The following is a 122,329-nucleotide window of genomic DNA, read 5'->3' on the forward strand; positions in this document are numbered from 1 at the left end:
CTAAGGATGGTTCTGCTGGTTCCTGCAGTCTGCCTGCAGTCACAGCTGACAGCACAAGGCAGAGGAGAGGGCAGATCTGCACCAGTGCAGCTCAGGCACCGCCTCAGAGCTGTGCCAGCGCACAGTGCAAGCACTCGCAGTGACAAAGGTGCCGCTTAAGAGTTCTGGTCTTTGTGAATATAGCTAATCTTGTTCTTTTTCTTTTTTCCTCTCTTATTTCTTCACACACACGCACCCCCCCAACACCCTCCCTTAGCCAAGTAACATTGTGGTACCCAAAACATCCTGTGGCAATTAGTTTCCCTGGTCCCTGTGATTAAGTACCTGATTTGATTTCTCCTATTTGAAACCCTCCATTAGTCGTGCTTGCCTCCTTTACACTAACTACAACTTTACTACCTATGTTTTTATACAATAACCGCCCCTCTGAAGATTCCTTCTTCAGTATTTCCTTCCGCTGAAGCTAGTTCTTATCCTCGCTGCTGATTTTCTCTGCCCCATTTTAACCCCACCTGATCTGTTCTGGCGTGGGGATCAGAACTGCACAGGTCTGGGGGGTTTTAGGGCAAATGTGACACAATTCCCGATTTGTTCCGCGTTCCTCTGCGCTCCTTACAAATTTGCTTTTCCTTTTGTGAACTGCCAGAGGTTTTTAAGCCGACACTTTGCAACACCTGCTCTGCCGGCAGCATTCCTCCCGGCGGGGTACGCAGCAGCCCGGGGTGCCCCCGGCACATGGAGCACCTCCCCAGCCCCCGCCGCCCGCGCCCCGCTCTGTCCCCTCCGTCCCCGCCGCCCGCACCCCGCGGCAGCCGCGGCGGCCCGGGCAGGTCCGGCTGCTCAGCAGAACCCGCCCCCGCCCCGCCCCTCCCGAGACCGCCCCGCCCCTCCCGAGATCGCCCCGCCCCTCCCGAGATCGCCCCGCCCCTCCCGAGATCACCCCTCCCCTCCCGAGATCGCCCCGCCCCTCCCGAGATCGCCCCTCCCCTCCCGAGACCGCCCCTCCCCTCCCGAGATCGCCCCTCCCCTCCCGAGACCGCCCCTCCCTGGGATTCGATTTGTGTCACGTGGCCATGCGGCCCCGCCCCCTTTCCGCGCGCGGTCCCGGTGCGGCGGGCAGCCATGGCGGGGCGCGGGGCTGCGGAACGCGTGCTCCCCGCTCTGCCCCGCCTGCAGCCGCTTTCCACGGCCCGGCGTGGAAACTCACGGAAACTACGGGGGATGCTGGTGGCAGCGGAGCTGAGGGGTCGGCGAGGTGAGGGGACCGGCGGGGCGGAGGGGGTGGCCGAGGGGACCGGCGGGGCGGAGGGGGTGGCCGAGGGGACCGGCGGGGAGACATGGCCCGGCTGAGGGGACTTGGGGAGCTGAATGGACGGGGGGAGTGAGGGGGATGGCGGGGCTGAGGGGGGGCTGAGGGCACCGGGGAGCTGAGGGGGGCGGCGGGGCTGAGGGCACCGGGGAGCTGAGGGCACCGGCGGGGCTGAGGGCACCGGCGAGCTGAGGGGGGCGGCGGGGCTGAGGCGGGGGTGGCCGGGGGCGGCCGTGCCGTGCCGAGGGACCGGGGCGCTGCGCGGACCAGCGCCGCGGCGGGGCTGAGGGCCGGGGGCCGCGGGGGGAGCGGAGGAGCGGGGCGGCGGTTGAGCGCGGCGTTGGTGCCACCTACCGACACGGACGCGTCGCAGCAGCCCGGCCCCGTCAGTGCCGACACCTTCCCCGCCAGGCTGCGGCGGCTGGTCAGCAGCCCGCGCTGCCGCTCCGTTCGCTGGGATGCCTCCGGCCGGGGGCTGGTCATCAACCAGCCGCGCTGTGAGTGCGAGCTGCTGGGCGCCGGCATGGGATTTGAAAATCAGCACTCCCCTGAGGGAGAAGGGTTACCTGTCCTTGCCGGTGGCATCTCAGTTCACCTGGTGTAGGGAAGCTGTTGTCGTTTATGCAGGTAGATCTGCTGCCAGTAAGCATGAGTAGCATGGTTCACGTGTATTTCAGGCTGCCTGTAGACTATAGTACAGTCTCCATTGCGTACTACACTAAGAACACCCTTGCCCGATCTCTGTGGAGCTGGCACAGCTCTACCAGGTGAACGTTACTGCTTCTTGCCCGTCGGTAAGGATGCCCATCAGTAGGGGTGCTTAATAAGCTGTCATTAAATGTGTGCGAGACAGTGAGTCATGTGAAGTGATAACTAGAGCATCCTGTTAGTTTTGTGCAAAGGAGGCAAGGCCTGGTAGTAAGATTTTTGTCAGTTGTCTCCTGAAAGAGAATTCACAAGCTACATAGCTTTTAAAACGGATTGCATGAGTAGGTGAGAGCTAATTAGAAAATAATACTGCTGAAAAGCCCTACAACGTGTTTTCTTTCTTTCTAACGCTCTTTGAGAGGATCTGAGTTTTCCCAAGACAAGTCTGAGCCCTCAGGATTATTCCACACGTTTTGTATCGGCCCGAAAGCTTTGTAGCTGGCGCTGTGTAAGGCAGATGTGAATATCTCGCTTTGCAGTGCTCTTGGGCTGCTCTAACTGTGGGCTGCTGCCAGAAGAGCACTCCTGCTTCCCATTCCTTTGGTGGCGTGTTAACTGTCATCTTCCTTGCAGCTGATAATGTTGGTTCAGCTCAACGATCGGAGAAGACTTTAACAGCCTTTTTGTGGCTGGCTCTTGGACCCGGGTGATGCACCCCATGGGTGCAGAGCTGTAAGGCGCGGTGTAGGAGGAGCGGCAGGACTGTGCGACCAGGAGAAGGGGAGAAGCAGCTGACGGTACTGCTCTCTGCAGCACCGGCTGGCATTTAGAGCAGAGTAGGGTATCACCATGCTCGTGGTTACTGTGTCAGGGTAGGAACTGTCACCTAATTCAAGTGGTGTTTTCCGTGATGTGTGTGGAACTGCACGTGCAATACCAAGAAAACAAAATGAAGCATCGGAGAAGGGATGGAACTTACTTCGGTAGGGAGGCTAGGAAGCATTTAAATTAATGATTTGATGTGAACGTTGTTAAGGCTAAGATGAGTCATTGCAGACTTCAATGACATGTGGTTTGTCTGATGTAATGCAGACCACTGGTAAAGGAAATTATTAGAAAGAGATGACTTTTTCATTTTTTGTCCTCTGTTTTGATGGCTGCAGTTTCAGAGTTTTTGCTCTAGGAGTCTCATTTTCTAGAAAGACAGAACAAGGAAAACATTGGGGTTTCTATGCGGTCAAGTTCTGACAGGCTGACAATGCACTGTTGCGCTCTGTACTGACTATTTAGGGACACGTCTTTGCTGTAAATGTGAGGTGATTTGATAGATAAGAGATACTTGTGTTTGCAAAGCGTCAGTCTGTTCCCAGTGTCTTGCAGCATGTAACGCTGTGTTAAACATTCAGGAGCAATTCCTGTACGGCAACGGGAGGTGGGTAACTTGGCATCCTGTGGTGTCTTGTTTACGTGTTAGAACTAGATAGTCTTCATGTCCCTATCCAAAGGTAAAATATAAACAAAAGGATTTTCATACCCCTGTTCCTTCTCTGTTTATAAATGGTGAAAGTACTGAACAGGGAATAAACAGTCCTATACGTTAAGTCTTAGCAAATCTTCAGGGTCAGCTGGTATTTATTTAGTGATTCTTAACGGTTAAATGTGAACTTGCAGAATAATGACTGTATGTTACTGATTTCTTGAATTAGCTTCCGTCAGAGGAGTGCCAGAGGTAAATGTGAGGCTATTTTTAAAAAAAAATCCTTTTGAGCGAGAATTGGAAACTACAGGTCTGAGAAAGCCTGGCTTCTAGATCAACCCTATTGACGTGAACCATCCTGAAACTTGTAATTCTCATGGCTAAATGCAATCCTGCAGGGGAGTCACAAATGCAGTAGTTCTTAGAGAAATCAATGAGCACAGGCGTTCGGGGTGTTACTGTCAGTGTTTCAAGAAAGGCACCAAAACAGAAATTGGGCTGGTCATGGTATAAAAGCAAATACCATTTCATGAAACAGTAACTGTCTGAGAGAGGAAACTGTAAAATAATAGAGAAGAATGAAAGGACTATCTAGGAAATAACAAAATGGCAAAGTCTGGGATATTTTAGTCTGCACTGAACTAGTTGAGCTGACTGAGGAAAAACTGGCTTTGAATTTTTTTTCTTGACCAAATAAATGACTTGTCATAAAGTACTTGCAAAGTCCTTTGGAGGATTTTGACATTGCCCTTCCCTTAGCTGTTTGTGAGCTGTCAGTAGAGGAGTTTGGTAAAATCTTGCTTTATGATGTCCCTTTTTTAAAATGTATTGTCTGATTTAACACACAGTACTTTCAAAATTGCTTTTGTTTGCTTTAGTAAGTTACTACACTTTCCGATGTATGGCCCATTTCTAAATATGGGTAACTCGTTACTGCCAGTTGAAGGAGATTGAATGCTACGCAGACACCTCTGTGTTGGCGCTTCACTCGTGTGCCACACAGCAGTTCCTGCATGCTCGGGTCTAAGAGTACAGTCTCCTTTCTGGGTTAAGTATGCTGGAGCAAAGGCAGTCTTCCCAAATCACGTTGTAGAGCCTTGGCTCCTCATATTGCCTTTCTTTGCCTGTGAAAACTCCTTTCCTTAACACTTGTTTCGCTTTATTTTGTACCCACTGCAGGACTGCTGACTGGAGGACAGTTTCATCAACTTTACGGTCAAGGTGTTTTCCCTCCTTACTCCTACACGGCAACCTCGTGCCGAGCCCCCAGCACTTCACCGGCACAAAGATTAGATCCGACTCCAGTCCCTTCCACTTGGATCCAGCAGGGGCCACTTGGGTTGCTGCCAGGGCAAGGGGCTTCCCCAGCTTTTCCAGATAAAGGGGCTGCCTTTCCGGTACTCCAGACGCTTCCAACGGGAGCCACGTACACACTCCAGCCTGTGGCTTCTCTTCCGCCACTTCAGCAAGGGACTCAAAGCGTTGCCGCATCCATTGCAAATTGTAGCAGCTCTGCATCTTCAGTGCCGTACTCACAAGCCTGCTATCCAACAGGTATGGAAAAAAAGTTCTGCATTTGCTTTTCAAAAATAGATTTTAAAGTGAGACTTTCAAATATTTTTCTACAATACTCTGCCATGTGCATATCTCAAGTGAGAATTAGAAAGTGTCCAGCCTAAAAGGAAGATGGACCTTTAAAGCAAAAGGAGTTTCTGTTTGCTATTCGTGTCCTTCCTCCAGATTTTGCGTGTCCCCTGGTGATTTTCTGGATAGCCTTTCTGTTGAGGTGAAAGGGCGAGGAGAAAAACATTTGTCCAGAACCAGTCGGTGTGAGGCTAACTTTCATTTTTGTTTTTTCAATTAAGCAAAACTTGGATAATGATATTAAAGCGCTGAGACCTTGTTAAGTAGTAGTATCCTAGGCCTTGGTCTCATGTTTTTCCAGGTTAAGGTTTTAAACCTTAAAGATCAGTCAAACGTATTGCGCAGAACAGGGGTCCTCAAACTTTCTAAACAGGGGGCCGGTGCGCGGATTAGGTGGCCGGAAGTCATCTGCGGCTGCTTGGTTTCCCCCTCCCAACCCCCGGCGGGGTGGTGGTGGTGTGGGGCTTCTGTAAATACAGGGGGGGCGGATTGAGGACCCTGGGGGGCCATATCTGGCCCACGGGTCGTAGTTTGAGGACTCCTGGTGTAGAATATTTCATTCTGCTCGTACTATTTTTGTATCTAAATTTTTTTTTCTTGCTTAGATTCTTTATGTTGTATTTTTTTATGCACTGAAGACTAGAAAGTACAAAAAGTCTTGGCTCCTTTCTTTTTTCGAAATTATTTCTGCCACAATTGTCAGTCTCACTTAATCACTTGATTACAAAATAAATCAGTCTCACTTCAGTGTTTTTATTCCTCAGAAGAGGAGTTGAAGCAAATTACTGTTCTTTTCCTTGCCCTTACCTTGAATTGGAAAAATCCCATGATGGGTTATTTTCTGGGGAGTGGTGGTCTGTTTGTTGTTGTTTTGTGGTGTTTTTTGTTCAATTTCCCTAAAACTTCTGAAATTCAGAACAATGACCCTTTCCTTGAACAAACTAAAGCTCAGTTACTATTCTCTCCTTCTGCCTGCTCCTCCTTTGGCAGCCGCACCTTCACAGAGACAGCTAGCTATCCCTGTTTAGAAATCCTACACAGTGAAATCATTACATCTTTTGTGCATCTCTTCTGAGACCTCTGCTGAGAACATTTCAGACAATAATCAACAGTTTCCATAACGTCATTTTTGTCAAGGAAGGGTTCTGAGGAGCTGCGCGTTTCTTGTAGACACACTTAAATGTTTAAGAGACAGGCAACTTCTGCCTTGTGCCCCTTATGCAGAGATTACTGTGGTGGCCAGAGTGTGGAGCCTGCCTCACCAGCTGCTAACTATCAAGTCTTCTCCCAGGAGCAGGTGTCCTGAGAGTCATAGAATGGTTTGGGTTGGAAGGGACCTTAAAGATCAGCAAGTTCCCCCCCCCCTGCCGTGGGCAGGGACACCTTCTATTAGTCCAGGTTGCTCCAAGCCTCATCCAGAATACTTGCTTCATTAAGGTGGCAGGTGGGAGGTGGTCCCCGCTTTGCGTTTCTATTGGTTACAGAGCATAGGCTGAAACTCATCATGATGAATTGTAGTTGTCTCTATCTCAGCTAAGGCCCCAGCCCTCTCCCGTAGTCAAGGGAAGAAAAGGGGCGTCTTGGGCGCGATTCACGTTGCTCGGTTTAGAGTTTGTCTTGGGGTGAGATTACTGGTGTCCTGGAAGTGCCTGTTTTGAAGTACTGCCTGTAGGGGAGCTGAGGGAGACCAGCGTAGATTTAGACATGAATATGGAGATCTCTCTCACTGGATGACGCTCGTTGCTTTAAGTTTAAAGGATAACTTGGCTATGTTGCTCAGGTAGAATCTTCTGGGGTGGGAGGTGGGTGTGAGAACGCGGTGAAAACATACCAAATTTTGCAAGGTGTAATCAAAACTAAAATATAGAAACTTAGGGAATCTGAGGCGTTTGAAACCTCCAGTGAATTAATTAGCGTTTCTGAGAGTGTAAGTGACATTTCACTGGAGTATGCTAAATCTTTTAATTTTCACTCTCACTCTAGGACTGTCTCAGTGGTTTTACTTCTGTGCCTGTGTATCTCTTAATCTCTCCGCTATCCTTTCTTCTGTCTATTATAACATACAGAATTCTGTCTATTATAACATACAGAATGCTGAAAGCGTGTTTCTTCAGATGTCCACATGAAAAAGTCTGGTTTCCTTCATCATGAGAGCACAGCAGTAAGATTAGTTTGTTTGGAAAGTGATAGTTAATTTTAAGATACGTATTTAATAAGTGAGAGAACTGAAGAATGTATGTTCAATCTTATTCTTGACTCTTTTCATTTCACTTTTGAAGTCCCATTAAATGAAATCAAAGTAGAACTTTCTGAAAAGATTTCTTTTTATGTGTATTCAAACTTGTTTGTTAACTTCCGTGACAAAAAGATTTCCCTGGTTTTTCATTATGATACTTATTGAAAAGTCAGTAAAATAAAATATGCTCGTCTAAGTCTTTTTTTCCCCACTAGCCTTAGACCATAATTAGTTTAAGGATTTAGTTCTGTTTACTTTCGGCTATCTGCAAAACCTTTGACAGTAGTAGAATCGGGTGAAAGAAATGCGTTGAAGCTTCATCATCTGAGAGTGTCTAATAATGAAAAATCAGTCATGGAGACCATGTGAGACATTATTAGTTATTGGTGCCACCTGGCAGTGCAAGTCCAATCGCACCTTTGGCATACATCTGTGCCTGTAGGGTTCATTTACATATGAAAACCTTTCTGGTGAGTGGTAGTTTAGGGGTAGTCATTATATTCTTCTGAATGATACACTCTCGGTCAAGATAATCTATTTTCTTTGTAAGTCTTAAAATTCACATGGTCACAAGTGTGTATGTGTGTATGAACACCTAGGCTCAGCTATGTGAATACACTTTGTGGTGTATTGTGACAAGAAACTCAAGCAGCCAAATCAAAAAGGTGATATTAAGACAGAAAAGACTGATGATGAAGTTTCTGCATGTATGTGTGTGTTTTATCAATTTTACAATATATATTTTTAATATATCTATACTATCTTAAAATAAGTATTTTTAAGATTAAGAAATTGGTCTTAAAATCACTTGGAAGGTAACAATAAATTTCTGGAATTGCGCTTACTGTGTGATTATTGAAATGTTTAATCAAAGTAAGCAATAGAACTGCACAGCAGACACAGGTTCCGGCAGTCTGATAGCTGTGTTTGAATTCTTGCAGCCACACCGCAGAGCTGTTCAGCAGCAGCCCACACAGATCCTCTGGCTGGCTGTGCTGGTCCTGCTGCTTCAGCGTGCACCCACGACAGCTTTGTCCAGGTGAGCGTAGCCTACTGAAAGGAGGTGAAAGCGAAGGAGACTGTATGAATGAACTGCAGGTTTGTACGCTTGTGAAATTAAGGATATAAATTTGAAAATTGATCTGCTTGATAAAGTGAAAGTGATGTGGTTTACAAATACCTATTTCAAAGAACCACTGAATGTTAAACGGGTAGTTTTGTAATTCAGGTTAGGTTTCAGGGTAGCAGCATAGTGGGTGTCCTCATCAGTGGAGTGTTTTTTTGCTTGACTTCACCAGAATCACTTTTAGTTAATGAGCCTGCATTTGTATTGGAAGAATGCTCTTGCCTGGACAAAAAGAGATTCTTTAATATTATGAAAATACTGAGAAGCAGCTCCACTTCTTTGTCCCGGACAGCTTCCTGCAGTCCTGAGTTTCATTTGTTGAACGAGAAAAACTAAGGTGACTTTTTGGAATGGGCCCCGCCTCAGAGATCTCTTATTAAAGATAACTCCAGTACTTCCTGTAAATGCGTTATGCAATTCTAGTGGAAACTGCACCTTATTTGGAGGGCCTGGCTTACCAGATATCAGAAGATCTTTAATTTAGTAAGAGTGCAAGGGCTTCCTTTTCTATTACAGCATGACACATATACTTTTTTCCCCCCTCCCAGAGGACAAGCGAAGCAAGTTATGCTTATGTGTGTTGAAAAAGGGTTGACCTACCCAAGCTTGATCATCCAGTTTCCTGTCTTGCAAATTTCAACCTTTGTCTTTTATTCATGAGTTTTTTAAAAAAATAAGCTTATCCAAGATGGGCAGGTTATGGCCAGGATAACACATTAGTGTAAGGCTATAAATAGCCAACAGCCAGTCATGCCGTCGATATTGTAGTATTTATTTTTCACACCGTGCATCTTTGTCCTCTCACTTTGATCGTGAGCTGCTTTTTTCATCCAGGACGCGAGGATCCGTCTGAGCGATGGGAAGTCACAACTAAATAGCTTATCTCGGAAGGCCGAGATCCATGGGGTAGTAAATCATTCCAAAGGAGTTGTCAAAGGTGGTGTTGTGGCTAGATTGAAGGATAATATACAGTGTCCAAAGGGTCTAGTAAAACTCAGTTGTTTGGAGAAGCAAGTCCGTGGGCAGTGTGTGGAGTCAGAAGAGCTTTAGGCCACTTGCTAGTGGTTGCTTTGTTTCCTGGAAACCCCCAGCAAAAAGCTGCCGAGCATCTGGGCAGAGACTGCGGGAAGGCGATCCCCTGCGTGAGAAGGCCAAAGGCGAGCAGTGCCCTGTATCAGTTCCACCAGGTCAGTAACCGGCTGTCTCTGAGCAGGGTAACACAGCTATCGTACCGCGTGGATCAACGGGACTTCTAGAGATTTCTGAGTCTTAGCATAGCATAGGTCATTTCTCCTGGAACGTGGTGACAGGCTGTGCAGGTGGTACAGAAGACAGCAGTTTGCCTGCGGTTCTTGCTGAGCTGTGGGGAATAATCAGTTTGCCTTTTGTGTGTTCTGGGGCATATACTTCCCCAAACGTCTGCTGGGGGATGTGGCAAGCTGCAGTATTGAGCATCCTGCCCTGCTGGTGTATTGATCATCCATCAGTAACCACTTGCACAAATCCTCAAAAGCGGTAAAATTCATCAGCCCTGGCTCGCTAAGCATTTTTATTGTTCCTCACAAAAAATAGAACTATTGCATGGTGTATTTCCTATCGTTCCACTCAATACCTTCCACCAGTTGCAGGAATTCAGTGCGATGCTGTTGAAGCGTGGTTTGCGGGGCGTTTTAGGCTGTTTGGTCCCGCTGTGTGCTGCTAGATAGGAGTGGCAGAGCCTATACGAAACTGCTGGACCAGTCCCGAAGACAGCGAACCGTATCGGCGCACTAGCAGTCAGCAAGCTGGTTACCAGCCCCGTTTCGTTGGATCCAGACGGTGCTTTGTGGTCTCAGAAGGAAAAGCTGGCACTCTCGGACAAGGAAGCTTAAACCTTGTGCTGTTCCTTACTGGGTCTTGCAGAGAGCATCGCTTTTAAGTTTAGGAGAGATTAAGACAGGTGGAGTTTCTGGGTCTTGGAGGCCAGCTGCTGGGCTTGTACAGTACGCACCTGAGCTGCTGAAAGTGTTAGGTGCCCCTGCCTGGAACACGGGCAGACCAGGCCGGTAACTAACTGGTTGGTTGGCTGCAGTTTGCTCTCCAGGAAAAGCTGCAGAGAATTACTGCGTGGAATGGCAAGGGGGCATAGGTGGTTATACCCAGACATGGTGGCTGATGATGGTGTATCTCACCAGGTTTCTGAAATCGGGGTTTCAGAGGTTTGTATTACACTCTCATCACAGTTGGTTACAAAACAGGGAGCTCGGGTACAACTTCTTACCCATTTTTCATTAGGGTTCTCTTAAGTGGGGTTTGGATTAGTGTGATGAATCAGTATCCTTGGGTAGGAACGAGTCTTTTGAGAGACCTCCTGCTATCTTCTGCAACAGCAGTGCTGGCAGCTCACAACCATTAGCTCAATACTTCCCCGCTGCTTTATCATAGATGTGAACTGAGGCTACATGTTGGATTTCAGCGATTTTTTTTTTTTTCCTGCCCTCACCTCATTTTGTTTTGTTTTTTTTTTAATAGCAGCCCTGCTGTTTGATTATTGCTATTACCATGGTTATTAAGCTGTCAGTATTTCCTTGTGGAACTGAAGCAAGAGGTAACAGGAAATGGAGGAAATAAACGTGCAAGAAAAAAGAAGAAAAACTTTCTGACCTTTAAAGCAAACTACTTAGGACTGCTTTTATTTGTAATAAGGAATGATAATCAGCCGTGTTATTTCAAAAAGAAATCAAGTCTGAACTAATTCCGATTGCCCAAGCACTCAAGCCAGTTTTGTGTAGTGCTAGCAGTCCCTGAAAGTCCTATGTAACTCTGTTAAACATTCAGGAACAATTCCTGCACAGCTTCACTTCACCCGCTTCAGCACTTCCTGGACCACGGTCTCAGCCATCTCTTGAAGCTCCTGGTCTTCTGCCACCATAGTTCAGCAGCCTAGGCGGTGTGCTCTTAGATGCTTTTTGTCCGGCAGGCTTGGAACGCTAAAATGGGGAACAGCTGATGAGTCAGTGGTGTTCCTTCACCTCGGTTTGCTTTCCGCTTCCTCCCAAGACCCACGTCCAGACAAGTCCCTAGCAGTCAAGCTTGAAAAAATCTGGTTTCCCTGCATGCCGCCTGGCACACGCAGGTTTTGAGAGCACAGAAGGAAATGATCCTTTTCCTTGCATGACCTGGCTGTAAGCTGCCAGCCCAAGGAAGTGTTCTTGGGACAGGAGGAGCTCTGAAAGTCCACCGCAGGCTGCCAGCCTCACGCAAAGTGGGGAAGAAGTCACGAGTCGAGAACAGAGCCTGGCAGCAGCCCAAAGTTGTCCTCTCCCATCAAATGCTCTTTTGCAGCTTGACAGCTTGACTGCCATGGCAGAAGGAGCCGAAGCCTTCACCCTGGCACAGATACCACCCCACACTATGCAGAAACGCTTCCAGAGAGGCTCTTGCAGGGCATGGAGCCAGGCAGCTTTTAACGGGCACCCTGCTAAGGAGAACCGGGCAACAGCAGGCTCTCCACTAAGCTGATCAAAGACCTCCTTGAAGAGCAAACCAACTCACAAATGTCCCATCACCGGCACTGTCAGGTTCAGGGGTGCTGCACCTTTGGATGCAGAAGTCTTTGGATGAAAACCAGAGTTTTCACCCGCATGTGAAACCAGCACCATGGACGCTAAGCCCATTGAGTGCAGCTCACAGGTTCATGCTAAATGTGAGTCTGTGCACAGACGGGACCACTCAGAGTGCCCAGGCACACTTTTGCATCACAAAGGGCTAGTGCCTCATATCCAAGACGCACAGGGGAAAAGAAATAATAGAAGGAGGGAGACGAGCTAGTCCCCGGCGAGGCAAGGAACGGGTTACAACCCAGTGGGCTGGCAGAGCAGACCCAGGATCTGACAGCCACCCTCAGGTGAGGACACATGGCACACCAGCCAGTTGCCACCTCCTCAGCAGCCAAGCACTGCTTGCAAGCCCCGAGCACCTGTGTGCGTGGCAGCACCTTCTCCCAAGGCCCGGCTACCAACGCACTGCTGCACAGCAGAGGCAGCCCCCGGCATCCAACCGGCTCCTACTCACTGGCCTCCCTTTGCTGGCAGGCTTTTTGGAGCTGCTCTGGCTGCCTGGTTGTCTCCTCTTTCCCTGCTGCTGCTGTTCTTGGCCCTCAAGCTGCTGGAGGCGGCGTCGCTCTTTCTCAAGAGCCTCCAGTCCTTCAATCCGCTTCTCGATCACGGTGAGATGCCTGTCAAGAGAAAGGCAGGCATCTGAGAAGGAGCCGCTCTGTCCGTCTTGCACAGGCCATTTTCTGCTCAGCCACTCCTGTCATCCTGCTACGTGTTGCGCTGCTCCAGCAGTCCCTGCAGCAGCTTACAGCTGCCTGTCCAAGGCTCCAAACACAGACCCCGCCGATGGGTTCGCAGCCAGCACAGGCTCCTTCCACCGCTGGGCTTCGTGCGTTTACTGGAACGTGAGGCTCCAGGACTTTGATCGGGGATCACGGGCCCCCTTCAAGAGCAAGCGTTACTTGGCCTTTTCTTACCTCTGCCTCTTCTTTGCAGCTGGCAAACTCCTTCTTTGCTCCTGCAGCAACCACTCTCGCAGGCAAGAAACATCAGTCCGTCCTGGCGGTTTGGAGGTACCCTCTAATTTGGCCAGGTCTTCCCAAAGCTTTTTCTGAAAGGTGACACCAAGTTGTGGCTTGCTGTTGCCTGGATGAGCACTCCTGCCCGCATGTGCTAAGGCATCCCACAGGCCCAGGGCAGCGCTCTGCTCCAGCCACGCAAGGAGGGCAGAAGAGAAACGCGGCCCTCGGGGCTCTGCATGCTTACATGTGACTTTCCTGCCTGCGCCCTGCACTAGCTCAGCCGCTGCAGAGCCCAGCCCGGCAGCACAGCCCTCACCTCTCCTGCACTGACCGCCTCCCCAAGGTGCCACAAGTAAAGCCCCAGCCCTCGGCACCGTGCCGCTGAGCGGCATCCACGAACACTCCGCTTTGCTCTACCTCCTCTCGGATGAACATCTTCTCTGCCTCCAGCTTGAGTGTGGTCAGATACTGCCTGTAATCGTTGAACTCCTTCAGAGTGCAAACCACCTATGGAGAGATGAGGGGAGACATCCCTCAAGAATTTGCCAGCCAGCTACGCAGACTGCCTTCCCCAAAACAGCCCAAACCCAGCAGGAGGGGAGATGCTCCTCTGCTCGCCCTCCCCTCCCCTTCCCGGCGGCAGGGCCCCTGACTCTTCCACCACGCCATGGCTGAGCGGTGCTCCTAGCCGCAGCGCCAGGCCTCGCACCGGCTGCCTCCTCAACACTCAGGCAGTGCAAGGCGGCCTGAGAAGAGCCGGAGTGGGACTTGCCAGAGGGATGCTGGCGCTGCTTCTGCTCCCAGGGAAACGAGCCCCACAGCCCTGTGCTCCCCACCAGCAACAGGCAGCTGCAGCAAGCACTCTGGGAAGCCTGCTTGAGGGGGGCTGCTTTTATCAGCCCCATGTCCAGACCTACTTTGTTGTCACTGGTGATGTAACCCTCTCTCTTCAGCCTCTGCAGGTTGTCCTGGCGCTGGTGGTAGGCCCGCAGGTGCGGGTCATGCAGGCTCTTGTATTCTGTGCTCAGTAGGCGGCAGTACGGATCTCCCAGATTGAAATAACCAGAGGGCTGGTGAAGCTGTAGGAGAGATTTTCCAGAGTGTAAAGGAGGCAGGAGAGTACAGCTGAAAGGTGCCAGGCGGTGCTTGTGAAAAGGTAAAGGTCACTTGAAGACCAGCGCTCTGCTCCATCCTTCTGAATGCACGGAGAGCACCACAGCCAGACTGTGGGGGCCAGGCTGGGCTGGGCTGGGCTGGGGGAAAGACCTGGACACACTGCAGACAGGGCCCGGGCCACACACTTTCACAGTGCCGGAAACCGGTCCAGAAAACCCACAAGTCCTCCTCTTGATCACCACACCAGGGAGTCAGGAGCTTCCCTCTACTCTCCAGTGCTGCCACGTGGAAGGGCTACAGCGCTCGCTGTCGAGTAGGTGGCCACAAGGACTTCTTGGAATGGTGGGGACACCATCAAAGCAGAGAGCTTTTCTACCCCTTTCTACTTACTTTACCTTTTCCCCCAGCCTTGTCCTGTAGAAGACAGGCCTGGAGCTAGGCGACACGGGGATCTTGACCCCAAGTGGGAGGTTCAGCAGCCTAGTAGCTCCTTCTGCCAGTGGCTGTCTCCTGTTGCCGAGCTAGAAAGAGGGAGACGTGGGCACTGAGGCACTATCTCCGTAAGCCTGCTGCACAGCGCTCGCAAGGTTCTTGGAAGACTCCAACCACGGGGAGTGCCAAGAGCAGCCCAGTCAAAAGCTGCTCTCTGCTTCCTTGCCCCCCTCCCCACAACTCCCATCCCTTCTGCAACCCATGTCTGTGTCCTTTTGCAGCAACCCCTCCCGCCTGCTTAGCCGTAAGCCACGCTGGGCAGAGAGGCAAGGCTGCCTGCAGACCCTCCCTGCTTCCGCCCAGCTTTCCATCCTTGTCAGCTCCCCAGGCACTTCCTGAGCCCCTGGGGCAGGCCTGCATGTTCCAGGCTCCCAGGCTGAGCCCTCCCCATCGGCTGGTTGCTCACCTCTCCCCTCTTCCTCAGTGCACTCAGCTGTGCATCTACATTTCGCGCACCACCAGAGAGACGGTGCTCCATGGCTCCTTCCAAGAGCTCTCCTGGAGCTCTGATCCTGCGCTGGCACCCCTTGCTCCAGAGGCACCCAACTGTGGCCACCACGGCCGGTCTCCCAGCAAGATGCTATATAGAACAAGCGCACATTGTTGCATCATCACGTTGTCATGACACCACATTCTGTACACCTGCATCCTGGGAGGACCCCACGCCAGAGCAGGATGCCTGAAGGAGGCTGTGACCCCACAGGAAGTCCACGCTGGAGCAGGCTTCCGACAAGACCTGCATACCCGTGGAGAGGGGAGCCCACGCTGGAGCAGGTTTGCTGGCAGGACTTGTGACCCCACAAGGGACCCCCACTGGAGCTGGGGAAGGGTGTGAGGGGTCCTCCCCCTGAGAAAGAAGCGGCAGCATAAACAACATGTGATGAACTGACCGCAGCTGCCCTTCTCCCTCCCCCGGCGGGAGGAGACAGGGAAATTGGGAGTAAAGTTAAGCCCAAGAGAAGTGAGGGCTGGCAGGAAGGTGTTTCAGATTTGGGTTTATTTCTCATTATCCTGCTCTGATTTGAGTGGTAGTAAACTGAACTAATTTCCCCAAGCAGAGTCTGTTTTGCCCGCGATAGTACCTGCTGCGTGATCGCTCCATCCTTATCTCGACTCATGAGCCACGGAGCACCTCCAGCCCAGAATGCGGCCCCAACAGCGTCCCCTTCCACAGGCTTCCTCCTGTGTCTTCTGTGGCCCCTCCTGCATCTGCCTCCCCATGGGTACCCCCTGCCGTGCACCCCCACACGTCTCCCCCCGCCTCCTGCCCCAGCAGCTCCACACAGGCCAGAGCAGCAGAGCCGGGCGCTCCTCTGACTGGTCACAGCACCCATGCCACGAGCTCTCTGTTTTGCTGATTGACTGCATACCAAGCACAAATGAATTCCAAGTCAACTATAAGAATGAAGGCCATTTATTAGATCGCAGTGTAATACAGGAAAATGGCATGCAGTATGATAAAAGGAAACAGTACTGGTTCCAATGCACAATATGATAGAAGAGCAACAGGAGCGAAGCATCAAATCGTTACTGCAAAGCATGACAGAGTCTAAGAGAAGGATACATCACCAATTAACACCTGAACGTCATCCAGGCCCGCCCTTCGGCTGGGAGCCCCCTTGCAGCCGGTGCCACGAGTCTCTCGGGAACTGGGACAATTTCTACATGGTGTGTCCGCGCATCCGTGAGGCTTCTCGCCCGGGCCCGCAGCTTGCCTGCGTTTATACTCGGCAAAAACCAAAAATACCTTACATGTCTGGCGTATGTATGTCAATTTCTAAGTTTAGGCTAAGTGCAGGCGCGCGCTATCTCATTCTGCATAAGGTTCACACACGCCGGGGCATCGCTCAGACGCCCGAGCACGGTGGAGTGACCACCATGACACAGCTGCGCACAGTATCAATTGTCCGGATGGCGCTGCTCACATCTCGCTTGTTCAGGGGCTCAGGACAAACACCACCTGCTCCTTACAGTAGTCCTGGAGCTCCCCGAGTTCACTGCCCAAGTGAAGCCGTGCCTAGTTAAAGACTTTTTCATAAATATATTTTACAGTATTTATTAGTGTAATAATATCATCTTAAACCTCAGCTTTTAAAAAGTTTTTTTTTTTAATTAAAAGAAAAAAAAGATCCTGCCACAAAAATAGAGAATTCTAACATGTTTTATGGCAACAGTTTTAAATTAAACTGTGTCAGCATTAAAATTCCATTAGAAGTGGGACAAAACCTCCCAGCATAAAGACAACTATCTAGGGATTCAATTACTGAAACTGCTTGCAATCAACTTATTTCAGTGGAATATCCTTTTTTCAAGCTTACAAGAAAAAAAAAATATTGAAATAAATCAGAGAAGTCAACACCAAAGTTTCTCTATGTCACAAAGCAATAAGGCAATTTAATATGGTATTAACACATGAAACAGAAGTTAACTATGCTTTTCAAAGATCACTTAGAACTGAGAAAAATGGGCTGATGATATGTTCTTAGGCTTCCGTTCTAAAATTGTCATGTTTCATAGTTTCAGATGAGTCAGCTGAGTAGGAAAGTTGGTTGTCCTGTACTATGCTCGTGCTTCCAGACCTAATCCCATCCATAATTAAAAATAGAGATTATTTGTCAAAATTTGTCAAACCTGAAAACAGTTTTGAGTTTCGCCTTATCTGACTTGTTAGCAAAGCATCTAGGTCCTTCTTTCCTTCCGAACTAAGATGACATGGATAGAAATACTCAACGTTTACTTATGTTGACTCAGAACAAATTAAAATGTAGCAGTATGAGACTCTGCCTTAGCTGTGTTACAAGAGGTCTGGAGCTCAAAGGTTTGTACTGCTATACATCAATAAGAAAATAATATCCATCCTTCTGTACTAGCTGATTATTTCTTTAGCTAGAAAAAAAAAGTAAGAAAAATCACTTTTCTTCCAAAATGTTAATTCTCTAGGGAATGTTTTTCAACGGTTCTTTGTTATCTTCCTAACAAAACTGAAACTAATTACAGCAACACTTCTTACCACTCACAAATCTAACATGCATATAATCATGGTAAGAGCAGTTATTTTCCAGCTTTATAGTATATATGTACATTCCTCTTATGCATTTAGAGGTGGACTTTTTCAGCCCAGGAAGGGTGACTGTACGTAGCGTGTCTGGCCTTCTTCAAATTACAGGCTTGATAATGTAAACTGGTCGCTTCCTCAACTAACTGGTAGCTGAACAAAAGCACACATGGATTTAAATTTTCCAGGTGATGAAAAATCCTCCACTTAACCTGGTAAGACCTTCCAGGGATTAAGTGCTGCCTTTACTAACAGTAGTATGTCCTTGGATGGTAGTCAGGGTCAGCACACCGCATGGAAATGCAGCTGTCCTTGCCCTGACATACAGTAGACAAGCTAACAATACCATTTTTGTTCAGCTCTGCAGAATCAGTTTGCAAAATGTGTAATTTACATCGTTCAGTTGGTAGGGGTTTTTACTATATATATATGTATAAGCAAGGGAAACACAGAAAACTAGGAGGTTATTACAAAAGGTTGGAATGGAGGTTAAGCACTGGCAGGAGAAGAGGATTATGAATTTCTGGCAAAGGCCCACCTTCTCGTCTGTACAATGGACACATCTCTGGTGTCCCGCAGCAGGGAAGGAGGAAGAAAGCTAGCTGCAGAGAAAGGCACAGCTGTGAGAGAGGCACACACCAGAGAGTAACTGCCATGGTACATGGCAAACAGGGGCGTGCGGGCTAACAGCAATTTGAGTTCACATGGGTGAAAAAGAAGGAAAGCACTGAGTTCATATGTCAATGACACAAATTAGTAATAAGCTATTTCTTCTTGCAGCTCCCATCACCTTTGGCTAATAACAATCTTTGACAGCAAAGTAACGATTAAAGTCCTCAGGACCAAATTTAACCCACTGACCATGAAGTGGCAAATGAATCCGCTCTTGTGGCTGAAGTCAAGAATGGCCAGTGGTACCAAAGGGACCGATGTTTCTGTGTGTTGGTTCTAGGGAATCATGCTCTGCATTTCACTTATGGACTACGTATTGCTGGCTCTGCCCTGAGTTACGGATGATACACTAAAAACCTCACCTGTCCCACCATCAGGTAGTCATGGTCTTCTGGCACTCTCGCTGCACAGGGGGAGAGAAACCCAGATTCATTTCACTGAAGTAATGCAAAAGACAACCTCAGGAATGCCGAGAAGAATTTTTTGTGAAGTGGACATTTTTCTGGATTTTTCAGATTTGCGTTCAGTATGCTTTACTTAAGTTTTAGCTGTTTACACTGAGCAACATAATTCTTAATAAATTATTACCGAGGGGAAAAAAATTGCAAAGCCTCTTGGGAAGATGACAGCATGAGCTTACTAGAATCGCAGGCCATTAATTCCTTGGGTAAAGCAGCATCCTTCTGTGGTGCTGGATTTTAGCTTTGATGACAACATTGACAAAATTTCTGCTTCTGGTTTAATTTGAAGTGTGAAACTCTGTTAAGCAACCCCGCCCAAACATCATTTTCCTCACTTCAGCTATGCGGAAGAGCAGAGGGATATTACTTTCAGTTTAAAAATAGGAACAGTTTCCCATCAGTTTATTCAATTTTGCCCCCTTTCTGGAACTTACTGCGCTTTTACTTGCCTTGGTGGTTAGGGGCTGTGCTGTAAACCAAAGCAATAAGGACGACTTTAGTTAAAGAAGAGGTTTGGGTTTGTACCTTCTTGCTAAGAAATCTTACGACAACTCCAAGATAATGTATTTGAGGTCACGAAACACACAGGTGCTCAGTCTTCTCACTCCTGCCTTGCTTTGAGGGCAGCCAAGACAGAGGAATGTCATTTTCTTCCGCCACTGCTGGTGAGCTGTGGGCAAGATGCAAGCAGAGAGAGAGATCACCGCACTCTTCCTTCCCCGGCTCCCTGCTCTTCTTTGCCTGTTGGTTCATAGCAGATTCCTGTTCTGCAGCGGTAAGGATGGTTCTGCTGGTTCCTGCAGTCTGCCTGCAGTCACAGCTGACAGCACAAGGCAGAGGAGAGGGCAGATCTGCACCAGTGCAGCTCAGGCACCGCCTCAGAGCTGTGCCAGCGCACAGTGCAAGCACTCGCAGTGACAAAGGTGCCGCTTAAGAGTTCTGGTCTTTGTGAATATAGCTAATCTCGTTCTTTTTCTTTTTTCCTCTCTTATTTCTTCACACACACGCACACCCCCCATCCTCCCTTAGCCAAGTAACATTGTGGTACCCAAAACAACCTGTGGCAATTAGTTCCCCGGTTTCCCTGTGATTAAGTACCTGATTTGATTTCTCCTATTTGAAACCCTCCAGTAGTCGTGCTTGCCTCCTTTACACTAACTACAACTTTACTACCTATGTTTTTATACAATAACCGCCCCTCTGAAGATTCCTTCTTCAGTATTTCCTTCAGCTGAAGCTAGTTCTTACCCTCGCTGCTGATTTTCTCTGCCCCATTTTAACCCCACCTGATCTGTTCTGGCGTGGGGATCAGAACTGCACAGGTCTGGGGGGTTTTAGGGCAAATGTGACACAATTCCCGATTTGTTCCGCGTTCCTCTGCGCTCCTTAGAAATTTGCTTTTCCTTTTGTGAACTGCCAGTGGTTTTTAAGCCGACACTTTGCAACACCTGCTCTGCCGGCAGCATTCCTCCCGGCGGGGTAAGCACCAGCCCGGTGCACCCCCGGCACATGGAGCAGCTCCCCAGCCCCCCGCCGCCCGCGCCCCGCTCTGTCCCCTCCGTCCCCGCCCCCCTCCGTCCCCGCCACCCGCACCCCGCGACAGCGCAGCGGCCCGGGCAGGTCCGGCTGCTCAGCAGAACCCGCCCCCGCCCCGCCCCTCCCTGGGATGCGATGTGTCACGTGGCCCTGCGGCCCCGCCCCCTTTCCCGCGCGCGGTCCCGGTGCGGCGGGCAGCCATGGCGGGGCGCGGGGCTGCGGAACGCGTGCTCCCCGCTCTGCCCCGCCTGCAGCCGCTTTCCACGGCCCGGCGCCCGCCCGCGCCGTGGTTCAAGGACCTCCAGGCTGCCCCTGGGACGGCTCCGGGCTGGCGGCGGGGCCGCCCCGAGCTTCAGCCGCCCGGTAGCTCACGGAAACTACGGGGGATGCTGGTGGCAGCGGAGCTGAAGGGCCGGCGGGGTGAGGGGACCGGCGGGGCGGAGGGGGTGGCCGAGGGGACCGGCGGGGCGGAGGGGGATGGGGGGACTGAGGGACATGGCCCGGGGGGCTGAATGGCCGGGGGGGGCGGGAGCTGGGGGGGGCCTGAGGGCACCGGGGAGCTGAGGATGGCGGGGCTGAGGCGGATGGCGGGGCTGCGGCCGTGCCGTGCGAGGGACGTCGCCGGGTGGTGACGGGGCAGCGGCAGCCGCCGGTTTCTTCAAGACCACGAACTTCAGCAGCTTCATGCGACAGCTCAGTCTCTATGGCTTCCGCAAGGTGGGGATGTTGCCGGGGAGCGGTGTGGTGGGGCCCGGGCCTGGGCCGGGCCCAGAGGGTGGACAAGGCAACGGTGGCAACTGCACCGGGCCCCTGCATCGCTTCCGCAGCCCCCACTTTTACCGCGACCACCCCGCCCTCCTCGTCCACCTGAAGCGCCTGGCAAAAGGCAACAAGGCGAAGATGGCAGCGGGCCTGGATGTGACCAGCCGCCCACCCAACCGCTTCCAGCGCTTGCTTGGCATGCCACTGGCTGGGCAACCGCTGCTTCCGCCCTCGACGCTCAGCAATGCCAACAGGCCTGGTGAGTCGGAGTGGGCCGTGTGGGGCCTTGGTGGGTTTTTGAGAAGCGCTGGGTGGCATGGCTTTTGAAAATCGGCACTCCCCTGAGGGAGAAGGGTTACCTGTCCTTGCCGGTGGCATCTCAGTTCACCTGGTGTAGGGAAGCTGTTGTTGTTTATGCAGGTAGATGTATTTCAGGCTGCCTGTAGACTATAGTACAGTCTCCATTGCGTACTACACTAAGAACACCCTTGCCCGATCTCTGTGGAGCTGGCACAGCTCTACCAGGTGAACGTTACTGCTTCTTGCCCGTCGGTAAGGATGCCCATCAGTAGGGGTGCTTAATAAGCTGTCATTAAATGTGTGCGAAACAGTGAGTCATGTGAAGTGATAACTAGAGCATCCTGTTAGTTTTGTGCAAAGGAGGCAAGGCCTGGTAGTAAGATTTTTGTCGGTTGTCTCCTGAAAAAGAATTCACAAGCTATGCAGTTTTTAAAACGGATTGCATGAGTAGGTGAGAGCTAATTAGAAAATAATACTGCTGAAAAGCCCTACAACGTGTTTTCTTTCTTTCTAACGCTCTTTGAGAGGATCTGAGTTTTCCCAAGACAAGTCTGAGCCCTCAGGATTATTCCACACGTTTTGTATCGGCCCGAAAGCTTTGTAGCTGGCGCTGTGTAAGGCAGATGTGAATATCTCGCTTTGCAGTGCTCTTGGGCTGCTCTAACTGTGGGCTGCTGCCAGAAGAGCACTCCGGCTTCCCATTCCCTTGGTGGCGTGTTAACTGTCATCTTCCTTGCAGCTGATACAGCAACGTGTTGGTTCAGCGCAACGATCGGAGAAGACTTTAACAGCCTTTTTGTGGCTGGCTCTTGGACCCGGGTGATGCACCCCATGGGTGCAGAGCTGTAAGGCGCGGTGTAGGAGGAGCGGCAGGACTGTGCGACCAGGAGAAGGGGAGAAGCAGCTGACGGTACTGCTCTCTGCAGCACCGGCTGGCATTTAGAGCAGAGTAGGGTATCACCATGCTCTTGGTTACTGTGTCAGGGTAGGAACTGTCATCTAATTCAAGTGGTGTTTTCCGTGATGTGTGTGGAACTGCACGTGCAATACCAAGACAACAAAATGAAGCATCGGAGAAGGGATGGAACTTATTTCGGTAGGGAGGCTAGGAAGCATTTAAATTAATGATTTGATGTGAACGTTGTTAAGGCTAAGATGAGTCATTGCAGACTTCAATGACATGTGGTTTGTCTGATGTAATGCAGACCACTGGTAAAGGAAATTATTAGAAAGAGATGACCTGTTCATTTTTTGTCCTCTGTTTTGATGGCTGCAGTTTCAGAGTTTTTGCTCTAGGAGTCTCATTTTCTAGAAAGACAGAACAAGGAAAACATTGGGGTTTCTATGCGGTCAAGTTCTGACAGGCTGACGATGCACTGTTGCGCTCTGTACTGACTATTTAGGGACACGTCTTTGCTGTAAATGTGAGGTGATTTGATAGATAAGAGATACTTGTGTTTGCAAAGCGTCAGTCTGTTCCCAGTGTCTTGCAGCATGTAACGCTGTGTTAAACATTCAGGAGCAATTCCTGTACGGCAACGGGAGGTGGGTAACTTGGCATCCTGTGGTGTCTTGTTTACGTGTTAGAACTAGATAGTCTTCATGTCCCTATCCAAAGGTAAAATATAAACAAAAGGATTTTCATACCCCTGTTCCTTCTCTGTTTATAAATGGTGAAAGTACTGAACAGGGAATAAACAGTCCTATACGTTAAGTCTTAGCAAATCTTCAGGGTCAGCTGGTATTTATTTAGTGATTCTTAACGGTTAAATGTGAACTTGCAGAATAATGACTGTATGTTACTGATTTCTTGAATTAGCTTCCGTCAGAGGAGTGCCAGAGGTAAATGTGAGGCTATTTTTAAAAAAAAATCCTTTTGAGCGAGAATTGGAAACTACAGGTCTGAGAAAGCCTGGCTTCTAGATCAACCCTATTGACGTGAACCATCCTGAAACTTGTAATTCTCATGGCTAAATGCAATCCTGCAGGGGAGTCACAAATGCAGTAGTTCTTAGAGAAATCAATGAGCACAGGCGTTCGGGGTGTTACTGTCAGTGTTTCAAGAAAGCCACCAAAACAGAAATTGGGCTGGTCATGGTATAAAAGCAAATACCATTTCATGAAACAGTAACTGTCTGAGAGAGGAAACTGTAAAATAATAGAGAAGAATGAAAGGACTATCTAGGAAATAACAAAATGGCAAAGTCTGGGATATTTTAGTCTGCACTGAACTAGTTGAGCTGACTGAGGAAAAACTGGCTTTGAATTTTTTTTCTTGACCAAATAAATGACTTGTCATAAAGTACTTGCAAAGTCCTTTGGAGGATTTTGACATTGCCCTTCCCTTAGCTGTTTGTGAGCTGTCAGTAGAGGAGTTTGGTAAAATCTTGCTTTATGATGTCCCTTTTTTAAAATGTATTGTCTGATTTAACACACAGTACTTTCAAAATTGCTTTTGTTTGCTTTAGTAAGTTACTACACTTTCCGATGTATGGCCCATTTCTAAATATGGGTAACTCGTTACTGCCAGTTGAAGGAGATTGAATGCTACGCAGACACCTCTGTGTTGGCGCTTCACTCGTGTGCCACACAGCAGTTACTGCATGCTCGGGTCTAAGAGTACAGTCTCCTTTCTGGGTTAAGTATGCTGGAGCAAAGGCAGTCTTCCCAAATCATGTTGTAGAGCCTTGGCTCCTCATATTGCCTTTCTTTGCCTGTGAAAACTCCTTTCCTTAACACTTGTTTCGCTTTATTTTGTACCCACTGCAGGACTGCTGACTGGAGGACAGTTTCATCAACTTTACGGTCAAGGTGTTTTCCCTCCTTACTCCTACACGGCAACCTCGTGCCGAGCCCCCAGCACTTCACCGGCACAAAGATTAGATCCGACTCCAGTCCCTTCCACTTGGATCCAGCAGGGGCCACTTGGGTTGCTGCCAGGGCAAGGGGCTTCCCCAGCTTTTCCAGATAAAGGGGCTGCCTTTCCGGTACTCCAGACGCTTCCAACGGGAGCCACGTACACACTCCAGCCTGTGGCTTCTCTTCCGCCACTTCAGCAAGGGACTCAAAGCGTTGCTGCATCCATTGCAAATTGTAGCAGCTCTGCATCTTCAGTGCCGTACTCACAAGCCTGCTATCCAACAGGTATGAAAAAAAAGTTCTGCATTTGCTTTTCAAAAATGGATTTTAAAGTGAGACTTTCAAATATTTTTCTACAATACTCTGCCATGTGCATATCTCAAGTGAGAATTAGAAAGTGTCCAGTCTAAAAGGAAGATGGACCTTTAAAGCAAAAGGAGTTTCTGTTTGCTATTCGTGTCCTTCCTCCAGATTTTGCGTGTCCCCTGGTGATTTTCTGGATAGCCTTTCTGTTGAGGTGAAAGGGCGAGGAGAAAAACATTTGTCCAATACTAGTCGGTGTGAGGCTAAGTTTCATTTTTGTTTTTTTAATTAAGCAAAACTTGTACAATGGTATTAAAGCACTGAGACCTTGTTAAGAAGTAGTATCCTAGGCCTTGGTCTCATGTTTTTCCAGGTTAAGGTTTTAAACCTTAAAGATCAGTCAAACGTATTGCGCAGAACAGGGGTCCTCAAACTTTCTAAACAGGGGGCCGGTGCGTGGATTAGGTGGCCGGAAGTCATCTGCGGCTGCTTGGTTTCCCCCCCCAACCCCCGGCGGGGTGGTGGTGGTGTGGGGCTTCTGTAAATACAGGGGGGGCGGATTGAGGACCCTGGGGGGCCATATCTGGCCCACGGGTCGTAGTTTGAGGACTCCTGGTGTAGAATATTTCATTCTGCTCGTACTATTTTTGTATCTAAATTTTTTTTCTTGCTTAGCTTCTTTATGTTGTATTTTTTTATGCACTGAAAACTAGAAAGTACAAAAGTCTTGGCTCCTTTCTTTTTTCGAAATTATTTCTGCCACAATTGTCAGTCTCACTTTATCACTTGATTACAAAATAAACCAGTCTCACTGGTTTACCAGATTCAGTATGGGTGGGTGGGTGGGTTGGTTGGTTGGTTGGTTGGTTTTTGGCAGGGATGATCTTATTCCTGGACGGTTTGGTAACCCAGATCTTAAAATCCTGACTACTTACGACAGTAAACAAGCAGTGCAACAGAAATGAAACACCTTGTTAACATTTTAAAAAAATAGAACTGAAAAAAAAATCAAATGAGAGGAATAGTGTTTGAACCTATCTCATAAAAACATAAAGGTGGCTTAGCCTTTAATGAAAAGATTTAGCTTAACCGAAATTTCTCAAATTCCAGGTTTTATTTCCCCCTCCGTTTCGCCCCACCCTCCACAGTTTGTGGCTATCTACAAACTGGCACATCTACACGAATCCACACTAGGACTTGACTTCACACACCCAGAAGACGGGATCTCATCTCTTTGTGGTATCTCCATCAGGGAGAGGCCAAGTCCTTCACTGGCATTTGATCTGATACGGCTTTCCTAGTAGGTGATCCTGTAGCTTCCTCTTCTCTAATTTACTTGTCTCTGGAAGTAGCTTTTCATTAACCATGACCTCAGCTAGAAGGTCTAAGGATAGTCAGGCACTAAGGACTAATCCTTCATACTGGATCTCTTCCAAAAGAAGGCTGTATTTTAAATAGACCTGAGTTTCTGTTCAACATCATTGTATGACTTGTATTTGTCAGAAGAAATGACCCTTCTAGTGTCCTTTGACAGAGTCACCTCCGGAAGAAGTAGCAGTACAGACACTGGCTGTTAAAATGTCATCTATCATTTCACTTGGGTGGGACTTGCTGCTTTTGAAAAACTCTTTCATTGTCTTTGTTCTGTTTTAAAGGTTATTTGATATATATGAATGCTACTAAAAAAATCATCACTGGATTGCTGATTGTGTCCTGTCATCCTGTGATGTCATTACAGTGAAAAATTGTAGTAGTGTTCAGACCTGATCTGTGATGGCAAAGGCAGTCTCTGTAGGTTCTACAAGAAGGGTTTCTGACCTGAAATTCTGTCAGGTTTTTATGCAGATTGATGCAGACTTTGGGTTGTGCCTTTGTGGGACCCTGTCATGACAGGAGAGTCCAGATGTGAGGCTGTGACAGGCAGGGCAGTTTTGCAGTATTTGCTGTCATCGGTATTTGAACTCCCACTCCTCCTGGGACTGGGGCATCCCTGGGGGGCACCCCTTGTGTAGATGTGCCTATATAGGGACAATCACTTGAGGAGGAAAATGGTATTACTGGTTAAGAAGCGGTGAGTTCCTCAAGTTGTGTTGTCCATATGCACATTTACAGCACGTGGACCTTTTTCTTTTGCTTAAAAATGTTGTGGTTTATACTGATTTATTTATACTACAACAACAGGAATGCTTGAGTTTCAGAAGGAGCTGAAGGCAGGTGGATTTTCTCTCTCATTTTCTATTACGTATGTGGCACGTGAAGAGGGTGGTTCTAATGTACCCCCACAGGTCCTACTAAGACCAGAAGTCTCTGATTTGAATGCTTGGGTATATTTAACACCTGCGGTGCAAAGGGTGTGCAGACAATGCATCTGCAGGCATACACCAGCTCCTGGTAAGTAACCTTCTCTCCAGGATAGACCATGAATAGAAGAAAGGAAGCGTGCTAAGAGTAAGGTGGTTAATGAAAACCAAGACAAAGTAGCAGTTGTTTTTTTTTTCTTCTGGTTAAACTTGCTATTTTAACTGAGAATAACAGACAATCTTTCAAGCTTTTGGATAAATGGATAAACAGAATCAATACACATCCTGTCATGGTAATTTTTTATACAAAAGTTCACTGTATTTTGTTTTTTCCAGAATCCTCCAATGCAGTCATCTTATGAAGCTGAACTGATGCCGTCTGACTGGCTATGTAATACATCTGAAGAAAACAAGAAGGCAGAAGTCAGTCTTGAAGCCATGTTTCAGGTTGCCGCTGAGGTGCATTCATCATGCAAAGCTGAAAAGGTGGGAGTGGCACCTGTAGAGAGCCAGAATTCAATCCTGGAGCTTAATGGAAATCAGGCACTGCCTGTTAATAGTTACACACCTTCTTCAACTGAGGAAAGCCAGCTGGAATGTCTCGCTCCTGTAACTTCAGACACGTCATTTCTGGTGGCAGCAGATGGAGCACTGGATTTGTCTCCGTTACAGCCTTCTGACATTCTTTGTGCTGCCGATACCACTCTGTCTATAGAAACTGCTGCTGCTGCTAAAATACTACAAGAACTTCTGACCACACAGGAAGCAGATGAAGAACGGAGCAAAGAACCACATCACCGCGCAGCTGAGTTCTCCCTCATGATTTTTCAGGAAGAATTGTTCAGTCCAGAGCAGGTAAGGGGTAAAGGGAGGTAAACCAACATCTTTCTTGAGCTAACTATATTTGATAGTAATGCTAGGGTCTGGACCGATAGCTTTTCAATATTGTTGCCTGCTTAAGAACCGAAGGCTTCTTTAATTAAGCTTTTAATGGACAGTGAAGGGTTTGCTTGGTAAAGCAAGATATAAAAAAGAAGACGGAATGAAAAAGTATCCCATGTTAATGAGCATGACATGTGTCAGCCTGTTGGCCAAGTTAGGGTGTTCATTTGCATGGGAAACATGCGTAGTGCAGGTGTATTCGTGGTGATGAAGTGGATGCTTTTTTAGGTTGTAACATACCATCTTTAATCTCCAACAAAGAAGAGTATTTTGAGAATTGCCACTGGAGGCAGATTTTTGCTTAAATTTAGATAAACGCTTAGATTGTTTCTGGTAAATAGTTGTTAAGCTCTGTTTTCTGTGGAAAGTATAGTTTATTGACATTTGACTGGTATAAAGCATCTTCATTGGCTTATACCTTGTGGTGTACAACAAGTTGTAATTGTACTTCAGTCTACCTGTAGCTGGTCTTCCCGGTATGTAAAGTTGTAAGTCTCATGAGGAGTGAGGGGCATTCTAGATGTTACTCTGTTAAGGCAGCAAATGCATGCTCTGCTTTTTTTTGGTCTTATTTTGAAAACAAAGTAAGCTCAGGAGATTGACTGCATCTGTTTCTGCTGCATGAGACCTACCTTGCATGTAGGCACTCAAAATCTCATTTTTGTGTATGCATTGAGGCTACTGTTTTATTGCTCTATCGGTAGCTTGACGCCTTCACTGAAGTTTCTAGATCGGAAATCATCAGCTGGTGCAAACCTCCCATTGTTGCTTTCAGCCAGCGTTATAAAGATTAGTCATCTTCCTCTTGGGTATCTTTCTAGAAAGGGATGTGTATTCTGATCAAGCCTCTGCATAGCTCAAGCCTAGACTAGACTGTTCTGCTCCGTACTGTGTAGGGAAGAGCACATCCCTGTGCTAGTGCATAGAGTTGGCAGCACTCCTTAATTGGTGCCCACTCATATTAAGTGTTGACCGCACTTTAAATGTTGTCAGTTTCGAGAATTTTTGAATTGCATTTTTAGAATGATAGGTTGTCCCTTGTTGAAGGCCTTTGGAGTCCGTGACCCGAACCTCCTTGTCAAGAACTGGGGGAATTAAGCGCATGAACCACGTAGTTGTTTGGGAGGGAGGTTTTGTATATTTGTGAGAATCCTGATGTTGGTCCTGGACTGTAACTGGTTAAATAACTGGCCTCGTTTTTTGAGCAATTGAAGAGCAATTCAGGGACTGTTGAGCGTTTTGTTTGACAGATTCCCTCTTTCTGTTAGAACTACTCTTTAACTAGTCTCCTCCTCCCAAACTCGGGAGAGGGAAGGTTAACTTAACCCCTTGCTTGTCCAGAACCTGGGGTCATGCTATGGTGCAGAACTCTCCAGAGGAGGCTTCTGTGCCTGTACTCCTCACATCAGGCTCCAGCACAGTTTTCTTCCTCATCCCTGAATCTGGAAGCACTCAGGCTTTCAGTGGCTGTTGGTACCATGTGTTTTAGAGCAAGCTTGTGACAGAATAGTGGGCGTGCGCAGAGACCGCTCTGTTCCTCTCTATAGGAGCAGAGGGGGAGCAAATTCCTCCAGTGTTCGTACAAGAGCATCAAAACAGCTCTGCTGGGTCAGATCAAAGGTTTGTCTTACCCAGCGTCAAGTGGAATGAAAAGAAAAGCCGCCTTTGTTCCCAGTTACAACACGGAGAAACACCCGTGTCTCGTGCACGTGCCTGCACCTTTTCTGACAGAAAATGGCTTTGGGGCACAATGGAAACTCCTGGGGAGAAAAAAAAACCCAAACCATTAAAACAAACGCTGCTCAGCTGATGTTGGAGACCTTGGTATTAGACACCCAGACCTGTTCTCCTCCACGCAGCTGTCACTCCTGCACCAGGAACTGCTTGCTAGTGGGTGAATCTGTCGGCAGCAGCTCCCAGGCAGAGCTGGGAGCAGCCCCTGGGGACACCTTTAGGCTTTACAGCAGTGTTTGCTGCCCCAGCACGGGTCCCCTGCCCCCTGCAGGGACCAGGCAGGAGGCCGGAGGGAAGAGTCCCACCAACAGCTTTGGCCTCCAGGCTGGAGAACCCTGTCCCAGGCTCAGGCACCGCTGCCTCCGGGCTCCCCTACCCCATCCTGGGGCAATAAGGCAACTCTCTTCCTTCTACAGAACAACACTCAAAGCTTAAGGGGAGTTTCCTCTTAAGGCATTTCCTCCCTAATGCAGGTTTCCCCCAGGCCTAGAGGTTGCCACAGGGCTCTATGGTCAGTGTTCAAAGGTGTCTCAAATGCCAAAAGGAAAGTGGCTTTTCGCAGGCAACAATGCAGTGAGATTTCTGAAGCTGTGTAAAATAACGTGTTCACCTTGCCCATCAAGTGCGTTATCGTGAGGACCTGGCAAGGGCCCTGCTTTTGTACAGCAGCAGAGATGCTGTTGTAGCCACAGGACTCCAAGTTCTGGGGGCGTGAAAGGAACAAACTCAAACATCTCAGAGCTCGCCATGACATCAAAATAGCTGGCCGGGAGACCCTTCTTCGAAGCTGCTAGATGAAATGACAGGGCAGAAACGTAGAGGGAGCAAGTTTTCTCAGGAAGGGAAAGAGAAACCCCACTTTTTTTGAAACACAGATTTAGCCCCCTTAATATTTTTTCTTGTTAGATTGTGTCAGCAGTCAGACTGCAAGGACGTGATTAAACTGTTAAAACACCCAGATACTTGAGGATTATTTCCTGTATTAAATCCTCTTACAAGCAGGGCGGTCTGTTGCCCTGCGGGTAGGGTAGTACAGTGGTATGACTGGCATGACAGGCGATTTTCCTTTCCTAGTACAAGGATGCATTTATGAAGGCAACTCTGGGGTGTAAGCGGTGCCGCACAACAAAGCAGCCTGTGAAACCCAGACGTTAGCCGTTAGAAACAGGAAGAAGAGGCAATGGGCCTTTGCTTCAGACTCGGCAAAAGATTTACCAAACCCGAGGCAGGTGACAAAAAGGGAAGAGTTTCCGTGGCGTAACTTTGGTGTGGCAGGTGAGGTTTCCATCCATGTTCCTCATGCCTCCGCCTCGTTTTGTTTGCAGATGCAGCGTTGGATCAAACTGCAAGACCAGTTTTCTTTACTGCACATGCTACTGTAGTGCAAATACCCTGTGGTTTCTCAGGACGCACCCCTAGTGCCTGATGGCTGAGATCCCCACTGGCTCCAGTAGCTGCACTCGGACCCCCCCTCACTCCACTGGCTGCACTGGGACGCACACCAGTAGCTGGCACCACAAGCCAGAGCTGCCTACGGCCTCGCCTTGACTCCAGTAGCTGGCACTCAGTCCACCCCCGCCACGTCCCCCATAGCAGGCACAGAGTCCCTTCAGCTCTCAGACAAACAGGACAGGGAGTGAGATTACACAGAGAGGTCATTAAAAGAGGTTTAATGAGAAGCTCTATGAGAAGACAGGACAGACGTCATCTATGCCCTGCCACCAATCACTTGTCTCTGGGGAGACTGTGGTGTCATCAGGTCGCCCGTCACCTGGAACTTCCTCAACGAGATTAGAGGGGATCAATCCCCTTGTGCCGTCGGTCAGCTCTCCCACGTACCAACCGTCTCCATCCGCGTCTCCAAAGATGTAAACGTATTGTCCAGCAACTAGCGGAAGCTCCAGCTCAGGCCGCTCGTTGGGACCGTCGAAAGGATCATAGCTGTAACGAGCGATGAATGCTCGAAGCTCTGCCGGTTGTTTTCTCATAGCCTCCAGCAGGACGGACTCCTTGTCTGCTCCCAGGTTAGCCTGCTGCGGCTCGGAAACGGTGCTGTTGGATCTTTCTCCTCCCAGCCATTCCAGTTCCTGAAACAGCTGCTGGCAGCATTTCTTTAGCTTCTCAAACCGATCACTCAGTTCCTTCAGCGGGGCTGGAAACGCTCGCAGGGGTTCTCTGTGCTCCCTGTGGGCCAGCTTTGTCTCCTCATGTTCCCTCTCCAGCTGTTGACTCCTTTCTGCCCTGTCCCTCATGGCTGTCAGCTCGCGCTTGGCCGCTTCCAGTTGGGTAAAAAGACAGATGGTTGCTTGGATGGCAGAGTCTCGCTCCTCTGCCAGTCGCGCTAGCTGCCCTTTCAGGTTGGCATTTTCAGCCTGAACCTGTTCTGTCAAAGCCATCTGCCCACGCAGGCGAGCGTTTTCTTCAGCCAGGTGGGTGTTTTCATTTGTCACCTTGGCGAGCTGCACCTGCAACTCCTCACAAGCTTGCCCAGGGGTGCTCACATCAGAGGATCCCTCTTCATCTGCGGCTGCTCGGGCCTCCAGCCCCTCAGCTGCCTTCTGTGCCAAGTCGTGCCGCTTGTCCCGTGCCAGCAGAGCTCTGCTGGGCTCTCCCATTTCTCCACCCCTGGGCTGAGGAAGCAATGGCGGGCACAGTTGCTCAGCGGAGCGCTGGATGGGCAGTGGCCCGCGAGCATTGACCAGGCGATGGATGGTCACCTGCAGCTGCCTGGCTCGCTCTCCCAGCCGCAAGGTGAGGGCAGCTAGTTGAGCATTCTTCTGCTGCAGTCTCCCTGCCTCCTTGCACGCTCTTGGAGAACCGTCCTTTCCCAGGAGGCGGCTCTCCATCTCAAGGGCACTCTGTTGCCTCTCCAGGTCTTTCAGAAGACGCTGCAGGCGTCTGCTCTGCTGCAGGAGATGGCTGTATGCGCTGCCAGGCAGCATCAAGTCCTCCCGCTCCATCACCCGGAGCTGAGCACCTCTCACAGCCTGGCACGTGGCTTGTGGCCCAGCACTGTGGCTTTCTGTTGGTCTTTCCTGCAGGGCCGCCAAGGTGTGGGGCCTGTTTCTGCCAGAGGAGCAGGAGCTCTGCGTCCCCTGATGGCCCTGGTGGCCAGGAGAGCCCTCGGGCTGGGCCGTGCAGGGGGAGGCAGGCAGCTCGCGCTTGAACCGCTGCAGGATGGGTTGGGTGGACAGTGCCATCTCCTGCTGCAGCTGGTTCTGGAGGCAGCGGGTGCGGGTGGGCTGGGAGACAGCTGTGGCATTGGCTGCAGGGCTGCGTGGGGCATGGCTCCTGCTCTGCCCACTGGGGGCTTTCCCCTGCTCACCAGGGATGCCCCGAGTAGATGAGTCAAGCTGTTGGTGTCTGCTGGCTGTGGTGATGGTGGCCATCTGATCCTCCGTCTTCACTGACGGCATGGCCACATGCTCCTTAAGAGCCTCTTGGTGCTCCCGCAGCGACTTGCCTTTGCACTTGGTCTTTATGAGAGACAGCTGTGTTTTGGGGTGGCGCTCTTCCACTTGTCCCTGCTGCCCTGAAGCCACATCCCGCCTGCCCAGGGAAACTGGCACAGAAACCCTGCCAGCAGCACCGGTGCTTTTACGTGCGTCACGCACGTGCTGACCTGCAGAGGCCTTGCCACTCTGGGCCGCCCGGACCTCCTCTGTTCTTGCCATCTTCGCCGCACCCAGCCTGTGTTCCCGATGCCACTGTGCCGCTGTCTGCTGGCTGGGTCGGTGGCTCCCAGTGCAAACCTTGTCCGGGTCCTTCCTCAAAAGGCACCTCTTTGTCTCCTTCCCAGCTGCGGCATTGGCTGCAGGGCTGTGTGGGGCATGCCTCCTGCTCTGCGCACTGGTGGCTTTCCCCTGCTCACCAGGGATGCCCCGAGTAGATGGGACAAGCTGTCGCTGTCTGCTGGTTGCAGTGCTGCTGGCCTTTCCCCTGCCCTGGGCAGAAGCTGCAGAGGCTGCTGCTGGCAGAGGCGGGAGCTTGCAGCAAGTGCTGGCAGCTCCTGGTGCCCGAGCTGCGTGCACCTTCTGTGGTGCTGCTGCCTGCCTTGCTGGCAGACGGGCTGTCTCCTCCCGCCTCACCCTGATGGAGGGCATTGCCACCCTGCACGCCGGGCTGTCCATCTGCAAGAGAAGGCGAGGAGAGAGGCTGCGTGACTGTGGCCCTTCGCCCGTGCCCCCGTGTCCCAGCTGGAAGAGCCCCTGTGCCGGCTCCCCTGCCAGCCCCCAGGGCAGCACTCGGCCCCACAGGGAGTTGCCGCTCGGCTCCCAGAGCTGGCTGGGGAGCGCACTGCTCCGGCCATGGCCCACAGTGACTCCTGGGAGCATCCCCAGCATGCCCGGGCAGCCTGCAGGCATGGCTTGGGGGGCTCAGCTTGCTAGGTGACCGGGCCCTCCCGTCCCCTCCTGCAGCTCCCGCCTGCCTGTCGGCAGCGCCTGGACTCGGGAAGACGTTTGTCCCGGGCTCCCTCGGGCTCCCTACCTGTGCGCGTCGGCTCCCAGCGGCCTGCGAGCTCTGTGGGCAGGGGAGCCGTCGCAGCCTGTTCCCATGGGGGGACGAAGCCTGTCCCTGGCTGTCCTGCGGCGCTGCCAGCGGCCGCCTGTGGCCCATCTGCGGGCAGGAGGAGGAGAAGTCAAGGACTGGAGGCGGCTGCCTTGGCACAGCGGCCCCCACAGTGGCGGCAAGCCCGGCCCTGGCACTAAGGCAGCTCCGCGTGGCCCCGTCCCACCACCGGCCTCCCCCTCCTGCCCCGTCCCTCACCTGGCGCCGGTTCTGCAGGCCCGGCAGCCTGCTGTTGGGCTGGGGGGGGGCGTTTGCCTCCTCATGCGTGGGCATCTTCGGCGGCGCCTGCCGACGACCGGCCATGGTCACCCAGGGGAGATGCTGCCTCCTGAGGGAGTGGCTCTCCTGGGAGTGGGCACCCCAGGGCTCTGGCTCCTTAAATACCCGCGGGGTCACCGTGGGGACCCGCATCACAATGACCTCTGGGCACGCTGCGCCGCCTGCATCACAAAGCCCTGGCTGTGGATGCTGTGGAGCCTGGCGGGGACTGGCTGTGCCCGGCTGTGCCCGGCGTGGGGCAGCCCCTGCTTGCCCCTCACAGAGGCCCCAGCAGGCCCGAGCCCGCACCTCCCACATCCCCCCGGTGCCAGCAGCCTCTGCAGAGCTCAGTCCTGTGTGCGTGCAGCAGCTCCGGCTGCCACCGCCCGGGGCCTTGTCCCCACGCATGGCTCCCACACAGGGCGCCCAGGCCTGGGGACGCTCCGGTGCCCGCCTACAGAACGCAGGGGAGGCCCGCAGGCCCGTGCCCAGAGGCCACTGGCCACGCCGAGCTGCTCCCGGCCGTCGCCATGGGCCGCGGGGTGACCAGCCCTCTCCCCAGCCGGCTCTGGGAGGTCCCTCCCAGGCTGCTCTTCTTCAGTGCCTTTCCTCCAGAGGTGGAGCGTGCACGGGCTCACACCCACAGCCAGGACGAGGGAGCAGGGCTGCCTCCCTGGGGCTGACGCTCTGTGCTCCCCTTCCAGCTGGAACGAAAAGAAAAGCCGCCTTTGCTCCCAGTTACAACACAGAGAAACACCCGTGTCTCGTGCACGTGCCTGCACCTTTTCTGACAGAAAATGGCTTTGGGGTACTATGGAAACTCCTGGGGAGAAAAAAAAACCCAAACCATTAAAATAAACGCTGCTCAGCTGATGTTGGAGACCTTGGTATTAGACACCCAGACCTGTTCTCCTCCACGCAGCTGTCACTCCTGCACCAGGAACTGCTTGCTAGTGGGTGAATCTGACGGCAGCAGCTCCCAGGCAGAGCTGGGAGCAGCCCCTGGGGACACCTTTAGGCTTTACAGCAGTGTTTGCTGCCCCAGCACGGGTCCCCTGCCCCCTGCAGGGACCAGGCAGGAGGCCGGAGGGAAGAGTCCCACCAACAGCTTTGGCCTCCAGGCTGGAGAACCCTGTCCCAGGCTCAGGCACCGCTGCCTCCGGGCTCCCCTACCCCATCCTGGGGCAATAAGGCAACTCTCTTCCTTCTACAGAACAACACTCAAAGCTTAAGGGGAGGAGGAAAAGCCTACTTCCTCCCTCATGCAGGTTTCCCCCAGGCCTAGAGGTTGCTGCTGTCTTCTGCTCTGCTGGGAGAGGGGTTGGAGCCTTTCTCCACCTCTCCTTGACTGCCTCTCTCCTGGGCTGGGCTGGAGGGTGGGGAGTCCAAGCGCCTCCAGTGCCGAGGGCCTGCCAAGGAGCAGACGCTCTCAGCAAAGCAGACGGCATCCACAGGTGCTGTTTCCCAGAGGACCTCTTGAAAGCAGCCTGCAGCAGGACCTGGCAGCCGGGAGACCCAGCACTGCGTGCCTCTTATCACGGCCGATTTTGTCGCTTGCATCCTGCTGCCACTCTCTCCCTCACCAGCATGAGCAGGCAAACCCCTGCCCTGCAGCTGGGTGTCTGTCCTGCTCCCCCGCTCTGGAGACCTGCCGCCCTGGGTGCCCCGAAGGAGAGGGTGGCTGCTGCTCTCAGCGGTGTCAATCGCTGCCCGTACCTGGGGTTGCTGTCGGTCCTTCCCCGCAGACCAGGCTCCCCACGCCGCCCACTCTGCCTTTGCTTGCTCGAGCTGCTCTTGCCACTTGGGCCTCACTTGCTCCCACTCTGCAGGCAGCTGCCAGACCTCCTGGAGGGGACGGCAAGGCAGCAGAAGGCAGGATTAGTCTCAGCGCCTGGAACGGGTGTCCTTCGGGTCTGACCCGTGTTGCCGCCCCTTGCCTCAGCTGGTCGGTTGGCAGGGCTTTGCCCCTAACACATCGGGGGCTCGGGGGTCATTCTAGGCTCCTGGCAAACACAGCTGCGACCAAAGCCCTGCACTGTGAACAGCCGAGAAAGGACTTGGGCATCTCCCATAGCCCCTGGGCCAGGAGAAAGTGTTTTGTGACAACCCAGGGGGCAAGGAAGATCTGAAGGAGGTGACAGACAGCCGACAAGGAGCGCACGTCCAGGGCTCCTTTCAGGCTGGCTCTCTGCACAAAGAGGCTTCTGCCGAGTCCCCAGCAGCACGGCAGCTACAGCAAGGCACGCACCTGCAGCGCTTTCTGGCAGTCGTCTGAGGATGGGAGTGTAGAGGTGGGTTTGGCTGGAGAAGCCGGCTCCTGCCTGCCTGCCTCCTTCATCCTGGGGGAGCTGCCTGGACGTGGGGGGAGCGCACTGCAAAGAGGCACCGGGAGCAGTCGGCATGAGCACGGGGCAGTTTGCTCTCCCACTTTCGCCTGGCACCAAAGCTCCCCAGGCTGGCAGAAGCAGCACGCGAGGTGGGGCCATTTCTGCTGGCAGCGGGGAGCCTTTCCTGAGCCCCCTCAGATGGACGGGGGAGGTCTGCACCTCAGCTCTTGCGTGAGGGAACCACAGGGACGTGGGGTGCACTCAGCATCCACCACCTTCCCCAGGGAGGGGCCCACAACAGGGGAAACAAGCACATAAGAGCCATGCGGCACGTGTCAGGGACCTTGCCGCGTCCCTGCAGCCGGAGTGTCCGGAGGGGAGGTCTCTCCTCCACGGGTGCAGGATCCCTTTCATCCCTTCCCACCAGGGTCTCACCTCTCAGAAGTCTTCTTGCCCAAGTCTTTCTGTCTTGTGCCTGGCCCCTGACTTGGCAGTGCAGCAAGGGAAAGCTTCGTCCGTCTCTGCAGCAGCTTGCCAGGATGCGCCTCTGCACCTGGCAAAGGAGGAAACTCAGCAGAGCAGCCCCCTGGGGAGTGCCTTTTGACGGAGCTGTGGTCACCCAGCGCGGGGCAGGGCCTCAGCTGGGCAGCGGAGACCTGTTCCCACACCTTGTCTGAGCCTGGACTTTGCTGCAGCCTTCTTGGCCCAGGCGGACAAAGCCTTGGCCACTGCTCTGCTGACCACCGTAAAGCGAAACCTGGGCAGGAAACGATGACACGGGCTTGAAGGGTGACCCCTACCCTCTGCAGCTTCCCAGCACTAATCCTCACGACTCTCGTGTGAGGCACGGCACCCCTCTTCCTCGTGGCCATGCAGCCATGCATGGGTTTTATTAGCAATCTATCTCCCCCCAACACCAGACAGGTGGAACATCGTCACTGGCAGAGCGGGCTGAATTTCTATGTAAAATTAGAAACGGAATGCCAGAGAAAAGGTCGTTCATGGAAACGGCTCTTGGGGAGTGGTTATTTTGGGAGGAGCTCAAGCTGTCTGCCTAACTTTGGAGGGAATTCTCTCCAGAGAAATTCTGAAATCCCAGCTTCTCTGTGCCCTTTCTGAAGGGCAGAGAGCATGCACCCCAGTCCCAAACAGGGCGCGGGAAAGTGGAGGGCGGCCGTTGTCTTCTCACCAGGGATAACCTCTGTGAGGAACGCGAGCTCCCGCAGAGTTAACTCACCAATGTCTAGCTGGGAGACGGGTCTTCAAACCGCGTACACCTCTTCCTCACCTTGGAATCGCTCTTGGACCGTAGCAAAGGTCCCGAGTCCTGTGACCAGGACCCCCTGCCCAGGAAAACGGCACAAAGGCTGACCACAGGGAAGAGCAAAACTCTATCACGTGCCAAAAGCTTTCTCAGACTAGATCTGGGCACGCTTTCGCTCCTTGTTGACCACGAAACAAGAGCAGGAGAGCTGCTGAGGGACTCCCTGAGAGAGGCCCGCTGTGAATCCTCCGCGGGAGGAGCAGCAGCGCTCCACCTTTCTCGGCCCTGGCCGTCGGGCTGGGTGAGGGTGAGCTTTTCAGCGGCTGCAGGTCTCGGTCGCAGAGTGCAGCGAGGGTGAGGGCAGGCAGAGATCAGGCAGGAGAGGCTGTGCTCACCGAGGACATCCCCAGGGAAACAGGAACTCTGCAGTGACACACTGGGGACACCAGCACACAGGCAGGGACAATATTATGATGTTAGGGACTTCCGGGGGGACACCAGGACTCCCAAAGGGATGTCACTGGGACATTAAAGACACCCACCGGGACACACTGGGACACAAGAACACACGGGGAGACACCACGGCGATATATAGAATGGCCTGGTAATATCCGGACCCCTCCAGGGACACCACTGTGACATTTAGGAATTTCCCAGGGACGCCCCCTGGGACATCAGGGACCACCCCCTCACCTTCCCCGGGGACACCAGGACCCCTACCAGGGACAGCACTGGGACATTAAGGACCCCCCTTTAACACAAGCCCTACCCCAGGGACAATGGAGGGGCATTAAGGACTCCTCCCGGGACACCAGGACCCCCACAGGACCAGAAGTGCACAAGGGACATACTGGGGACACAAGGACATTCCTGGGGACATCACTGGGACATCAGGGACACCAGGACCGCCCCAGTGACACCACAAGGACATTAAGGACCCCCACAGGGATACCTTGCCACACAAGGACATCCTGGGAGACACCACTGGGACATCATTAGAATAGCTTTTAGGACATCAGGACCCCTCCAGGGACACCACTGTAAAATTATGAATTTCCCAGGAACCCCATCCTGGGGACATAACGGACTACCCACTCCCCTCCATGGGGACACCAGGACCACGCCCAGGGACACCCCAGAATGTCCCAGGGACACACTGGGACACCAGGACCGCCCCCCACCCCCACCCACGACCCCCCCCAGGGACACCATTAGGACATCAGGGACTCCCCCGAGGACACCGCTAGAACGTTAAGGACCCCCAGAAGGACACATTAGGTCACATGCACCCACTGACAGACACCACTGGGACATCTAGAATGGCCTGGGGACATCAGGACCCCTCCAGGGACACCACTGTGACATTAATGACCCCCACCAGGGACACATTGTGATACACAAGGACCCATTGAGACACACCACTGGGACATCTAGAATGGCCTGGGGATGCCAGGACCACCTCAGTGACAACACTGGAACATTTAGGACCCCCCTGGAAACACACGACCTGCATCCAGGGAAACTGTAGGGGCATTAGGAACTCCCCCTGGGACACCAGGACCCCCCCAAGACACACTGGGACACCCAAATGCCTATAGGGACACCTGAGAACACTAGGACATCCCTGGAGACATCCCTGGGACACCAGGGACACTCCCGGGGACATTAGGACCTTCCCAGGGACACCCTAGTGACATTAGGGACAGCTTAGAAGCAGAAGGACCCCCCACAGAGCACTCCTGGGACATCAGGACCCCCCAAGGGGACCCTCCAGCAGGTCACTCTCATGCAGTTGTCACGCAGAAGCTCCCCCTCGATGGAAGTCCTTAGCAGCAGGGCAGCCCTCAGATCTGCACTGTCAAGGAAACGGAGCCCAAAAAACAGACCCCTCCCCATCCCAAAATGGGAGGACCCCCTCCCCACATGACACTTGATAGTTTAACATTATGCTAGGGGCCAACCAATGCCCTCCTTTATCTTCTAGTGCCGTGACGACCACGGGTGGTACATGGATGGTCACCTCCTGCCCCATGGTGAACTTAGGGGCCTCCTGCATCAGTAGCACAGGTGCTGCTCCTGCTTTAGGGCATCCAGGCCATCCTGAGCTCACCCCATCCAGCTCTTTGCAGGAGCAAGCTACAGCCCGCCCCTGAGGCCCTAAACAATGTGCCAGAACTCCGAAGGCAATACCTTTTCCCTCACGCTTAAGAAGTGCACAGGTCTTTGTCACATCAGGTAATCCCCACGTGGGGGCCTCCACCAGAGCTCACTTCAGACGCTTGAAAGTGGCTTTACCCTCCTCTGTCCCGCCAATAGACCCATGGCAGGAGGTTTTCAGTAGCTCATGCTGAGCTTTCACACATAAAACACAATTGCCTCCCCAAAGCCGACACCATCCGACCACCCCGAGAAATCCTCGTAGTTCCTTGAGAGTCTGAGGCTCCGCGAGGCAGCGAATAGCCTCCTTCTGTTGGGATCCCAACTGTCTCTGGCCTTCCAGCACTTCAAACCCCAAACGTGGAAGTGACTCCTGGATAATTCCATATCCACTAATTCCCAAGACATTTAGAAGGCTTATCGTCAGGGAAAGACACAGCTCCCAAGTCCCTGCTGAAACCAGAATATCATCCTACGATCGCAGAACTCTTCCCTGATCATTTTCTGTTCTCCAAATGTCAAACTGCTTTGCCAATTGATTCCCAAAGATTGTTGGGGTATTTTGAAAGCCTTGTGGTATAACCGCCCAAGTGTATTGCCTTTTCCTTCCTCTTTCTGGGTTTGTGCATTCAAAAGCAAAAGGCTTCTGACTGTCAGTGCCCAGGGGAACACAGAAAAAGGCATCCTTCACATCAAAACCTGTACACCATCCCTGTTCCCCTGTAAGGGTGGTTTAGTATCCATATGGATGTGCTACTACAGGATAAATACCTTGAGGTATGTGATTTATTGCTCTTAAATCCTGCACCAAACAGCAATCTTAACCCTTGGCCTTTTTCACTGGCAACACAGGGGTGTTGGATTTCGATACACACCCCACCAGCAGGCTGTACTTCAAGAATTTCTGAATTATCGCTACCGACCCACTCCTAGCTTCCAGCTTCGGGCAACACTGTTTCATTCTCAGCGGGGATGATCCAGGCTTTAAGTCAGTCCTTACAGGTTTTGACCTGTGGGATTTTCGAGGAACCTCTCCGGCTCGTACAATAGGAATCACAGCATCTCTGACCTCCAGGCGTATCTTTCTCCTTTCAAGGCAGCATAGCCTGTAATAACAAAGCTGCTGCCTCGACACAAAAAGTTTCTGGAATTCAGATTTCTATTTCCTCGTTTTAAAATCAGATTTCTGCTTCCAATTTTTTGGAGTAGATCTCTCCCTAAACAACGCTTCTGGAGAATTTGGCTAGTATAAAAACTGATGAGTAACCCACTGTTTTCCCAGCTTCATTGTTAAAGGTTTCAAAAATGGCCAAGTTTCATGGGTCTCTGTCGTACCAGCAATGCTTATATTCTTATTGCTTAGTTCCCCTCTAAAGTCTTCTGAACAGAGGAAGTAGCCCCAGGATCTACCCAAAGCTCAACTTCTTCACTTCCCAGCTCCACTTTAACCAGAGGCTGCTCTGGGGAGAGACTCCTCTGCGGCGAATGAAGAGACGGGACGCGGCTTGATGCAAGCAAATGTCGATTTAGTGTACACAATCACGAGTTTATATATGTTTTCAGAAGCTGCGTGCTTTAAACAGATTGGTTCTTTAAGCTAAGAATTACATACTAGGCAATCCCTGATTGGTGGTTAACTACAAAGGACACTTCCACCAATTAACAGCAAGGTGTTACCTTTCCTTGGCGCCACCCTTGGCGCCATCCGTCTCCCACTCCCCTGTGCTCTGCAAACATGCCTCATCATGTTAATTGCTGTCTAGACAAGCTCGAGCACATTCCCCTCAGCTAACCGATTGCCGCGCATGGTCCTAGTTTGCAGACCGCTCCTGCACTCCTCCGCTCCCCCTCATTCCTCGCTTACTGGGAGCAAGGGGGCAGAGGGACTCCAATCCTTAAGCAGATGGTCTTCTTCCGAACGCCCATCCCTTTTGCACTGTGCACACTGATTATCACCCAACCGAGGGCTGGGCCGCAGTCCCCCTCTGGGGGCTCTGCCCTGTCCTCAGGACCTTCCCCTCACCCTACCATTTTACTCTGATACCGCCAACAAGCGACAATTTACTCTTTCCTTTTGACTCTCTCTGTGTCAATATGCAATCCAAGCAACACCCAACAGCTTTCCCCTATCTCGAGCAATCACTTCCTTGTAGCTTTTGTAATTTTCTTCCAATACCATCCCAGGATTGGTTTTGCCATTCAGAACGGGTCTTTACAGTGGAAGAAAGATCAGCGTATCAAACTCTGTCCCTTTTCCTTTCCTGCCTTCAAAACAACATCAGCGGTAACATCATACAATAATGCAAACTGCCATTTTCCCCCGTCGCCCAGTTTATACAGAGACCACCCCTGAGTACACTATTGCACTAGGGTGCTTTTAGTTACATTTCCCTCAGAACTACCCCTTGATTCTTCCCAGTGTCCCAAAACACATCCCAGGGGAGACTGCTGTAAAATACCACGGCCGTGTACACTGACCAGGGCCCGTTTCCTTTTAGTGTCCTGAACATTTTATCATACACATGTATAGAAGTATTTTCAGATGTTCAGAGCGCACTCTACTAGACACACACGCACACACACACACCCATTAATATACTTGAGTATGCCAGGCAGAAATTTCACCAGACACATTGTTTGCAGGAGAGCCCTCAATAACCCAACCCAGCAGGGCTTTTGCCTCTGCTTAGGGGCAGGTATCCCAGACCACCAGGAATGCCTGACATCTTACCGGGGGAACGTTGCTTTGGAGTCGTTGGTCCGGGAATCAGAGGTCTTCCCCAAGAGTCCCTCAGTGCCGGCTGGAATTGCTGCGATCCGCAGCTCCACCGACGCTCAACAGCAGAGTCTCACCTGGGTCACCAGAAAATGATCCCGTAAAGGCGGTCACGGTGAAAAACCCTCTCAGACCTGATGTGAAGTTTCAGAAGGCGGGCATTCTTTATGACAGCGCTGGGAGCACGGGGGAGTGCTCACCAAGTTACTCGAGGGTACACATTACATACAGCAGAGTACTTGCACGCTCACAGTGCATCACACATGCACACTCCACCAAGTTGTCTCCTCTTGCGGCCAGAACTTCCCCACTCAGAACTTGCCTGCACACGTCTTTCTCCCAGGATGGACCAGGCACAGACAACCACTGGGGGAGTGTGCTCAGCTTTTATTGACCTCAGAAAGTGCCCAGGGTGGAGAGGAGTCTGGCAGCACAATGTCCTCATGGCAGCTGAAGGTGTTGGGCGCCGTCCATGCACCCATGCCTCGCGTGCCTCCCTGTGCCACACCCTCTGGGTACCGCACAGGATCAGGGCCAGCTGCCATCTCTGGGGACCCTTCTGCCAGCACGGCGCTGCTGCTCTCGCTGTGGCCTGATGCAAGTAGGGCAGAAAGCCTTGCGCAGAGCCCTGAGCGCCCTGCGGAAGAGGGAGGGCCGTCGCCGTCGAGCTGGGGCATGCGGGAGGGCAGCCATGCCTGTGGAAGGAAGAGATGTGTAGGCAGGGGGCTGGGCAGGTACCGGGCAAGATCCTGCCTGCTCCCCGCCACCGAGAGCTTTCCCCAGGGAGTGGTGGCCAGGGAACGGCCAGCCCCCATGCACGCAGTCCTTCTGCTTTGGCCTGGGTGCACATTGCCGGGACGGCTGGGCTAAGCCTTCCCTTGCCGGGCCAGCGCTACACGCAAGGATGTACCTGGCTCATCCTCGGGCTCATCCCTGGGCTCGGAGCAGGGCCACGTGTTATCTGGCTGCCTCTCCTGAAAACCACCACGGGGCTCCTGGCAGAACTCCAGGAATGACGGGTTGACCCAGATGCTGTAGATGATGATTCCCGCTCGGCACAGCTCTATATCATCATGTTCCCAGTTTTCCTCCTCAGACAAGAACCTTGGCGCGCCCTATAAAAACATTAAGGGCAAAAGGAGACCTAAGCATCTGTAACTGGGTGCCGGGGGAAACACAGGCGCTTAGGGATATGGATTAGTGGTAGAATATGCAGTGCTATGTGTCGGGTTGGTTAGGATTATGGTCTCTGCAGCCAGAGGAGGGCTGTGCGTCACCTCTGTGCTGGGAGGCCACTTACACGGGGAGAAGAAGAGCACAGGCAGGGGATGGAGGGGCTGTCAGCGGGATGACACGGACAGTACAAGCCATCTCCCTGCTGCACACATGCCCTGGACACTGTGCCTGACTGCAGTACCTCGTGATGCAGCCTGCTGTTGGGCTGGGGGGGGGCGTTTGCCTCCTCATGCGTGGGCATCTTCGGCGGCGCCTGCCGACGACCGGCCATGGTCACCCAGGGGAGATGCTGCCTCCTGAGGGAGTGGCTCTCCTGGGAGTGGGCACCCCAGGGCTCTGGCTCCTTAAATACCCGCGGGGTCACCGTGGGGACCCGCATCACAATGACCTCTGGGCACGCTGCGCCGCCTGCATCACAAAGCCCTGGCTGTGGATGCTGTGGAGCCTGGCGGGGACTGGCTGTGCCCGGCTGTGCCCGGCGTGGGGCAGCCCCTGCTTGCCCCTCACAGAGGCCCCAGCAGGCCCGAGCCCGCACCTCCCACATCCCCCCGGTGCCAGCAGCCTCTGCAGAGCTCAGTCCTGTGTGCGTGCAGCAGCTCTGGCTGCCACCGCCCGGGGCCTTGTCCCCACGCATGGCTCCCACACAGGGCGCCCAGGCCTGGGGACGCTCCGGTGCCCGCCTACAGCAACGCAGGGGAGGCCCGCAGGCCCGTGCCCAGAGGCCACTGGCCACGCCGAGCTGCTCCCGGCAGTCGCCATGGGCCGCGGGGTGACCAGCCCTCTCCCCAGCCGGCTCTGGGAGGTCCCTCCCAGGCTGCTCTTCTTCAGTGCCTTTCCTCCAGAGGTGGAGCGTGCACGGGCTCACACCCACAGCCAGGACGAGGGAGCAGGGCTGCCTCCCTGGGGCTGACACTCTGTGCTCCCCTTCCAGCTGGAACGAAAAGAAAAGCCGCCTTTGCTCCCAGTTACAACACAGAGAAACACCCGTGTCTCGTGCACGTGCCTGCACCTTTTCTGACAGAAAATGGCTTTGGGGTACTATGGAAACTCCTGGGGAGAAAAAAAAACCCAAACCATTAAAACAAACGCTGCTCAGCTGATGTTGGAGACCTTGGTATTAGACACCCAGACCTGTTCTCCTCCACGCAGCTGTCACTCCTGCACCAGGAACTGCTTGCTAGTGGGTGAATCTGACGGCAGCAGCTCCCAGGCAGAGCTGGGAGCAGCCCCTGGGGACACCTTTAGGCTTTACAGCAGTGTTTGCTGCCCCAGCACGGGTCCCCTGCCCCCTGCAGGGACCAGGCAGGAGGCCGGAGGGAAGAGTCCCACCAACAGCTTTGGCCTCCAGGCTGGAGAACCCTGTCCCAGGCTCAGGCACCGCTGCCTCCGGGCTCCCCTACCCCATCCTGGGGCAATAAGGCAACTCTCTTCCTTCTACAGAACAACACTCAAAGCTTAAGGGGAGTTTCCTCTTAAGGCATTTCCTCCCTAATGCAGGTTTCCCCCAGGCCTAGAGGTTGCCACAGGGCTCTATGGTCAGTGTTCAAAGGTGTCTCAAATGCCAAAAGGAAAGTGGCTTTTCGCAGGCAACAATGCAGTGAGATTTCTGAAGCTGTGTAAAATAACGTGTTCACCTTGCCAATCAAGTGCGTTATCGTGAGGACCTGGCAAGGGCCCTGCTTTTGTACAGCAGCAGAGATGCTGTTGTAGCCACAGGACTCCAAGTTCTGGGGGCGTGAAAGGAACAAACTCAAACATCTCAGAGCTCGCCATGACATCAAAATAGCTGGCCGGGAGACCCTTCTTCGAAGCTGCTAGATGAAATGACAGGGCAGAAACGTAGAGGGAGCAAGTTTTCTCAGGAAGGGAAAGAGAAACCCCACTTTTTTTGAAACACAGATTTAGCCCCCTTAATATTTTTTCTTGTTAGATTGTGTCAGCAGTCAGACTGCAAGGACGTGATTAAACTGTTAAAACACCCAGATACTTGAGGATTATTTCCTGTATTAAATCCTCTTACAAGCAGGGCGGTCTGTTGCCCTGCGGGTAGGGTAGTACAGTGGTATGACTGGCATGACAGGCGATTTTCCTTTCCTAGTACAAGGATGCATTTATGAAGGCAACTCTGGGGTGTAAGCGGTGCCGCACAACAAAGCAGCCTGTGAAACCCAGACGTTAGCCGTTAGAAACAGGAAGAAGAGGCAATGGGCCTTTGCTTCAGACTCGGCAAAAGATTTACCAAACCCGAGGCAGGTGACAAAAAGGGAAGAGTTTCCGTGGCGTAACTTTGGTGTGGCAGGTGAGGTTTCCATCCATGTTCCTCATGCCTCCGCCTCGTTTTGTTTGCAGATGCAGCGTTGGATCAAACTGCAAGACCAGTTTTCTTTACTGCACATGCTACTGTAGTGCAAATACCCTGTGGTTTCTCAGGACGCACCCCTAGTGCCTGATGGCTGAGATCCCCACTGGCTCCAGTAGCTGCACTCGGACCCCCCCTCACTCCACTGGCTGCACTGGGACGCACACCAGTAGCTGGCACCACAAGCCAGAGCTGCCTACGGCCTCGCCTTGACTCCAGTAGCTGGCACTCAGTCCACCCCCGCCACGTCCCCCATAGCAGGCACAGAGTCCCTTCAGCTCTCAGACAAACAGGACAGGGAGTGAGATTACACAGAGAGGTCATTAAAAGAGGTTTAATGAGAAGCTCTATGAGAAGACAGGACAGACGTCATCTATGCCCTGCCACCAATCACTTGTCTCTGGGGAGACTGTGGTGTCATCAGGTCGCCCGTCACCTGGAACTTCCTCAACGAGATTAGAGGGGATCAATCCCCTTGTGCCGTCGGTCAGCTCTCCCACGTACCAACCGTCTCCATCCGCGTCTCCAAAGATGTAAACGTATTGTCCAGCAACTAGCGGAAGCTCCAGCTCAGGCCGCTCGTTGGGACCGTCGAAAGGATCATAGCTGTAACGAGCGATGAATGCTCGAAGCTCTGCCGGTTGTTTTCTCATAGCCTCCAGCAGGACGGACTCCTTGTCTGCTCCCAGGTTAGCCTGCTGCGGCTCGGAAACGGTGCTGTTGGATCTTTCTCCTCCCAGCCATTCCAGTTCCTGAAACAGCTGCTGGCAGCATTTCTTTAGCTTCTCAAACCGATCACTCAGTTCCTTCAGCGGGGCTGGAAACGCTCGCAGGGGTTCTCTGTGCTCCCTGTGGGCCAGCTTTGTCTCCTCATGTTCCCTCTCCAGCTGTTGACTCCTTTCTGCCCTGTCCCTCATGGCTGTCAGCTCGCGCTTGGCCGCTTCCAGTTGGGTAAAAAGACAGATGGTTGCTTGGATGGCAGAGTCTCGCTCCTCTGCCAGTCGCGCTAGCTGCCCTTTCAGGTTGGCATTTTCAGCCTGAACCTGTTCTGTCAAAGCCATCTGCCCACGCAGGCGAGCGTTTTCTTCAGCCAGGTGGGTGTTTTCATTTGTCACCTTGGCGAGCTGCACCTGCAACTCCTCACAAGCTTGCCCAGGGGTGCTCACATCAGAGGATCCCTCTTCATCTGCGGCTGCTCGGGCCTCCAGCCCCTCAGCTGCCTTCTGTGCCAAGTCGTGCCGCTTGTCCCGTGCCAGCAGAGCTCTGCTGGGCTCTCCCATTTCTCCACCCCTGGGCTGAGGAAGCAATGGCGGGCACAGTTGCTCAGCGGAGCGCTGGATGGGCAGTGGCCCGCGAGCATTGACCAGGCGATGGATGGTCACCTGCAGCTGCCTGGCTCGCTCTCCCAGCCGCAAGGTGAGGGCAGCTAGTTGAGCATTCTTCTGCTGCAGTCTCCCTGCCTCCTTGCACGCTCTTGGAGAACCGTCCTTTCCCAGGAGGCGGCTCTCCATCTCAAGGGCACTCTGTTGCCTCTCCAGGTCTTTCAGAAGACGCTGCAGGCGTCTGCTCTGCTGCAGGAGATGGCTGTATGCGCTGCCAGGCAGCATCAAGTCCTCCCGCTCCATCACCCGGAGCTGAGCACCTCTCACAGCCTGGCACGTGGCTTGTGGCCCAGCACTGTGGCTTTCTGTTGGTCTTTCCTGCAGGGCCGCCAAGGTGTGGGGCCTGTTTCTGCCAGAGGAGCAGGAGCTCTGCGTCCCCTGATGGCCCTGGTGGCCAGGAGAGCCCTCGGGCTGGGCCGTGCAGGGGGAGGCAGGCAGCTCGCGCTTGAACCGCTGCAGGATGGGTTGGGTGGACAGTGCCATCTCCTGCTGCAGCTGGTTCTGGAGGCAGCGGGTGCGGGTGGGCTGGGAGACAGCTGTGGCATTGGCTGCAGGGCTGCGTGGGGCATGGCTCCTGCTCTGCCCACTGGGGGCTTTCCCCTGCTCACCAGGGATGCCCCGAGTAGATGAGTCAAGCTGTTGGTGTCTGCTGGCTGTGGTGATGGTGGCCATCTGATCCTCCGTCTTCACTGACGGCATGGCCACATGCTCCTTAAGAGCCTCTTGGTGCTCCCGCAGCGACTTGCCTTTGCACTTGGTCTTTATGAGAGACAGCTGTGTTTTGGGGTGGCGCTCTTCCACTTGTCCCTGCTGCCCTGAAGCCACATCCCGCCTGCCCAGGGAAACTGGCACAGAAACCCTGCCAGCAGCACCGGTGCTTTTACGTGCGTCACGCACGTGCTGACCTGCAGAGGCCTTGCCACTCTGGGCCGCCCGGACCTCCTCTGTTCTTGCCATCTTCGCCGCACCCAGCCTGTGTTCCCGATGCCACTGTGCCGCTGTCTGCTGGCTGGGTCGGTGGCTCCCAGTGCAAACCTTGTCCGGGTCCTTCCTCAAAAGGCACCTCTTTTTCTCCTTCCCAGCTGCGGCATTGGCTGCAGGGCTGTGTGGGGCATGCCTCCTGCTCTGCGCACTGGTGGCTTTCCCCTGCTCACCAGGGATGCCCCGAGTAGATGGGACAAGCTGTCGCTGTCTGCTGGTTGCAGTGCTGCTGGCCTTTCCCCTGCCCTGGGCAGAAGCTGCAGAGGCTGCTGCTGGCAGAGGCGGGAGCTTGCAGCAAGTGCTGGCAGCTCCTGGTGCCCGAGCTGCGTGCACCTTCTGTGGTGCTGCTGCCTGCCTTGCTGGCAGACGGGCTGTCTCCTCCCGCCTCACCCTGATGGAGGGCATTGCCACCCTGCACGCCGGGCTGTCCGTCTGCAAGAGAAGGCGAGGAGAGAGGCTGCGTGACTGTGGCCCTTCGCCCGTGCCCCCGTGTCCCAGCTGGAAGAGCCCCTGTGCCGGCTCCCCTGCCAGCCCCCAGGGCAGCACTCGGCCCCACAGGGAGTTGCCGCTCGGCTCCCAGAGCTGGCTGGGGAGCGCACTGCTCCGGCCATGGCCCACAGTGACTCCTGGGAGCATCCCCAGCATGCCCGGGCAGCCTGCAGGCACGGCTTGGGGGGCTCAGCTTGCTAGGTGACCGGGCCCTCCCGTCCCCTCCTGCAGCTCCCGCCTGCCTGTCGGCAGCGCCTGGACTCGGGAAGACGTTTGTCCCGGGCTCCCTCGGGCTCCCTACCTGTGCGCGTCGGCTCCCAGCGGCCTGCGAGCTCTGTGGGCAGGGGAGCCGTCGCAGCCTGTTCCCATGGGGGGACGAAGCCTGTCCCTGGCTGTCCTGCGGCGCTGCCAGCGGCCGCCTGTGGCCCATCTGCGGGCAGGAGGAGGAGAAGTCAAGGACTGGAGGCGGCTGCCTTGGCACAGCGGCCCCCACAGTGGCGGCAAGCCCGGCCCTGGCACTAAGGCAGCTCCGCGTGGCCCCGTCCCACCACCGGCCTCCCCCTCCTGCCCCGTCCCTCACCTGGCGCCGGTTCTGCAGGCCCGGCAGCCTGCTGTTGGGCTGGGGGGGGGCGTTTGCCTCCTCATGCGTGGGCATCTTCGGCGGCGCCTGCCGACGACCGGCCATGGTCACCCAGGGGAGATGCTGCCTCCTGAGGGAGTGGCTCTCCTGGGAGTGGGCACCCCAGGGCTCTGGCTCCTTAAATACCCGCGGGGTCACCGTGGGGACCCGCATCACAATGACCTCTGGGCACGCTGCGCCGCCTGCATCACAAAGCCCTGGCTGTGGATGCTGTGGAGCCTGGCGGGGACTGGCTGTGCCCGGCTGTGCCCGGCGTGGGGCAGCCCCTGCTTGCCCCTCACAGAGGCCCCAGCAGGCCCGAGCCCGCACCTCCCACATCCCCCCGGTGCCAGCAGCCTCTGCAGAGCTCAGTCCTGTGTGCGTGCAGCAGCTCCGGCTGCCACCGCCCGGGGCCTTGTCCCCACGCATGGCTCCCACACAGGGCGCCCAGGCCTGGGGACGCTCCGGTGCCCGCCTACAGAACGCAGGGGAGGCCCGCAGGCCCGTGCCCAGAGGCCACTGGCCACGCCGAGCTGCTCCCGGCAGTCGCCATGGGCCGCGGGGTGACCAGCCCTCTCCCCAGCCGGCTCTGGGACGTCCCTCCCAGGCTGCTCTTCTTCAGTGCCTTTCCTCCAGAGGTGGAGCGTGCACGGGCTCACACCCACAGCCAGGACGAGGGAGCAGGGCTGCCTCCCTGGGGCTGACGCTCTGTGCTCCCCTTCCAGCTGGAACGAAAAGAAAAGCCGCCTTTGCTCCCAGTTACAACACAGAGAAACACCCGTGTCTCGTGCACGTGCCTGCACCTTTTCTGACAGAAAATGGCTTTGGGGTACTATGGAAACTCCTGGGGAGAAAAAAAAACCCAAACCATTAAAATAAACGCTGCTCAGCTGATGTTGGAGACCTTGGTATTAGACACCCAGACCTGTTCTCCTCCACGCAGCTGTCACTCCTGCACCAGGAACTGCTTGCTAGTGGGTGAATCTGTCGGCAGCAGCTCCCAGGCAGAGCTGGGAGCAGCCCCTGGGGACACCTTTAGGCTTTACAGCAGTGTTTGCTGCCCCAGCACGGGTCCCCTGCCCCCTGCAGGGACCAGGCAGGAGGCTGGAGGGAAGAGTCCCACCAACAGCTTTGGCCTCCAGGCTGGAGAACCCTGTCCCAGGCTCAGGCACCGCTGCCTCCGGGCTCCCCTACCCCATCCTGGGGCAATGAGGCAACTCTCTTCCTTCTACAGAACAACACTCAAAGCTTAAGGGGAGGAGGAAAAGCCTACTTCCTCCCTCATGCAGGTTTCCCCCAGGCCTAGAGGTTGCTGCTGTCTTCTGCTCGGCTGGGAGAGGGGTTGGAGCCTTTCTCCACCTCTCCTCGACCGCCTCTCTCCTGGGCTGGGCTGGAGGGTGGGGAGTCCAAGTGCCTCCAGTGCCGAGGGCCTGCCAAGGAGCAGACGCTCTCAGCAAAGCAGACGGCATCCACAGGTGCTGTTTCCCAGAGGACCTCTTGAAAGCAGCCTGCAGCAGGACCTGGCAGCCGGGAGACCCAGCACTGCGTGCCTCTTATCACGGCCGATTTTGTCGCTTGCATCCTGCTGCCACTCTCTCCCTCACCAGCATGAGCAGGCAAACCCCTGCCCTGCAGCTGGGTGTCTGTCCTGCTCCCCCGCTCTGGAGACCTGCCGCCCTGGGTGCCCCGAAGGAGAGGGTGGCTGCTGCTCTCAGCGGTGTCAATCGCTGCCCGTACCTGGGGTTGCTGTCGGTCCTTCCCCGCAGACCAGGCTCCCCACGCCGCCCACTCTGCCTTTGCTTGCTCGAGCTGCTCTTGCCACTTGGGCCTCACTTGCTCCCACTCTGCAGGCAGCTGCCAGACCTCCTGGAGGGGACGGCAAGGCAGCAGAAGGCAGGATTAGTCTCAGCGCCTGGAACGGGTGTCCTTCGGGTCTGACCCGTGTTGCCGCCCCTTGCCTCAGCTGGTCGGTTGGCAGGGCTTTGCCCCTAACACATCGGGGGCTCGGGGGTCATTCTAGGCTCCTGGCAAACACAGCTGCGACCAAAGCCCTGCACTGTGAACAGCCGAGAAAGGACTTGGGCATCTCCCATAGCCCCTGGGCCAGGAGAAAGTGTTTTGTGACAACCCAGGGGGCAAGGAAGATCTGAAGGAGGTGACAGACAGCCGACAAGGAGCGCACGTCCAGGGCTCCTTTCAGGCTGGCTCTCTGCACAAAGAGGCTTCTGCCGAGTCCCCAGCAGCACGGCAGCTACAGCAAGGCACGCACCTGCAGCGCTTTCTGGCAGTCGTCTGAGGATGGGAGTGTAGAGGTGGGTTTGGCTGGAGAAGCCGGCTCCTGCCTGCCTGCCTCCTTCATCCTGGGGGAGCTGCCTGGACGTGGGGGGAGCGCACTGCAAAGAGGCACCGGGAGCAGTCGGCATGAGCACGGGGCAGTTTGCTCTCCCACTTTCGCCTGGCACCAAAGCTCCCCAGGCTGGCAGAAGCAGCGCGCGAGGTGGGGCCATTTCTGCTGGCAGCGGGGAGCCTTTCCTGAGCCCCCTCAGATGGACGGGGGAGGTCTGCACCTCAGCTCTTGCGTGAGGGAACCACAGGGACGTGGGGTGCACTCAGCATCCGCCACCTTCCCCAGGGAGGGGCCCACAACAGGGGAAACAAGCACATAAGAGCCATGCGGCACGTGTCAGGGACCTTGCCGCGTCCCTGCAGCCGGAGTGTCCGGAGGGGAGGTCTCTCCTCCACGGGTGCAGGATCCCTTTCATCCCTTCCCACCAGGGTCTCACCTCTCAGAAGTCTTCTTGCCCAAGTCTTTCTCTCTTGTGCCTGGCCCCTGACTTGGCAGTGCAGCAAGGGAAAGCTTCCTCCGTCTCTGCAGCAGCTTGCCAGGATGCGCCTCTGCACCTGGCAAAGGAGGAAACTCAGCAGAGCAGCCCCCTGGGGAGTGCCTTTTGACGGAGCTGTGGTCACCCAGCGCGGGGCAGGGCCTCAGCTGGGCAGCGGAGACCTGTTCCCACACCTTGTCTGAGCCTGGACTTTGCTGCAGCCTTCTTGGCCCAGGCGGACAAAGCCTTGGCCACTGCTCTGCTGACCACCGTAAAGCGAAACCTGGGCAGTAAATGATGACACGGGCTTGAAGAAGGGTGACCCCTACCCTCTGCAGCTTCCCAGCACTAATCCTCACGACTCTCGTGTGAGGCACGGCACCCCTCTTCCTCGTGGCCATGCAGCCATGCATGGGTTTTATTAGCAATCTATCTCCCCCCAACACCAGGCGGCGTAGCTTAAAGCCCTCCCTGTGTGCAGCTGGCTCTCTCTGACGGGAGTGACGGGCAGGCTGGGCATGAGAAACGCAGTGACGCTGCCCGGCCACTCCAGGAGAACACACGTGTAACCCCAACTCATCGTAAGTTAACCAGAAACCAGCCCCTTCAGGTCAGGCCCCCTCCCAGACTCAACGTGCAACGCCGAGCCCCGGCAAGGCGCACTCCTGATCAGGAGCTGGGAATCCGCCCGCTCGGTCAGTCGAGGGCTGCAGAGGAAACGCACTCACCTGGGGAAGGCGTGGGCAGGAGCAGCCTGCATCCCCCGAGTGCTGGTCGCTCCACCGGAGACAGCTGCACCGGGCATCCTCAGCCTCTGTAAAGTGACACAGAGCTGCTAGAAGGTTTCCAAGGCACTTTGCTCTTGGCTCCCAAAGGAAGCAGACCTGTCTCCTGCTCCAAAAGGAAGCCACTTTTCCAAACCCCTCCTCCAAATCCTCCGCCGTGAACAGGAGCCCTTGCTCTGCTCTGGAGAAGCTGCACAGCAAACACTGAGACTGCGCAGTAACGCTGCCAGCCTTTCTGTAGGGCAAGAACTCAGAAGCTCAGAATAAAACTTCTTTTCCAATGGAGAATTCAGCGTGGGCGAGCACGTGGAAAGGTGTCGGACTGGCCTGCCACGTGCAGGCTGCCCAACGACCATCGGGTTGCTCACCCTTCAAGAGGCTTCCCAAAGTCACTGCATCACCCTCAAAGCCTGAGCAGCTCGCAGTGCTGAGCAGCGCAATCCAGCTGGCCTTGCTCTCCAGCCCTGTGACGCAGTCGCAATAGAATCGCATGCACAGGACGTTGTCGGTGAAGGACAGAACGCCAATGTCCTTGAAGGTGAAGGCGAGGCGCTGCCTGTTCCTCAGTTGGAAAGAGTGCAAGAGTATGGTCTCTTGCACACAGCTCTGCACCACGTGCCATGGGAAGGAAGTGGCTCGTGACAGCCACCTGTGGTTCAGCGGCTCGTTCTTGACATCCTCTGCAAGCAGGAGGAACATCGTCACTGGCAGAGCGGGCTGAATTTCTATGTAAAATTAGAAACGGAATGCCAGAGAAAAGGTCGTTCATGGAAACGGCTCTTGGGGAGTGGTTATTTTGGGAGGAGCTCAAGCTGTCTGCCTAACTTTGGAGGGAATTCTCTCCAGAGAAATTCTGAAATCCCAGCTTCTCTGTGCCCTTTCTGAAGGGCAGAGAGCATGCACCCCAGTCCCAAACAGGGCGCGGGAAAGTGGATGGTGTCCGTTGCCTTCTCACCAGGGATAACCTCTGTGAGGAACGCGAGCTCCCGCAGAGTTAACTCACCAATGTCCAGCTGGGAGACGGGTCTTCAAACCGCGTACACCTCTTCCTCACCTTGGAATCGCTCTTGGACCGTAGCAAAGGTCCCGAGTCCTGTGACCAGGACCCCCTGCCCAGGAAAACGACGCAAAGGCTGACCACAGGGAAGAGCAAAATCTATCATGTGCCAAAAGCTTTCTCAGACTAGATCTGGGCACGCTTTCGCCCCTGGTTGACCACGAAGCAAGAGCAGGAGAGCTGCTGAGGGACTCCCTGAGAGAGGCCCGCTGTGAATCCTCCGCGGGAGGAGCAGCAGCGCTTCACCTTTCTCGGCCCTGGCCGTCGGGCTGGGTGAGGGTGAGCTTTTCAGCGGCTGCAGGTCTCGGTCGCAGAGTGCAGCGAGGGTGAGGGCAGGCAGAGATCAGGCAGGAGAGGCTGTGCTCACTGAGGACATCCCCAGGGAAACAGGAACTCTCCAGGGACACACTGGGGACACCAGCACACAGGCAGGGACAATATTATGATGTTAGGGACTTCCGGGGGGACACCAGGACTCCCAAAGGGATGTCACTGGGACATTAAAGACACCCACCGAGACACACTGGGACACAAGAACACACGGGGAGACACCACGGTGATATATAGAATGGCCTGGTAATATCTGGACCCCTCCAGGGACACCACTGTGACATTAGGAATTTCCCAGGGATGCCCCCTGGGACATCAGGGACCACCCCCTCACCTTCCCCGGGGACACCAGGACCCCTCCAGGGACAGCACTGGGACATTAAGGACCCCCCTTTAACACAGCCCTACCCCAGGGACAATGTAGGGGCATTAAGGACTCCTCCCAGGACACCAGGACCCCCACAGGACCAGAAACGCACAAGGGACATACTGGGAACACAAGGACAAACCTGGGGACATCCCTGGGACATCAGGGACACCACGACTGCCCCAGTGACACCACAAGGACATTAAGGACCCCCACAGGGACACCTTGCAACACAAGGACATCCTGGGAGACACCACTGGGACATCATTAGAATAGCCTTTAGGACATCAGGACCCCTCCAGGGACACCCCCGTGACATTAGGAATTCCCCAGGAACCCCGCCCCGGGACATAACAGCCTACCCACTCACCTCCCTGGGGACACCAGGACCACCCCCAGGGACACCCCACAACGCCCCAGGGACACACTGGGACACCAGGACACCACCACCACCACCCCGCCCAAGACACCATTAGGACATCAGGGACATCCCTAGAACCTTAACCACTAGAGCGTTAAGGACTCCCAGAAGGACATATTAGGTCACATGCACCCCCTGACAGACACCACTGGGACATCTAGAATGGACTGGGGACATCAGGATGCCTCCAGGGACACCGCTGTGACATTAATGACCCCCACCAGGGACACATTGTGATACACAAGGACCCACTGACACACCACTGGGACATCTAGAATGGCCTGGGGATACCAGGACCACCCCAGCGACATTCAGGACCCCCCTGGAAACACACGACCTGCATCCAGGGAAACTGCAGGGGCATTAGGAACTCCCCCTGGGACACCAGGACCCCCACAGGACACACTGGGACACCCGAATGCCTATAGGGCCACCTGAGAACACTAGGACATCTCTGGAGACATCCCTGGGACACCAGGGACACTCCCGGGGACATTAGGACCCCCCCAGGGACACCCTAGTGACATTGGGGACATTTTGGAAGCAGAAGGACCCTCCACAGAGCACTCCTGGGACATCAGGATCCCCCCAAGGGGACCCTCCAGCAGGTCATTCTCAGTTGTCACGCAGAAGCTCCCCCTCGATGGAAGTCCTTAGCAGCAGGGCAGCCCTCAGATCTGCACTGTCAAGGAAACGGAGCCCCAGAAACAGACCCCCCACCCCAAAATGGGAGGACCCCCTCCCCACATGACACTTGTTAGTTTAACATTATGCTAGGGGCCAACCAATGTCCTCCTTTTTCTTCTAGTGCCGTGACGACCACGGGTGGTACATGGATGGTCACCTCCTGCCCCATGGGGAACTTAGGGGCCTCCTGCATCAGTAGCACAGGTGCTGCTCCTGCTTTAGGGCATCCAGGCCATCCTGAGCTCACCTCATCCAGCTCTTTGCAGGAGCAAGATACAGCCCGCCCCTGAGGCCCTAAACAATGTGCCAGAACTCCAAAGGCAATACCTTTTCCCTCACGCTTAAGAAGTGCACAGGTCTTTGTCACATCAGGTAATCCCCACGTGGGGGCCTCCACCAGAGCTCACTTTTTTTCAGATGCTTGAAAGTGGCTTTACCCTCCTCTGTCCCGCCGATAGACCCATGGCAGGAGGTTTTCAGTAGCTCGTACTGAGCTTTCACAAATAAAACACAATTGCCTCCCCAAAGCCGACACCATCCGACCACCCCGAGAAATCCTCGTAGTTCCTTGAGAGTCTGAGGCTCCGCGAGGCAGCGAATAGCCTCCTTCTGTTGGGATCCCAACTGTCTCTGGCCTTCCAGCACTTCAAACCCCAAACGTGGAAGTGACTCCTCGATAATTCCATATCCACTAATTCCCAAGACATTTAGAAGGCTTATCGTCAGGGAAAGACATAGCTCCCAAGTCCCTGCCGCAACCAGAATATCATCCTATGATCGCAGAACTCTTCCCTGATCATTTTCTGTTCTCCAAATGTCAAACTGCTTTGCCAACTGATTCCCAAAGATTGTCGGGATATTTTGAAAGCTTTGTGGTACAACCGCCTAAGTGTATTGCATTTTCCTTCCCGTTTCTGGGTTTGCGCATTCAAAAGCAAAAGGCTTCTGACTGACAGTGCCCCGGGGAACACAGAAAAAGGCATCCTTCACATCAAAACCTGTACACGATCCCTGTTCCCCTGTAAGGGTGGTTTCATATCTGTATGGATGTGCTACTGCAGGATAAATACCTTGAGGTATGTGATTTGTTGCTCTTAAATCCTGCACCGATCGGCAATCTTGACCCTTGGTCTTTTTCACTGGCAACACTGACGTGCGGAATTAGACTCTATAACTCGAAAGTTATAAAGTAGGTATGTTTATTGCACGCAGATGCACGGGGGATCGCTCCTCCACAAGCGTGCATACCCGAAGTGACGAACCATCTCACATTTATACAATGAACAAATGAATATTCAATTAACGCCTATACATATTCGTTACCTAAACCCCGCTTCGTATGTTAATTAGCTTATCAGTCCGTTTCCTGGAATGTGGTGGTCTTGCAGGTTTGTAGGTGATTCATGTTCTTGTGACCATCCGATCTTCTTCAGGTGATTCATGTCCTTGTGACCACCCGATCTTCTTCAGGTGATTGTGACCACCCAATCTTTTCCAGCAAGGAGACTTAGCACTCCCTCCCTCTAGATAGCATTTGAATGTCTCTCATCTTTTCTTATTCTCTTTTAAATAGCCCCTTTGTTAGAGGAAGAGGGGCAGGCGTCTCCCCTTTGTTAGAGGAAGAGGGGCAGGCGTCTCCCCTTTGTTAGAGGAAGAGGGGCAGGCGTCTCCTCAAAACTGTGGTTGTCACCGCACGCATGACTAGTCACCATACCCACATTCCTTAAGCAGACACATACAATCACAATCCATGTCCATTATCCCCATTTCACATTATTTCTCCATATCAACACAGGGGTGTTGGATTTCGATACACACCCCACCAGCAGGCTGTACTTCAAGAATTTCTGAATTATCGCTACCGACCCACTCCTAGCTTCCAGCTTCAGGTGACACTGTTTCATTCTCAGCGGGGATGATCCAGGCTTTAAGTCAGTCCTTACAGGTTTTGACCTGTTGGATTTTCCAGGAACCTCTCCGGCTCGTACAATAGGAATCACAGCATCTCTGACCTCCGGGCGTATCTTTCTCCTTTCAAGGCAGCATAGCCTTTAATAACAAAGCTGCTGCCTCTCGACACAAACAGTTTCTGGAATTCAGATTTCTATTTCCTCGTTTTAAAATCAGATTTCTGCTTCCAATTTTTTGGAGTAGATCTCTCCCCAAACAATGCTTCTGGAGAATTTGGCTAGTATAAAAACTGATGAGTAACCCACTGTTTTCCCAGCTTCATTGTTAAAGGTTTCAAAAATGGCCAAGTTTCATGGGTCCCTGCCATACCAGCAATGCTTATATCCTTACTGCTTAGTTCCCCTCTAAAGTCTTCTGAACAGAGGAAGTAGCCCCAGGATCTACCCAAAGCTCAACTTCTTCACTTCCCAGCTCCACTTTAACCAGAGGCTGCTCTGGGGAGAGACTCCTCCGCTCCCCCTCATTCCTCGCTTACTGGGAGCAAGGGGGCAGAGGGGCTCCAATCCTTAAGCAGACGGTCTTCTTCTGAACGCCCATCCCTTTTGCACTGTGCACACTGATTATCACCCAACCGAGGGCTGGGCCGGAGTCCCCCCTCTGGGGGCTCTGCCCTGTCCTCAGGACCTTCCCCTCACCCTACCATTTTACTCTGATACCGCCAACAAGCGACAATTTACTCTTCCCTTTCGACTCTCTCTATGACGATCTGCAATGCAAGCAACGTCCAACAGCTTTCCCCTACCTTGAGCAATCACTTCCTTGTAACTTCTGTAACTTTCTTCTAATACCATCCCAGGATTGGCCCACCAATAGAGGGGCCGATTGATCTCATCCCTCTTAAGATTCAGGGTCAGCACTTGTAGAGTTGCGGGCTACCTCCTTCATTCTGTTCTGCAGATCTGGGGGGGGCTCTTGGCTATCGTGCCTAGCCTCGTACCGTTCGGACATGGTTATTGCCTTAGCCACAGCATTTTGAATGCCAAATAGAATCCCTTTCTGACACCGAGTCCAAAGCTGCCTGGGTCCGTTAACATGCAGGTCCCAGTTTGGACCAACAGAGGGGAAATGATGCTCCACAGTTCCTGTTTTAACCTCAGCTTCCACATGCATTCTAGCGGCTTGACAAATCATCTCCTTCTCACTACTATCAAATAAAACCTGCAGTACTGCCGCTATATCCTTACACTCTGGATCATCCTGTGTTTTAACCATCATTATTTCAAAAACACCAGCCGCCTTCTCAGGGTCGTCTCGGTAATTTCCTGCGGTTGCTTTGCAATGCTTCAACTCTGTTCTTGAAAACGGGACCGTCACCGTAACGGGTCCTTCATTTCCCACAGCCTGGCGCAGGGGAGCCTGTATCACTTCCCCTGGTCTGGCCCGCTCCCACCCTGCGGCTGGGCTAAAACCTTCTGCCCCACTAAATCGCTCTCCCTCTTCACAGCCACTTTCCCTGCCACCAGCCTCGTCAGCTCGCCTGCCACCACTTTCTCTTACCCTGCTCACATCACTAATATCAGCATCAGAACTCTCTCCCCGTCTCTGCTGGGCTTCAACCATTAACTCTAAACCATTGTCTCTAAACCTCCTTCTTTCTTGTAGTCATTACAATTTTAAACACCTCTGTCTGATACTACAAGCAGAGCAGACCCTTTTCAACAACCTCTTCTTATCCTTTCCCAAAGCCAAGAGAAAAGGATCTCAGGAAGGTAAATTTATACCACGCTGGTTTTGCCATTCAGAACGGGTCTTTACAGTGGAAAAAGATCAGCGTATCAAACTCTGTCCCTTTTCCTTTCCTGCCTTCAAAACAACATCAGCGGTAACATCATACAATAATGCAAACTGCCATTTTCCCCCGTCGCCCAGTTTATACAGAGACCACCCCTGAGTACACTATTGCACTAGGGTGCTTTTAGTTACATTTCCCTCAGAACTACCCCTTGATTCTTCCCAGTGTCCCAAAACACATCCCAGGGGAGACTGCTGTAAAATACCACGGCCGTGTACACTGACCAGGGCCCGTTTCCTTTTAGTGTCCTGAACATTTTATCATACACATGTATAGAAGTATTTTCAGATGTTCCGAGCGCACTCTACTAGACACACACACACACACACACACACCATTAATATACTTGAGTATGCCAGGCAGAAATTTCACCAGACACATTGTTTGCAGGAGAGCCCTCAATAACCCAACCCAGCAGGGCTTTTGCCTCTGCTTAGGGGCAGGTATCCCAGACCACCAGGAATGCCTGACATCTTACCGGGGGAACGTTGCTTTGGAGTCGTTGGTCCGGGAATCAGAGGTCTTCCCCAAGAGTCCCTCAGTGCCGGCTGGAATTGCTGCGATCCGCAGCTCCACCGACGCTCAACAGCAGAGTCTCACCTGGGTCACCAGAAAATGATCCCGTAAAGGCGGTCACGGTGAAAAACCCTCTCAGACCTGATGTGAAGTTTCAGAAGGCGGGCATTCTTTATGACAGCGCTGGGAGCACGGGGGAGTGCTCACCAAGTTACTCGAGGGTACACATTACATACAGCAGAGTACTTGCACGCTCACAGTGCATCACACATGCACACTCCACCAAGTTGTCTCCTCTTGCGGCCAGAACTTCCCCACTCAGAACTTGCCTGCACACGTCTTTCTCCCAGGATGGACCAGGCACAGACAACCACTGGGGGAGTGTGCTCAGCTTTTATTGACCTCAGAAAGTGTCCAGGGTGGAGAGGAGTCTGGCAGCACAATGTCCTCGTGGCAGCTGAAGGTGTTGGGCGCCGTCCATGCACCCATGCCTCGCGTGCCTCCCTGTGCCACACCCTCTGGGTACCGCACAGGATCAGGGCCAGCTGCCATCTCTGGGGACCCTTCTGCCAGCACGGCGCTGCTGCTCTCGCTGTGGCCTGATGCAAGTACAGCAGAAAGCCTTGCGCAGAGCCCTGAGCGCCCTGCGGAAGAGGGAGGGCCGTCGCCGTCGAGCTGGGGCATGCGGGAGGGCAGCCATGCCTGTGGAAGGAAGAGATGTGTAGGCAGGGGGCTGGGCAGGTACCGGGCAAGATCCTGCCTGCTCCCCGCCACCGAGAGCTTTCCCCAGGGAGTGGTGGCCAGGGAACGGCCAGCCCCCATGCACGCAGTCCTGCTTTGGCCTGGGTGCACATTGCTGGGACACCTGGGCTAAGCCTTCCCTTGCCGGGCCAGCGCTACACGCAAGGATGTACCTGGCTCATCCTCGGGCTCATCCCTGGGCTCGGAGCAGGGCCACGTGTTATCTGGCTGCCTCTCCTGAAAACCACCACGGGGCTCCTGGCAGAACTCCAGGAATGACGGGTTGACCCAGATGCTGTAGATGATGATTCCCGCTCGGCACAGCTCTATATCATCACGTTCCCAGTTTTCCTCCTCAGACAAGAACCTTGGCGCGCCCTATAAAAACATTAAGGGCAAAAGGAGACCTAAGCATCTGTAACTGGGTGCCGGGGGAAACACAGGCGCTTAGGGATATGGATTAGTGGTAGAATATGCAGTGCTATGTGTCGGGTTGGTTAGGATTATGGTCTCTGCAGCCAGAGGAGGGCTGTGCGTCACCTCTGTGCTGGGAGGCCACTTACGCGGGGAGAAGAAGAGCACAGGCAGGGGATGGAGGGGATGTCAGTGGGATGACATGGACAGCACCAGCCATCTCCCAGCTGCACACATCCTGGACACTATACGTGCCTACAGTACCTCGTGATGGTCGCTGCCAGCAATGCACCCTGGGCTCACCTGGTGCCAAGACTCTGCAGACAAGGTAGAATCCATGTAATCTCTTTTGTTGTCCCCTGCTGGCTCAAGGTGGGGTAGGGCAGCATCATCTGGGGCGGGGGGTTGAGGCAATGAAGGAGCCACTTCATCCTTGTGTGCTGCTGGAGACTCAGTGGCTGTGCTGGGCTCTCTCTGAGGCTCCCCAGACAAGGGAGGCTCACTGTCCTGAGGTGCTGCAGGTGGTGCTGCTGCCATTACCACACCCACACTTTGTGCCGGGTCCCCATGTTCTGCCAGCTGCTGACTGAGCTCCTGTATCGCAGGCAATGCCTCGTGCAGGACCTCTCTCATTTTGCAGTCGTCTGTGTCCTGCAGAGCCATGTTGTAGGCTATGGGGCTGTGTGGGGCAGCAGCCTGGCTCTCTGCCACAGCTGTGGGCTGCTCACTGAGGAGAGGAGAAGCTGGTGTCTTCCTCGCCTCTTTTCCTACGGTAGCTAGAGATGCGCAGTACCACTCTTCCACAGGAGCTCCGGTCAGGGCAGCAGCTGCTGGCTTATCATCCATGTGTTCCTCTGGGACAGGGGACACTCCCTGCAGGTTTCTGGCTTTGTCTCCTGATGTCCCTCTGCCTACACTGCTCAGCCAGCAGGGCCCATCCTGGAGACCAGCGTGGGTGTCCTGGTAGAAATCCAGGAATGAGGGGTTGGCCCAGATGCTGTAGATGAGGGTTTCCTCTTCTTGGCACAGCTCTTTATCATATTTGTCTTCCCAATCGTCCTGCTCAGACAAGACACCTGACACATCCTGTAAAAACATTAAGGGCAAAAGGAGATCTAAGCATCCGTTATTGGGTACTGGGGGAAACACAGGCACTTAGGGACATGATTTAGTGGTAGAATATGCAGTGCCACGTGTCGGGTTGGTTAGGTTTATGGTCCACAGCCAGAGGAGGGCTGTGCGTCACCTCTGTGCTGGGAGGCCACTTACACGGGGAGAAGAAGAGCACAGGCAGGGGATGGAGGGGCTGTCAGCGGGATGACACGGACAGTACAAGCCATCTCCCTGCTGCACACATGCCCTGGACACTGTGCCTGACTGCAGTACCTCGTGATGCAGCCTGCTGTTGGGCTGGGGGTGGGCGTTTGCCTCCTCATGCGTGGGCATCTTCGGCGGCGCCTGCCGACGACCGGCCATGGGCACCCAGGGGAGATGCTGCCTCCTGAGGGAGTGGCTCTCCTGGGAGTGGGCACCCCAGGGCTCTGGCTCCTTAAATACCCGCGGGGTCACCGTGGGGACCCGCATCACAATGACCTCTGGGCACGCTGCGCCGCCTGCATCACAAAGCCCTGGCTGTGGATGCTGTGGAGCCTGGCGGGGACTGGCTGTGCCCGGCTGTGCCCGGCGTGGGGCAGCCCCTGCTTGCCCCTCACAGAGGCCCCAGCAGGCCCGAGCCCGCACCTCCCACATCCCCCCGGTGCCAGCAGCCTCTGCAGAGCTCAGTCCTGTGTGCGTGCAGCAGCTCCGGCTGCCACCGCCCGGGGCCTTGTCCCCACGCATGGCTCCCACACAGGGCGCCCAGGCCTGGGGACGCTCCGGTGCCCGCCTACAGCAACGCAGGGGAGGCCCGCAGGCCCGTGCCCAGAGGCCACTGGCCACGCCGAGCTGCTCCCGGCAGTCGCCATGGGCCGCGGGGTGACCAGCCCTCTCCCCAGCCGGCTCTGGGAGGTCCCTCCCAGGCTGCTCTTCTTCAGTGCCTTTCCTCCAGAGGTGGAGCGTGCACGGGCTCACACCCACAGCCAGGACGAGGGAGCAGGGCTGCCTCCCTGGGGCTGACGCTCTGTGCTCCCCTTCCAGCTGGAACGAAAAGAAAAGCCGCCTTTGCTCCCAGTTACAACACAGAGAAACACCCGTGTCTCGTGCACGTGCCTGCACCTTTTCTGACAGAAAATGGCTTTGGGGTACTATGGAAACTCCTGGGGAGAAAAAAAAACCCAAACCATTAAAACAAACGCTGCTCAGCTGATGTTGGAGACCTTGGTATTAGACACCCAGACCTGTTCTCCTCCACGCAGCTGTCACTCCTGCACCAGGAACTGCTTGCTAGTGGGTGAATCTGACGGCAGCAGCTCCCAGGCAGAGCTGGGAGCAGCCCCTGGGGACACCTTTAGGCTTTACAGCAGTGTGTGCTGCCCCAGCACGGGTCCCCTGCCCCCTGCAGGGACCAGGCAGGAGGCTGGAGGGAAGAGTCCCACCAACAGCTTTGGCCTCCAGGCTGGAGAACCCTGTCCCAGGCTCAGGCACCGCTGCCTCCGGGCTCCCCTACCCCATCCTGGGGCAATAAGGCAACTCTCTTCCTTCTACAGAACAACACTCAAAGCTTAAGGGGAGGAGGAAAAGCCTACTTCCTCCCTCATGCAGGTTTCCCCCAGGCCTAGAGGTTGCTGCTGTCTTCTGCTCGGCTGGGAGAGGGGTTGGAGCCTTTCTCCACCTCTCCTCGACCGCCTCTCTCCTGGGCTGGGCTGGAGGGTGGGGAGTCCAAGTGCCTCCAGTGCCGAGGGCCTGCCAAGGAGCAGACGCTCTCAGCAAAGCAGACGGCAACCACAGGTGCTGTTTCCCAGAGGACCTCTTGAAAGCAGCCTGCAGCAGGACCTGGCAGCCGGGAGACCCAGCACTGCGTGCCTCTTATCACGGCCGATTTTGTCGCTTGCATCCTGCTGCCACTCTCTCCCTCACCAGCATGAGCAGGCAAACCCCTGCCCTGCAGCTGGGTGTCTGTCCTGCTCCCCCGCTCTGGAGACCTGCCGCCCTGGGTGCCCCGAAGGAGAGGGTGGCTGCTGCTCTCAGCGGTGTCAATCGCTGCCCGTACCTGGGGTTGCTGTCGGTCCTTCCCCGCAGACCAGGCTCCCCACGCCGCCCACTCTGCCTTTGCTTGCTCGAGCTGCTCTTGCCACTTGGGCCTCACTTGCTCCCACTCTGCAGGCAGCTGCCAGACCTCCTGGAGGGGACGGCAAGGCAGCAGAAGGCAGGATTAGTCTCAGCGCCTGGAACGGGTGTCCTTCGGGTCTGACCCGTGTTGCCGCCCCTTGCCTCAGCTGGTCGGTTGGCAGGGCTTTGCCCCTAACACATCGGGGGCTCTGGGGTCATTCTAGGCTCCTGGCAAACAGAGCTGCGACCAAAGCCCTGCACTGTGAACAGCCGAGAAAGGACTTGGGCATCTCCCATAGCCCCTGGGCCAGGAGAAAGTGTTTTGTGACAACCCAGGGGGCAAGGAAGATCTGAAGGAGGTGACAGACAGCCGACAAGGAGCGCACGTCCAGGGGTCCTTTCAGGCTGGCTCTCTGCACAAAGAGGCTTCTGCCGAGTCCCCAGCAGCACGGCAGCTACAGCAAGGCACGCACCTGCAGCGCTTTCTGGCAGTCGTCTGAGGATGGGAGTGTAGAGGTGGGTTTGGCTGGAGAAGCCGGCTCCTGCCTGCCTGCCTCCTTCATCCTGGGGGAGCTGCCTGGACACGGGGGGAGCGCACTGCAAAGAGGCACCGGGAGCAGTCGGCATGAGCACGGGGCAGTTTGCTCTCCCACCTTCGCCTGGCACCAAAGCTCCCCAGGCTGGCAGAAGCAGCGCGCGAGGTGGGGCCATTTCTGCTGGCAGCGGGGAGCCTTTCCTGAGCCCCCTCAGATGGACGGGGGAGGTCTGCACCTCAGCTCTTGCGTGAGGGAACCACAGGGACGTGGGGTGCACTCAGCATCCGCCACCTTCCCCAGGGAGGGGCCCACAACAGGGGAAACAAGCACATAAGAGCCATGCGGCACGTGTCAGGGACCTTGCCGCGTCCCTGCAGCCGGAGTGTCCGGAGGGGAGGTCTCTCCTCCACGGGTGCAGGATCCCTTTCATCCCTTCCCACCAGGGTCTCACCTCTCAGAAGTCTTCTTGCCCAAGTCTTTCTGTCTTGTGCCTGGCCCCTGACTTGGCAGTGCAGCAAGGGAAAGCTTCCTCCGTCTCTGCAGCAGCTTGCCAGGATGCGCCTCTGCACCTGGCAAAGGAGGAAACTCAGCAGAGCAGCCCCCTGGGGAGTGCCTTTTGACGGAGCTGTGGTCACCCAGCGCGGGGCAGGGCCTCAGCTGGGCAGCGGAGACCTGTTCCCACACCTTGTCTGAGCCTGGACTTTGCTGCAGCCTTCTTGGCCCAGGCGGACAAAGCCTTGGCCACTGCTCTGCTGACCACCGTAAAGCGAAACCTGGGCAGGAAACGATGACACGGGCTTGAAGAAGGGTGACCCCTACCCTCTGCAGCTTCCCAGCACTAATCCTCACGACTCTCGTGTGAGGCACGGCACCCCTCTTCCTCGTGGCCATGCAGCCATGCATGGGTTTTATTAGCAATCTATCTCCCCCCAACACCAGGCGGCGTAGCTTAAAGCCCTCCCTGTGTGCAGCTGGCTCTCTCTGACGGGAGTGACGGGCAGGCTGGGCATGAGAAACGCAGTGACGCTGCCCGGCCACTCCAGGAGAACACACGTGTAACCCCAACTCATCGTAAGTTAACCAGAAACCAGCCCCTTCAGGTCAGGCCCCCTCCCAGACTCAACGTGCAACGCCAAGCCCCGGCAAGGCGCACTCCTGATCAGGAGCTGGGAATCCGCCCGCTCGGTCAGTCGAGGGCTGCAGAGGAAACGCACTCACCTGGGGAAGGCGTGGGCAGGAGCAGCCTGCATCCCCCGAGTGCTGGTCGCTCCACCGGAGACAGCTGCACCGGGCATCCTCAGCCTCTGTAAAGTGACACAGAGCTGCTAGAAGGTTTCCAAGGCACTTTGCTCTTGGCTCCCAAAGGAAGCAGACCTGTCTCCTGCTCCAAAAGGAAGCCACTTTTCCAAACCCCTCCTCCAAATCCTCCGCCGTGAACAGGAGCCCTTGCTCTGCTCTGGAGAAGCTGCACAGCAAACACTGAGACTGCGCAGTAACGCTGCCAGCCTTTCTGTAGGGCAAGAACTCAGAAGCTCAGAATAAAACTTCTTTTCCAATGGAGAATTCAGCGTGGGCGAGCACGTGGAAAGGTGTCGGACTGGCCTGCCACGTGCAGGCTGCCCAACGACCATCGGGTTGCTCACCCTTCAAGAGGCTTCCCAAAGTCACTGCATCACCCTCAAAGCCTGAGCAGCTCGCAGTGCTGAGCAGCGCAATCCAGCTGGCCTTGCTCTCCAGCCCTGTGACGCAGTCGCAATAGAATCGCATGCACAGGACGTTGTCGGTGAAGGACAGAACGCCAATGTCCTTGAAGGTGAAGGCGAGGCGCTGCCTGTTCCTCAGTTGGAAAGAGTGCAAGAGTATGGTCTCTTGCACACAGCTCTGCACCACGTGCCATGGGAAGGAAGTGGCTCGTGACAGCCACCTGTGGTTCAGCGGCTCGTTCTTGACATCCTCTGCAAGCAGGAGGAACATCGTCACTGGCAGAGCGGGCTGAATTTCTATGTAAAATTAGAAACGGAATGCCAGAGAAAAGGTCGTTCATGGAAACGGCTCTTGGGGAGTGGTTATTTTGGGAGGAGCTCAAGCTGTCTGCCTAACTTTGGAGGGAATTCTCTCCAGAGAAATTCTGAAATCCCAGCTTCTCTGTGCCCTTTCTGAAGGGCAGAGAGCATGCACCCCAGTCCCAAACAGGGCGCGGGAAAGTGGATGGTGTCCGTTGCCTTCTCACCAGGGATAACCTCTGTGAGGAACACAAGCTCCCGCAGAGTTAACTCACCAATGTCCAGCTGGGAGACAGGTCTTCAAACCGCGTACACCTCTTCCTCACCTTGGAATCGCTCTTGGACCGTAGCAAAGGTCCCGAGTCCTGTGACCAGGACCCCCTGCCCAGGAAAACGACGCAAAGGCTGACCACAGGGAAGAGCAAAACTCTATCACGTGCCAAAAGCTTTCTCAGACTAGATCTGGGCACGCTTTCGCCCCTGGTTGACCACGAAGCAAGAGCAGGAGAGCTGCTGAGGGACTCTCTGAGAGAGGCCCGCTGTGAATCCTCCGCGGGAGGAGCAGCAGCGCTTCACCTTTCTCGGCCTTGGCCGTCGGGCTAGGTGAGGGTGAGCTTTTCAGCGGCTGCAGGTCTCGGTCGCAGAGTGCAGCGAGGGTGAGGGCAGGCAGAGATCAGGCAGGAGAGGCTGTGCTCACTGAGGACATCCCCAGGGAAACAGGAACTCTCCAGGGACACACTGGGGACACCAGCACACAGGCAGGGACAATATTATGATGTTAGGGACTTCCGGGGGGACACCAGGACTCCCAAAGGGATGTCACTGGGACATTAAAGACACCCACCGAGACACACTGGGACACAAGAACACACGGGGAGACACCACGGCGATATATAGAATGGCCTGGTAATATCTGGACCCCTCCAGGGACACCACTGTGACATTAGGAATTTCCCAGGGATGCCCCCTGGGACATCAGGGACCACCCCCTCACCTTCCCCGGGGACACCAGGACCCCTCCAGGGACAGCACTGGGACATTAAGGACCCCCCTTTAACACAGCCCTACCCCAGGGACAATGTAGGGGCATTAAGGACTCCTCCCAGGACACCAGGACCCCCACAGGACCAGAAACGCACAAGGGACATACTGGGAACACAAGGACAAACCTGGGGACATCCCTGGGACATCAGGGACACCACGACTGCCCCAGTGACACCACAAGGACATTAAGGACCCCCACAGGGACACCTTGCAACACAAGGACATCCTGGGAGACACCACTGGGACATCATTAGAATAGCCTTTAGGACATCAGGACCCTTCCAGGGACACCCCCGTGACATTAGGAATTCCCCAGGAACCCCGCCCCGGGACATAACAGCCTACCCACTCACCTCCCTGGGGACACCAGGACCACCCCCAGGGACACCCCACAACGCCCCAGGGACACACTGGGACACCAGGACACCACCACCACCACCCCGCCCAAGACACCATTAGGACATCAGGGACATCCCTAGAACCTTAACCACTAGAGCGTTAAGGACTCCCAGAAGGACATATTAGGTCACATGCACCCCCTGACAGACACCACTGGGACATCTAGAATGGACTGGGGACATCAGGATGCCTCCAGGGACACCGCTGTGACATTAATGACCCCCACCAGGGACACATTGTGATACACAAGGACCCACTGACACACCACTGGGACATCTAGAATGGCCTGGGGATACCAGGACCACCCCAGCGACATTCAGGACCCCCCTGGAAACACACGACCTGCATCCAGGGAAACTGCAGGGGCATTAGGAACTCCCCCTGGGACACCAGGACCCCCACAGGACACACTGGGACACCCGAATGCCTATAGGGCCACCTGAGAACACTAGGACATCTCTGGAGACATCCCTGGGACACCAGGGACACTCCCGGGGACATTAGGACCCCCCCAGGGACACCCTAGTGACATTAAGGACATTTTGGAAGCAGAAGGACCCTCCACAGAGCACTCCTGGGACATCAGGATCCCCCCAAGGGGACCCTCCAGCAGGTCATTCTCAGTTGTCACGCAGAAGCTCCCCCTCGATGGAAGCCCTTAGCAGCAGGGCAGCCCTCAGATCTGCACTGTCAAGGAAACGGAGCCCCAGAAACAGACCCCCCACCCCAAAATGGGAGGACCCCCTCCCCACATGACACTTGTTAGTTTAACATTATGCTAGGGGCCAACCAATGTCCTCCTTTTTCTTCTAGTGCCGTGACGACCATGGGTGGTACATGGACGGTCACCTTCTGCCCCATGGGGAACTTAGGGGCCTCCTGCATCAGTAGCACAGGTGCTGCTCCTGCTTTAAGGCATCCAGGCCATCCTGAGCTCACCTCATCCAGCTCTTTGCAGGAGCAAGCTACAGCCCGCCCCTGAGGCCCTAAACAATGTGCCAGAACTCCAAAGGCAATACCTTTTCCCTCACGCTTAAGAAGTGCACAGGTCTTTGTCACATCAGGTAATCCCCACGTGGGGGCCTCCACCAGAGCTCACTTTTTTTCAGATGCTTGAAAGTGGCTTTACCCTCCTCTGTCCCGCCGATAGACCCATGGCAGGAGGTTTTCAGTAGCTCGTACTGAGCTTTCACAAATAAAACACAATTGCCTCCCCAAAGCCGACACCATCCGACCACCCCGAGAAATCCTCGTAGTTCCTTGAGAGTCTGAGGCTCCGCGAGGCAGCGAATAGCCTCCTTCTGTTGGGATCCCAACTGTCTCTGGCCTTCCAGCACTTCAAACCCCAAACGTGGAAGTGACTCCTCGATAATTCCATATCCACTAATTCCCAAGACATTTAGAAGGCTTATCGTCAGGGAAAGACACAGCTCCCAAGTCCCTGCCGCAACCAGAATATCATCCTACGATCGCAGAACTCTTCCCTGATCATTTTCTGTTCTCCAAATGTCAAACTGCTTTGCCAACCGATTCCCAAAGATTGTCGGGATATTTTGAAAGCTTTGTGGTACAACCGCCTAAGTGTATTGCATTTTCCTTCCCGTTTCTGGGTTTGCGCATTCAAAAGCAAAAGGCTTCTGACTGTCAGTGCCCAGGGGAACACAGAAAAAGGCATCCTTCACATCAAAACCTGTACACCATCCCTGTTCCCCTGTAAGGGTGGTTTCATATCTGTATGGATGAGCTACTGCAGGATAAATACCTTGAGGTATGTGATTTATTGCTCTTAAATCCTGCACCGATCGGCAATCTTGACCCTTGGCCTTTTTCACTGGCAACACAGGGGTGTTGGATTTCGATACACACCCCACCAGCAGGCTGTACTTCAAGAATTTCTGAATTATCGCTACCGACCCACTCCTAGCTTCCAGCTTCGGGCGACACTGTTTCATTCTCAGCGGGGATGATCCAGGCTTTAAGTCAATCCTTACAGGTTTTGACCTGTGGGATTTTCCAGGAACCTCTCCGGCTCGTACAATAGGAATCACAGCATCTCTGACCTCTGGGCGTATCTTTCTCCTTTCAAGGCAGCATAGCCTGTAATAACAAAGCTGCTGCCTCGACACAAACAGTTTCTGGAATTCAGATTTCTATTTCCTCGTTTTAAAATCAGATTTCTGCTTCCAATTTTTTGGAGTAGATCTCTCCCCAAACAATGCTTTTGGAAGATCTGGCTAATATAAAAACTGATGAGGAACCCACTGTTTTCCCAGCTTCATTGCTAAGAGTTTCAAAAATGGCCAAGTTTCATGGGTCCCTGCCATACCAGCAATGCTTATATCCTTACTGCTTAGTTCCCCTCTAAAGTCTTCTGAACAGAGGAAGTAGCCCCAGGATCTACCCAAAGCTCAACTTCTTCACTTCCCAGCTCCACTTTAACCAGAGGCTGCTCTGGGGAGAGACTCCTCCGCTCCCCCTCATTACTCGCTTACTGGGAGCAAGGGGGCAGAGGGGCTCCAATCCTTAAGCAGACGGTCTTCTTCTGAACACCCATCCCTTTTGCACTGTGCACACTGATTATCACCCAACCGAGGGCTGGGCCGGAGTCCCCCCTCGGGGCTCTGCCCCATCCTCAGGCCCTTGCCCTCACCCTACCATTTTACTCTGATACCGCCAACAAGCGACAATTTACTCTTCCCTTTCGACTCTCTCTATGTCAATATGCAATGCAAGCAACGTCCAACAGCTTTCCCCTACCTTGAGCAATCACTTCCTTGTAACTTCTGTAACTTTCTTCTAATACCATCCCAGGATTGGCCCACCAATAGAGGGGCCGATTGATCTCATCCCTCTTAAGATTCAGGGTCAGCACTTGTAGAGTTGCGGGCTACCTCCTTCATTCTGTTCTGCAGATCTGAGGGGGGCTCTTGGCTATCGTGCCTAGCCTCGTACCGTTCAGACATGGTTATTGCCTTAGCCACAGCATTTTGAATGCCAAATAGAATCCCTTTCTGACACCGAGTCCAAAGCTGCCTGGGTCCGTTAACATGCAGGTCCCAGTTTGGACCAACAGAGGGGAAATGATGCTCCACAGTTCCTGTTTTAACCTCAGCTTCCACATGTATTCTAGCGGCTTGACAAATCATCTCCTTCTCACTACTATCAAACAAAACCTGCAGTATTGCCTCTATATCCTTACACTCTGGATCATCCTGTGTTTTAACCATCATTATTTCAAAAACACCAGCCGCCTTCTCAGGGTCGTCTCGGTAATTTCCTGCAGTTGCTTTGCAATGCTTCAACTCTGTTCTTGAAAACGGGACCGTCACCGTAACGGGTCCTTCGTTTCCCACAGCCTGGCGCAGGGGAGCCTGTATCACTTCCCCTGGTTTGGCCCGCTCCCACCCTGCGGCTGGGCTAAAACCTTCTGCCCCACTAAATCGCTCTCCCTCTTCACAGCCACTTTCCCTGCCACCAGCCTCGTCAGCTCGCCTGCCACCACTTTCTCTTACCCTGCTCACATCACTAATATCAGCATCAGAACTCTCTCCCCGTCTCTGCTGGGCTTCAACCATTAACTCTAAACCATTGTCTCTAAACCTCCTTCTTTCTTGTAGTCATTACAATTTTAAACGCCTCTGTCTGATACTACAAGCAGAGCAGACCCTTTTCAACAACCTCTTCTTATCCTTTCCCAAAGCCAAGAGGAAAGGATCTCAGGGAGGTAAATTTATACCACGCTGGTTTTGCCATTCAGAATGGGTCTTTACAGTGGAAAAAGATCAGCGTATCAAACTCTGTCCCTTTTCCTTTCTTGCCTTCAAAACAACATCAGTGGTAACATCATACAATAATGCAAACTGCCATTTTCCCCCATCGCCCAGTTTCTACAGAGACCACCCCTGAGTACAGTATTGCACTAGGGTGCTTTTAGTTACATTTCCCTCAGAACTACCCCTTGATTCTTCCCAGTGTCCCAAAACACATCCCAGGGGAGACTGCTGTAAAATACCACGGCCGTGTACACTGACCAGGGCCCGTTTCCTTTTAGTGTCCTGAACATTTTATCATACACATGTATAGAAGTATTTTCAGATGTTCAGAGCGCACTCTACTAGACACACACGCACACACACACCCCCATTAATATACTTGAGTATGCCAGGCAGAAATTTCACCAGACACATTGTTTGCAGGAGAGCCCTCAATAACCCAACCCAGCGGGGCTTTTGCCTCTGCTTAGGGGCAGGTATCCCAGACCACCAGGAATGCCTGACATCTTACCGGGGGAACGTTGCTTTGGAGTCGTTGGTCCGGGAATCAGAGGTCTTCCCCAAGAGTCCCTCAGTGCCGGCTGGAATTGCTGCGATTCACAGCTCCACCGACGCTCAACAGCAGAGTCTCACCTGGGTCACCAGAAAATGATCCCGTAAAGGCGGTCACGGTGAAAAACCCTCTCAGACCTGATGTGAAGTTTCAGAAGGCGGGCATTCTTTGTGACAGCGCTGGGGGCACGGGGGAGTGTCACCTCTGAGCACGCTCACCAAGTTACTCGAGGGTACACATTACACACAGCAGAGTACTTGCACGCTCATAGTGCATCACACACGCACACTCTACCGACTTGTCTCCTCTTGTGGCCAGAACTTCCCCGCTCAGAGGCTTTTTTGTGCATCACTCGAGAGAATGAAGTTCTTTTCCCCATCCGCTCTTTGTTCCGTGCCCTTCCCAAGGCTGACTCCCCAGGTCAGTCATCCCTTTGTTCATCACTTCCAACAACTTTAGAGAGGTAGCTTAGCTAAACTTTGTGCCTAGATTTCTTTCACATAGAGCCAAACACGATATTAGAGCTTGGAAACTGGGGAGTTTAGACATCTGGTCCCGTTGCTGAGCCAGCAACCTTCCCTGAACAGATTCCTTGGACAGAAAGGTATATACAGTGCTATCTATACAGTGCCATCAAAACCTTCCCCTGCATACCATGGCTGTCCCTAAAATCCTTCCATCGAGCACCCCAGTCATGCCTAAGGGCCTCCCCATTGCCCCCATCCCATTCCCAATTTCTTCCCTCAAGCCACCCCCCACCCCGCACCCCAGCTCATTTCTAAAATCCTCCCCCGTGCCTCTCGGACTGTCCCCCAACGATTTCCCCTGTGCCCCCAACCCCAGCAGTCCATCTCTACAATCCTTCCCCCACCCCCCTCCTTTGCCCCCACAACCTTCCCCCTGTACCCCCATCCCACCCTGAGAACCTTCCTCAACACCCCAACCACCCCCCTCCGTCGGGCCCTGCAGTGATTCCACTTGCCCCCAGCCTGGCCCTAACATCCTTCCCCTCACCCCCGTCCTGTCCCTAAAGCCCTTCCCCCCAGACCCTCACGGCCATTCCTAGACTCCTTTCCCCCGACCCCACACTTTCTCCCGTCACTCTTTCTCCCCAGCCCCTGCCGGTCATGCCCTACACTCCTTCCCACAGCCCCCCCCTCCCCTCTGTCCCTAAAATCGTTCCCCTGCCCCCCGGCAGCCCCTAAAACCCTCCCTGGAACCCCCCTTTCACTACCTACAGGCCTCCCCCGACCCCTCGGTCCGTCACTAAATCCATCCCCCCCCCCCCGCCCCCCCAGGCCTGCTAGAGACTCCTTCCCCCCACCCCCCGGTCCGTCCCTGAAATCTCTCCCCCGGCCCCACGGCCTGTCCCCAACAGCCCCCCCGGCCCCAGCAGGGCTGGCTCTTTACCATCGCGGTGGGAAAGGCGCTCAGGTTCTGCCAAGCATCTCTGCAGCTGCTGCTGTTGGAGGTCACCCTCAGAGGGAGAGGACAGGACAGCCAGTGCCACCAGGGCTCAGCTGCTGGGAGCCCCAGCTTGTGTGGCATCGGGTGGGCCTCCCGCCACGGCCCAGCACAGCCTGCAGGTCCCCTCCGTCGAAAAGTCACCTCCTCTGGGCCATGGCCGCTCTGGCAGGGCTCTTCCCAAAGCAGCCAACTCTGTTCCTCATGCCGACCGTCAGGCACAGGGGACGCTCACCTGAGAGCAGCTCCTGGCTGCACTGTGAGAGGGGGGCGAGGCCCGGCAGGAGGCCTCATAGCCCTGCGCACAGGATCCCTCTGAATTCAGCTGTTCCATTGCCTCAGGCAGCCAACACAGAAAATGGTGCCGCCGGGCATGCGGTGCCACGGTTTGAAACTCCAGTGCCAAGCCAGAAGGGGGGAAACTGTCAACCCGCTTGGTCCTTGATGTCAGAAAGCGCTCCCTTGCCTAGTTTCTTACCCGTTGCAACTCTCAGCTACACCACATGCTTGAGGTTTTTCTGGGCTTCTCTCAGGGAAGGAAAAGGATGCCCAACTGTGTAGATAACTGGCTAGCTGAAAAGGGTCACATAGACATAGTCCAGCTGGCTGGACAAAAATGCACATCGCTCTCAGCTTATCTGAAGTAAAGCAAAATACACTGTCTTTGGCTGTCCTTGTTACACAATAACAGGAAGATTTTGGTGGGAAAAGAATGTTGCAGGTGGGAACAGAAAACTACAGAAGAGAAACTAGGGGTGGGCTTGGTATTTAGGCAACTAACCAATAATGAGCTTAACCTTTGTAATGTGTATGAGCTAATTATAAGAAGGCATAAAAGGTGACTGTAAGGTTCAATAAGCGAAGTCTGCTGATCACTCATATTGAGCGACTGTGTCTTCCCTCCGTCGCGACAAATGGCGCCCGAACAGGGACCCTAGAGAGGGCTGAACCTGCGAGCCACGGTTCGACAGAGATTCGGGTACCGGTCCTGAAAGCAGCGCAGGAGGCGGAAGGGCACAGTCCCCGCGCCCGGGAGCACCTACAGAGGGTCCCGCCGGCCACGCGTCGCCGAAGTCTCGCAAAGGCTGCAACAGCGCTGACGAAGGTGTGGAGGGACAAGCGACGTATGTTTCGCTCATATGCTTTTTAGAAAAGCGGAGCGTTCGGGACATAGACTGTAAAAAGGAATTACTTGGGTTATTAGCGTATGGGATAGCATCCGGGACCCCCGCGGCAGCGGCGAGCGGCAGCGTGCGGCCCGGCAGGCCCCTTCCCGGCCGCGGTTTCTCTCCAAGGCGGCACCCCACCCCCCCACCCCCCCCCTCCGATCGGCGCCATGGGGATGCAAGCGGCCAAGGGAGCTAACATCTGGCTGCCCCCAGAGGTCAATCGGATCCTTTATATTCGGAACCTGCCGTATAAAATCACAGCGGAGGAAATGTATGATGTTTGGGAAATACGGACCTATTCGACAAATCAGAGTTGGAAACACTCCCGAAACAAGAGGAACAGCTTAAGCTTCTCAAGGAAAAATACGGACTTGATTACAATCCCACCAAAAAAAAAAAAAAAAAAAAAAAAAAAAAGTGCTTCAGATGTCACCTACAAGAAATGGGTTTCTGCCTTGAACTAGCAAACATCTCTGTGCTTAAAGAGAAGCCTTTTTGCCTTGATGGAGATAATTTATTCTGTATTCTGTATTTATGCTGTATTCTGAATGTGGAAATTGGTTGGGACTAGGAGGCTGGCTTAAAGGCATTTTGCAAACGGGATTATTATTTTTGATCATTATTGTAATAACAGTTTTTTGATCAAAACCAGCCAAAATTATTTGTAAGCATTAGGCATATGTGGAAGAGAATGCCTTTATTTGAATCAGCAGTTAAGGTGTAGTTTAGTCTGATGCTGTGGTTTTATCTGCTTCTGGTGAATTTTTGAAGTGATGAAATCAGAGGTACAAGGTATACTAAGAGTTATGAGGTAATAAGGTAATAATCTAAGTAAGGGTGCTGTCTTTTATATCTACAAGTGCAATATGCTTTTATGTAGCAGAGAGAAACTTTGACAATAATGTTGCTTGAGCGAGATGTGCATGTGACAACTTGGGAAAAGGGATATCACAACTGGAGTGCAACAGTGTTTCTATGTCTGGCAGAGTGAAATCTTTCAAGACCTGAATTTAGACAGTCTAAAATGAATTGTTAGTATTCAGAAAACCCATCTTAAGCCTCTTTTGCTTACATAGTGTTATGGAAGTCAACTGCTATTGTAGAGAATTAATGATTTTTAATACATATTAACAAATACTACTATTTTAACTTGAGGCAGTTGAGTGAGAAATACTCACGTGTAGCATTTGAGGGAATGTCAGCATAAATCGCACTTACAGTAAGACTGCATTTTTAATTACTGTACTCGTTAAGATTTGATGATGCAAAAAGGCTAAAGGCCTTTTATCACAGATTGGTTCTGAACTAAAAGGTGTGTGCACATGTAGATATGCACATTTGTGTTATTTTCCTTAATTGGCTACAAAATAATATAGTTAGGTTGGGGACTAGATCTTGGGAATTTGTCTATTATACTTCTGTTTGTTAAGGTACGTGCATAACACACAGCACCCATGTAGGCTTGGCTTGTGGCACAGTTGTCAAATTTAGCATAGACATTCAGACAGATAAGCAACGTACTCTTGTGTGTATCACCTACAAGACATTATGGCTTAGTGTGTAAATCTGTATGTAACTATTGAAAAATCCACTTATGAATGTATATAGCTTAGAACTAATTTTTCCCCTTTGTTAATTCTTTGATATCAATGCGGTATTCTTCAGAAAATGTATGGACTCGTTGGTTGCATAAGGGCAGTTGTTATTTGGACGGAAAATTGTTAATGGTCAGGGATTTTCCACTAAAATATTTGCAAATATTCCTAGTCAAACATCAGTTTGGTTTCTTTTGGGGTTTTGAGCTTGCATTAGTCCATGTTCAGAACTTTAAAATTACCTTTGAATTTTTTAAACTTTTTATATCACTGGAACAGAAAGAGCATCTAAATTAAAGCTTCAAGCTAACTTTATTTTTCAAGTATTTTGGGAATTATACTTCTGAACTGAGATTTTATAAGTTGGCTGTGTATTTTCCTGTGTTAAAACGCTGTTATTGAAAATGGTCAACCAGGCCTATGTCGCCCAAAATAAAAACGGGGGAATTGTGGATAACTGGCTAGCTGAAAAGGGTCACATAGACATAGTCCAGCTGGCTGGACAAAAATGCACATCGCTCTCAGCTTATCTGAAGTAAAGCAAAATACACTGTCTTTGGCTGTCCTTGTTACACAATAACAGGAAGATTTTGGTGGGAAAAGAATGTTGCAGGTGGGAACAGAAAACTACAGAAGAGAAACTAGGGGCGGGCTTGGTATTTAGGCAACTAACCAATAATGAGCTTAACTTTTGTAATGTGTATGAGCTAATTATAACAAGGCATAAAAGGTGACTGTAAGGTTCAATAAACGAAGTCTGCTGATCACTCATATTGAGTGACTGTGTCTTCCCTCCGTCGCGACATTGTACAACATACAGCTCCATCTGACAGTCAGACCAGAATGACCTTCCTGCAGTGCAGGCGGGCTGCATATCTCCAGTAGCACCCACAGCCCCAGCCTGCACTGCTTTAGAGACAGCAAAGATCCGCGCTGATGAGAAACGCTCTCATGCACATGGCATTTCACCTTGTCCACGGATGTGAAACACGGGTTGCTTCGCGAAATTTAATTGTATGGTTTCGTTCCAAGGCAAAACAGACTGTCCAACAACTTTTCACTTACACTAAAAACCATAAATCTTCACCTTCCATATGAACGGGTACATGCCAGGATATGTACTGCTGATGAATTTTTTCGCATGTTGCTGGGGAGCAATACCTGCACGTGTTCATCTTTTTGTCCACCTCTACTGGGATTCCCTCTAGCTGGGTACGTTGCATCTCAGGGTTGTATGGAGGGGATTACCTCCAAGCAGCGGGACAGATCACCCCTGTCGCTCCTAAACTGCCTCTGCTGAGCATCTCGGTGCCTCCCACAGTGGTGGCTTGCTCAGGAAGAGGTGGCCTGTGATGGCTCCTCTCCAGTGCACATGCCCACAGGACCACCGAGCAAAGGACTATCCCACACCATCCTCCCCCTCTCTGAGAAAGAAAGCACGTACCTATCTATGGCTAATCTCCCTTCTGAAGCAGTACAGCTCAGCTGAGACCTCAGACTGCTTTTCTGCAGCACCTGGGATTCTTACCAACACTGTCTCCATGGACTCTACCCGGACTCAGTTTTGTGCAGAGGAGGTGTTTACTGCCGCATGCGCAACAGCAACGGCAAGGGCAGGCAGCGCAGCGATCTCCTGTTACCGAACATGCTGCTCTGGGACTCCCAAACAGGCGGTCAGTTATAGCCCTGGCAAAGTTCTCCAGCAAAGCCACCCCCGATTTGTACCCACCTCAGCTGTACAAACACGGTGTAACCAGACGCGCAGCGGCTCTTTACCTCCAGCACTCTATGTCCCTTTCCTTCCCATGTCACCACCACCTGCAAAAGCGCTCACGGAAATGAGCAAACCCCACCCGCCAGAAAGAGGCAGGGCTTTCAAAGGGAAGGAGGGTATTCAATGGAAGCTGCAGATGTGCCCTGCCTGGAGAAGGCACCACTGGCAACCCCTCCTCTGTGAGAGCTGGGGAGATGCAGAGGGGGAGGAAGGCAGGCGTCGGGGAGGAACTAGAAGCCCTGGTTTGCTACTGCTGCAGTAGCCCTGGCTGTGGGGACAATAGAGCTCGCCATGAAATGACGATCAACCAAAATATTTCAGAGGGGCACAGCAGGGAGCACAAGCTGCTGGGCGTCAGCAAAGGGCTGTGCTCAGCTTCTCTGCGGCAGGTTGTCACAGGCAAGGTGAACACGAAGCACAGGGAGGATCTGCAGTTCTACCTGCCTTGCAGGGGCTTGGCCTGAGCTCCCCCTTTGCAAACCAAGTCACCCTCCCGCCACACCGCACAATCTCTGCTTCATGTATGTCCCAGCAACTGGGGTACCACATGCAGAGAAATCTGAGAGGTCCCCCCTGGTCACAGCTCTAGTCATCACTGGTTCCAACAACTTCTGATGCTCAGGGTGTCCCCTGCGCCCTGGGTCCTCCCTCCAGGCGCCCCTCCTCCTCTCCATTTGCCCTGGAGTAGACAACATCACACCCATCCTGGGGAGATTTAAGCCCCAAAGAGCTCAGAACTGCCTGAAGCCAGCACAAAAGCCTACCTTCTCTCTGAGAGTTGCAATGTCCTTACACCCTCCCTGTCCTTCCCGTCTCGATCAGAAACCAAACAGGGGAAGCGGTGCACGCAGATACACAGAGAATACTGAATGGGACACACTGGCTCCCCTTCCAACTCCTTTATTGTCTCAAAGGTGTTTTCATTCTGTTGGAGGAAAAAGAGAGAAATATGTAGAGTCCCCAGGTTTATCCCTGGTAAGCACTTTCACATGTTCATTTAGTAAGGCAGATTAGATTGATTCCTCAGAGATTTTTATTTTTTTTTGGGGGGGGGGGGGAGGGCGGGGGAGGAGGGGATTATAATGAACTCATTCAGTTTTTAAATCAGGCTTAGGAGCCACAACTCACTGGCTACGAATACATGTACACACATGCGTGTACAGGACAGCACAGAATACTCTATTTACTCATATGCCTCCGAAAAGACATTTTTTTTTCTATTATTTGTTGTTCTCTGCATCATTTATGGCTGGACTGCATGGACAAGATGGTTTTCTTAATTCTGTGAAAACACTTGCATCTCTTGATGCCTGCACCTCTAAACATAGTGATATGGTCATACAGCCAAATCTGCAAAGCGGATTACTGTTCTTACACCATTCTGGGCATAGCAGGCATACCCATAGAAACACCCCTGATGGCCTAATGGTCATGCCTATTTACACATTTATTTCTGCTGTTTCATCCTCTGTAAAGAACAAGTGCTCCTTTCCTCGACCTGTCTCAGAACAAATCTGAATACTTAAGGAATTAAAACAGATGAGTCGGCCAAAGGAAAATTTAAACATACTTACTTTAACAACGCCAAGGAGTTATTACTAAAATGCAGGCACTTTGACAGCAGGTATCTTACCAGTGCTGTGCAAAGTGACACAGAAAAGCCTCAAGAAAAATCTACTAGAGTTTGGGTCAATCCACTAAATCCCAGCACAATGGCTCAAGGGTAAGGGCACTTCAAAACAGAATGTGTCCTGAATCAAGTTAGGAAGAAGACAAAGAACATATCCTGCTGGGAAGATCATTAACGATTAGGAAAACTCGACCAGGCTACTATAAATTTGTCCCAGGTTAGAAAAGGCCAAGAATCTTTCAAAGGACACTACAAAAAAATAACATTTAAGACAAAAGGCAGTGTAGGACCAAATGGAATTAAAAGGAGTCCTAGAAAGTAAATCTTTCAGTAATAAGCAAGCAAGGCTAATAACAATCTAGGGCACAGAAAAGATTAGCTCAGCACCAGGATGCACAGCAGATAGGAGAGCAAATTAGTTCTGTCTTACCAAAAGGTAAATGGGGGTGGGGGGGGTGGGGGGTGGAAATGCAGTACTTAGTGTTTCTCTTTATTTTTCCTGCATCTAATTTTTAACTGTTAAGAGAAATAACACAAAAGCTTTATTTTTGCTAATGCCAGGCAACCAGAATCTGGAATTTAAATTAATCCTTTACACACTGCCATTTGGGGATCATTTCTACCAGATCCAACAAGGATACAAGGGATAGGACAAGAGGAAACGGCCTCAGGCTGCCCCAGGGGAGATTTAGATTGGACATTAGGAAAAAATTCTTCACTGAAAGGGTTGTCAAGGACTGGAACCAGCTGCCCAGGGAAGTTTCAGGGTGGCCTCACCACCCCCGGAGGCATTTCAAAGAGGTGTAGATGTGGTGCTCAGGGACACAGTTTAGTGATGGACTTGGCAGTGTTGGGTTAATGGTTGGACTCAATGATCTTAAAGGACTTTTCCAACCTAAATGATTCTATGATTCTATGCTGTTCAAAGTGACCTACAGTCTTCCTTCAAAAAAGAGGGTTTATACTGCTGTTTCAATTGTTCTGGTTATCGGGTAATCCAGCCTCATAGCACTCTTTAAATTAAAGTTTACAAGCACCGAGATATTCCCCAGTGACTGCACTTCAGCTAGTTTGATATTAAGCTAGACATTTTTCTTAACGTGATTAGCAGCATACCTCAAGCTATGTTTGAACATATATTCTTAGGTGAATGGGAGATACTACCAGCTTTTCATTAGACAGAACATATGGGTATTTTAAAAAGCCAAACTCTAACAGAATACACAGCACAAGCATGTCTTTCTGCCAAGATTTTCTATTAAGTAAATCAAATGCATATGTTCGGTCTCTCCCTCTTCTGTCCATACTTAAAATCCAGGCAAATTTGCAGAACAGCGCAAAGAGCAAGGTGTTAGAACTTAGAGAGAAGACCCACAACTTCTCTCGCACATGCTCTTCTGCTACCTGTAGCTACGTGCTTACCTTTGCACTCACATTTGTTACACAGCACACTTTGGTGCCCGGGAATTTGATTGATTTAGATTCGCCCTGACAGAAGGAAACCTTTTTCCTTAACCGTTTGACCTTGTTTCACTTCTAACTGGAAGATCAGTCCTGCCAGGAAGGAGAGGTGAAACCTCACGACAGCTGGAGGGTGAATAATCTCTCTTCAAACTCTAAAACTCTGCGTATCAAGTTTCCTTTACAATTTGTACTCCACCGGGCTATTAAAAATCTATGAAAAGCACAGCAAGAAATCAAGCCGCCCGCCAGTACAGAAGGTGCCAGCAGCTCCTCCTCGTTTCGCGAAAATCCAGCCCTCACCCTGAGGCTGCGGGACCAAATCCTGTGCAGCTGGAAGCGGCAGCGAGCCCTGGCCCCGGGGAAGGGCAGCTCAGCACCCTGCAAGGACGAGGCGCATCGCTCCGCTCCCCGCCACCCCGGGATGCCACACAGCCCCGGCGCCGGGCAGCGGCGGCAGCACGGGCTCGCTGACGGTAACGGCGACCCTCCTGCCTCCCCCGAACGCGTAACGAGAGGCGAAAGCACCGTCCGGGCCGGCGGGCAAAGCACCTGGAGCCGCATCTCCCACCCCGGCAGGCCCGCCACCCGCCGGGCCGCCACCCCCCTCGCACCCAGACGGGGGGCGAGCCCCGGGAAGGGCCGCTGCCGCACCGGGACGTCGCGCAGCCCCTCCGAGCGCCGAGCCCGGCCGGGGCTGGCAGCGACCGTCTCCTCGGGACCTGATGCTGCCGGCCAACGGCCGGATCCCATCGCCCGCCGCGCAACGGATCGAGCACCCGCACGGCCGAGGGACCAGCTACGCGTGTCTGCGGGGACGGGAGCTGGGGGGCAAACCCACAAAGCTAGCACAGCTCTTCGCGACAGGAAAATACTTTATACCCCTGGAAAAACCGTTTACGATGACCTTTAGTCACACCTAATCCTCACTGGGTCTTACGAGCCTCGTCCCCATTTAAAGGCACAGCGGTCTTTACTTTCACTCAAGTGTTCATGCACAGTTCAAGTAATTTCTGTTTGGTCCCATTAACCAACTGGTTCTCCTTGAGCTTACCTTGTGCCCCAGCTTGCCCCATGGCGTCTGTTCCCCCTCCCGAGGCCGTGTGCTGCCAAGCGCCTGCGACACGCGCTGTCCCCCGGACCCGCTCCGCTGCTTCGCTGCAGACACATCTTTCCTCTACGCTGCCACTTAAGGCGCAGAGCTGCCTTCTGCTGACCACCGACGTGCAAGCCGTCGGTCCGCAACGCTTCCCTTTCGGCGCGGCGCGGTGCGGGGCCGGGGGCGGCTCTGCGGGGGCTGCCGGCGGCTGAGTGCGGAGCCGCCCTGCGCAGGGCTGCCCGCTCCCTTCCCTGCGCGCTCCCCGGCGCTCGCCGCCTCGCTCCGGCCTCTCCCGGAGAAGGGGTCCGCTCTCCGGCTGGCCAACGCCTGCCCCGAGCCGGGCACGGCCAGCGCCGCCGTCGCAGGAGCGTGTCGGGCCGAGGGGCGGCGGCGAAACGTCTCGAACCTCGGCAGCGACAGCCCCGACCGCGCGGAGACCCGGCAGCGAGCCCGGGCCCCCCGCGGGAGGCGGCTCCGGCTGACCGGCACCTTCACGCCGCACTCGCGGCCTCTGCCGCGGTCGTGCCCGTCCTCCGCAGCCGCTCGGGGGGCGCCCGTCACCCGCAGCTCCCCCGGCTCGCCCGCGCCGCTCCCGCAGCCGCCCCCGGGCAGGGCGGGGGGGGACGGCGGAGCCCTCCCCGGCTGCCGTGCGGGCTCTGCGGCCCGGGCACAGCGGCCCCGCCGGCGCACCCCGCAGCGAGCGCACCGCGGCGCGGGGGGGCGGGGGGCGGCCACCGGCTTCCAGCCGCCGGCTGGCCCCGACGGAGGGGCGGGCGGGGTCGCTCCAGCCCGCGGCACCGGTGCCGGACCGCCCGCCGGCCGGGAGGGGTGTCCCCCCGCCCCGGGTGGCCCCGCGCCCCCCGAGCCGCCCCCCTCTCGCAGCCCGGGCTGCTGCCGAGCTCCGCTGCCGAGAGCCCGAGCGAGATCGCTGCCCCCCGGGCCCCGGTGCCCACCCGGCGCTGGAAAAGCGCAGCCCCCTGCGGCGGGCTTACAGGCACCAGGGGCTGGGGGCTGCCTCTGCCTGCCTGTGCGGGTGTGTACACCGCATAACCCAGCGCTGACCCTACCTGCATGCACACGTGTGTGTGGCGGGCATGCCCGCTCGGCACGCGTGTGCCCACTGGAACACACTTCCTTGGCCGCAGCCGGGGGGGGCTGCAGCAGCCTCCCCTCTCTCCTGGGCTGGTACTGTAATAAGTAACTAAAGGTAATTTGCTGATCGACCAAGGTAAGCGAGAGGAAGGAACCCATCGTGGTGGCCTTAAGAACGTCCTGTTTAACAAGAAGAGACGTTTCCACATGTTATCTTGCTGCACCAAACATGGGAACGTCCTGTCTGACGAGAAACCAGGATAACAGAAGCAGCAGAGGGGCTACTGAAGGTGTCAGAAGCGACCTCGGGGAAGAGAAAAAGAGCTGCTCAGCTTGCTTGAGTTTGCGCGCCGCTGGTGGAGCAGGAGACTCCCCGGCCGCCCAGCGCTGTTTTGCTTACTTGCCGCTTGCTTTAATAAATCACATTTTCTAATTGGCCAGTCTCTGCCATTTCATTGGACAGGTAAACTCTAACAATACCTCTGGCACGACCGATTTCCCTCCAACAACGAACATTAAAGGTAATGCTGGGGAGAGGCAAAACAGCTCACCGACTTACACCCAAGCTGGTATTTCTCCTGCAAACGCCTACTCTGTTTCAGTCATGATTTCATGCCATCACACCTCAAAAGCATCATTTTCCTGAAGCCAAATCACGACCAAACACACGCAAAACCGACGCTGACCTTAACGCCGAGCGGCTCTGCCTTCCGGCAGGCAAGCTGTCGCGCTCAGGGCTGTGCCCCCCCGACCCCAGACAGCGCGGTGCCCCCCGAAAGCCGGGCTGCAGGCAGGAGCCGCCCCGGGGCCAGCAGCCGTCGGCAGGCGGGCAGGAGCCTCCCTGCCTGCAGAGAAGGACTGGGGCTCGGCCCGCTCAGCGCCTCGGGGGGCAGCCAGGGCAGGGGGAGCTGAGCCCACCGGCGTGGGAATACGGAGCCTGCTGCAGGGGCCTGCGAGCCGCTGGAAGAAACGGGCTGCTGAAGGGGTAAGGCTCAAGGACACCGGGTACAATCACTGTGGTGGGGGAGATCCCGACCTCCTGCTCAAATGGGCCCCCGAAGAGAGCGAATCCCCCCGCCCGGGGAGCACGGGGAGTAAATTTAAAATGAACTCTACCTTTAAACTGCAGCGAGAAGGCAACTAACCAATAATTAGCTCGTAGGTGTAGGCTTTGGGCGGAACTAACCAACTTCACTGTGTAAACATGTATTGTGAGTAAAACTACGTGTGCAAGTCAGGAGGAGCGACCCCCCTTGCACCCGGCACCGCAATAAACACCCCGCTTTATAACTTACCCCGAGTTACGCAGTTTAATTCCGCACGTCAGACGGAATAAGCAGCCTTTTCACTAAGCAATTAGTTCTTCACCTACCATTTCCCCAGCCACTCTCTCACCTGAATGCGCTCAAACATCGACCTGCAGTAAAACTCTCCTGCAGAGCCTCTCTGCCTGCTCTGCAGCCTCAGGATTTCAGGCAGGGAGAGCAGTTCGCTGCTGCTCCTCTCCTGCCCCTCCAGATGCCTTTGCTCCTGCTGCTCCCTGCCTGCTGCCCGGGGGGGATGGGGGGTGATGGCTCACTCCCACCCACTGCCCTGCAGGACAGAGACATCCACCGCATCACAGACAGGGTCGGCCCGGCGAGTCTCTGCCTCCTCTTTCATGAGGGCAAGGGTGTCACACAGTAAGTTTTCACGGTATCAACATTTCTCTTAATACAGGAGATAGGACTTCAGTAAGTTCCATGCTACTGCCAACAGTGTTGCACTGCAATTAATCTGAGAGAATTTGAGAGAAATCTCAAATAATATCCTGCAGTAGGAGAGAAATTATTTTAAAATTTGTTTTGATTGTGCTCAGCTTATTTATTCAAGATTTTGTCAGCAAGCAAGCATTGCTGTTTTTCAGTCCTTGACAAAGCGGAGCTCTCCTATTACCATTCCTCCGTCAGAACTCCAAGCAAGGATTACAAAGTTCGGGAGAGAAAAAATCCTTTAATAGACTGAATTGACAGGATTTTTTTTTATGTTTTCTCTTAAAATATAGATATACAGTGAAGGCCTGATGAAAAGGCATATAATAAAAGGATTACTAAAGTTAGCATCACATTCAAAAAACAATCAAACTCTTTTCTCTTTCTCTAAGCATTAGTTCATATAGTTGCACTACTTTGAATAAAAATGAATCTTGACAATAGTAATACTATAAACACTGGAAATGCTTATTATTTTTCTTGTGCTCACTGGAACCCGTATATAATACAAAACACTAACAGTCAGACCACAGAGGATGCCAAGTGATTTGACATAATGAGTAACTGCTTTAGCTGTCTTTGTCCAGGTGTTACTGTACAATACAAAATTTGCATGTGAGTCCAAAGAACAGCAGACATTGGTGTTGGGATGCTGCATATTCAATTGTTCCACTTCAATAATGAGCTAAGTCGATGTCAGGAAGAATTTCTCCAGATAAAACCTTAAATTTACCAGAGGAGGGACCTAATTTGGCAGACTTTTAGTTACCACTCATCCTTTGTTTTTTTCTGTGTTCCCAAAGCCTTGCTGATGTTACAGATTTTTGGCACTTGAACATGATTGTGAACAAGAGTTGGCCATCAGGCCACAGATCAATAGGCAGTACTAATGAGAGCAAGAGTCAAGTTGATGTTGGTTCAGTCAAATTAAGCTTGCTCTTTGCTTAGCATGGTAAATGTTGATCTGCATCGATCATCAAGTTGTGTTCAGCAATCCTCTCAATTCCTCAGGACCGCTACATTCAAACAGACTTTGTGCAGGAATCTTCAAACAAACCAACCCAAAACCTCCAATCCAAACAAAACAAAACTTTCATCACTTCCAACTCCCTAACGTTTGGAGATTGTGTTAAGATATTTTTAGATCTGTGGGTGAAAAATTGGCACAGTGGCGCAGAGCGTCATCACAGATGAGTTATCTTATATGTCTGATTTTTTTTTTTTTTTTTTTTTTTTGGTCTGCTTGCAATTTCAGATTTTCCAGAAAGGAAATTGGTTCAGTATCTCTTCCAAACATTCTTGCTACTTGACACAGTGCTTTGCAAAGAATGATGAAAACACAGTCTATGCCATAGGGGGCAGATGATTAAAAAGAAAAGAAGCTTTGATCTGTTACTTCTGTGTCATTCAAGAGTAATACCACTGTAAATACTACGAAGATGTTACAAAAGTGTATATGAAATCAGAATATGCTACAAATATCAGAGGTAGAGACACAATAAAGCATCAAAGAGCAATGAGAAAAAGGGAAATTGATAAATGTAAAAAGAACTTTTGAGGTAGACTAATGTTAGCACAAAGCAGATTAGTAGTTCTTAAGGTGGTGGGAGAAAAGATTCTGTTTAGTAGTATAGCATGTTCCAAAATAGAAATATTTTTGTGGCTACAATTTAAACTCGGTAAAATAGATTCATTAGAGCTATTTGTTCATCTATGTAAGTGCTTTGTGAGCCACGTAATTTTAAAAAAAAGCTTGATAGATATCAAATATATCTTGAACCTATGAGTTAGTAAGATCTATCCGATAAGTCACGTGTACCTAATTGCATACGCGTAGTTTAAACCAAGCCTCATCATTGCTGTTGGGGCAATGCACAGGACCTTAACGAGCTGCAGGTGAAACCCCAGGATGAGTTGTGGAGTTTGTGTTTGCTTTACAGAGTCCATGCTGACTACCCAAACATCCCAGCTATTTCTGCAAAGCAGTGTTGGGGTACGCTTCCAACAGAAACCAGCCTAATGGGTATTTTCTCGGGTAACAGAGAGAGCGGCGTGTGCTAATCAGCCGCCACTTTCTGAAACTCATTATAGTTTAACAGCTACGTTGGTAACTGATTCCAAATCTTTAGCTGCTGCTTCTGAAATGCTGAACTGCATTTCAGTCTTTTGCACCTTGTTAGCAGCTCCATCTTCATCGTGGTACAGGCCAACAAATGCCCAGATACAAAGTTAAATCTCCACTAGTAGGTACGGGAAGCATCCTTTCTTTTTCTTTTTTAAATCTGCAGATCCATTTTTCCAGAAAATATGGTTCTTGATTTTTTATTCCTAATCCTATCAATCAAGTGAAATATTTTTCCCACTCCTTATTCCAACAATTTAAGGAAGTGATCATGAATAATTTATGCTGGCAACACACATTCCTTGACAACAGAAGTTACTGTCCATATGCGTTTGCAGTAAAATATGTCTACCTTACAGAACACAGGAAATGAATCTTTTTCATCTTCTCACATTGAGCAAATCTCACGTGAAATATTTAAAGAGGTACATTGGAAAAGGATCTTGTTGAAGTAATCCCTTCCAGGAGGAAGTGATCATTACCTGGAGGCCACCCCCTTTGTAGAAATACCTATATAGATTTCCATATATATATATATGTGGAATATATACATATATATTACACACACACACATATATATTTCCGCAAAGAAATCTACAGGTACATACGGCTTATATCACAAGCACATATAGGCACAAAAGTTCAAGGGGACAAGGCACTCCCTCAGATTACAATAGCAATGATGGTAGCGAACCTGATTCTAAATATGTTATACTTCCTGCATACTCTAACTTTTTGTAAAACTCCATCCTCGTACACGCTTAGGCAATGTTGGCTGCTCTAAGTGACATAGTTTAACATTAGCAAACGTATGCAGGCAGAGTATGAAATTATTGAAGGGGATTCAAGGAAAGAATGGGCTACACTATGCAGAAAATGTGGAGAAGTAGGGGAAACATGCAGAATTATTCACAGGGTGAAAAGGGGAAGCTATTTCAGGCACTCTGTTTCAGAGACAATTCAGAGAAATATTTTAACAGTCTGCTTTGATAAATAACATCAAGCATACACACATAAAAAGCACACTAAAAAAACATACTCAAACATACTCCTGGAAGAAGATGCATTTTGGACTTTCATACCTCAAACAGCCACACATACGTTAGTAATTACATATGCATTCTCAAGTTCATATGCGTTCTGCTGTGTTTTGGAGGTTTACCTGATGAACTCACTATGAAAAAAAGGTATCATATAGGGGCTGGGATCTGATCTTTATTGTTTATTGTGATAACATAGTGTATTTTCACAGAGGTGTCTGGTTTTGCACTTTCTTAAGAAAGTCTCCAAACTATTTCGACTAATTTTGTTTTTCTAATCATCCTTTGTTACGACTTGTAAACAGATCCCTAGCTCCAAACATAATTTAAATATATTGGGCTGCAAGTTCAAAATAATCATAATAAAAAAAACCCCAAACAACCAAAACCCCCCAAAAAACCCCAAAACTGCAAGGAAGGAAAATTGAATTTCAGATAGTCTTTACTTACTACTAGACAAGGACTGTTCATCCAGCTTTGAGCAGAATAGTGGAGTAGATGGCCTACTGCAGTTCCTTCAGACCTGAATTACCCTATAGTCTTACAAGATTCTTGGGTTTGGGTATGTTTTCAGAAGTCCCTTATGATTTAATTTACATGGAATATCTTATTACTGGCTTCCTTCAGACTGAGTGGAAAGTCAATGGCTTTGTGACCTGTAAAATCACTCTCAATGTATTGTTGGAAATGATTTTAATCAGTTCTCTGGGATGTACATCTTATTTTTCTTGGATGAAAGCCCATGATTAGGAAAAAAAAAAAAAAAAGACATGGACCTGGAGGAATCAAGACTCAAAGTCTAAAACTCATAATAGAAGAATGAGAATTCTTAGCCTGTACAGACTAATCTTCAAGTGTGGTTCTCAAAGGATATGGCAATGAGAATTCTTTAACCACTGTGCCCGAAGCCAAAAAACCCCACAACAAAACAGGTTTATTAATATGCAGACTTCCCTCAAACACTGCATTTTGATGCAGTTTACACTGTATACACAAAAGTTATTTAAGCTATTATTAGCAGCAGAACATATATTAGTGCAATTGTATATGACTTTACCTTATCAGGAAATGCATAACTAAAAGCAGCAAAAGCTATAGTTCAGATGGCTACTTAATTACTTGCTATGAATAGATCCATAAACAGCTTTGATTCTGTTTTGTTTGAATATGTTAATTGATCAATTTATCCCTGAGCAGGAGTGATTTTGCAAAATGCTATGATCCCCAAGAGACAAAAAGGTGCAAAAAGTTGAGTTGCTGCACTATTTTCTGAATTTTCTGTTCTCTCTGATGCAATTTTATACAAAAGGGCTAGTCTATTCTAAGTGGTTGGTTGAACATCTGAAAGTTGTAACAGAAATGGTTCAACCTAGAAAAGCACCGGTGGTCAAGGCCACAAATGCTATCCTGACCCCAGGAAATCTATAGAGGTTTTACCACAGGCTTCAATCCAACCAGGATTCTGCTTCCTGAGGAATACAAAAATGTAGATTTTTTTTTTTTTTTTCATTTGCTTGTGTGGGCACCATAATGGAAAGATTTATATAGAAAGCTCTGTGGTGGAAGAAGCCATATGAGCACTCGGAGCGGTGCTGTGAGATGAATAAGGTGTCATATTTAGCAAATAAGGCAATCCTCCGGGGTGGGGAAAAAAAAAAAAAAAAAAGAAACAGGTATGAAAAATTAGTTCCTTAGCTTAGAAGCTATAGACTGAAACCAAGAATACGTAGCTTAGAAAGAAAATGTATTGGCCTCTTCCCTGTGAACACACAAGTCATTGCTGTACTATATGTACAAACTATTACAGGTGTTACGCAAACACTGCGGTGCAATTTTTTGTTACTGTCTAGCTTAAAATGCTTTGTTGTTTCTTTCTCTTACTTAAAGAAAAAAAAAAGAAAAAACAAAAAAAACCCCCACAAACAACCCATCTCAGAATGTCTCCAGAAACCTACTTTCCAGCCCAAAAAGCTGGCTTAGAAGGAGTTTCTAAGACAATTTATCTTTCCATATAAAAGGTGAAAATGTGGCAAGGTATCTGCAAAATACACCCAACCATTTCTAAGAAGCTTAAAAATGCAAATATCTGGAACTGACTATTCCTTAAAGAAATCTTCAGTAAGTTATTATTTTGTGTGCTGCTTAATTGGTCTTTTAAATCTAGAAGCTAGGGCAAACACCTGCAATTACAGTATATATTTCTTTTATTATAATATAAATACATACTAACAAGTACAATTTGGTCCTGAAATAATAGTCTTATACATTTAGAGGAGAATCTAGAATCTAACCCTGTACTCCGTGCAAACGACGAGCTTTCTGTGAAAATCATCTCCAGCTCTGTCCCCAGGTGAATTCAACTTCTAAACACCTGCCAAAGATACATCCATATACTACTTTTTTGAAACATATGCAGGAGGGGAGCTTGTATCCATCTGCAGAATCTAATCACAATACTTCTAGTTTATTAACATGATTCAGGATCCTATATGTTAAGGCCCAAGAAAGAAGAAATCATTTTCCACTTGCAGAGTCTCTGTGCTACGCTAAATTAAGCAAAATAATAGCAACAGAGACAAACCATGCGTTAGAAATAGCCCACAAACAGCAGGGAGGAGGGAGAGGCGTAACAAGCATTACAGTATCTATTAACTAACGGAATGCTTATGGAAATAGGGATAAGGTGCACATGCATGCCAAATGAATCCTTATCTATAGCACCGTAAGAAAATATACCAAAATAAATCCATGAGGGAAAGCAGTTTAAAATGTAAGACTGTAAGCATCCAGCCATTAGTTTCATCTGAAATGCATTTTAATTGCTCCTATCACAATGAACTCATTTCCCATCCATGAAAATGTGTTGTGTGTTTCCACTTATAACCCAGTCTTTGTTCAGTACCATTAAGGATTTATATACCATCAAATGCTATCATACACAATTAGAGCATAGAAGAAGTACTGGGTGCGTATTAAAAGAGCTTCTAAAACCGAATTCCATCTTTGGCATCCCTCTTGGCCTGTGTCCCTGCTGCTCCTCTCCGTGGCTCTGTGCCTTTCCTGTGCCAGGCTGCAAGGGATGGCTTTTCCAGCTGAACCGAGGGATGCACCAGCCTGCTCCTGGCTACACATGTGCCTTGTCTTCATGCTTGTGAACACGTGCTTCAAAGCAGCTTCAAAAGAAAAAAGTCCTGCTTCTACTTGTAACCTTTCTGATTTGCGTCCTTGAAAGTGTTTACGGAGCCAAGAAACCCCTGGCATTTTAGGGAACTAACAGTCTCGTTGTTATTGAACTCATGGTGAGAACAAGGAATGGAATGGAATGGGAGTACACTAGTTGTGTTGCAGGGTACCTACAACAGCCATCTCCTTGAACTGCCTGATGACTTCAGGGATGAGTAAAAGCAAAGCACGGTGTTATATAATGGTATTATATATTAATGGGCATTATCCAAATATCTCCTAATCACTGAAAGGAATGGGGTAATGTCCACTTGGCCAGGAAGCCTGTTCAAGGGTTTAACCACCCTCTTTGTGTTGTCAACGTAGCTTTGAGCCATTCCCAGGCATCCTGGCACTGGGCACCGGGGGGAACAGCTCAGCACCTCCTTCTCCACGTCCCTTCCTCGGGCAGCCGTAGAGATCACCGAGGTCACCCCACAGCTGCCTTCTCTCCAAACTAGGCAAACGCAGAGCCCTCAGCCACTCCACAAAGGATGTGGGACATGCCTTCGAGCCCTACTTTGGGCACAACCAAGGACCTTAACAGCCTTCCTAAATGGGGGGGCCCTGCACACAATGCTCAAGGTGAGGCCGCCCCGGCACTAAACGCAGCGGGATGATCACCCTTTGGACGGGCCGGTGACGCTGTGCTTGGTGCACCCCAGGTGGGGTTTGCCCCCGTGGCTGCCCGGGCACACTGCTGACTGCTGCTGAGCCTCCTGTCAGCCAGCACCCCCAGAGCCCTTCCTGCAGGGCTGCTCTCCCGCCACTCCTCTCCCAAGCTGTACTTGTGGCCGGCTTTACTCCCTCCCAGGTGCAGGATCCGGCATTTGGTCTTGTTATATGTCATGCCACTGATGATTGCCCATTGCCCCCGTCTATCCAGAGCGCTCTGCAAATCCTGCATCCATGTCACTGACACAACTATTGAAGAGAACTGGCCCCAGAACTGAGCCCCGAGAAACACCGCTGGGGACTGGTCACCAGTCAGGTATTGCCCCGTGCACTACTAACTCCTTGAGCCATTCATCCAGCCTTTCACCCCATGCGCTGTGTACCTTGTTGTTGAGGGTTTTCGTGCTTTTTTTCTCTTTCTTTTTCCTTTTTTCTTTTCCTCCTCCTCCTCCTCCTCCTCTCCTCCCCTCCATTCCCTTTCCTTGTCTTCTGTCTTTTTATTGTGCTTCTTAATTAGTGGACAAGTCTATTGAAGAAGTACAATGAAACCTTTGGCCCATTGAATTAATTGGGGAATCTTTTGTGTGTTCACTGGTTTCTTTCTGCACATAATTTTTATGTGTGCATGTTTGGAATTGTTTAGATAGTATAGAAGAAATAAATATACGTTGTCATGCAAGTTTCAGAGCTGCATTTGGAAGTCTGCAAGCAGATGGATTTCTGTAGCTACACAGTATGCAATGAAGTCAGTAGTCTTCATGAAGTTTCAGTGTTTGGTTAATGGATTTCATCTTCTGTAGTGGGTAATATTTGAAGGTAAACAATGAGGATAATTTGTCATAGTGTAGGAAATTCTAAAACTGAATGTTGAAGTGTAAATAAATACATGTCTGTTGGGCAAGAAAAACTTCAGAGACCTCTTGGATGTCATTAGTTTAATTTGATCCATAGATAATTTAATGTTCTTGTGTTTACAGAGAACTCTAGAAATCAGAAGGTTGCCTGATTATAAAAGATGGTATCATCTGTTTCTCTTGCTCAAGGAAGTCAACTTTCTATTTGTTAAATATGGGGAAAGCTAATAAAATAAATAGGAAACTTGCTAATATTTAGACGGTTTCCGTTACAGTCAGTACTTCCACTTGAGACTTATCTATTTTATTCCAGATGTCATCTTTTTATATTATGATGGAGAAATCCTTTAAAGTGCTATGTAAAATGTAGTCAAACAGCTAAACGTCCAGCAAAGCTGCATGAAATGCGAGTGTACGTGCCTAGAGAAAAGATGATGTATGTGTAAAGAAGAGTCATGGAGGGAGGCCAAAGTGCAGGCCCAGACCGAATATGCTGGAGCATTTGGGGAAGCTTTTGCAGTAATCCACTTGATCACATGTGGGACCTTGCCTGATCCAGCATAGTATTCTCTATGATCCCTAAATATCAGGCTATCTCTTGTGAATTGCGGTGTTTCATTGCAAATAAAATTTCTCGTTGCTCTGGAAAGCAGTTAGCTGTTGTCATGGATGGCTTCTGTATTTCCTACTTGAAACCTCAGTAGGAGCAGAGATGGTGTAATGAATCTTGTCCCTGATAAGGATGGAACAAAACCACTTAGCCATTCAGTCCTCATGGAGCCAAGCTACGAAGTCCAACTATGCACAGTCACAATTGTTTTGGCTTCTCAGAAATACTAATTTAGAATATATCATCTCTGCATAATGAAATGTATGTTGAATATATTAATAGGTAGTGTTTTAGTTCTGAGTATTATTGGAGTAGATGGGACAGTATTTATAAGCCTTCAATGAAAAGGAAAGCAATATTAGACATAGTAAGGCATCTTTATTTTCATGTATTCCACCCTCTTCTCCGAATTCTGTGGTCGTTTCTGTGCTTGATCTGACTTCTTTATGAATGCATAAAAAGAGTATGCAGGAGAAACAGGTTTATGGAAATACACCTTTCTCTGCTTTTCTTCCCATGAATCCTATGCCTGCTGATGCTAGAAAGAATCTGTTGGATATCTGCTAGCAGGAAGCCACGAGGCAGCTGGTACAACACTGAGGTTTCCTGGAGTGCTGTTTCTGCACAGCACTGTTGGAGGTACATGACACTCCAGGTAGCACTTTCACAGGATGCAGACTGCAAGGGTAGTTGGAGTTTCTGAGAATGCTGATTTGTGTTTCCTTAACAGAACCACTTGTATAAAAGCACTCTGTCCCTTCAGGTGGAAGTAGTGTCCCCTGCAATGAGTTCGGGTGTGTTTAATGATGGTTGTGTAGCTCCTGAGATGAGAGGGAAAGAGGTCACATTGTTTGGTTATGTGGAAGTGAAAATTTTAAAACATTCAAGAATCTCTGGAGGTTGAAAGTTTCTTGTCAGTCTAGCATGATCTTTATTCCTTTTATCGTAATTTTAATTTTTTTCATTAAAAGAATTAAACTTGTGACCTTTACTATTCATATGTGGGACTTTTGTCTTAGGACCAAGCTATGCCTTTTTCTGTAATTTGGCATAATAAATTATGATTTCTCTCTTCTACCTTATGAGCTGACTGAGATAGAACCAGATGACAACATCCACACAAGGGAAAACTTTTAAACTGGCTTCATTAAAGATGCTTACTTTAACATGAAGTCTAATTAGCTTTTCCTTTTCTCATAATGTCATGTTTCAAACCACAGGTTTGCTAAAAAGCTATGTATAGAATGTGTTTTAAAACAATGAACGGGGTTTTTATGATAAATGAAATCACTGAAGTACTGTGATGTACTGTGGAGTTCTACGTTATGCTTCATTTGAGAGATTAGTAACAGAGAATCAAGACATCAAAAATTGTCTGTCACTCACAGTGTAACTAAACTGCATTCTTCTATCTTGTAGCATCTAATGGCAGTGGGGTTTGAATTTCCTAATGAACAAGTGCTGAAATGTCAAAACCACAAGAAACATGGTGTTACACTGAACTGCATATGATAGCGGTGTTTGCTATGTAGTTAGGCAATGCCTCAGGAAAACATGCTTAGGTTTACATGGCAGACTTCAAATGGGATTCCTAAATGTAAGTGTGGCCGATGTGATTTGGGATAATGATGAAATTTTTACAAACTATCAGGAGTGTTCATTATAACTTTGAACTGTAACTTCTCCAATCCGGAGACACCTTTTGAAAGCAAAATGAAAAAGAATATTGGTTAGGAATGCAATTGTCCAGATTTCTCTTTCTAAGTGTTCAGTTGCAAATGGCCAAAAAGCCAGTATCAAAAGGAAGCTACGTTCTTGTAAATGAAGCAGGGTACTTAATGAAAACATGTGGGTTTTTTAATGCCTCACACCAATATTATTTTTTTTTATTATGAAATAATTCGAAAGGCGACCTCAGTGCACTATATTCCTTTTCCTGTCTCTCCAAGGAGAGGAGTTAGCAAGATGTGAGAGTGGAGGACATTGTTCTTGAGAGAATTAAGTTGGATCAGTGAAGACTATGTCGAGGAGTCAAGCACTCAAAAGCTGATGAAAGAAAAAAAAGGTGAAGTTTGTCTAGTGGTAACAGCAGTGGTAACAGGTAACTGCATTAGTCTTCTTTCTGCCTCTTCAGGAGAATAGAAATTAAAACTGATCTAATTTTTTAGTCAAGATAGTTCAGGAAACGGTTTCTTAAGGTTCAAGCTAATGCAGTGAAAGCTTTGAAGACCCCTTTACTTCAAGATAGCCTTTCAGATATTTTTTTTTAAACTGTGGTACCTTTTTTCAGTGATTCTAGGAAGCGTTGTTTAGAATCATAGCTAAAGAATTGTGCTATGTTTTGTAAAAGAAAAAAAATTAGGCACTAACTGTTTTAAGTTCATATGCTGCCATGATACGATAAAATGAACTGAAAGACACTTTAAGGCAGGCGCACGCATTTCATTTTTCCAGTTGTATAATACCAGGTTATAGATTAGTCTAGTCCTCAGAAGGTAGAATTAGTCGTCGATTCTTCAGTTATTGAACTGAAAAAAAAAAAAAAAAATCAACACTGCGGCGAATGAAGAGACGGGACACAGCTTGATGCAAGCAAGTTGTCCATTTATTAGTGATTTTCTTACAATTATATACGTTTCTACCTTCTACATATTACACACTGATTGGTTAAATCTTAAGCGTAAAAAACACTGATTGGTTGACATTTAAGGCACACCGTTAGAACAATAGGAACTGATTAGTTTACCTTGTCATAGCAACAATTCCTGTTCTAAGATTAGGGGGTTTCTTCCTACGTGACTTTCTTAATTAATAAAGTTCCTTATCGGCACTATCCATTCCCTTATCTGGCTACTTGTTCCTCTTTGTCTGTCTGGTTGCCTCCTCAACTGTGACGGCTCAGGGGTCTGCAGTTAGCTTGTTCCTTTGCTCCCAGGGCTTGTGCCCTACAAGTTCTAACAAGTCTCTATTCATCAGGCTATCAGTACTTGGACTCTTGTCCTTGAGGCCTTGTCCTACATCTCCCCCTTCCTGTTGCACAAAAAGAACCCCTGAAATCGAATGAGTTATTAATTTTTGTAAGCCTTGTAAAAGACAAGGTATAAGTAATAAAACAAACAACAAAGCAACTAAAGCATATATAATCATCTTCACTAAACTTCTTAACCATCCTGAAATGCCCCAACCACTAAACAGTTTATCTAACCAATCCCAAGTATCACTTTGTTGAAGATGAGAAACTCCATCCTTCAATCTTTGGATGCTAGCATGAATTGATTCCGAATGATCTGAAAGGTTCATGCAACACATCCCTTCAAACTCTTCACAACCGTGACCTTGTGCCAGAAGCAAAAAATCTATTGCAGCTCTATTTTGTAATGTCGTGTGGCGAACACTATCAACATCTAATAAAACACCAGACAGGGCACTGCTTGTGGCATTAGTTTGCTTGGCAAGCCAACAGCCAAGCTTATCTAATGTCGCTAGAGCCTTTCCTGCAGCAGCTCCAGGCAACAGAAGAGATGCAGTAAAGTGTTGGCCAAAGGACCAAAATTGCATGTTATCACAATCGGAGGCAAATGCATGAACGCCGCGCTTTGTCCTTCGAGAGTAGCGATGTTGTAAAATCATAGATGTGTTAGGAGTCAGGACGGAAAGTCGCCCTAAACTACGCGGACCTCCTTTTATATGAGAAGGAATGACAGGCCATGCTCGATCAGCACAAATGAAAAATACTCCAGCAGGTAGTGAGAGCGGAGCATTGCTAGATTTAGACAAGTTGTTAGCAGTGTAATTACACCAGATACTTGCACTTCTAAAAACAGGATGAATAGGGGAAACGTCCCATGCCCTAGATTGATTCTTTTCCGTGTAGTTAAATTTTGTGCAAAAATCCATTTTTACTGAACCAAGGAGTTCAATTTCTTGTGGTTCCAAAGTGGCCAGTGGGAGATGGGGTATCCATACATCGTAATTGTCTGTCACATTTTTTGATACGTTTTTGGGTGGAAAAAGACTTTGAAGGTCCCTAATACAGGCCATTCATCTAATGGTAAGCCCACAAGACAGGTGGAAAAAGGCTGATCCGGAGTGGCCATAGCAAGACACAGAGTATCCTGTCCAGTCAAGTTCGCCAACGTGACCCAAACACTTACCTTTGGTAGAAAAGGGGGATAAGAGCTACCTTCAATAGGCCAAGGTCCAGATGTGAACATCATTATCCATATTAATGACAATGCTTGTTTCTCCTTTTCTTTTTCCATCGTCTTTTTACAACCAGCCATTTTTCTGGTCGTACTGTCCATGACCGAGGCACTGCAATTGATTGTCCACACTCTAATCCTACAATAATGTTCTTGTTAATAATATAAATTCTGCTTGCTAATGCAATATATTGAAACAACAACCGTGCAATAGCCCGTACTTCTAGGCTTTCAATCAATGATAAAAAATTTGCAAACACTAAGTTTGGCAAAATCTCAGAACCTAACCCTGTAACTCCCTCTAATTCCAAAAGAGGTTTTCCCATAAAACATTCAGCCCACTGTATCTGATTAAACCTTAATATTTGATTATTACACTCAGAACACATCCAATGACCCCATCTGTCCTTTAGTCTTACAACTCGCCAGCGATCGTGATCACAGAGTTCACAATGAATCTTGATCCACGGTCGACAAGATGGTCCGTGTTCATAGCAACATAACTGTAGAAATCGAGACGCTGTCCAATCTGGCTCATGACAGTGTCGTTGAAAGTCGATGTAAGGGAAGATAATATCTGCTAGTGGTGCCGTCAGCGCATTGGGGATCTGGTCTGGTCCAATCGTATTACCTTTGTTAAGTGGTTTAATCCAGGGCGATATTGTCCGTTCCAAGCGCTGTAAAAAGCGAAATCTAGATGCTATATCCTGAATTTGTTTACCTGACATTAATGCAAAACAGAAATCCTCACGCAGTTTTTATTTCATTCTGTAGGATCGGTGTCGGTATCAGTTGTCTGCGGTAAAGGTTCACGGAAAGGTCGTACATTCTTTGCTGGGATCCATCTGGGTCCTTTTTCTGTGGAGACGCAAGCATAACCTTTTCCCCATGTAACAAGAGGATGTGGTCCCATAATTTTACCTGTTTCTGGATCTCGGACCAATACTGGGGCTTTAACCCGTGCCTCGAAAGAGGTATTTGCAGTGAAATGTCAAACTATCGGTGGGTTGTTATCTATTAAAGAACAATTTAAAAAATTAAAAACATACAATGCTTTCTGTAACCGTTCCTCCGGAATAGCCATCCCCATTCCCCCTTTTTGTTGTTGCAATAGACGTTTTAGAGACTGATGAGACCGTTCAATGAGAGATTGACCAGTGGGGGAATGAGGAATGCCAGTAATATGAGTTATACCCCATAGGGCAAAAAAGGTTTTTATAGTTGTTGAAACATAAGCTGGACCATTATCTGTCTTTATCTTTGAGGGAATACCCAAAGTAGCGAAAGCACGCATTAGATGTCTACGAACATCTCGTGCCTTTTCGCCTGTGTGACAAGAGGCAAACAAGGCACCTGAAAATGTATCAATGGAAGAGTGGATATATTTAAGGTTACCAAATTCAGAATAATGTGTGACATCTGTTTGCCATAACTGTAGGCTTTGTAATCCTCTAGGGTTAACTCCTGCAGCAACTGATGGGAAAGAATGTTTTTGACAATCAGGACAGACAGCAATAATATTTGACGCTTGTTGAGAAGTAAGGTCAAACTGTCGTTTAAGAGCTCCAGCATTTCGATGGAAAAAAGAGTGACTTAGTTTAGCTTGTGCAATGCGGTCTGGCAGTACTTGAACTGGTAACGTCAATAGATCAGCTCGTCGATTGCCTTCTGCAAGAAAACCAGGTAGTGAGGTGTGAGATCGATCTAATATGCATAACAAAATAAGGCGCAGATCGAGAGTCCAAAAGGAAAACAAGTTCCTGTAACAGGGTAAAAAGTTGTGAATGTGAAACACTCCACGCACAGAAGCTTCGGCTCGTGTAACAATACCTGCAACATAAGCGGAATCAGTAACAAGGTTGAGTGGTACGTTCCATCTTCGGAAAACACGAACAACTGCATTCAGTTCTACTATTTGAGGTGAACCGGAGACTGTCTCTGTGTCCGAGTCCCATCGTCTCCGTTGATCATCCCACCATAGGAGAACAGATTTATGTGATTTGCCTGATCCATCTGTAAACACAGTAAGTGCCTGTAAGGGTTGTTTGCTTCTTTTGGGTTTTAACATCAGACGAAAGTCAATGTTAAACAGTTTGTGTGAAGGTGGATGGGAAGTTATTTCACCTGTATAGTTGGCAAGTGCCATAACAAAGGTGTCCGATTGCTGAATTCTTCATTTACAAATATGAGGCAGATTTCCTTAGTTGTTCTTCAAAAAAAAGTGAGTGTATGTAGGTAGGCCAATGCAGTGTGGCAACAGATAAGCTGCAAGTTCACATACTAGTTGCTCTTGGGTCTCTGTTTCTGTATGTGTGAATTTTGGTATCTCAGACTAGTGATGTGCGGATATACAAAAAAATATAAAGTACACTTTTCAAAGATTTGTGTGTGTGTGTGTGTGTATGTGTTGGTCTGTATCCATTTGTTATTTTGGTGTATACGGATTGCTTTATTCCAGGGATTACCTGTTTGTTGCATAGTGTTTAGCATAGTGAGGCACGTTCTTTGTGCCTAGTCAACATGGTGATGAAAAATATGTTATTGGTAATTAAAGAAGCAGAAAAGTTTCACCTTCTTTTGATTTTGTAATTTCATTAATAATGTGTGTGAAGAAATAACGATGTACATGATATTATCTTGGGAGAAATATTGGAGGCTTAGGAAGGTAGTATTGGAATGTAACATTTTCTTGGTATTTACAGGGAGAAATGACCTAACACCAAAGACCTAATACAAAACCTTGTGAATATAAATTGGAAGTGCTACATGTAAAGGTAGACATGCTCATAGGTACAATATATAAGTAAATACGCAGTGCGGCATTTAGAAGTACCTTGCAAGTTACAGGTGACAAGATATAGATAAATATTTTGCATTTTCAGGAAAGTAAAATGTGTTGGTGTTTATGGCAGAATTATGGGGTGGTTTGGCTTCACCTGGCAGTGGTGAGGATAGGAGCTCATGTAATAATATATCCCCTTGCTGGCGGTGCAGTAGAGAGGTACAAGCAGCTTGGAGAGTGTTGTGCCTGGAATATGCCAAACGCATAGCAATGCATATTGATGGTGTCTTGGAGATAAGGAAAGAAGAGTTAGGCCTGGATTGGAAAGTAAATATGGGAGAGGACAAGGCTTTAAGATAGTTTCATTCCAATAATCGTAATGCCTTAAAAACATGATCTGTGCAGTACTTTTTTGATATGGAACAAGTATGTACCTGCAGAAACAGCCTCGTATCGTACATTTTAATTCTGGTAGGGTGGAAATGCTGAGATGTAATAATGAAAGAAAAATTCTTAAAAAATTGGCCATTACCGCCATTTAAGACTACTTTCCGTTCCAACAGCATGTCAAAATACTGAGACAAAAGAACAGCCCCTTGAGTAGCTTGGTGCCTGGGCGCATGTCTGAATCACCATGTGTCTGCCAGCCTAGGCGTTGGTTTCTGTCAGTCTGGCCTGTTATCAGAACATTCTCATTAATAAAAATTAATATCCCTTAGATATTATGATTCTATAACTTGATTTTTAGGCTGGTGATGTAATGTTTGTTTTATCTAGGCTGGTTTTACGCCATCTGATTAATGGTTAATGAGGGCTGTTCCCTCTTTGAAATTGCACCTTAGAGGAAAACATTTGTTCCCACACATCCATCCCCCACCCCAAGGGGCTGTATGGAGTGTGTGGGATTACAACTGATAAGATCTTAAATGTTATCTGTTTGTTCCTTCTCATATCTTTTAATAAAGATGGGAATTGACAGTTGACCATAAATCCATATAATTTTTTTCTTCATTAAGATTATAACATGGAATTTGTATTCATCTTCCTTTGGACAAGTGACTAATGCTGAGCAGGAATGGTTAATCCATTTTTTAGTTTCATGAAGTATATCTGCAGAAGAAGGTGGTAATTAATGGCATTCAATGTAAACAAAGATTTTAAAAAATAATTGTCTAACAACCTTTTTTGGACAGGTAAGTACCTGGCATAGCATTTGAAACTTCTTAGTAGCTGCTACTATAGTAGACTTAATACTCATTATTACGAAGCTCAAATGTTGTTTAGGTACCTTAACTGTGAATTTCAGAGCTTAATTTAAGCTTAGATTTTTTTTTCTAGGATTAAGGTTGCTGTCTAGAATCTTTCCACCATAGAATTTAACCCCTTAAGCATGTAGAGTGGAAAATTTGGTTTATACTGTGGACTCTATCACAAAAGTACAGTATTGGGCTAATGAAAAGTTAAATAATGTACCACTATCCTATGAGTTAATAAGAGGAAAAAAAGCTGCTTATCAGTATGTTCTGTCTTAGCTTAACAAACGAAGAGACAGACTGAGTGACAGTTCACTTAACTAATTTTCTGTTAACTAAATTTTTAGCTGTCATCATCGGGAAGTCCCCATTCTCTCATATTCTGGCTGCTTGTGGTTTAGCCTAACAAACTGGAAGCAACCTTTACAAAGGAAAGTAAATGGTGTATCTAAATCTAGCTTTCATCATTAAAAAACCCAGAAAACACAGGAAATGGAAAAATTTAGTAAATAATTTATATTTTCCTGGATTTGTTTTATATAATGCTGATTAAAGACATTGAGTTGACCATGGTGTCCTCTATTTAAGACAGAGGCAGTACCAGACTTGCTACTGATTTGAAGAATCAGTCAGCAATACGCAGGCGAGCGGAGGTTATCTTTATTCGGCAGCGCTGGGTGCATGGGGGATCGCTCCGCCAAAGTCATGCACCCCGAGGTGACTTTTCAGTCCCCCCTTGATACAAGCTACTCAGACCTATTCATTAGTTTTCCAAGAAATGGTTTACATATTCATTCCAATTCTGGGAATTCATTTACGTATCTCGTGCCTGCAGAGTCTATTCCTCAGGGGCCATGTTTAAAGTCTTTGTCTTCGCCACGTTGCATGTACAACAGGAATCTAAGACAGAATGTCCCTTCTGAAGATAACCAACCCAAGGACTTAGCAGTCTGTGCATCCGTCATGTGGCAGTAAGGGTCCTCGGACATCTCCCGACTTTTAACTAAACGTAGGTGCGTCATCCTTTAGATAAGTGGTACAGCATTCGCTATTCATTCCCCCCTTTTCTAACAACTTCTGCAAATTCTTTTGCAACTACAAAAATCATTATGCCTTATGATCATTCTTTGACAGCAGCAAACAAAACATTGAAGTAATATACATATTATTCCTAAAACTATTACAATAAGTATTATAACAAAAGCATGCTTTAACCATTCCAAATTAGGTAACCACGAAGTCAGTTTGTTCCATATAGTTTCAAAACTCCATGAGAAATTGTCTTTAGTAATTTCATGCAGGATCTGCACCGTGTTCCATATCTTATGGATGTCTGTTTAATCATTCCATCCATCAGATTGGGAACAAGTATTTTGTCCTGGCTTTCCAGGACATGTTCCTCCTGTCTTGTTTTAGCTTTCTAATGACAGTTATTATCACTTTTCATAACTACTGTGGTGGTTAGGTTTAATATTTGTAAATCAAACCTGGGACCCAACTTATAAGTTTTATTATCAAATAGGTAATATCCTCCACCATAGGTTGTTTTTTTCCAAAAGTCTGGCCATGTAGGCCATTTGCCATCTAGATAATTCCAGTTTTGGGAGGCCACCCCATACAGGGGTGTTATCAGGCCTCCCTTAGGAAGAGAGGTACGTATCCAGCATTCCTTAGCTTTCGTGGCATTAACAATTCTTTGGAGTGTTGAAGACGGGTATTGTTTATCCATGTTTCAGTTTCTAACATCTCTACAGCTATTACAATTAAGATCAGAATAACTCTACACAAATATCCCTGATCCTTTTGACAGTCCATTGTGTTTCTAGAAGTTATTAAAATTTAAAAAATTATTACTATTACAATTATGATCTAATAAATCGTAGTTTCATGGGTCCTGCTGAGGTGACAGCCCGTGATTTCTCAGAAGCCTTCTTTGTCCAAGAGTAGTGAATCCAGGCTGGTTGTTCTCTTATCTTGACGGCGGTGAAGGTTGTCAGCAGCACCTGATAGGGTCCTTCCCACTTTTCTTCTAAAGGTTTCCCTGAAGAAGTCTTTATATACATATAGTCACCAGTTTTAAAGGAGTGGATTGGTTGATCTAACCCCCTGGCCCTTGCTCCCAATATCTGTTTATTTATAACCTTTAATTGTCCCTGGAGGGCCTTCACATATTCACACAAATATCCCTCTCCCAGCTGTCTCAGATCTTGTTCAGCAAATTGTAACTGATATGGTCTCCTGTATACTATTTCGAAAGGGCTTAAATTTTCCTTTGTCCTTGGCTTAGTTCGGATTCTTAATAATGCTAAAGGGAGAGATTGTAGCCAAGTTACATTTGTTTCTTGCCTTATTTTTGCTATTTGTTTTTAATTAAACGGTTCATTTTTTCCACTTGTCCACTTGCTTGAGGCCTATAAGGAGTGTGTAATTGCCAATCTATTCCTAACACTGTACTCACTTGTATTGTTTTGTCACAAAAGTGTGAGCCTCTGTCAGAAGAGATTGTTGCCAGTACCCCAAAACGGGGAATAATCTCATTCAACAATCCCTTCATTACCTCTCTTGCTTTGTTTGACAAGGAAAAGCTTCTGGCCAACCTGAAAATGTATCAGTCATAACTAATAAATATTGGCACCCCCTTTTTCTTGGGAGTTCAGAAAAATCAACTTGCCACTGTTATCCTGGATAATTTCGTCTACTAATGTTCACTAGTTTTATTCTATTTGTTACATTGGGATTATTATGTAAACACACTTCGCGTTGCTGAGTCACCTGCTTTATTGTACTGTATAAGTTTTGCCCTATCAATTTTTGATTTAGCCTTTTATATAAAGTATCAGCTCCCCAATGAGTCTTATTATATTCTGTTAGGGCTGTGGTCCATATTAAATTGGATGGTACCACTATACGGCCATCTGCCAAATAAGCCCACTTATTTAATTTTATTTTACGATTCATGTCCTGAATTAGCTTTAGGTCTTCTTTAGAATAGTTTGGTTCCTGATCTGCACTTACAGTTTGGATTTTACCGTCTGGCATTAAGGATAATTCCTCTTTTCCTACTTTCTCTGCTGCTCGTCTGGCCTCGTGGTCAGCCAGGCAGTTTCCAATCTCCAAATCAGTGCCTCAATGGGTCATCTTACGTTCTTCCTTCCTGGATGACCCTCTTATAACAGAGGGGGCCATTCCTCACATCAGGGTCTGGCATGGCACATGTTCCCACCGCTCAACGCCTACTGGGTTGCAGCCAACAGTGGAGCTCAAGATTCTTCTTGGTGGCAAACACAGAGGCCAACCCAGTCTTGCCCTTGACTATGGTAGGAGGCACCTGACCAACCTTATTCCTTGTACTTCGTTGTCAATGCAGAGTTTCATCTGCACATCCCATAACAAGTCACTGTCATGGCAAAACACACAGATTTACATTAGTAGAACTACTACAGAGTGTATTTTATTTCAGTTTTCATGCCAATATCCCCTACAGCCCTGCTGACCAAGGGATATTGTTTTACCTGAGCTAGACAGGCCTTCCCCTTATCATTTTTACTGTAGCAGGTAAAGCATTTTTTTTGCCTTACCTGGAATTTATTTCCAGATATACCTGGTTATAGATTTTTTTTACTTCAGGGAGGTCCTCTTTTCCACTTTTCTGTTGAATTAAAGATAAGCTCAAGATTTCAATTAATTGATTATTTTTAGCCTTTAGTTTCATTTCTCCTTCTTTAAACGTCCAGATCTTCTAATAAATCTCATCCCAACAAAGATTTTGGTGAATTTAGCATTCTTATTGTTTTCTTAGTTTGTATTTTAAAGGTTTCAGAATGTTTTCCTGGTGGCCAGCAGCTCCCCCACAACTGTAACAAATACTTTTCACTGAAGTTTAACATCAAATAAGTTGGTTTTGTATTCACTAAAAATTCCACCTCATTTTTCCTAGTCCCTAGTTCGCCAGAACGCCTTGCTGGTTCTTTAGCTCAGGGCAATCTCGCTTCCAGTGTCCACTTTCCCTACAATATGCACAGTGATCCGATCCCATAGGAGAGGGATTCACTCTTTCACTTCTGCCCAGCTCTTCTTCTCTTACCTTCTATACGTGTTCCCTGTTCCTTCTATCAACTTTTCTACATCACGATTACCTTAGTAAAAATCAACTCAAACCTCTATCCAGGCCTATTCACAACCAACTTTCCAACATCTAAATTTCCCCATCCGAGATTCACCTTTACTCTCCTCAGACCCGCTGCCTGCCCTAGAGGGGCCGTTACCGGTCCTGTTGTGCTGCAAATGCTGCAGCAATCGGGGTGACATTGTCAGGTCCTTCTGCTCAATTGTCAGCAAGAGCAACCCCCTCCTCCCCACCAGCAGAAGGGTTCGGGGCAGGAGATGCTCTTCCTGCTCTGCAGGTTGCACAAGCCTGCCTCTGCTACAGCACTTCTGTTTTAACTCTTTCTGACCCTGAATGCAAATCTGCTCCTTGTTGCTTTAAGTCTGCGTTCTTACATACCATGCCTTCGCAGGGGGCTGCGCTTTTCCAGCGCCGGGTGGGCACCGGGGCCCGGGGGGCAGCGATCTCGCTCGGGCTCTCGGCAGCGGAGCTCGGCAGCAGCCCGGGCTGCGAGAGGGGGGCGGCTCGGGGGGCGCGGGGCCACCCGGGGCGGGGGGACACCCCTCCCGGCCGGCGGGCGGTCCGGCACCGGTGCCGCGGGCTGGAGCGACCCCGCCCGCCCCTCCGTCGGGGCCAGCCGGCGGCTGGAAGCCGGTGGCCGCCCCCCGCCCCCCCGCGCCGCGGTGCGCTCGCTGCGGGGTGCGCCGGCGGGGCCGCTGTGCCCGGGCCGCAGAGCCCGCACGGCAGCCGGGGAGGGCTCCGCCGTCCCCCCCCGCCCTGCCCGGGGGCGGCTGCGGGAGCGGCGCGGGCGAGCCGGGGGAGCTGCGGGTGACGGGCGCCCCCCGAGCGGCTGCGGAGGACGGGCACGACCGCGGCAGAGGCCGCGAGTGCGGCGTGAAGGTGCCGGTCAGCCGGAGCCGCCTCCCGCGGGGGGCCCGGGCTCGCTGCCGGGTCTCCGCGCGGTCGGGGCTGTCGCTGCCGAGGTTCGAGACGTTTCGCCGCCGCCCCTCGGCCCGACACGCTCCTGCGACGGCGGCGCTGGCCGTGCCCGGCTCGGGGCAGGCGTTGGCCAGCCGGAGAGCGGACCCCTTCTCCGGGAGAGGCCGGAGCGAGGCGGCGAGCGCCGGGGAGCGCGCAGGGAAGGGAGCGGGCAGCCCTGCGCAGGGGGCGAACCCGGGGGCTGCGCCGCGGCTCCGCACTCGCGGCTCCGCCTCAGCCGCCGGCAGCCCCCGCAGAGCCGCCCCCGGCCCCGCACCGCGCCGCGCCGCAGGCAGCCCCCGGCGCCCCGGGAAGCGTTGCGGACCGACGGCTTGCACGTCGGTGGTCAGCAGAAGGCAGCTCTGCGCCTTAAGTGGCAGCGTAGAGGAAAGATGTGTCTGCAGCGAAGCAGCGGAGCGGGTCCGGGGGACAGCGCGTGTCGCAGGCGCTTGGCAGCACACGGCCTCGGGACGGGGAACAGACGCCATGGGGCAAGCTGGGGCACAAGGTAAGCTCAAGGAGAACCAGTTGGTTAATGGGACCAAACAGAAATTACTTGAACTGTGCATGAACACTTGAGTGAAAGTAAAGACCGCTGTGCCTTTAAATGGGGACGAGGCTCGTAAGACCCAGTGAGGATTAGGTGTGACTAAAGGTCATCGTAAACGGTTTTTCCAGGGGTATAAAGTATTTTCCTGTCGCGAAGAGCTGTGCTAGCTTTGTGGGTTTGCCCCCCAGCTCCCGTCCCCGCAGACACGCGTAGCTGGTCCCTCGGCCGTGCGGGTGCTCGATCCGTTGCGCGGCGGGCGATGGGATCCGGCCGTTGGCCGGCAGCATCAGGTCCCGAGGAGACGGTGGCTGCCAGCCCCGGCCGGGCTCGGCGCTCGGAGGGGCTGCGCGACGTCCCGGTGCGGCAGCGGCCCTTCCCGGGGCTCGCCCCCCGTCTGGGTGCGAGGGGGGTGGCGGCCCGGCGGGTGGCGGGCCTGCCGGGGTGGGAGATGCGGCTCCAGGTGCTTTGCCCGCCGGCCCGGACGGTGCTTTCGCCTCTCGTTACGCGTTCGGGGGAGGCAGGAGGGTCGCCGTTACCGTCAGCGAGCCCGTGCTGCCGCCGCTGCCCGGCGCCGGGGCTGTGTGGCATCCCGGGGTGGCGGGGAGCGGAGCGATGCGCCTCGTCCTTGCAGGGTGCTGAGCTGCCCTTCCCCGGGGCCAGGGCTCGCTGCCGCTTCCAGCTGCACAGGACTTGGTCCCGCAGCCTCAGGGTGAGGGCTGGATTTTCGCGAAACGAGGAGGAGCTGCTGGCACCTTCTGTACTGACGGGCGGCTTGATGTCTTGCTGTGCTTTTCATAGATTTTTAATAGCCCGGTGGAGTACAAATTGTAAAGGAAACTTGATACGCAGAGTTTTAGAGTTTGAAGAGAGATTATTCACCCTCCAGCTGTCGTGAGGTTTCACCTCTCCTTCCTGGCAGGACTGATCTTCCAGTTAGAAGTGAAACAAGGTCAAACGGTTAAGAAAAAAGGTTTCCTTCTGTCAGGGCGAATCTAAATCAATCAAATTCCCGGGCACCAAAGTGTGCTGTGTAACAAATGTGAGTGCAAAGGTAAGCACGTAGCTACCGGTAGCAGAAGAGCATGTGCGAGAGAAGTTGTGGGTCTTCTCTCTAAGTTCTAACACCTTGCTCTTTGCGCTGTTCTGCAAATTTGCCTGGATTTTAAGTATGGACAGAAGAGGGAGAGACCGAACATATGCATTTGATTTACTTAATAGAAAATCTTGGCAGAAAGACATGCTTGTGCTGTGTATTCTGTTAGAGTTTGGCTTTTTAAAATACTCATATGTTCTGTCTAATGAAAAGCTGGTAGTATCTCCCATTCACCTAAGAATATATGTTCAAACATAGCTTGAGGTATGCTGCTAATCACGTTAAGAAAAATGTCTAGCTTAATATCAAACTAGCTAAAGTGCAGTCACTGGGGAATATCTCGGTGCTTGTAAACTTTAATTTAAAGAGTGCTATGAGGCTGGATTACCCGATAACCAGAACAATTGAAACAGCACTATAAACCCTCTTTTTTGAAGGAAGACTGTAGGTCACTTTGAACAGCATAGAATCATAGAATCATTTAGGTTGGAAAAGCCCTTTAAGATCATTGAGTCCAACCATTAACCCAACACTGCCAAGTCCATCACTAAACTGTGTCCCTGAGCACCACATCTACACCTCTTTGAAATGCCTCCGGGGATGGTGAGGCCACCCTGAAACTTCCCTGGGCAGCTGGTTCCAGGCCTTGACAACCCTTTCAGTGAAGAATTTTTTCCTAATGTCCAATCTAAACCTCCCCTGGGGCAGCCTGAGGCCTTTTCCTCTTGTCCTATCCCTTGTATCCTTGTTGGATCTGGTAGAAATGATCCCCAAATGGCAGTGTGTAAAGGATTAATTTAAATTCCAGATTCTGGTTGCCTGGCATTAGCAAAAATAAAGCTTTTGTGTTATTTCTCTTAACAGTTAAAAATTAGATGCAGGAAAAATAAAGAGAAACACTAAGTACAGATTCCCCCCCCATTTACCTTTTGGTAAGACAGAACTAATTTGCTCTCCTATCTGCTGTGCATCCTGGTGCTGAGCTAATCTTTTCTATGCCCTAGATTGTTATTAGCCTTGCTTGCTTATCACTGAAAGATTTACTTTCTAGGACTCCTTTTAATTCCATTTGGTCCTACACTGCCTTTTGTCTTAAATGTTATTTTTTTGTAGTGTCCTTTGAAAGATTCTTGGCCTTTTCTAACCTGGGACAAATTTATAGTAGCCTGGTCGAGTTTTCCTAATCGTTAATGATCTTCCCGGCAGGATATGTTCTTTGTCTTCTTCCTAACTTGATTCAGGACACATTCTGTTTTGAAGTGCCCTTACCCTTGAACCATTGTGCTGGGATTTAGTGTATTGACCCAAACTCTAGTAGATTTTTCTTGAGGCTTTTCTGTGTCACTTTGCACAGCACTGGTAAGATACCTGCTGTCAAAGTGCCTGCATTTTAGTAATAACTCCTTGGCGTTGTTAAAGTAAGTATGTTTAAATTTTCCTTTGGCCGACTCATCTGTTTTAATTCCTTAAGTATTCAGATTTGTTCTGAGACAGGTCGAGGAAAGGAGCACTTGTTCTTTACAGAGGATGAAACAGCAGAAATAAATGTGTAAATAGGCATGACCATTAGGCCATCAGGGGTGTTTCTATGGGTATGCCTGCTATGCCCAGAATGGTGTAAGAACAGTAATCCGCTTTGCAGATTTGGCTGTATGACCATATCACTATGTTTAGAGGTGCAGGCATCAAGAGATGCAAGTGTTTTCACAGAATTAAGAAAACCATCTTGTCCATGCAGTCCAGCCATAAATGATGCAGAGAACAACAAATAATAGAAAAAAAAATGTCTTTTCAGAGGCATATGAGTAAATAGAGTATTCTGTGCTGTCCTGTACACGCATGTGTGTACATGTATTCGTAGCCAGTGAGTTGTGGCTCCTAAGCCTGATTTAAAAACTGAATGAGTTCATTATAATCCCCTCCTCCCCCCGCCCTCCCCCCCCCCCAAAAAAAAAAAAAAAAAAATCTCTGAGGAATCAATCTAATCTGCCTTACTAAATGAACATGTGAAAGTGCTTACCAGGGATAAACCTGGGGACTCTACATATTTCTCTCTTTTTCCTCCAACAGAATGAAAACACCTTTGAGACAATAAAGGAGTTGGAAGAGGAGCCAGTGTGTCCCATTCAGTATTCTCTGTGTATCTGCGTGCACCGCTTCCCCTGTTTGGTTTCTGATCGAGACGGGAAGGACAGGGAGGGTGTAAGGACATTGCAACTCTCAGAGAGAAGGTAGGCTTTTGTGCTGGCTTCAGGCAGTTCTGAGCTCTTTGGGGCTTAAATCTCCCCAGGATGGGTGTGATGTTGTCTACTCCAGGGCAAATGGAGAGGAGGAGGGGCGCCTGGAGGGAGGACCCAGGGCGCAGGGGACACCCTGAGCATCAGAAGTTGTTGGAACCAGTGATGACTAGAGCTGTGACCAGGGGGGACCTCTCAGATTTCTCTGCATGTGGTACCCCAGTTGCTGGGACGTACATGAAGCAGAGATTGTGCGGTGTGGTGGGAGGGTGACTTGGTTTGCAAAGGGGGAGCTCAGGCCAAGCCCCTGCAAGGCAGGTAGAACTGCAGATCCTCCCTGTGCTTCGTGTTCACCTTGCCTGTGACAACGTGCCGCAGAGAAGCTGAGCACAGCCCTTTGCTGACGCCCAGCAGCTTGTGCTCCCTGCTGTGCCCCTCTGAAATATTTTGGTTGATCGTCATTTCATGGCGAGCTCTATTGTCCCCACAGCCAGGGCTACTGCAGCAGTAGCAAACCAGGGCTTCTAGTTCCTCCCCGACGCCTGCCTTCCTCCCCCTCTGCATGTCCCCAGCTCTCACAGAGGAGGGGTTGCCAGTGGTGCCTTCTCCAGGCAGGGCACATCTGCAGCTTCCATTGAATACCCTCCTTCCCTTTGAAAGCCCTGCCTCTTTCTGGTGGGTGGGGTTTGCTCATTTCCATGAGCGCTTTTGCAGGTGGTGGTGACATGGGAAGGAAAGGGACATAGAGTGCTGGAGGTAAAGAGCCGCTGCGCGTCTGGTTACACCGTGTTTGTACAGCTGAGGTGGGTACAAATCGGGGGTGGCTTTGCTGGAGAACTTTGCCAGGGCTATAACTGACCGCCTGTTTGGGAGTCCCAGAGCAGCACGTTCGGTAACAGGAGATCGCTGCGCTGCCTGCCCTTGCCGTTGCTGTTGCGCATGCGGCAGTAAACACCTCCTCTGCACAAAACTGAGTCCGGGTAGAGTCCATGGAGACAGTGTTGGTAAGAATCCCAGGTGCTGCAGAAAAGCAGTCTGAGGTCTCAGCTGAGCTGTACTGCTTCAGAAGGGAGATTAGCCATAGATAGGTACGTGCTTTCTTTCTCAGAGAGGGGGAGGATGGTGTGGGATAGTCCTTTGCTCGGTGGTCCTGTGGGCATGTGCACTGGAGAGGAGCCATCACAGGCCACCTCTTCCTGAGCAAGCCACCACTGTGGGAGGCACCGAGATGCTCAGCAGAGGCAGTTTAGGAGCGACAGGGGTGATCTGTCCCGCTGCTTGGAGGTAATCCCCTCCATACAACCCTGAGATGCAACGTACCCAGCTAGAGGGAATCCCAGTAGAGGTGGATGATGAACACGTGCAGGTATTGCTCCCCAGCAACATGCGGAAAAACTCATCAGCCGTACATATCCTGGCATGTAGCCGTTCATATGGAAGGTGAAGATTTATGGTTTTTAGTGTAAGTGAAAAGTTGTTGGACAGTCTGTTTTGCCTTGGAACGAAACCATACAATTAAATTTCGCGAAGCAACCCGTGTTTCACATCCGTGGACAAGGTGAAATGCCATGTGCATGAGAGCGTTTCTCATCAGCGCGGATCTTTGCTGTCTCTAAAGCAGTGCAGGCTGGGGCTGTGGGTGCTACTGGAGATATGCAGCCCGCCTGCACTGCAGGAAGGTCATTCTGGTCTGACTGTCAGCTGGAGCTGTATGTTGTACAATGTCGCGACGGAGGGAAGACACAGTCGCTCAATATGAGTGATCAGCAGACTTCGTTTATTGAACCTTACAGTCACCTTTTATGCCTTGTTATAATTAGCTCATACATATTACAAAAGTTACGCTCATTATTGGTTAGTTGCCTAAATACCAAGCCCGCCCCTAGTTTCTCTTCTGTAGTTTTCTGTTCCCACCTGCAACATTCTTTTCCCACCCAAATCTTCCTGTTATTGTGTAACAAGGACAGCCAAAGACAGTGTATTTTGCTTTACTTCAGATAGGCTGAGAGCGATGTGCATTTTTGTCCAGCCAGCTGGACTATGTCTATGTGACCCTTTTCAGCTAGCCAGTTATCCACACAGTTGGGCATCCTTTTCCTTCCCTGAGAGAAGCCCAGGAAAAGCTCAAGCATGTGGTGTAGCTGAGAGTTGCAACGGGTAAGAAACTAGGCAAGGGAGCTCTTTCTGACATCAAGGACCAAGCGGGTTGACAGTTTCCCCCCTTCTGGCTTGGCACTGGAGTTTCAAACCGTGGCACCGCATGCCCGGCGGCACCATTTTCTGTGTTGGCTGCCTGAGGCAATGGAACAGCTGAATTCAGAGGGATCCTGTGCGCAGGGCTATGAGGCCTCCTGCCGGGCCTCGCCCCCCTCTCACAGTGCAGCCAGGAGCTGCTCTCAGGTGAGCGTCCCCTGTGCCTGACGGTCGGCATGAGGAACAGAGTTGGCTGCTTTGGGAAGAGCCCTGCCAGAGCGGCCATGGCCCAGAGGAGGTGACTTTTCGACGGAGGGGACCTGCAGGCTGTGCTGGGCCGTGGCGGGAGGCCCACCCGATGCCACACAAGCTGGGGCTCCCAGCAGCTGAGCCCTGGTGGCACTGGCTGTCCTGTCCTCTCCCTCTGAGGGTGACCTCCAACAGCAGCAGCTGCAGAGATGCTTGGCAGAACCTGAGCGCCTTTCCCACCGCGATGGTAAAGAGCCAGCCCTGCTGGGGCCGGGGGGGCTGTTGGGGACAGGCCGTGGGGCCGGGGGAGAGATTTCAGGGACGGACCGGGGGGTGGGGGGAAGGAGTCTCTAGCAGGCCTGGGGGGGCGGGGGGGGGATGGATTTAGTGACGGACCGAGGGGTCGGGGGAGGCCTGTAGGTAGTGAGAGGGGTGTTCCAGGGAGGGTTTTAGGGGCTGCCGGGGGGCAGGGGAACGATTTTAGGGACAGAGGGGAGGGGGGGGCTGTGGGAAGGAGTGTAGGGCATGACCGGCAGGGGCTGGGGAGAAAGAGTGACGGGAGAAAGTGTGGGGTCGGGGGAAAGGAGTCTAGGAATGGCCGTGAGGGTCTGGGGGGAAGGGCTTTAGGGACAGGACGGGAGTGAGGGGAAGGATGTTAGGGCCAGGCTGGGGGCAAGTGGAATCACTGCAGGGCCCGACGGAGGGGGGTGGTTGGGGTGTTGAGGAAGGTTCTCAGGGTGGGATGGGGGTACAGGGGGAAGGTTGTGGGGGCAAAGGAGGGGGGTGGGGGAAGGACTGTAGAGATGGACTGCTGGGGTTGGGGGCACAGGGGAAATCGTTGGGGGACAGTCCGAGAGGCACGGGGGAGGATTTTAGAAATGAGCTGGGGTGCGGGGTGGGGGGTGGCTTGAGGGAAGAAATTGGGAATGGGATGGGGGCAATGGGGAGGCCCTTAGGCATGACTGGGGTGCTCGATGGAAGGATTTTAGGGACAGCCGTGGTATGCAGGGGAAGGTTTTGATGGCACTGTATAGATAGCACTGTATATACCTTTCTGTCCAAGGAATCTGTTCAGGGAAGGTTGCTGGCTCAGCAGCGGGACCAGATGTCTAAACTCCCCAGTTTCCAAGCTCTAATATCGTGTTTGGCTGTATGTGAAAGAAATCTAGGCACAAAGTTTAGCTAAGCTACCTCTCTAAAGTTGTTGGAAGTGATGAACAAAGGGATGACTGACCTGGGGAGTCAGCCTTGGGAAGGGCACGGAACAAAGAGCGGATGGGGAAAAGAACTTCATTCTCTCGAGTGATGCCCAAAAAAGCCTCTGAGCGGGGAAGTTCTGGCCACAAGAGGAGACAAGTCGGTAGAGTGTGCGTGTGTGATGCACTATGAGCGTGCAAGTACTCTGCTGTGTGTAATGTGTACCCTCGAGTAACTTGGTGAGCGTGCTCAGAGGTGACACTCCCCTGTGCTCCCAGCGCTGTCATAAAGAATGCCCGCCTTCTGAAACTTCACATCAGGTCTGAGAGGGTTTTTCACCGTGACCGCCTTTACGGGATCATTTTCTGGTGACCCAGGTGAGACTCTGCTGTTGAGCGTCGGTGGAGCTGCGGATCGCAGCAATTCCAGCCGGCAGTGAGGGACTCTTGGGGAAGACCTCTGATTCCCGGACCAACGACTCCAAAGCAACATTCCCCCGGTAAGATGTCAGGCATTCCTGGTGGTCTGGGATACCTGCCCCTAAGCAGAGGCAAAAGCCCCGCTGGGTTGGGTTATTGAGGGCTCTCCTGCAAACAATGTGTCTGGTGAAATTTCTGCCTGGCATACTCAAGTATATTAATGGGGGTGTGTGTGTGCGTGTGTGTCTAGTAGAGTGCGCTCGGAACATCTGAAAATACTTCTATACATGGGTATGATAAAATGTTCAGGACACTAAAAGGAAACGGGCCCTGGTCAGTGTACACGGCCGTGGTATTTTACAGCAGTCTCCCCTGGGATGTGTTTTGGGACACTGGGAAGAATCAAGGGGTAGTTCTGAGGGAAATGTAACTAAAAGCACCCTAGTGCAATACTGTACTCAGGGGTGGTCTCTGTAGAAACTGGGTGACGGGGGAAAATGGCAGTTTGCATTATTGTATGATGTTACCGCTGATGTTGTTTTGAAGGCAAGAAAGGAAAAGGGACAGAGTTTGATACGCTGATCTTTTTCCACTGTAAAGACCCGTTCTGAATGGCAAAACCAGTGTGGTATAAATTTACCTTCCTGAGATCCTTTTCTCTTGGCTTTGGGAAAGGATAAGAAGAGGTTGTTGAAAAGGGTCTGCTCTGCTTGTAGTATCAGACAGAGGCGTTTAAAATTGTAATGACTACAAGAAAGAAGGAGGTTTAGAGGCGATGGTTTAGAGTTAATGGTTGGAGCCCAGCAGAGACGGGGAGAGAGTTCTGACGCTGATACTAGTGATAAGAGCAGGGTAAGAGAAAGTGGTGGCAGGCGAGCTGACGAGGCTGGTGGCAGGGAAAGTGGCTGTGAAGAGGGAGAAGGTTTTAGCCCAGCCGCAGGGTGGGAGCGGGCCAGACCAGGGGAAGTGATACAGACTCCCCTGTGCCAGGCTGTGGGAAACGAAGGACCCATTATGGTGAGGGTCCCATTTTCAGTAACGGAGTTGAAGAATTGCAAAGCAACCGCAGGAAATTACCGAGACGACCCTGAGAAGGCGGCTGGTGTTTTTGAAATAATGGTGGTTAAAACACAGGATGATCCAGAGTGTAAGGATATAGCGGCAGTACTGCAGGTTTTATTTGATAGTAGTGAGAAGGAGATGATTTGTCAAGCCGCTAGAATACATGTGGAAGCTGAGGTTAAAACAGGAACTGTGGAGCATCATTTCCCCTCTGTTGGTCCAAACTGGGACCTGCATGTTAACGGACCCAGGCAGCTTTGGACTCGGTATCAGAAAGGGATTCTATTTGGCATTCAAAATGCTGTGGCTAAGGCAATAACCATGTCTGAACGGTACGAGGCTAGGCACGATAGCCAAGAGTCCCCCACAGATCTGCAGAACAGAATGAAGGAGGTAGCCTGCAACTCTACAAGTATTGACCCTGAATCTTAAGAGGGATGAGATCAATCAGCCCCTCTATTGGTGGGCCAATCCTGCGATGGTATTGGAAGAAAATTACAAAAGCTACAAGGAAGTGATTGCTCGAGATAGGGGAAAGCTGTTGGGTGTTGCTTGGATTGCATATTGACATAGAGAGAGTCAAAAGGAAAGAGTAAATTGTCGCTTGTTGGCGGTATCAGAGTAAAATGGTAGGGTGAGGGGAAGGTCCTGAGGACAGGGCAGAGCCCCCAGAGGGGGACTGCGGCCCAGCCCTCGGTTGGCTGATAATCAGTGTGCACAGTGCAAAAGGGATGGGTGTTCGGAAGAAGACCGTCTGCTTAAGGATTGGAGCCCCTCTGCCCCCTTGCTCCCAGTAAGCGAGGAATGAGGGGGAGCGGAGGAGTCTCTCCCCAGAGCAGCCTCTGGTTAAAGTGGAGCTGGGAAGTGAAGAAGTTGAGCTTTGGGTAGATCCTGGGGCTACTTCCTCTGTTCAGAAGACTTTAGAGGGGAACTAAGCAGTAAGGATATAAGCATTGCTGGTATGGCAGGGACCCATGAAACTTGGCCATTTTTGAAACTCTTAGCAATGAAGCTGGGAAAACAGTGGGTTCCTCATCAGTTTTTATATTAGCCAAATCTTCCAAAAGCATTGTTTGGGGAGAGATCTACTCCAAAAAATTGGAAGCAGAAATCTGATTTTAAAACGAGGAAATAGAAATCTGAATTCCAGAAACTGTTTGTGTCGAGAGGCAGCAGCTTTGTTATTACAGGCTATGCTGCCTTGAAAGGAGAAAGATACGCCCGGAGGTCAGAGATGCTGTGATTCCTATTGTACGAGCCGGAGAGGTTCCTGGAAAATCCCACAGGTCAAAACCTGTAAGGATTGACTTAAAGCCTGGATCATCCCCGCTGAGAATGAAACAGTGTCGCCTGAAGCTGGAAGCTAGGAGTGGGTCGGTAGCGATAATTCAGAAATTCTTGAAGTACAGCCTGCTGGTGGGGTGTGCATCGAAATCCAACACCCCTGTGTTGCCAGTGAAAAAGGCCAAGGGTCAAGATTGCCGATCGGTGCAGGATTTAAGAGCAACAAATCACATACCTCAAGGTATTTATCCTGCAGTAGCACATCCATACGGATACTAAACCACCCTTACAGGGGAACAGGGATGGTTTACAGTTTTTGATGTGAAGGATGCCTTTTTCTGTGTTCCCCTGGGCACTGACAGTCAGAAGCCTTTTGCTTTTGAATGCACAAACCCAGAAAGAGGAAGGAAAAGGCAATACACTTGGGCGGTTATACCACAAGGCTTTCAAAATACCCCAACAATCTTTGGGAATCAATTGGCAAAGCAGTTTGACATTTGAAGAACAGAAAATGATCAGGGAAGAGTTCTGCGATCGTAGGATGATATTCTGGTTGCGGCAGGGACTTGGGAGCTGTGTCTTTCCCTGACGATAAGCCTTCTAAATGTCTTGAGAATTAGTGGATATGGAATTATCGAGGAGTCACTTCCACGTTTGGTGTTTGAAGTGCTGGAAGGCCAGAGACAGTTGGGATCCCAACAGAAGGAGGCTATTTGCTGCCTCGTGGAACCTCAGACTCTCAAGGAACTACAAGGATTTCTCGGGGTGGTCGGATGGTGTCAGCTTTGGGGAGGCAATTGTGTTTTATTTGTGAAAGCTCAGTACGAGCTACTGAAAACCTCCTGCCATGGGTCTATCGGCGGGACAGAGGAGGGTAAAGCCACTTTCAAGCATCTGAAAAAAAGTGAGCTCTGGTGGAGGCCCCCACGTGGGGATTACCTGATGTGACAAAGACCTGTGCACTTCTTAAGCGTGAGGGAAAAGGTATTGCCTTTGGAGTTCTGGCACATTGTTTAGGGCCTCAGGGGCGGGCTGTAGCTTACTCCTGCAAAGAGCTGGATGAGGTGAGCTCAGGATGGCCTGGATGCCCTAAAGCAGGAGCAGCACCTGTGCTACTGATGCAGGAGGCCCCTAAGTTCCCCATGGGGCAGAAGGTGACCGTCCATGTACCACCCGTGGTTGTCACGGCACTAGAAGAAAAAGGAGGACATTGGTTGGCCCCTAGCATAATGTTAAACTATCAAGTGTCATGTGGGGAGGGGGTCCTCCCATTTTGGGGTGGGGGGTCTGTTTCTGGGGCTCCGTTTCCTTGACAGTGCAGATCTGAGGGCTGCCCTGCTGCTAAGGACTTCCATCGAGGGGGAGCTTCTGCGTGATAACTGAGAATGACCTGCTGGAGGGTCCCCTTGGGGGGATCCTGATGTCCCAGGAGTGCTCTGTGGGGGGTCCTTCTGCTTCCAAGATGTCCCCAATGTCACTAGGGTGTCCCTGGGAGGGTCCTAATGTCCCCGGGAGTGTCCCTGGTGTCCCAGGGATGTCTCCAGAGATGTCCTAGTGTTCTCAGGTGTCCCTATAGGCATTCAGGTGACCCAGTGTGTCCTGTGGGGGTCCTGGTGTCCCAGGGGGAGTTCCTAATGCCCCTGCAGTTTCCCTGGATGCAGGTCGTGTTTTCCAGGGGGGTCCTGAATGTCGCTGGGGTGGTCCTGGTATCCCCAGGCCATTCTAGATGTCCCAGTGGTGTGTCAGTGGGTCCTTGTGTATCACAATGTGTCCCTGGTGGGGGTCATTAATGTCACAGCGGTGTCCCTGGAGGCATCCTGATGTCCCCAGTCCATTCTAGATGTCCCAGTGGTGTCTGTCAGGGGGTGCATGTGACCTAATATGTCCTTCTGGGAGTCCTTAACGCTCTAGTGGTTAAGGTTCTAGGGATGTCCCTGATGTCCTAATGGTGTCTTGGGCGGGGTGGTGGTGGTGGTGTCCTGGTGTCCCAGTGTGTCCCTGGGGCGTTGTGGGGTGTCCCTGGGGGTGGTCCTGGTGTCCCCAGGGAGGTGAGTGGGTAGGCTGTTATGTCCCGGGGCGGGGTTCCTGGGGAATTCCTAATGTCACGGGGGTGTCCCTGGAGGGGTCCTGATGTCCTAAAGGCTATTCTAATGATGTCCCAGTGGTGTCTCCCAGGATGTCCTTGTGTTGCAAGGTGTCCCTGTGGGGGTCCTTAATGTCCTTGTGGTGTCACTGGGGCAGTCGTGGTGTCCCTGATGTCCCAGGGATGTCCCCAGGTTTGTCCTTGTGTTCCCAGTATGTCCCTTGTGCGTTTCTGGTCCTGTGGGGGTCCTGGTGTCCTGGGAGAAGTCCTTAATGCCCCTACATTGTCCCTGGGGTAGGGCTGTGTTAAAGGGGGGTCCTTAATGTCCCAATGCTGTCCCTGGAGGGGTCCTGGTGTCCCCGGGGAAGGTGAGGGGGTGGTCCCTGATGTCCCAGGGGGCATCCCTGGGAAATTCCTAAATGTCACAGTGGTGTCCCTGGAGGGGTCCAGATATTACCAGGCCATTCTATATATCGCCGTGGTGTCTCCCCATGTGTTCTTGTGTCCCAGTGTGTCTCGGTGGGTGTCTTTAATGTCCCAGTGACATCCCTTTGGGAGTCCTGGTGTCCCCCCGGAAGTCCCTAACATCATAATATTGTCCCTGCCTGTGTCCTGGTGTCCCCAGTGTGTCCCTGGAGAGTTCCTGTTTCCCTGGGGATGTCCTCAGTGAGCACAGCCTCTCCTGCCTGATCTCTGCCTGCCCTCACCCTCGCTGCACTCTGCGACTGAGACCTGCAGCCGCTGAAAAGCTCACCCTCACCCAGCCCGACGGCCAAGGCCGAGAAAGGTGGAGCGCTGCTGCTCCTCCCGCGGAGGATTCACAGCAGGCCTCTCTCAGGGAGTCCCTCAGCAGCTCTCCTGCTCTTGCTTCGTGGTCAACCAGGGGCGAAAGCGTGCCCAGATCTAGTTTGAGAAAGCTTTTGGCACGTGATAGAGTTTCGCTCTTCCCTGTGGTCAGCCTTTGTGCCGTTTTCCTGGGCAGGGGGTCCTGGTCACAGGACTCGGGACCTTTGCTACGGTCCAAGAGCGATTCCAAGGTGAGGAAGAGGTGTACGTGGTTTGAAGACCTGTCTCCCAGCTAGACATTGGTGAGTTATCTCTGCGGGAGCTTGTGTTCCCCACAGAGGTTATTCCTGGTGAGAAGACAACGGCCGCCCTCCACTTTCCCGCACCCTGTTTGGGACTGGGGTGCATGCTCTCTGCCCTTCAGAAAGGGCGCAGAGAAATGAGGACTTCAGAATTTCTCTGGAGAGAATTCCCTCCAAAGTTAGGCGGACAGCTTGAGCTCCTCCCAAACTAACCACTCCCCAAGAGCCGTTTCCGTAAACGACCTTTTCTCTGGCATTTTGTTTCTAATTTTACATAGAAATTCAGCCCGCTCTGCCAGTGACGATGTTCCTCCTGCTTGCAGAGGATGTCAAGAACGAGCCGCTGAACCACAGGTGGCTGTCACGAGCCACTTCCTTCCCATGGCACGTGGTGCAGAGCTGTGTGCAAGAGACCATACTCTTGCACTCTTTCCAACTGAGGAACAGGCAGCGCCTCGCCTTCACCTTCAAGGACATTGGCGTTCTGTCCTTCACCGACAACGTCCTGTGCATGCGATTCTATTGCGACTGCGTCACAGGGCTGGAGAGCAAGGCCAGCTGGATTGCGCTGCTCAGCACTGCGAGCTGCTCAGGCTTTGAGGGTGATGCAGTGACTTTGGGAAGCCTCTTG

At 51.2% G+C, this 122,329-nt stretch overlaps 2 protein-coding genes across 2 annotated transcripts; one reads left to right on the forward strand and one right to left on the reverse strand.

The window, feature by feature from the left end:
* The first annotated feature begins 20,530 nt into the window (after positions 1-20,530).
* Positions 20,531-28,442, forward strand: LOC130143512 (heat shock factor protein 5-like). Its single transcript, XM_056326190.1, has 4 exons — positions 20,531-20,750; positions 20,971-21,351; positions 24,162-24,536; positions 27,191-28,442. The coding sequence occupies exons 1-4, from the start codon at positions 20,531-20,533 to the stop codon at positions 27,214-27,216; spliced, it is 1,002 nt and encodes a 333-aa protein (XP_056182165.1). The 3' UTR covers positions 27,217-28,442.
* Positions 28,443-43,409: 14,967 nt separating this feature from the next.
* On the reverse strand, positions 43,410-67,567 carry LOC130143513 (uncharacterized). Its single transcript, XM_056326191.1, has 7 exons — positions 67,237-67,567; positions 66,045-66,162; positions 65,531-65,654; positions 64,999-65,127; positions 62,154-62,936; positions 43,792-43,996; positions 43,410-43,576 (listed from the first exon to the last, which is right to left on the reverse strand). Exons 1-7 carry the CDS (start codon positions 67,565-67,567, stop codon positions 43,410-43,412), a joined length of 1,857 nt encoding a protein of 618 aa, XP_056182166.1.
* Positions 67,568-122,329: the final 54,762 nt, after the last annotated feature.

The sequence above is a fragment of the Falco biarmicus genome, unplaced genomic scaffold (genome assembly GCF_023638135.1).
Source record: "Falco biarmicus isolate bFalBia1 unplaced genomic scaffold, bFalBia1.pri scaffold_36, whole genome shotgun sequence".
Taxonomy (NCBI): Eukaryota; Metazoa; Chordata; class Aves; order Falconiformes; family Falconidae; genus Falco; species Falco biarmicus.

Coding starts and splice junctions, on each gene's coding strand:
- LOC130143513 (XM_056326191.1), bottom strand. CDS start 67,567: ATGTTCCTCCTGCTTGCAGAGGATGTCAAGAACGAGCCGCTGAACCAC. Junction 65,655..66,044: donor GGCAAGAAGACTTCTGAGAG/GTGAGACCCTGG, acceptor GCCTCTTTGCAG/TGCGCTCCCCCCGTGTCCAG. Junction 65,128..65,530: donor ACTGCCAGAAAGCGCTGCAG/GTGCGTGCCTTG, acceptor CGTCCCCTCCAG/GAGGTCTGGCAGCTGCCTGC.
- LOC130143512 (XM_056326190.1), top strand. CDS start 20,531: ATGGCGGGGCGCGGGGCTGCGGAACGCGTGCTCCCCGCTCTGCCCCGC. Junction 20,751..20,970: donor GGAGCTGAAGGGCCGGCGGG/GTGAGGGGACCG, acceptor GTGACGGGGCAG/CGGCAGCCGCCGGTTTCTTC. Junction 21,352..24,161: donor CAGCAATGCCAACAGGCCTG/GTGAGTCGGAGT, acceptor TACCCACTGCAG/GACTGCTGACTGGAGGACAG.